At 36.5% G+C, this 144179-nt stretch overlaps 1 protein-coding gene and 1 long non-coding RNA gene across 3 annotated transcripts; one reads left to right on the top strand and one right to left on the bottom strand.

Annotated features, from left to right (window-relative positions):
* Window positions 1–70358: 70358 nt before the first annotated feature.
* On the bottom strand, window positions 70359–137329 carry PUDP (pseudouridine 5'-phosphatase). 2 transcript variants are annotated; one of them, XM_053935503.1, is made up of 4 exons: window positions 137022–137329; window positions 110863–111081; window positions 97401–97630; window positions 70359–71045 (listed from the first exon to the last, which is right to left on the bottom strand). In XM_053935503.1, the coding sequence occupies exons 1-4, from the start codon at window positions 137098–137100 to the stop codon at window positions 70869–70871; spliced, it is 705 nt and encodes a 234-aa protein (XP_053791478.1). In that variant the 5' UTR covers window positions 137101–137329; the 3' UTR covers window positions 70359–70868. The 2 variants fall into 2 exon arrangements, with proteins under 2 accessions (XP_053791478.1, XP_053791479.1); XM_053935504.1 differs by lacking the exon at window positions 137022–137329 and adding an exon at window positions 136728–136995.
* Window positions 137049–138470, top strand: LOC128784181 (uncharacterized). The gene is made up of 2 exons (XR_008429395.1): window positions 137049–137155; window positions 137352–138470. It is a non-coding gene; the product is annotated as an uncharacterized LOC128784181 (long non-coding RNA).
* Window positions 138471–144179: the final 5709 nt, after the last annotated feature.

The raw sequence follows: 144179 nt of genomic DNA, 5'->3' as shown, positions 1-144179 counted from the left end.
GAGAGGTCCAAGGAAATTAGAGTCTAACTAGCAAAGATAGAGACAGTGCCAGATTTCTCCCACATAGCTCTTCTGATTTGTCTCAGTTCTTGAAAAGTTGACTGAAATAAAAACTGATCTTTTTTCAGGTCATATTTCAGAAACATATAAGTTGTCTTTGTTCTGACAGAATATAAATGCCTACACATTGTATATATGCTCTATAAAATTCCTTAATTAAAGTGTTAACCTTTCAATATACATATCATTTTTGAGCACTGTAACAAATATCTATGAATTTAAAAAAAAAATTACCATTAAACCAAGTGTTAAGGATGTCAAGAAAGACTATTACACTACTAGCTACAAATGAGTTGTTTTCATTGTTGCAATACACTGAATTTCAAAAGGGTGTAAAGTGTTCCTCCTATGACCATAGTCCTGCTTGTGCTTACTCTGTTGCACTCCTTTAGGTAAGATAGACTTTTGGAAAATAGCAAGATGGTCTTTGCAGATTTGGTGAGCCTTTGGGCTAGTTAACTGTAAAAACATGAAGGTATTGGTTGTCAGACCTTTAATGGGTGATGAATTGCGTAGCTCTTACACCTGCAGTTGCTGTTCACAGCTTGAGTCAATCATTCACTAGGAAAACATATAAATATAATTTTGCACCTAAGATCTTCTTAATATGAGCATTTAAAAAGCTAATCTGAATTGATTCATTTAAGAAAGTTACCTCAAGAAAAAATATACATGTGGAAATAAGTATTTTTAACTAAATCTTGTTTCTGTTTATCCAATTAGAATATTGTGTAGCTCTAGAAAAAAAAAAAAAAAAAGATGACTTGACTTTCAGATTTTACCTCATTTGTAAGAGGTTTTTTTTCATGAGAGGCTGGTATATTGAAAGTCAGAATGAGACTCTTTAACTTTTCATGCTCAGCTTTAATAATTTTAAGTTGAAAACTCAAAATTCTTATTTTATAAAAACATCTTATTCAATATGGCTTGATATCCCATGCCTCACATCCCACCCTAAGTCCTATTTATATACAGAACACACTTCAGCTTCAGATTTCATCATAGGACCACTATCATGGGCTCCAAGAAAAAGATGATATTCACACATTCAGGGAACAGCTGGCAGCTGATGTTTTTAAGTTGGTGATACTTGAACTTCTCTTCTTCAGAATATCTCTGTGAATTAGCTCAATTTTAAACTACACTGAAAGCCAAAAAAAGATGTTAAAGAGAAGCATATTCACTAGGACTGACTTAAGTCATCAAAGCCCATTGGGGGATCTGACTTGAAGCAGTCGAAGTACCAGGTTCGGATTTCTGACATTACTGCTGCAGTAATTCCAGAAGTGAAAGTCTTGTGGACCAGTAGAAAACAATGAGTTATTATATAGAGGTTATTCAAAGACATGATAGTTTGAAAAAAAAAAAGTTTGTTTTGGTCATATTCTCAAAGACATGTTACCTACTATTTAATTGCTACTTTAAAATGGCAGTTCAGCAATTTTATTTCAAATTACTTAGGGTGATCTTTCAGCTGGAGGGGAAGTAGAAAACACATAATTTTAAAATTTTCCTCTCTACTACTGTATCCAGTGGTATTAGTCTGCAGCTATTCTACTGTTACATGTATAAGCAATCAGGCAAATTATGAGCTTAAAAATTATGGGCTTCAAAATTACAAAAATAGAGTATTTAAAAGGAAGAACAATTGCTGCAATACACAGCTATTCTAGCACTCACCCCTGCCATTTTTTGCTCTTGTCTTCACTTAAAATCATGCCCTAATATCAAGTGTCAACAAATGGTAGAATTTAAATAAATATATATGAAGAAAAAATCAAATGGGTTGGAATTTGTATACTTTTATTTTGAATTTTTTTTCTAGACTACTTCTTCCCACTTCTAGTTTTTCCAGTTTCTTCTGCATTTGACTTTGGAAATGGTTCAGTTTGCATTTTCTTTCTATTCTCAAATATTATGTTGGGTACATGCTAGATTTAAAGAAAATATACCTTTTACTGAATCTGTGATTTCACTCTTCTGTTAATACCTAACTGTAAGATTTCATTTTTGATTAATATTCATTAAGTAGATGTATTTTATGCATGTTGAGAATAAGACAGGAGAAAATTAAAAATGCACCTGGCAATATTTTCACTGAAAAAGATTGAATGAACTCAAATAATATTTTAGAATTCCACCACTCAATTCAAATATTTTACAGTACTTTTGTTATAATACACAAATAGCTAAAGAATTATTAAAGTTATAAAATAGTTTTAAAAAGATGCATGTTAGTTTTCCAAGTAACACATCTTCTATTCTTTGATGATAGTAGTTAAAATGACAAAACCCATTTTTCTCATATGAAATAATTAAAATTATATCCTTTTATTCATACCTGTTTAGGGGTTAAAACCAATTATTGAAATATGCTTGATTTTCTGCAATAGAGTACTTATTAATTCTTTATTTTATTTATACTCAGATGATCAACATAATTTAGACTACTTAGATGTAAGATTAGTGAAGATCTGAGTCTCAGTACTTCAGTAGTTTTATTCAATTAGGTAGAGAAATCTTTAAATCAAGCAGCATCAAGCCTTTAGCATATACCTAGTGTCTTCAGTGCCATTTTTTCTGTCAGATGAGTTTTCCTGACTTTTGTCTAGCAACAATCAGGTAAAAAATCTTTGTCAATCAAACATAAGAAAACTGAGAAAAAAAGAAGGAATGAGTTGATTGATGTAAAAAAACAGAAGCTCTTTTGTAATGAGATAACACAGGCTGAGTTTTAAAATTGGAAATCAATATAAAGTAACAATTGAAGTAGACAGAAAGTTCACACAATGACGTTCACACAAATATGTAATATTTGAACAAAAGGAATGAAAGGACAGTAAAGTACTGCGGCATCGTGCACCCGGGTCCGCCACTTCTTTCCCACTTGCCACTGCTGCTGGCACGCTGATCGGGGTCTGCTGAGTTCTGTTGCCTGCGCGAGGGTCCGAGGAAAAGAGGGAAGGAATGTCCAGATCACCCACGAGGAAAGCAGGAAGACTTTATTGTCACGGAGAGCTGCCGTGGGGGGGTAGCGACCTGCGCTTCCCACGCCACGTGGGGGAAATGGCGCCGGGACCCGGGAGGGAGCGGGATGATACAGGGGATGTGATAGGGAGGGCAGACGCCCCCCCCCGCTCAATTGGTGCGGGGTGCCACAGTGATGACGTAGGACAGCGACCAACCAGGGCACCGCAGGGGCGGACATCGAGCCTCTGGCTGAGTGGGATTGTGGGGATGGGGCAGTGGACACGGGGTTTCCGGGGCCGGATGGGGGAGCGGTCACAGGAGCGGCAGGGGGGAAAGCCCAACAGCAGGCAGCCTGGGGCTAGACAGCACCGGGGGGGGGGGGGGGGGGAGGGGAAACGACATGGGGGAAGCACGGGGGTACACAGGACTTGGCTAGCTAACACAAATAAGAACCCCTAAAACCCAGTTCCAGGATGCAATAAAGTACTATACTTAATGTTTTTCCAGAGGCTAGTGTTGATTTGTTGTGATTTTTTTGTTCATTTGTTTCTTTTTTCCTTGTTTCTTTGGCTTTTTTTTTTGTTTGTTTGTTTCTTTTTTTTACAGGCCTGATGCAGATCTCATGTCTTTCTTTCCAAATCACCCCCACTTGCTGCACGGACATTAGGAAGCACTTAGCCATAACCCATCCCTTAATTCAGTTCTCACACTGGTGGAAAGAGACCTCCAAATCCTTACTTCTATTTGTTTCCCCTAAAAAATGCTAGGGAGATCCTTCTTTTGTCTAAGAATTAGACAATAATTGAAGTCTGCTGGGTTGATATTAACAGAGATAGTTTTAACACATGTAGTTCTAGTGATTATCAGTTGCCTTGAAGTCCCTAACATTTGACCTTGGTCTCACAAAATAAGCACACCTATTCCTATTTTTGAAACTGAAGCCACCACATCTTGTTCTCTGACAAATGTAACAGAATTTCAGTTGAAAGTTTTTCACACTTGGACACTGCAGGTCTTTGGAGACATTTGCCTCTAAACCCAAATGTTATGATCAAGAATGGAGGTAACTGATCACTGATGTTCAAAAATTTCAGCTTCACCCAGCTGTTCCACCTCCTGTTCCCTGCATTACTGTATGAATGGTGTTCTTTTTTCTTCCTTGAAGCTATGTTATATTTTTAGACTTTAATCACATTTTCACAATTGTTACACACATACCTTCTGACTCACTATCTCAATTTATTTTTCTTCCCAATAAATAAAATTTCCCATTTTGATATTAGTATTTCTCACAGCTCTCATACAGACTTGGGTTTAAGTACCTATTGTTTTTATCTATCTAGATTTTTAAAGTGTTTTTTAGAAATTTATAAAGAAAATGTTTTAATACTCTTCATGATTTATGTTTATTCTTCGTTTGAAGATATTAATGCCTAAGTCTTGAGTGGAGGGCAGCCATACTGTTGCTGTTTTGGCGCAATTTCCAGGACATTTTTGACCTGGATGATTTAGAAGTCTCTCAGGAGGTGTTTGGGCATAAGCAGCACTTAGATAAATTGGGCTGTGTGGGTCAGAAACCATATTATCCCTCTTTATTGATATGTATAGCTGTGATTATAAATCTATGCAGTGTGAGAGGAGGGTTTACCGGAGATGACTATTTTGACCTGTTTACACTTTCCAGTGCAAAGTCCACAAGAGTCCACTGGACATCCAAAACAGGAGATTGTATTCAAATCAACTTAATCACTACCAAGTAGGAGGAAATGAACCTTTTTTCCCATTAGGCTTACTGTAAGTTTCTGGTCTTAGGGCTCCCCAAATCCATAGAACATAGATATTCATGAAGATTTTAATTGAGCCATGTAAAGTGGCTGGAAAGAGGTGTGAAATCGGCATTGCAATTTTATACACCATTAATCTTAAATAATATCTCTGATGACAGCCTTATAGAATATTTATAGAAATTTAATTGTAATTCAAAAGTGGTCCAGCAGATAAAAGGATTTTTCTTAACTCTGTTTCAAGTCTGTGGAAAATCATATCTAAATTGTAGGATTGTAGCATAATTCAGGTTGGAATTATCTTGGGACATAATTTAGTCCCAGCTTCTCAAAATAAGGTCAGCTTCAGGTCGAACCAGGTTAATTAAGTACCTTAAACGAAAATTTTGTTGGGCTTGTATTTCAGTTCACTTTTCCTCCTTCCCAGAAATCTTTCAACTGAGATTGAAGCAAGAAACTATTCTTTTTCATTTTCTCATAGCATTATTAGTACTTTATAAAAATAAGCAATTCTGAATACTTTATATTGCTACTATTTTGACATAAAGTAAAAGCAAAACAGTATCTGTAATATAAAACCAAAATTCACCTGTAAAGTGTATTTCTTCATAACATTGGGTTTTCTAAAAACACCTTAATTCATTTCTCATAAATTTTAGTAATTTACTGAAAGTGTTACAATCATAACACTATGTTTTTGTGAGAATTTATTTTAAGGATACTTTTTCTATCAGCTAGTTGCTTGTTGATACATTGCCTGAGGTATGCTTTTATAGTCACTTGGAAAAACATTTTAAGCAAAGACATTGAGAAGAAAAAAGGTAGAGGAGAAAATCTTTACCTACTGAGGTACTCGGTGCAAGTACTTCAGTAAGAGAAAGAGGGAACAATATACAGTACAAGGCTAATTGTGAATATCTCCTTAGGTACATAAAATACTGACAGAATCTTTTGAATTACATTGTTCCACTTAATGTGTATTGCTTTCAAGGACAACCGGAGATGTGTTATTTGCAAATCTGCATTTGTACTTGTAAAACAAAAAATCCCACCCAAACAAATTAACAAAAGACAAATAAAACCAATTCTGAACCAAGAAACTGTTTGATAGAGGATCATTTTATGGTACATAAAAAGCTCTAACTTTGTTAATATTATCTCCTTACACTGCTCTTTTAGATATGTGACCCATAAAATGTGGTTTTTGGATTTTGTTTGCATTGACCCTAAGAGAGTGTTAGTATTATTAAAAAAAAATTAAAATATTTTTTGAATTGTGTTCAGTCAAGTCAGATAAAGATTTCCCAAAGAAGAAGATTCACTGCAGAAGAGTTCTGTATCATACCATATAAGAGTGACGCATTCACATTCATCACTTTAGTGCTTGCATCAACTCTCTTACAGATATAAATGGATTAAAGTGAAATGTTATTGAAGAAAAAGAATATTTCAAACCAGATAATTCATCATGGTTTTAAACTGTCTTACTCTATAGGGGACAAAAAATAACATGAGTTTCTGAGTAAAACCTTTTATTTACTCTAATGATAGATAAATGGTGTTCCATTTTAGAGAAATTATGTTGACCTGTCAAAACTTTCCACAAAGAGCTTAGTCCTGCTCTCAGTAGATTTAGGCAGTTCTAATAGGGCTACAAAGACAAACCAGGACATGGTGATTTCCAGCCCCATACTTGGAGTCCTCTGAACTCCACTTTTGGATCTCTGGATAGAAGATACTCAAAAAAGCTGTGTAGAAGCTTGATTCTAAAATTTAGGAAAAGATTTTTCAAAATTTTGAAATAAAAATTTAGAGAAGGATGTTCCTTTAATTTTCCATTCTTCTTAGCCAAAAACAAAGGTTCTTGTACTGTTGCATCCTAGGTTTGGGTTCAGATTAGGGGTTCTGATCTTTAAGTTTGCCGGTTCTGTGTACCCTCATGCATCCCCTGGGTTTCCCGCCCCCCTGCAGTAACTAGCTCCAGGCTGCCTGCCATTGGAGTTTCCCCCTGTCACTCTTGTAACTACTCCCTGCCAACTCTTGAGAATTCCGTGCTCGTCACCCCATTCCCACGATCCCACTGGCCCCGAAGCCCCGTGTCTGCCCCCACTGTGTTCCTGCTGGTCGCTGTGACATACATCACCGCCACGGCGTCTGTGTTCATTGGGTGGAGGGCTCCTGTCCACCTCTGTCCCACCCCTATATCCTTCCACAGCTCCCCAGCCTCGCAGCCAGATTCGTCCAAGCGAGGTTGGGAGCAGGCTGCGACTTTTCCATCGCGGCTCTCGCGGCCAATAAAGCATCCAGCCACCACGCGGATGGATTTGGACAATTCCCTGCCTCTTCATTTTTTCCCTCGCGCCAACGGCAATGCACGGTCAGCCCACCCCGGAGCGCAGCCGCAGAAGCGCCCGGAAGTAGCGGCCACCACCAATCCTGACGAAAAGCCAAGGCGCCCAAGCCGGGTACTCGGGAGCCGACCGGGGCCAGGAAAAGTAACACACTGACGCTTTGTACAGACTGGAAGTACAAGAAATACTAAACAAAACATCATTTACACATTTCTTGAGCTTAGGGCAGTAGAAGGCTATTATTCATCTGTCTTCATATATAACAGACCCTGTATTTTCAGCAAATATAAGATGATTCAGGAACAACAAAATTATACATCCTTGATATAATTTTAATACAAAAAGGTCTTGTGGATCTTGATAAATGTTAAAATGATTGTTCAAATCCAACAATATTCTTTAATGCAATAAAATACATTTCAATACTCAATAATATTTAATGAAATGGCCAGTTTCATAGGAAAGAAAAACTGTGCCAGAGTTTTTACACCTTGGTAAGCTGAGGCAAAAAAAGGTGTTAAGAAATTTGCTCCAAACCACACAACAACAAATCATAATCAGGTGATTAAAAAATTCAAAAAGTAATTTACTTGGGATGGACACAGCCTTAAAAATCAGAGTAGTCTCCTTCACTTGCACTAGAAGTATCTTCTCATGATAACTTGCAAACAATGAAGACATACTTTATGCTGAGGACATATGACTGCCTTAATGTCTCTAAATGTTTCTTATGTCCTAGAGGCCAGGTCCTACCAACCGGTCAGTCCCTCATAAAACATTGCTTCTACTCAAAGTGCATATGCCTGTCTACTCTTCCACAAATGTCAGAATGATTATACATAGTAGTGTATTTATGTAGATTACAGGAGAAATTAGCATGGTCCTAAAGGATATCTTAAGGATATCTTTGAATGCCTTAGACTCCTGAATTTTTTTTCTACTGGGACTTCAGACCTAGCTGTGTATAAGGGTCTTCTTTTCATTCTTTGGATTCTGTGATTCTCATTTACTGAGGCTTCAGCTGAGACTTGCCCTAAAACTTAGTTAAAGCTGCCTGACCTGTGAAATATCTGAGTTGTAGATTCCTTGTTATGTATTTTTTTGCAATTCATTACCAATATAGAATATAATATGACAGAGAAAAAACACTCCTGAGTTTATTTTAAAAACAAAATTAAGAAAAAAACAAATAAACAACAACAACATCAACAAAAATCTGTTTGGCTTCCCTGCTGGCTAAGGCACAGGAAATCCTATGAGTTTGACTCCTTTTTCTGCCATAGAATTCACACCAGATGTTGTGAATTCATCTGTGGGCGCATTCAAAATATGAATGAGGACTTTTTTCACTGTGATACAAATCACACTCTTTACATAAGAGGCACACAGAAAACTTACCCAGAAATGAAAGGGCTGTCTTGCAAGCCACCTTTTAAGAACTTCTGCAGCAAAAAATATGAGGACAAGCTAGCAAGGACAATATAGTTCAGTCTGAAAGATATAAGATACGAGAGGAGCACTGTGAAGGGCTTTAATCAGTATGGTTCTGGTCACTATACAGTCTGCAGGGAAAAGACTTGAATGCAATGACTCATTTTCCTGCCAGGGAAGACAGCTGGTTCACTCAGGAGCAGAATCAGAACATCAGCTGACATCTCAGAATATGGGCAACTGGGGCTTGGGTCTGAAGGAAAACTGGAACCCACATTAGTGTAAACATGTAGCAGCTGTGCAATCAGCTCTAGTGTAGGTTAAATTCTCCATAAAATTTGCAATTGTGTAAGTTTCTGCAGTTGAATAATTTTGACTGAGAATTTCTTCTCCCTCCTTTTCATACTGAAAGAAGAGAAGGTCTGAAGATTGCACAAAATGTGAACTCCTAAAGCAATTGCCTAAAGCAATCCACTGGGTAAAAAATGCAAATAATTTGGCTATGTGACTAGAGCTTTTAAGACAAATTACAGAGACTTTCGTTCAAGAGAAAAAAGCCTAAAAGAACAATATTGAAAGAACATTAATGAGAGTAAGTGCCTGAAACAACAAAGGTGTTCACAATTATATCGAATAAAAGTTTAGCTGTAATCAATGAGACAAAAAGATCTAATATTTCTACAGCTTGGAGCAGACTCTGTTTAATTGAGTAAATTAGAAAGTATATCTTTTTGCCTTAGAAACTAGGCAGAAATTTGGCGAGAGTGTGCAAAACCAGACTACCCTCTTTGGCTACTTAATCTAAAAAATACCTAAAAACAATCATTCCACAAACTTTACATAAGCACTTCAAATACATGCACAAACATTCATAAATACTAAAGATAGTGAAAATAACACAGAAAAGCTCTCTTATGTTCTCAGTTCAACAGTATTTTTGGGAAGCTGTCAGGAAATTAACCTATTAAAGGCTAAAAAATTATTCATAGAGCCTCATCAGAAGATATTCCTGTCATCTCCTTAGTCACAAGCCCTGTTACATGGGAAATTTCATGCAAGGAATATCAATTCCCTCAGAACTTAGTTCCTTACATTCACAAGATTTACCTGCCTTAAATGTAGGTAAAGTATCAGTGTGTTATATACAAAATGTTATTTATGTTGGACAATGTAATGAAAACTGCATTTTTGAGACCAATCATATCATGGCAGAGATGGGGTATGGAAATATTGCTGTAGCACTCGTTTCCATAGCTGAAATTTTGCAGATGTGAAGAATAAATTTATAGGCAGAAATGCAGAGAGAAAACACAAATACTCTTCTAATATAAATCAATATTGTTGACAGCTCACTTGGAATTGTTACTAGTTAAAGAGTTTCCACCACAAAGGAGTCTTTCTCTAGAGAGGTGTCATTTCAGAAGAGAAAGAAAGAAAGAAATAGGAAATGGATTATAATGGGATGCTCTAGCAAGGTAATTACGTATACTTTGTGAGCTGCAAGCCAAATGAGATGATTTAGCACCATTCAGTATTAGTAGCTGTGATAACCTCACTCTAAATTTGTCAGTGGTGAAATAAACTTTTTGCAGCCTAATCTTCCTCCTCCATGTTTTTGTGTGGTCTCGGTGGTTATGTTTTTGAGGTTTTTTTCTAATACTAATACTAATACTAATACTAATACTAATACTAATACTAATGTTTAATCCTCCACCTCTAATAAAAGGATATTTCCACAAACAAAGCACAAGTTCTGACTAAGCTTAGTAAGACTGCCAGTGACAGTGGCTCATCTCTAAAACTGGATCCAAAAACTCGAAGTAATATGATTATATTGCAACAGATTAGGGTAAATGCATGGTTGACACTTCTCTGATATCATTACTAGCTGTTCCAGGGAAGACTGTGGTCCACTGTGTTAGTATTGACAATTCCTTAGTATTTCTTCTCTCTAGACTGACCAGAGTTAATTCACTGCTATGAAGCCATAGCCCCTTTTAAAATAATTTAACACTGTTGAAGAATACTACCATCCATCACTAAATGGAATAATTAGTGTTCCTAAGTTTCTTTCTCATTTACAGTGTTGGAAAATAGCACTTTTATATTTTCTTATTTTTGTCTGCCAGGAGAGGTGTGTTTACTATGAACTGACTTTACAGTAGCTATTTACCAAACTCAACCTTCATTCCAGAAAGCTGGAAGATCCACTTCATACACTGAGAATTAATGCAATGCAAGGGTGTGAAAGTTCAGTGCTTTACCTATAAAGAACAACAGAAGATATTTTACAGGTGCTTTGTCTGTCAGTCCGTAGTAACTGAAGAGCCAAAAGGAAAAGTAGCATTGTGGATCTCAGATTCTTGCAAATGCTTCCAAATATCATCTGCAGAGGTTGATGATTGACAGTACAATTGCTGCCTTTTAGGCATGGTTCAGTAAACTTCTTGAGTTTACTGACATGATGCAGTTGCATCAATATGTGTACAGTTCACTTTTAGTACGGCACTCTACCACGCTAAAACTTGCCTCTATTTGCATTGCTCCCAAAGCACCAGCATTTGAAATCATGTAGCTGCTGGAGACAGACTATGTACTGTTTGAAGGTGTAGGTGCTGTTTCTGACTCTGACATATGGGATGATAAAGGACATGTCACTTCACTGAGACTGCACTTCCCATCTCCAAATATACAGAAAGACAATGGCTTCCTCTGTAAATGAGCAAACAACGGCAAAGTGTAATGTCTGTATTGACTTATTTTGAGAAACTGTCTCAAGTTGTGTCCACAAGATCAGAACATCCAAAACAAATTCAAACTCTGCTCTAATAGAGAGCTGTAAGGATTGTACTGTCAAGTTTAAGAGACTTTGATCTTTTTCTTGTTGTAGTAGTAAACCCAAGAAAGTATTTTGCCTTCAAAAATAGCTACAGTCTCACTGCCTGCTGTTAACTAGAAAACAACATTTTTGTCCCTAGAGAAGACCCTACCTGCAGTGTTATATATTGCAGAGTGAAGAGCACACTGTTGGAAATAAGCAATCATAATAAAGGCATTTGACTCCTAAATGTGGCAGCTAAATGTGTAAAAGACTGACTCTACTGGGAAAAAGAGAATAAGCAATTTCCAAAATGTTCTGCTCCTGATGCGTGTTAAGATTTCTGGCTGTGTAGGTTGAGTGGACCAGAGCCCCACACAGACTTGTCCCTGAAGCACTGATGAATGAAAGTTTGGGAGCAAGCTTCAGGGAAAAAGAATGATGCTTTTGCAAAAGTATTCCAGATGACTGAGGATCTACATGACAAGTCCTTTTGAAAGTTACAGTAGTCAGCTGAAAACCGCCCACAAACTTTAAACTACTGGAGATACAGATATACATGCATATATACACAGTCATTCCATCTTGAGCATTGCTGCTAATTGTTCTTATTGAAAAGCATATTTTTTCTTAGTTTTATACATATTCACAAATGGAAACAAAGCTATATTAAAGGCTGAATTTTGATTTAAAAACTGACAGCTGTGCTTTTTTGGGACAATGTAAATTCTGGAGTCAAGAGAAAAAGATATGATGTCAGGATGAAAAAAAAAGAAAGGTGCCAAAAAAATGGAGGGCAGATTGCAGTCTGATTCACTCTATATGCAACTTTCTAGGAACTTCTAGCCATGGGCAGAACAATATTTTCAACACAGATACTTCACCTCTCCTCTTCAAGTTACCTGCAAGACAAATTTTAGAATTATAAATAAAATTAAATACTGAAAAAAAAAATACAGGAGAAATCCATGACACTCAAGCATCTTAAAGATGGATCTAAGGGTATAGGATGTCTTGATTTCCTTGATAATTTGTGGTGGGAATTAGATAACAATAGATAATAGAATTACATTCCTTTTCTTAAAATAAAATTAATGAAATGTGTAGCAATATAATGTAATGCTGTGTAGATGGTTGGTTTTTTGAATTGTTGATAAAAAAAAGTCTGAAGAACCAACCAAGACTGATCCATCTCAGTCTGGGGCAGACAAACAAGGCAAGATTAATCCCACCACTCATCTTTAAAATCATGTGAAGAAAAAGACCCCAGTAACTGAAGCAGCAGTCAGCAAAAAAGTTGAAAGCTTTTGAACAATCAGCAAAGCAGAAGCCAAAAACTGGAATGAAATAGATAGTATGGGAAATATGCAAACAAGAAATCATTGAATGTCAAGAAAATAATTTGAAACATGGAAAATTTAGGTTAAATGTATATTTAGTTGTATTTCTTGCTGTTGCGTTAATGCTTATAGAAGTTTCAGTGCTTTTGAATTTTTTGTTTTTACATTTGAGACATGTGTTAACCCAATTCTTGTGCCCAGGTGTGAAATGAGGTGATGTTTTGCCATTTTCTGTGCTAACTTGCCTGCTTTCTCTGAGATAGCACAGCTATTCAATCTCAGTTCTGCTGAGGATCTCCCTACAGTCCTAAAGTAGAAGGAGGGATCACAGGTGGATAAAACCAAATAAGTGTAAGGAAAAGAATAGATAACCTTCAAATGCAAGAATAATAATAACAAAAATCTATTCATAATCAAAGCATCATAGGAAAGGGATTTTAGCAATGCATTTTAAAGAAATTATTCATTTTAGAGAAAATTAAATCAACTGAGAGATATGGCAAGGCAACTATTTACATGGAAATATAAATTTTATTTTTATTTGATACACTGTTTTTGTGATATTTCCATGGAGGGACTATTTTTCAAATGCTAAATTGAAAAGTGCACAACAGAAAGCAGAGTAGTGCTTGGGAGAAAACTGCATTAGCCCAGAAAGCTCTCTACCTTTGCTGGAGAGTAGAGACAAGAGCATTTAGTAGGCACATGTTTGTAAGTGTTGGTTTATGTAAAAGTTTGAAAGGGAGGTATAATCCAGGAGAGGATATGACCTACTAAATTCCATATTAAATCTCTCAGGTATAGCAACCTTAATGTTTCACGTGAGCATTTACATCTTCAGACTCATGCAGAGAAACAGGCTCTCCTGTGACCCATCACCTGTTCTTAATCCCTGTCCATGTGATGATAAATGACTCTCACCAAAAGGGCCTCTATTGTTGATTAAATGTGTGATGTGCATATTTCAGCAGTTTGTATTATTTAAAGGCTGAAGTTTTTTATGTTTTCTTCCCTCTTTGAGGCAACATTTTTTACCTTCATTTTGAATCCTTGAAGATACTGTGCCAGCTTTTCTAGTCAGCTATATTATAGTGTCAAATTGAGGTTGCTGTCACAGTGACACAGAAGACAGAAATCTTGTAAAGAGTAGGAACCTATCTTTCAAAAGTCAGAAGGTCCTGTGATTTGTAGCAATATCAGATATGCCCTTACAAAAACTAGCTTTGCATTTCAGGTGCCTTTTTCTAAAAAGATGAGGCTAAAAAATGTAAAGGTGAAATTGAGTTAAAAATGAATTCTTTATGCAAATATCACATTTTACTTTCAAATTCCTAAGTACAATTATCCATCATGTTCCAGAAAGATGGTGATAACTAAAAAAAGCAGATAACGGTTAAGTACTGTAGCAGACCAGTTATAGTGAATGCTAAAAATTACTTCTTTACAAATTCATTCTCAACCCCTTCTGTTCTTTTGATTTATGTGTCATATAACTGCTTAATCTCTAGATTTTATCTTTTTTTTTTGCGATACCCCACTAAGCAGCTTACATTTAAGGGAGAGTGGGAAATAAAATTGGCTTTATTTCTGTACAAGGCAGATTGTATCTTCCCCAAAGACTTTTTATGGTAGTTCTTTGCAAGAGATATTATTACTTTTTCTCTGTGTATACCTGCAGTGTTCATCCAAATTAGTCTTCATGTTATACAAGAAGTTTCTCATTAAAGGTATAGGCAATAACTGTTCGCTTTTTCCTCCAAAGATTATTTCAGCAACACAACAAATCAAAATTATCTAGCAGAATTGTGAAATGAGAAAGAGAGAGATGAAGGAAAGTTGAGAGCATGAATAGTATCTCTCAAATCTTTCTGGAACAAACAAAAAAATTACTTTAGCACAGAAGTATATCAGGTTATCACTGTGTACAAGGATCCAATACTGAGGTCAAAAGGCTGTGCTACAAACAAATTTGAAAGAGATGACCATACAAAACAAAAAATCACACATCTTTACAAATTTCTAAAAGTTCTAAAAGATTTATTTTTCTCTAAGATAGATAGATAGACAGATAAATAGATGATAAATAGATTTTTTTTTAATAGGAATGGCATTTAGAGCATAAACATTTAATCTGATTCCTATTGAAAAGCAAAAAACCCACCATTAAGTAACGGGTAAAAGGATTTTCACCAGATAACTTAATCAACATTAGAGCAAAGAATGTCTTTGCATGTCTATACTTTACAGCTACCTTTAACATGTCCTAAGTGTATAGAATTAAAAAAAAAAAAGCAGGCTTCACATTAAGGTTTTCTGGGTTATTTGTCAATTCCTTATAATTGTAGACAGATAGCAGTTTATCAAGATCTCGTTCCTTTGAGTGTACCAGTACTTATAACTGAAGCAGTCATTACAGCTTGCTTAATGTATTCATGAATTTACCAGATCTATTATGTGAGGATTCACCAAGAGCAGTGATGTTTCAGATGAAAAAAACTGAAAAACTGTAACTGTTTCCTGTGACAATATCTGTTTTCATTGTGATCACCAGCAAAGGCTGCTATATGAACAAAAAAACAAAAAAAAACAATAATTATTTTGTTGATTTTGTAATGGCATTTCCATTCATGAATGGACTTATAACCACAAATATCAAAACATTTTCATCAAGAAAAGCAAACCCTGTACATTTCAATGATTATAGCTTTGGTGAGACTTGAAACAACTACAGTTTTCACCAGCCAAAATTTAAGATAAATATTTGCTAGTATCTCAGAAGTCTTGAAAAACACCAAAACAATCATCTCATAATATCTTAATGAAGCGGGATTAATTTGTGACTGATGATGAGGAATGCTGGCTTGTTGACATTCCAGATGTATGAAGCAAAGTGATACAGAGTCCCCAGGCAGGTGTAAAGGAGAGTCCTCTATTGCAAAACCCAGGCCTTTTTAAGCAGTTGGCCCATTATCAGTTGCATTCCATTTAAGTATAACAAATACAGTTCAACCAACCACCATACACCACGATGTGAACACATAATTGTTACATAACTTGCTTTTCTGCCTCCAGTTCAGTTGAGTCATTTTCCCATAGCCCTTTTTTGCTTAGCTGAAGTAGCAGGCTGACCCATGATTTTACAAGGGTAACAAGGCCCTTATTTTATAAGGTTTTACCTATATGCAGCATCCAGTGAGAACTTTCAAATTATCCAAAAGAAGGATGTTATCTAGGTCAAGTCCAAATCACACAGTTGGCATGGTATCACTATATAGCACTCAACCTTTCTATCATAGTACCATCTCTCCATTTCTTGAAATTATTGTTGTCTTTCCCTTCACTATTTCTCATGAAATATCATGCAGATAGAGATAGCACCTGAAATAAATAAATAAATAGTCAGTGCTATTTCAGCTGTATTGTTAGTAGTGATTTTAAATGGACAATTTGTAATCCAGAGAAAAAAATATAAAGCAAACCCAGAACAGGAAAGCTGTAGCTAGACAGAAAACACCACATACTAATTTGCTGCAATATTGTGCATATTCAGTGCAATATTTATTCATATTTTCAGTGTAGAAAAGTGTTATCCTCACTGTTAGAGTTTCTCCTTCACGTAATATAGGAGGACAGTATGTACTGAAGAAACTTGGTGCAAAGAAACCCATTTGCTTTATGGCTAAAATATTTTGAATGCTATACAACAGTACTATAAGAACAGGGACATCAGTAATTATATTATAGCTGCCTTTTTTTCCTCTTAGGTATTACTTTTATCAGTTCTTTCATATTTAAATCATTTAGGGAAGCCAACAACAAAATTATGCAACTATTTTTTAGCATAGTGAAGAAGTCTTTATTAGGTCATCTAAAAATTTGATTTTCAACACAGGTAGTCCTTCTTATTCTTCCTTTTTCTCCATTTTATTACTGAAATTGTAAGTAATGAGAAATGGTGAGGAAGGAAAAATTAAAATCAATAAAGCAGATATGAATACATGTCTCTTTCACTCTTCTGTTTCTTAGTGAGATAAGATTTCAGAATTAAGAACATTTATATCATTTAATTGTTTCATTAAATGTCTGCCACTTAACACTGTATCCTGCTTTCCAGAAATATAAATAGGACAGGTTTTTTGGTCAAAAAGCTCAAATTAAGGCAGATATTGAATGTACAGCAGCTGTTTCACTGCACAAGATTCCACTAACTAGGAAGATGTAAGGCTGCAGTGATGCTGAGAGAAGTCAGAAATAATCTCTGCCATCTGATTTGATTAGAAACTCCATTACAATTCTCCCACTGGGAATCACACTTACCTACACCTGGGGTAATGTGGATATGCATGAAGAGTGGCTCTGTGAAGCTGTAGGGGCTTGGCTAAGTCAGGACTCCCTGGAAGACTCACCAGGGCTCTATTAAACCACAAACTAACCCAGAAGGAGTTTTGATGAAAATGCAGGTAAATTATTTTTTTCCCTTTTTGTTTTGGTTTTGCTTTTTAGCCCTCAACATATTTGTTTCAGAACTCTTTTCAGGTAATGCCATCTTGTATATACTATATTCAAGCAGAACAAAAGAAAGGGAGGAAAAAAGCTTCAAAGAAGTAGACTCTGATCCCTTCCCATCATTTAGTGTTGCTGCAAATAAAAAGGTCAAAAGAGAGAACGAGAAATGCTTCCTACTGTTCTCTTATGCTAAAGCTTTTTTTTTTTTTTTTTTTTTTTTTTTTTTTTTTTTTAAATAATCAACCAGGAACTGAACTGAAATTATTCTTTTTTTCAGTAAGTATCAAAAGGCCTCTACTAAAGAGGTGCAGTGTGGAGATGGATCACTTGTCAATCACTGTCTGAATAGCAGCCATTGAGTAAACCTGTTATCTTGGTTGATAATGGTTGATAAGTCAATTCCATGAACCTTGCAATAGATAAATAGAAAGCAGACATATCACTACTGACCCCACACATTTTATCTTAGCTCATGAAAAGAAGGCTGAGTTTTAAAGATAAACTTTGAAGGTTTGCTTGTTTGTTCTCCTGTCAGATACAGTACAAAAGAAGGGAGAGAGAGGAAACATGCAAAAATCGAACTTAAGGGATCTGCCCTTCTAAAACTGTGTTTGTTGGAGCATTGTGTCTTTAAGTATTGATTGGCAACAGCTGGCATTAATCTGTACATGTGTTTTTGTTGTATGCTAAACTATCATCCTCTTTGTAATATTGATTACGCTTGGATACTATCAGGGAGTCTTAGAGTTTCCCCTATTTAATATTAAGAAATGCCCCTACATGCTTTCACTTGGTCTGTCCCTCCTAAAGTTATGTTTACAGCACTGGGATTTATGGAGCATTTTTTTCAAATTATTTATATGTAAATAGTTCTGCATTTTATTCCATCTTTGTAACTTGTGCAGGTCTAGACTAACCCTGAGTCTGAAAACAGAGGTTGATTGGTCTTAAATAACCTGAACCCTCTTGCCAATGACACAGTGATACTCAGCCTTAAACTCCAATGCCTTGTTTCTACAAATAGCTACAAACAGCTACATTTATACAAACTAACTTTCAAAATAATATATAAACACACAATACTTAGCTTTCACACTGTGAAAAATATGCTTCACGCAAAGGAGTGTAACACAGAGCTCCTTATGCAAAATGCCAGCCAACTTGGTTCTACCACCCAGATTACCTAGAGAATGATGATCTGGACCATTACAGCCAAACACCAGCCTCACCCCAGGGCAGTGCCTGAGCTGGGGTTGTCTGCCTTTCAGGGCTGATGGGGAAATCCTCCATCCACTTTCCCTTATTACAGCTTTAATCTGCTTCCTAAGTAGGACAAGCATAAATACGTTTCCCTAAGAACTGATAAGAAAGTCGTCCCAATTAACACTTATCACTGCTTCAAATGGCAGCACAGGGGGAGGGAAAGATTACACATCTTAAAGAGTTCACAACTCCTTGTTTTGAGGTTAACAGTGCTAAACACCTAACAAAAATTTAGCTGCAAGTTTATCCCCAGAAAAAAAATGCGTGATTATGTTAGCTGTCATATAAAATTTTGAGTATTTATTAGTGATTATAAACAGATTTACAACATGATTATAGAAAATAGAAACTGTCACTGTAAAGAGCTGGACTTCAGGGTTCTTATGTACTTCTATGTAACATAGCCCTGACACCAAATGAACTTCTACCAAACCTCTGCTTCACTCTATAACAGATTCTGAATTACGATGCTAAAATTTTGTTTCTTTCAACAAGGTTCAACCTGCACTTACATTGCAAGGTTTCATGCTCTGTCCCCAGGGGCAGCCCCGACTGTCCCTGACCACTCGGGAGCTCCACACAGCCCAGCCTCAGCCCGTCCCTTGGCCCAGGCTGGTGCCAGGTGCCTGGGGTTGCCCCGGTGTCCCCATGCTCCACCCTGACCCACAGGGAACCCCAGGGAGCCACCAGCCCTTGGGGAGGTGTGGCTATTTTGGGTATGTCCAGGATATGCAGGATGAATCAACTGAAATTAGCAGAGCATTTCAAGGCTACTTTCAGCATGGTCCAAAGAAGAAAAGAGATAATTTTCTTACATTTGCTAGCAACCTTCCCAAATGAATAGATAAAGACATTTTTTCAGTATTTTTTTTAAAAATACTGTGACCTTCAGGAAAAATTCCATATCTCTGAAGAACCACATGCCCAAGAAAGGAACAAGTGTACTCTTCCTTAGTTTTTAATTCTGTCCCTAGAGGATCCCATAAGCTTATTGTTTGATTTTACTTGACATTTTTTGCTGCAATCACACTTTTTTTTAAAACATAACTATACAGATCGCTTGGATCATGCAAATTTTTGTACATAATCCAATAGAAGTCCATATTTGAGAAAAGATAGACCATATTCATCATATTCATCATTTTGAAAGACCAGGACTTCACATATAAAACAAGCATCCCCCCCAAAACAACAAAAAATTCAAGAGCTCAAGAACAAAAAATTCAAAAAATTAAAAGGATTTATAGGAGAACAATTATTTCACTTCAGTCTTCTTTTGCTTTATTTCACTTCAGTCTTCTTTTGCTTTATTTCACTTCAGTCTACTTTTGCTTTTAACATAATTAATTGTTCATTCTTTAAAACTGTCTCCTGAATGAATTACTTCATAGACACAGTGGTACTTGAAAAGTCCCTTAATATTTCTAACATTCCTAATGAGCAGAATTTTCTGTATTAACCTTTCCCCATCACTGGCTGGAAAATCTAAACTAAACTAGGCCAGGGCAAGACACAAAGAGCTTGGCAGTCTTCAAATCTCTGGTGAACTGTCTCTGGGAGTGCTAATTACGATGCAATAGTGAGAGCAGGAGCTGCTGAAGCACAAGTCAGCATTTGTAAACGGTTCACCCTGACAGCTGTCTGCTATCTGCACTCCAAAGAGTCCCTTTTAATTTACTAAAACCTATCCAATAGGAAATCTTTATCCCTTTTCCCACCTTAACATTTAAATACATTAGTCTTGCCTGCTCTGTCCACACAACTAGTTAGTATGGTGGTACATACACTTACAATAGCTGCATGTATGTTTAACTCATTCATCAACAAACAAGGGAAATACAAAAACAAGTGTTCCAACAGGCACCTAGGAATCCATCCTTACAGCATCCTTAACCATGTTGTGGGACTGGCTCATATTGCTATTTCCTTTCTTTCTGTGCCAAGATTTTTCTCTCTCTCACATATATTGTGGATACATGTTAAAATAAAAATTAAAATTCTTTTTTTTTTAATATATTATGTACTCTCAGGAAGGAAAAGTCCTTCTTTTTATTTTTTTTAGCTAGATTAAAAAACTTAGCAGCAGAGTCACAGCTGGATCAAGTTTAGTTAAAAAGACAACTGTCTATTGAAGACTGCAGTTAATAGTGATAATATGAGAAGTGTCACTCTAGAGGAGTTGCAAAAGAAAAAAATATGCTGATCTTAAGCAGTATCAGTCAATGACTAAGTGGTATTTGATATTCATTAAAGAGGGATGTAGCTCATAATATTTAACCGATGAATGATTAAACTAACAATGAAGTGTTAGATGGAAATTTCTGTGATTGGAAAAGCTTTTAACTGGAGGCAAACCAATTTACTATACAATAAATTGAATCTAAGGGGAAAATTAATTGCTTCAATGGTCATTATATAAGGGATTTCATTAATCTTTTTGTTCTTGGTTTTGTTCTGAATAAATGCCTTATTTTTCTGACAAAGTCTGATATACCAAGTAAGAGACTGTCCTGCCATCTGTAACATAAATACTATGAAAAATAAGCAGGAATTTCAAGTTTATTCTACCATTGCCTTTGCAGAGCCACAGCCACTGTTAAGCAGAAATGAACAATGTCTGTTGTCTTGAAAATCATTGGCCACTGCAGATACTAAAATAAATTTTGTGTTTCTTTTATATGTCCTGCAAGTTACCTAAGAAACATATGGAGTTCTTTACAAGAAGCAATGACTGCAAAGTCTTGATTGTCATGGTTATTGTGTTTTCAGTACAATCTTCTCCTGGGAAATGGAAGAAGAAGTCCCTGGCTGTATCTGCCAAACTTCAATATATATTTACAGTATGCAACATAACATAATTTGCAACAATAAAGAAGAAAAAATAGAGGTGAAGATATTGTGCAAGATGTCAGAATGAAAAAGGAGTTTAAAGCTATACATCCTTTAAAAGTGGGAAGATAAAAGAACAAGCAATAAAACTGAGACTTCAGAAAATCCTGAATTTGACCTAGCTTTAAGGCCATCAAATCCTTTACTAGTAGTCTCAATGAGAATAGAAGTAAACAAATAATAAGCATTTAGAGTATAGCCTGGTGACTGGCATGGAGAAAACACATATCACCAGGGATCAATTGTTTTCTGTTCTAATAAAAAATACTTAAATATCAAATTAAAACATTTTATTTCAGGTTAAAAAAACCTAAAATATATTATTTCTTCATACAGTTAATAGCTAAGTTATATTTTTACTACAGGATGATGAAGAAGCAAATCTTTATGACTGGACAACATCACAGCAGAAAGTATATCAGGACTATTAAGCACAAAAACAACAACTTTCACTTCAAGCACTCTCATCCCTGTTATAAATTGTGGAAGACTGGTAGAATATTTCAGTAAAATATTATCCTCTTATTGCCTGTATCTTTTATCACTCATTATTATCACCCACTGTTCTTCCGGTATTTAGTGTTTGTCAGTGCTGGAGACAGAAGCCTGAGAAAGGAATTTCAGCCTGATTTATGTGACTGTCATATGCTTCTAAAAAGAAATAAATATGTGTACCTGAAGATGATGCCTTTCTCAGATGATAATTTTTTTTAAATCAAAAATTATCACACATTTAAAAAATAAGATATCTTCAAATTTAATTTTTTTAGTGTGTTTGGACAACACAAAACACTTAATGATTTTTACTCAAATTACATTCAACCATATTTTTACAGACTGCAAACTGAGAATCAAAGACACTTTGCGTTTGTAATCAGAAATAAGAAGGAACTGCAATTTTACGTGTCAATAACGTCACTAGCTGCTTGAAGAATTAGAAAAAAAAAGAAAAAGGAAGACCTTATTCCATCAATTTCAAGACAATCTATTCTGGAATGCAATCGATTTCTCTGGCCTGGAGAACAAAAACTTTCCCTTTGTTTTAAGAATACCTATCACTAAATAAATTGTTCCATTCCAGACATGTAGCAATAAAGTATTTAAAATGGCTAATGCCCTTGTAATACACATCAAGTAATTCACTTGTTTTTACTTTATGATCCACAGTTTTGTCTGAAATAAGGTGGCAAAAAGAATAGAATTATGCTGTCAAGCCATTATCAACAAAGTATTTGGACTTGCAACATGGAGAATACTTCAGTTGTGCTCTTGTCAGGAGATGGAATTAAAAGCAGTCTGGTACAGGGTCAGATCAATTTTAGAAGTGCAAGCTTTGAGAAGCTATCCTGTGCTGATGTAATGATAGATAAATTACTAATTTCAGATTTCAATGAAGTTCTGCATAAAAATTTAAACTGCTCTGAATTTTATGATTGATCATATTGTTTTACTGTAAAATATTTCAGCAAAACAACACCAATTATGAAAATCTTCTGAAGAAGTACAGGCAGAATATATCTAAGCTTGTCCTTAGAATATGTCTAAGCTTGTCCTGTTTCATGACAGCTCAAGTGCCACACTACCAAAGAACTAAACTTAGTCAATTCTGCTAAATAGAAGATGACCAATCCATGACCCCGAAATCAAGTGGCAAGAACTGATTCCCATCCTTGCTTGTTAAAGTTGCTCTTGTGTAAGGCAAATTGCCCATGTGTGTCCTGAAAAGCACTCTGTCTTGAATCTCCCCTGGGTCCTTTGTGCTCTATTTGACAAAATTAGTATTTTTTTCTGGAAATGTGGGACATGAGGTTTTATGGGTTACATGAGTATACAATGCTGTTGAGAGAGAGCTGGAGGGCTGCCTAAGGGAAAAAAAGCCAAGACTGGTGGCATTTTCTCAGTACCCGTCTGGGTGACCTGGGATCAAACTGCTGGGATGGAGACCTTGACAAACCTGCTCTGACTTAGCAATTTGATATACTTTAGGCTTGGACTTGTCACATCACTACAGATCTGTTCAGCTGTGTGGGCTGACCCTGGCTGGATGTCAGACACCCACCAAAGCTTCTCTATCTCTCCCCTCCTCAGCTGGACAGGGGACAGAAAATATAATAATATATATAAAATATATGAGGGGTTCATGAGATGAGACAAGGGCAGGGAGAGATCACTCACCAAATACCCTCATGGACAAATCAAATTTCAAAACTTCTGTCCATAAACCACATCACATTTGTAAATTTATTACTCTCAATCATCATTCAGAGAACCCATTGAATCAGTGTATAAAACCCCTATATTTTAAAGCATTGAATACCGAGTCAATATTCACTGAAGGCAACAGTGATGAATTCCATCAACTTGTACAGATTTTGCTGTTTTTTTCAGAATGGGAGCTTTTGTGTAAAAATAAATTCTCACACACTTTGGCTGTGAAAATAGCCTTCATTCCTTAAATCAATAGACTTTTGCCTTGTTCACTCTGCAGTCAAGACAGACTGAACAAGGTAACACCTGCAGAAGCGTAGATGTCTTTCATCTGGATAGGATTTAAACTTCAAGGTCAGTATTTGACTCTTCCAATGGTTAGGGCTCAGTTTTCAGTTTGTAACAAAGTAAAGAGATTTTGTAACCACAATCACAGTTTAGTTTCCAGTTATTCCTGCTTCAGCAGAGGTAAATCTGATATTTCCTCCTTCCCAAAGCAACTGCAGGGAACAAGAGTCTCACCACCTCAAGCAGCATCCCAGGGAGCAGCTTTTGGCACAGCTCATGCTGCTCCTGCATTAGGGCCAGTCTGGCAGAGAGAGACCCGAGTTCCTTCAGCCTTTTTGCTGCCCAGGTTTGATAAGGGAATTACAGCCTTGTCCCAAGCTTAACAAGACAATTTAACAAATAGATTCCAGATGGCCAAACCTGTATTTTTACACACAGCATCTGACACCTGTGTGGGATGTTCTGCAATCCCCCTTTGACCAGATAATAAAATGTTCTCTTTCTTTTTTTTTTTTTTTTTTTTTTTTTTTGTTTTACACAGGTATGTGAAAACCAAATCAAACTGAACTGTCGCTGGTTTTACAGTGTTAAAAACTCACTGACTTCTCCTGATATACTGACCAACATTCAATAGTGGCAAACAGTATGTCCCCTCATGAATTATAATGACAAACAGCTTCCACTCTACACTGGTGGAAACATTGATTATTACAATTTTGCTTATGTTTCACATTTGGGACAAAAATCTTTTGCATAGATTTTCTTATAAAAGAGGAGAGGCTATATTGACAAAGGTGAGTATCTAATATTATTGGAAGACATCTCTGAAAGCACTTAAAGTAGAAAACATTTGAGAAAAGAAAATAAATGTGCTAATAAAATTGTAGAGGAACCTTCTGAGAACACTGTAAACTCAAATACTGCTGAGATTGTCTCTTGGATTCCTAGTGGTTCAGGTAAGTATCTGAAGTGTGGTGAAGCACCTCCAAAATTAGTGTGTGCTTATGCTGTAAGAGTGCTCGGGCCCCATTTATTCCCATTTTCCAGGACTGTTTACATCTTGTGTATCTTAATTTTTTTTAGGCACCACAAATTTACCTAAATTTCTATGGACCAGTGATGCAGATAGACCTCAGCACATGTTCCTGCCCTACAATGAAAAACTTTTACCCCATATTGCTGTGCACAGGTAAGTCAGTTTTGCTGAAAACTGTGAGAGATGCCAGAGGGATCACTGTGATAGAAAAAGCACTTGTACACTTAAAAATTTGAACAGGCTGAGATTTTAGATATAAAAATTAATATAAAATACTGTGCCCCACAATGATAATAATAATAGAACTCCTTTTTGCATAAATTTATGATTTCAAATAAAATAAGGTATTTTTCTTGAAAGAATTTCATAACAGAGTTTTGAAAAACTGTTTTGTCACTGTGTTGGGTTGATTTTGGTCAATGGCCACACACTCATTCAGCCACAATTTCACTCTTCTTCAACAAGACAGGGGGAGAAAAGAGGATAAAAGAGCTCATGGTTTTGAGGCAAAGACAGACAGATCCTGTAGCACATACTGTCACAGATAAAACAGACTTGACTTGAGAAAATTAAATTAATTTCTTTAAAAGAAAAATATATATGGATGGTGAGATACAAAGAAAAACTCCACTCTTTATTGTCAGGCTTTACTTCACTCCTTCATCCATAACTTTCTGACCTTGTCCCATTCTAAGCAGCACAAGGGGAATGGGGAATGGGAGTTATGGTCAGCTCATAACAGTTTCAGTCCTTCCTCACACTCTCTGCTCCAGTGAGGTCTCTCCACTGAGCTGCAGCTTCCTTCAGGGAATATCCATCTGCCCCAGCATGGGGTCCTCCACAGGCTGCAGTGGGGTATTCACCGTCATCCTCCCTGGGCCGCAGGGGGACAGCCTGCTTCCCTTCAGCCACTCCACTCCAACAGGAATATCTCAGCTCTGGCACCTGAAACCCTTCCCTCCCTCTTTCTTTATTGACCCTGGTGTCTGTGGGATGATTTTTCACGCTTTTATTTTTTCCTCACTCCATTCTCTCACAGACTCTGCTATGAAACATTTTGTCCTTTCTTCAATATGTTTCCTGAAAGCATCACCAGCAGCATTGCTGGAACTGCTGGCAGTGTCCAGCATAGGGCAGCCCCTGGCCTTTCCTCACAGAGACCAGCACTGCCATTCCCCCTCTAATACCAACACCTGGACACCAATGCCCAATGACACTTCCTTCCTGAAAAATGTAAAACAGTTCTCAATTAGTGTTTTTTTCACTTTTTCAGTTAAAACTTCCCAGAAAGGAGTGAGCTGCTTTTATATCATGCTATAACTTCCTTCCTTGCATTTTAATGTTCAAAAGATTGCTTTTTTTCTTTTCCCATTTGGCAAATGAAAAAACAGATTTTTCCCTCTGTGTGATTAAAAGAATCATAAAGTTATGGCTTAAACCCCCCAATGCATTCTATTCTGTATTCTGCAAATGTTTCTCATTAGCTCACTGGCTGAAGTGGCAAAATGCATTAAAAGACTGGGATTTTTAGTGTTTTGTTTTCTTAATTGGAGGCCAAAAATCTTTGGAACAATAATAAACAGAACTAGATATAGGACATAACTATAAGGCACAAGTACACAGCTCATAGCCTTTGAAATATGTGGATGGAAAAAAAAATAAAATGTATTTTTAGAAGAAAGAGCCATTAGAAGCTCTTAGAATCAAGGGTTTTACTCTGGCTTAATCAGTAAATAACATAATTCTAATAACACATAAGTGACTTTTTTCTAATTAGAAGAATAATTAATAGGCTAGGACTGAGCAGAAAATGAGGATTACCTGCAGTTCTGTTTATTTTTGTGACATTAATAACGCTAAAAGTGCCCCATTTTGTAGGACTTAAGTCACATACACACTGTTTTACCATTTATAAAATTAAGAAAATTAATTTCAGTAGAGAATAACCCACAAAATAACTCTCTTCTCAGGAATAAAAATGAGAAAATATCTATAGATAAGGATAGATATTTTCTGATATCTAATGGAGAGACTAATGGAGGAAGTTTAAAAATTATGAATAAAAAAAAATAATCTTTCTGTCACCTGTGCTTGATATTGCATTTCAGACTGATTTTAGAGGTGAAAAGCTGCAATAATTGACCTTGAAAACCTAAAGAAAAGTTGTATCAGTTTTCCTTTCAACCGTGTGTCAAATACAATCAGTTCCTAATTACAGACTAGGTAAGGAAGCTGCTGTTGCTACAGTATATACAGTCATTAATATGGGAAGAGATGGTAACATTTTTTCTGTACTTTTAGTGTGTATGGAAGACTGCACAGAGGAACTGCAGTCTGTAACTACAGCCCCCACTGTAATAATGTAGCTAATTAATAGGAATTCATTATGTCACTTATACTATATAAAACTTAACTTTTCTTTCAGGAGCCAGATGCACTGTTCAATAATCACTCAGAGCAAAAGAGTTTTACACTTTTAAACCTTACTGCCTAAGTTCTAGCTGATCAGCATTGTATGACTTCAACATCTGTGCACTCCAACTGGTTCTAAATGCCTTTTCTAAAAAGTTGTGGTATTTTAACTGAATTTATTTAATTGGAGTTGTAGAGGCAATTTAGCACCCACCTTTCACTGCTATTTTTAGTCTCACTTTAGATTAAAACTAACCTTCTTATTCATTCGAGCAAATCCACACCACTAGATTGATTATAAATTGGATTAGTGACAGTAGCTACAATTTCACTGACAATGCTGAAGGACTAGAACAGTACAAAGGGCAAAATTTACAAAGCAGACTTGGATGTGTATTTGTCTTTTTAGGTGCCACTAGCAATTAAAAAATCCAACTTATTTACCCACTACAATCCCAAATTTCTCTTTGTGCAGGGAACAATTGAACATATTTTTTTCCTTAGTTTGCAACTAAGTTTTTGAGTTATTTAGAAAATTATTTCACTTATCCACATGCTCTGGTTCAGCAGGCATGCTCAGAGGTTCTGTATCTGCATAAATAATGTTAATAAACTACTTCTCAATAAAGTAGGGTTTGTATAAAAAATATGGAAGATCAGATTAAATTCCTTTCTTTGATCTGGAGTATGAATTTGTACTTTAGTTTCTCACATTCTCCTTCCTTGTAGGCAGCACAGACAGCAACTTATTTATTCTTTCTCTGGTCTGCTTTATGCATGCCAAAACACTGGGTTTGCCAGAAAATAACAATGACTCTGTGGACAGATCATTAGCACAATCGCCAGGGCTCCAGATCCCCATTAACATCCTTCTTGCTGCAGAGAAGTTTAATAAGAGAGAGTTTGCCACACCATAATACAGCTCAAAGAGACATACAGAATCAACTCATGCATAAAACCACGTTCCATACTGCTGAAATAAAGATTAAAATTAATAGAATATAGAAAACAAAATTTTAATTAGGAGAAATGTCTGTCAAGACTATCCAGTGTCCAAAGTGGGAATACTACTGTGCAGCCAGAAAGACATGTCTCTAAAAGTAAAGTGTCAATTTGTTGGATAGGTCAGTTCAATTGTGGTTGAAGTGGTCCATGATATTTCCTAGCAGCTGGCCTTAGACAGATGACTCTCTAGTGAGCATATAGATTTACCTGAGCCTTTCACCTACGTGTCTGCCTCCTTCTCTGTTTGTAAGGCATGTACCCCCACACATTTATGGACCTTGTACACATTCATACAGATACTTCACCAGGCTCCTGAGGGCACTACCAGTTCTTTCTGTCCCTGACCAGCTCCACCTGCTCCCCACATCACCCATGGATGGTCCCAGGAGCCCCCTTTCATCGACCCTGCCCCAGCTGGGGTGTTATTCTCCAGTCCTCTCTCCAGCACTGCCACTCAAAAGAGCCTTGAGTTTTCTCTGTACATAGTTCATCTTGTGGGTGGATGCCGCCGTGCCTCCCCTGAAGCTCCCCGGCTTTGCCTGCCCGGCCGAGGCACGGTCAGCAGTGGGGGACACTTCCCTGTTTCTCGAGGAGATTCGGAGAGCGGCTAAGACAAAGCGCTTCGCTGTTTGCCTTGTTAGGAGGAGAGGCGGCGTCCGAGGAAGTAATGAGGGAGTCAACTCAAGGCCGGGGAAAAGTCTCAGGTTTAATGCAAGCTCCGGGGAGCTCTGAATGCCATTGTCCCGGTGGCCAAAAGTGGCCTCGAGGCTCTCGCAATCATCTTAAGTACCGGGGCGGTGACAAGGGGGAAGGGACGCCCACCACCCAATGGGGGAATTCGGGGGCGTGGAAGGCAAAAGGACAGACAGACACACAAACCAATGGGGAAAGTATAAGGGAGGGACCCCTGGCCCTCATCCACTCACTCGATGCCCAAGTTGGAAGATTTTGGGAGAGTGAGATTAGGAGCTGAGTGATGGACAAGGTGCCAGGGAGGGGACAGGGGAGTGACTGAGCATTTTCAGGGAGATTGGTGCTGGGTGAAGGGCGGGAAAGCTCAAAGTGTAACCATTGGGAGACAATGCGGGGTGAAGGGGCAAACCATTACAGGGCTGTTACAAAGAGATAAAAACACAATACAACAGGTGGATCCTCAGGAGCCCACTTCCTTTTGCCCCTTTCTGGTGGCCCTGGCTGGCGTCTTGCCCTGGCTCTTCATTTGCCATGCCTGAGGTTGTTGATGATCCTGTTATTGGTACCTGGTGTTGCCCACCCTATGGGCCTGCCCCCCTTGGAGAAACCACAGCCTATGATGTGGTCACCCTTGGCCTTTGTCCCTCAGAGACCAGCTGTCCCTTGCTGCACTCTTACATATGTATCCTATGAGCTAAATTAAGAGCTGTGTAATTCACTAGGCACATTAGCATTATCTTGTGAGACTTAGTAATCTTGGACAAAATTCCTGTTAGAATAATAGATCCAGCTGTTTGCTGAGCAATAAGTCCATCAAAGTTCCTCAGAAAGATCAAAAGAATCCAAACTGAACCTAGGTCTGGTCAAAGACAATAGCTGGAAGCAGACTGGAATGAGATTCTTCATTAGGGAAACAATTCACCTGTATGTCAGCAAATCCTTGTTTGGAGAAAAACTGAAACAAAAAAACTCCTTACTCTTGAACTGACAGCATCTAGGTGTAGTGTTCCAGGAAAATTGTTTGTGTGTTTGTGACATACTTCTAAAAGGCAGAAGGCTATAGGATTTTCCAGGCTATATAGCAATGTCTGTTTTCTTCCCTCACTTCTTAGTTGTCTAAGTGTGAAACAATGTGTTTCAAAGGTAAACTGACAACCCACAACTTTTTTATTTTCTTCCATTTTCTACTGAAAAGAGCACTTAAACTCAAAACCTGTGCAAATATTTATCCTGAGCAGCATTTGGGATGTGTGACCAGCTAACCATGCCCTGGGCTTCAAGACTTATGAACACTGTGCTAATGTCAAGAACAACAGTGAAGTTCCTTGTCTTTGGATACCTATCCCTGAAGCTTTGCATTCAGCTCTGAAAGCATTTTGTTCTTCTCTCAGGTATTGGTAGTCGATAATTGTTCACACAACGTTTAATCTCTTCTCTTCTCTTCTCTTCTCTTCTCTTCTCTTCTCTTCTCTTCTCTTCTCTTCTCTTCTCTTCTCTTCTCTTCTCTTCTCTTCTCTTCTCTTCTCTTCTCTTCTCTTCTCTTCTTTTCTTCCCCTCTTTCCCTTTCTCTTTTTTTCACTTTTATGTGTAGCACTAGAAGGATTCTTTTGGCATATGAAATTGGTTTGACTATTTGGTCTGTTAAGTTTATATTTCATGAGATAGATCCATATATTTCATGAGATATTCATCCATTACAATAAAAGCAGCAGAACAAGAAGCCTGTTCCTCTAGAACATTTGGTTACCCCCTTAGTAACTAAGACAACAATCTCACAAACTCTGCAGTAGCCTCACTCAAGTCACTACAAGTGTCAAAAAGTATCAATTAGAAAAATAAAGTTCCCTGTGGACTAAAATCTCAAATGTTTTCAGGCATATATGTACCTAAAGAGCAAGTTTTCCTACAATTCCTATAATCAGTGCCACCTGTTTATTCTTGAAATCACATTTTTGCTGCCAGACTATGCAGGGCCAGTGCTGTCAAGTCAGTAAGTGGCTCAGAGCTTAGCTCAACCTGAAACTTACACAATCCTTCAACCATTTTTGCCAGCAGCCTGAATCAATGGGAAGTATTGAATACACCTAAAGACAGAATCTTCCTAAAGCACTGACAGATATCTGATTGTGTTACCCCAGAAAACTTATATATCTAAAGCACAAAAATTTTCCACTGCAATTGTGAAAACTAGGAAAGATTCCTGCCTAACCAGAGCTGGTCAAATGATAGAACTCTCTCTTCAGTTCAACACTGGCTTGTGTACGGCAATTGCCTTCTGAAAAATCTTGGCTAATGTATGTACCTTGTGGCAACAAGACATCTAGGTCATGGAAAAGCCAAAATGCCTTCAAAGACATGGACCTACAATATTATTTCCACTATATTTTTTTTTTTCTTCAGGTACATGTTTCACTTAATTTCTGACCATCACTTGGGAGCACAGGAAATTATCACATCTATTGAAGTTTCTGAAGCTTGAGACCTTTGTTACAATATACTCCAAAATTTGGTTCAGAATTATGTTTTGTGACCTTCATAGATAATAAATTGCATTCTGACTGACAAATGAAGCAGCTGCTGTTACGGCTTAAACCCAGCCAGAAAGCAAGCCTCACAATGCCATTCATTCCCTCCAACACCAGTGAGATGGGGAAGAGAATCAAAAAAGTGAGAAAACTCATGGGATGAGGTAAAGACAGTTTAATAGGTCAAGCAAAAGCCACACATGCTAGCACAGAAAAACAAGGAATTCATCCACCACTTCCCATTGGCAGAGAGGTGTTCAGCCTCCAGGAAAGTCAGTCTCTGTCACACATAATGGTGAATTGGGAAGACAAATGCCATCACTCCAAGCATGTTACCTCCCGCTTAATTTTTCTTCACACAAATTTATATGCTGAGCATGATGCCATATAGTATGGAATATCCCTTTAGTATTTTGGGGCAGGCTGTCCTGGTTGTGGCCCCTCCCAGCTTCTTGTGCACCCCCAGCCCTCACTGGTGCGGTGAGGTGAGAGGTAGAAAAGGCTTTGATACTTTTTAAGTGGTGCTCAGCAATAATTAAAACATTCCTTTGTTATCAACACTGTTTTCATCAAAAATCAAAAACAGAGCCCCATACTAGCTACTATGAATAAAATTAACTTCACTCCAACAAAAACTGGCACAGTTACTTATGTTAAATATTTTAAAAGTCTCTGTCATTCCACTTAGTTTTTTCAGTGAAGGTACGTCTGCAGATCATCTGGTTCTCCTCTACTCAAATATAAAATATGTACATTCTGATGCTAAAAACATACTGCAGACTGTTGCGGCACTCCAATAAGATAAACAGAACACAGTGGCCCTTATTGTCACTTACTGGTGTTTGTTTGAAAGTCTCCTGGCATTTTACAGACAATAGAGAAAGTAATGAAACTTATTTTCTGACAGATCTGCAGTTTTAGGGGATTTGTTGTTTAAAATAAATGTTTGTCCGTTGTAAAAGAAATTATAATCATACATCTCTTCTACTCTACTTTGACTATTAGTTTCAACATAGACAATGAAGAATACAGATGTGGCAGCAACTTGCAAGTTACTGAAATTTTTCTTTTCATTTAAAACTTGCCTTTTTATATATCAGTCCTTAATGAAACTCAGGAACTGCTGGTCAATTAATAGATGCATTATATCAAGAACAAAACATTTTACGGAATGCTGTACAGTAATAAAGTCACGGGTTGAATAAGTTTCCAGAAAAGGTTTGAATCAGAAGAAAATACTGTTCTGCAAGCAAGTCTTAAAATAGTCTTAACTTACCAGATGTCCTCCATGAATGGAAGATATTTAAAACTCTTTTAGAAATCTAGGGGTTTTTTCCATCTAGAAACTGGTAAATTATAGAGTAGAATACTCTCAATTTACTAAATATCTGATAATTGCATCTCATCTGATTAAGCATCATTGTTTCATGGGTTTGTGTCCCATTTTCAATGTATAACACAATCAGTGAATTCCTCTTTTAAAATTATTTAATACATTGAGGAAAAAAAAGAAAAATACCTTGCTTTAAAACTGGATGATAATATATAGGTTTAAAGAGACAGAGAATATCAGAAGAGAGGGTGGAGGAGTGGCAAAGTTAACAGGGCATAGTTTGGCTATTGTTATTGCTGCTGCGTTTAGTAGCTCTCTAAGCTATTAAATTATGACAGCAAAAGATTATGCCTGTAAGTCAGTCATGGTTTCTAACATGAACAAATATAAACAGGACAAAGTCTAAGTTCAAAAGTAGGTCAGTGCTATTTACCTGTAGGTGGCAGAAAATGGTATCATAAATCTTAGACTTTAGTTGACTTAGCATGATGACTTTGTGTTGAAATGTAATGAGTTTTGTGAGCTACTTGGATTTTAAAGTATTTGTACATAAGCTTTGTTTCCCTGGTTTTGTTTTGTCCTCAGAAAAAGTTTTATTTTGTGTGTAATTGTCTCCATATGAATGAAGTGAGGCAGGAAGTACAAATCAGTGACTTTGAAACAGCAGCTATCTCTCCTGAAAAGAACAGGACCTGGGGATATATAAGTCTCTAAAGACACACAATCATCTTCAAGCACAGCACAGAATTCTTTAATGCTTGTTCACTGCAGTTATATACTTCATATGATGACTCAAAAGAATGATTTGGTGAATGGAGACATAGGCTCACTAAATAGTCTGGTAACGTCAGAAAATTTAAGTTCTTATAGACTCATAAGGTCAGAAAATTGTAAGTTCCTAGGAAGAACGTATAAAATTGACTCGAAAGTTATTTGGCATGCTTCCTAGTACCATGCACTCCTGTAGGGTATTAAAGAAATTAAAACTAAGTTGTTAATAAAATAGATTGTGAATTTTAAAAAATTAGCTCAGAATGGTCATTATTCTAGACACTATGCAATCAGTGTAAACTATTCCAATACAAACCTGCCCCAAACCTTGTTTTGTGGTTGTTCCCTGAGCATCCACTGAGACTTTACCTTCTCAATAAACTAAAGCATTATTAAAGCTGCAATAATTATCCATGCACTTTCCGTTGCATATCAAGATATTATACTCTTTAAAGTAAAAGAGCAAAAAGGACACTTTGCTGTATCAGGATAGTAAAGTCTTAATTACATTCTAGCCCAATTTTTTTTATCTTCTTTTTTTTTTTTTTTTTTTTTTTTTTTTTTGATGGGGAAGATATAGCAATTTTTGCTAATGTTACTAGGCAGTGGAGAGATTTAAAATAAGCTTTTACCTTAAGGACATGGATTAAAGAACAAGTTCATGCATTTTTTACCCTGGAGGAGGTGTTTGGTTTGTGGGTCACTGATTCAGCAAGACTGAGATAGAAAGAGGTGACCTGAACATCACATCCTTCAATAGGTAGAGAGAGAGGTTAAAGGTGAGCTGTAGCTATTGCAGCACTAGCTCCTATATACAAATTGCATTAACAAAACTTATTCCTGAAGCTGACGGCATTCCATGTCTTTGTCATATCAGTATAGTCTCCTTCCAAAACAGCTGGAATTTTGGTCTCCAGCAATGAGCCAGAGTTTTAGTTTGGGTTTTTTTCTGCCCAAAGGATGGTTTAAAAGGCTAAAAAGAGGGAACAGTTGCCACATTGCTGCCAAGAATATTAATTTACTATGGCTGAAGTGAGCAATGGGGCCTTCATGTCCTGGGCAGGCTTTCCATAGCTCCCTTCTAGGAGCAAAAGTAGGGTTTTACTCACAAGTATCTTAAAGACTTCTACAGACTGCACTGAGGATGAAGTTTAAAGCTTTTCTTTTTGCCACCTTTTAGTTGAGCTTTTTTCCAACTTGGGAAATCAGCATTTCTTGCCTTGTCCATTAACTTCCTCAGGTTTCCGAAAAACTGCTTGTGAAAATATGACTACAAGCTCTCCTTTTCTTCCCTTATGGCCTCATGTGATATAAGAGAAAGTCAGTGAATGATCTTGTGAGATATTCCTTCCTTAATAACTCTGCTTTGGGAGCAGACAGGAATAAATAAAATTGAAATTTACTTGTAGCTATTTTAGATTTCTGGACCTTCTAAATCAAGATACGTAGCCATCTTTTTAAGAAAAATGGATAATTTATTCACTATCATCTTTATTTTTTTCAGAGGAGAAAAATGGCTGAACAACAAGGGAAGCCAAATCACAGAATCACATAACCAGAAACTATTCTGAGTTGGAAGGGATCCACAAGGATCATCAATGTCCAACTCCTGACCCTGAACAGGACCATTCCCAAGAATTGCATCATGTGTCCAACTTTCAGTGTAAGTCATGCAAACAATCCAGTAACTCTTACAGCCTAGTTGGTAGCTGCTGTAAGGAAGAAGCTGGTAAGTGCTGTATGGAAGGAAAAGGCTTCAGATGAAGCGCGGATGAAAAATCAAAACCCCACAATTCCTATAAAGATTTCTAGGGACGGTATGTTTATTACAGCGCTGGGCGTATGTGGGAGATCATTCCCCTTCAAAGGATGTGCATGCCCCTGAGGACGCCCAACCCTTTCTTATTACCCTTTACTAATTTACATATGCACAGAATTTCACAATAGGTTCATGGATATTCATTCTGCTGGTTTCACGTTACACTTACAGCTAGTTACACTAGTACCCAGTTTTTGTCAGAAAGTACAGAAAGAACTCCTGAGTCACTCTGCCCTGTCTGTTTCAAGGTTCGAGGAGTCTTTCTTATCTCTTATCTCTTCAGTTTGGAAATTCACATTCTTTCTCCTCAGCTGGGGCAGTTTTACTAGTGTTGCAAAGTTACCAGACTAAGCAGCACATTTTACTTATGATAGCAAGCTCAAAGCGGCACATTTCACCTAAATCCAAATGGATTTCTACCCTGTTAAATTTTCACTCTGTCTCACAGAGACAAGACAAAGATAATCTTTGTAATGGGTCTCCAGCACCCCATTCTAGTAGGATAACAACTAAATTGGAAGTGGAAGGGGAGATCAGCTTCATATTTCTGGTGTGGCATGGAGTCTATAGCATTAAAACTTAATTATGTAGACTTAAACTTTTGCTTTTGCTAGATATGCCCAGAGAGAAGAAAAAAAGTGTCATAGATCCTTAGATTTTAAATGATTTAATGATCAGGAAACAAAGTTTAGAGTGAAGCGGAACTTCTTTGTTTCTTTAATTCTTTTCAGGTCTTCCTGAATATTTTGTACACAAACCTAACATATTGCCAGTAGCCACCATTCTCATTTTTCAGAGGGGGAAAAAAATCCATTTTTTTTCTATATTAAATTGACATTAATAAAATCTGGTCTTTTAAGGACAATTTTTCTTAAATATTTATGTAGTTTCAACTTTTTTATAAGAAACCTCTAAGTACTGTGCTTCACATTTGGATTAGAAAGTGATTAATATTATGGTCTTTTTCTGTGTCTTCAATCAATGAATTCCATTATTTTATTTTAATCTCCACATATGTGATGACTTACCCACTTTTTCATGAAGTTAGGTAGTTAAATTCTGAAGGTCAGAGTAACTATGACCCTGCTCAGTCAACAACTGGAAAACTAGATGAAACATTAAATGTGACTCTGTTCTTCCTATAAGGAGCTATTTCCAAGAGCACAACCATGGTGTAGGTATTTATCGTGTTCAGGCTTCAGTAAGTTTCATCATGATAATTAATTCATGAGATAAAGAAGGTATACAAGATTAAGGTCATTTCATCACCAAACAAAAAGTGAGGAGTTGTCTCTTAGCCCTGGTGCTCATGCTATTTATAAGGACAGGTTCAGAGGGGAGTCTAGAAACCAAAGGCTGCTTTGATGATTTGTGCGACATGTCTTCAAATGAAGAAGCAAATATGATGGAAATCTCCCTAGGGGGTTTCTTCTGCCTGCAGGCATAACCTCTTTTTTCCTTCAATTTAGTTTCAAATTAACTCCTAGTCAGCTATGCGCTGAGCTCAGCAAGGGCACCAGACCAGTCAACAGTCTTCATAAATTGTGACAAAAAATATTTTTAAATACAATCTGAATTATTTATCAAAGTCCATTATATCATAGCTTTTCTTCCATGTTGTTTTGTTAACCATGGGTATGATGATTCAGTATTACTTTGCATTTTTGTATGGTTATTTATGGTCCCATACAGTGTCTGCAAAAGATACTTTCTCTAATGTGATCATATTTTGTATTCCTTTTTTTCTGTCACGGTGAATGGATCTCTAGGTATTTGGTTTATATGTTCTTATGGTCTACATCGTTTCACTTTCTACCTTTCTTTAGGTTTTCTAAGTAGTGTCTAAATCAGTGTACCCCCAAGACAATGTAAATCACCCCCAAGATATAAATCACTTATTACAGGTAGAGTCTGCAACTGTATCTATATTTATTATTATAAAAGGGTTTGACCCAGATGACTAATTTAAATGCAGTCATAAAAAATGTTTATTCAGAACAAGGTACATTTCGGAATGATTTTGAAAGCTGTCTGGAGCTGACAAAAGGGACATCTTTAAATGTTATTTCTAGCCATTATTTGATATTAAAGCATGTTTTATGTACTATACCTTGAAAGCCAGCCTCTATTCTGCTTTCATATACTTGTTTGCTATGTCAGAAACTGTGATAAATGACACTGTCTTGGCTGGAGATTTCTACAAAAAAATCAGCATTTCATCCAAGAACATGATGATGAGACAACCTTTTAATAAACAAGCCCAAAACTAATCAGAAGGGTGTCAGGGTACCTGGTAATGTGACCTTATCCTAGCTGCTTAACGGAGTGAGAATTTAAATTAAGTACTCGTACTATAGAAGTACTTCAGAAGTCCTTTTATGGACTTGTCATGTTCTTACAGGCAGTGTCCACTCATAAATTTTGCATGAATCTTCCAGAAGTCTGGTAGAAATCATTATGGAATTCCTTGGTATATGTAGGTTTGGTTTTCTTTCATTGATTAACACTTGGGAAGGTTCAAAGGAACCTAAGTGGTATTCAGCTTCTGCTTACATACCAGCAGGATACAGGGAAGTTATTGAGCTAATTGTAGAGGTATATAATACAGATAGTCCTACTCATAAAGATAAAAATGGAAGATGGGAACAACATCTCTCCATTCAACAATGCTTCATTTTAGTAAGCAGATTAAAATACCACTTCCCTCCAAATATACTTTTCATTATACTCACTGTACAAGTTACTAAAACCCTAATATAGTAATAAGTTCAATAATTTCCAAGCATGTTTGTTACTATGTGTGCTTGTTACTGCTCAAAAGGTTGAAGGTTTTCCTCCATTTTAAGTATTACAGGAAAATGAAAACAAATACAGACTGAATTTTTACTGGTGTCATGATTTAAGCCCAGCCAGAAATAAGGCACCACTCATTCTACCCTCCTCTCTTCCCCTCACCGCAGTGGAATGAGGAGGAGAATCAAAAGTAAAAATCATAGGTTCAGATAAGAATAGCTTAATAATTAAAAACAAAGTAAAACACAATAATAATGGTTAATGTTGCATCCTGGAGTTTGGGTTTAGATTAGGGTTTTTAATTTATGTTAAAATAAATCAAGTTCTGTAATCCCGCGTTTCCCCCGTGTTGTTCCCCCCCGTGGTTTCTGGCCCCACGCTGCCTGCTGCCGGATCTTACCCCTGTGCCGCTCCTGTAACCACCCCCCCGTCCGGCCCCGGGAAACCCCGTGCTGGCCACCCCAAGCCACACAATCCCGCTCAGCCCGCGGCTCGGTGCCCGCCCCTGCGAGGTTCTCTGGTTGGTCGCTGTTGCTGGCGTGACCGCCATGGCAGTCGCCCCTATTGGACGGCAGGCCGTGGATCCTCTCGCCCCACCCTTCCATAAAACCCTATCCCGCCGGCACCCAGGCGCCATTTTCTCCCATGTGAGTGCCGGAAGCGGTCGCGTCTTTCCATCGAACCGCGCCACGTGTGACCAATAAACCGTTCCTGCCAAGCACGGAGTAAATGGACAAATTCCTTACCCCTTTGCCGGATCCCTAGCTCACGGTAACAGCGGCTGGCCAGCCCACGCACCCGAGACACGGAGCCGTGTCCGGGAACCCGCGGCAGCAAACCCCGGCAGCACGTGGAAGCTACGCCACAGCCGGGCTGCCAAGAGCCGCGTGCAGCCAGGGAGAACAAAAACCCACGCCGCAGTTAATAATAATAACAATAATAATGGACACAAACAAGTGATGTGCCATACAATCACTCACCATCCACTGATCAATGCCAGGCCCCTCTTCCCAAATTCAGATCAGTCCCCTCTTCTGGGTAACTCACCCCAGTTTATCTAATGGGTATGACATTCTATGATGTGGAGTATCCCTTTGGCCAGTTCAGATCACTTGTCCCAGCGGTGCTTCCTCTCCTTTCTTTTGTGTATCCTCTCACTGGAACAGCATGAGACACACATACATAAAAATGTCCTTGACTTAGGATAAACACAATTTAGCAAAACCCAAAAGGTCAGTGTGTTATCAACATTATTCTCATTCTGAATCTGAAACACAATGCTGTATCAGCTACTGGGAAGAAATTATCTCAACCAAGATCAAGACAACTGGCTTTCATCTAACATAGCAGTGAGGATATTGTGTGATGAAATGTGGCCTAAAAAAAGCTTAAGGCAAGCACTGAATGTTACAGCTTGTCTTTGAGAATTTCTGCAGAGCTGGTAACACCTCAGATGACTGCAGAAGGTGTCTTGAGGATGATGCCCATTGATTTCCTATTAAAGGGTCATTTTCTAAGAGATATATAGCAACTCAATGCATTTCTATAATAAGGGGAGGGAAAGGAGCAGGAAAGATTCAAGATACATTTACTAGTAGTAGTAGTAGTAGTAGTAGCAGCAGTAGCAGCAAAGGGGAAAATAGATTAAATTGGCTAAGACCAAGAACAGCATCTACTAAAAGTGATAAATATTGGCAGCCAAGTAACTGAGTAGGGTCTAGCTATTGCAGGACTATGGATATACTTTTTTTATATGTCTGGTAGTGCTCAGTATTTTCATTAGAAACCTGGATAAGATGAGAAAATGTTTAAATCACATTGGTCAGAAAGGGAACTCAGGCTCTTTGGAAGACAACCTGGGAGTTCAGAATGGTCCATTGCAAGTCACCATGATCATCAGCTGTCTTGATACTAATGACACCACCAAACAGACAGTGCTTGCTAGGTAGGCAAGTAAAGGGGAGCAGGATTTCTAGTAGAGGTAGATAATAAGCACTAGTAGCAACAGAAAAGCCTTTGATCTGTATGAGATGTTATTTTCACAAGGCATTTATGAAAATTTTAGACCGAAAATTACATCATCAAAATGATACCAAAAACACTTTGAAAATTTGAATGTCAAGACATGTTAAAGGAATTTGCCTCTTACTAGAAAAGACTATGACTGAATTTTCCAGTATAAGAAGTTGCTATTAATGAGCATGATCAATTGTTCATCATGTCCCATGAATGCAGTACATTAAGTATTCAGCTTAATTTACGGCAAATAAATTTTGGATAGATCAGGAAAATGTGCTCAGGAAAATGTGCTAATATAAGACTTGATAGAATGGGCTATTTAATAGGCTATAGAAACAGTATAATTTCAAGATTTAAAAGAAGTCACACAAATTTCTGACATGGACAGGCTGGCTATATTTGAATTGCCTCAAAACAAGAAAGTAAATCATCTTTCAAGGAGATGCTGTTTGCTTGTGTTTTGTCTTCCCCTCTCCCACCCCCCTGCCTCAATTTTTGTGATTTTGTTTATAAATTTTGTACTTAAAAGATAAATTTTACTTTTCTGCCTAACATTGTGTATCCCACAAGCCCATGATAATTTTTCATGTTCAAAACATCACATCCAGTTTATCAAACAATCTGGGAACTATTAAGCTTATAGAAAATTCCCACTATCTTGCTTAGCTGCTCTTGACACAGTACTAATAATGAAGACAATATGCTAAATCAGGTTTCTGCTAGATCAGCTGCATGCAATCACTAATGCATAGAAAGATTCTAAACAAAATTATGAAAATAAATCATACAGATGATAAATTGTAGAAATGGGGCAAAAAAATTACATTACTAGTATATTAAACTCATTCATGAGGAACGTAGAGAAAAGGTGATGTAGAACTATGCAAAAAATCTTTAAAAAAATATTTTGCAACCCCATAAATACTACAGCACAAATAACTTCAGCCTTTGAAACAATACCTGAGGAGGAATTATATAGCCAGAACATCATATTGCCAGATGGTTATTGACAAAATCTGAAGGACATTCAAGAAGGAAATAAGCAAGCTTTAGAACTACATACAACTCTTACTTAAACCATTGGTCATGGTAAAGCTCTTCGAGGAAGAAAATGCAGACAAAGAAACTATGAGTCTTCAATAATGAAAGGAACAAAACTATTCAGCTTCTGAAAAAAAACCCACAGTGAAGAGGTTGGGCCAGAGACAATGACTTAGAAAGATACCCTGAGATAAAGAATTAGAGCAGATCATTGTGATTACAGGAAAAGAGCATGTCATATCCAGGTGTAAATCTTTTGTTGAATAGGAGTTGACCAATAAAACTGGCTATATCAGCTTAGTCTTATAATAACTCAGCTGATCTTACTAGCTAAGATGAGATATTACTCTTTTGTCCAAGAAAATACTGGCGCTGCCTCTTTTTTAAGTTTCTATGAATCAAAGAGGAAAAAAAATCAGATACCTTACTAATACTTATATTTTCTATTGAGATCACAATGTTGTTTTAGCCAGATTCCAATATATTTGTAGTATGGGGGTAATAAAAAAATTGCAGTCTACTCTTCTGATGTATATAAGGATAACTTATTCCTGAGGACCTATACTATGATTCATGTTGGTAATATTAATTGCACAAAAGTAGGCTGATGAGTGAAAAGATAGTTGGAATGACTGTAAGAAGGCAAAAGCTGAAAGAAATTATCATAAATTGAGGGAAAACAATTTAAAAATTGCAAACTCTAAGTAGGAAAGAGATCTCAGGAGAATGCCATATTGACTATGTCAGACTCATCTCAAATTTCTAGTTGAGTTCCTTCAGGAATAAGTATTCAGAGTGTAGTCAATGTATTGAAAGAAATAAATAATGCTCAGGTAATATTGCTAAATATGAGGCCTATGGAAGTTAGCATTACAATAATTATATATAAATTGATCCCATTGTTTTTTCACACAAGTTTTTCCTATTAATACAAATTGTAATCCTCCTGTATTCTCAATCTTTTAAGTTTATCATTTAACATCACTGAAATTCAATATGCAAACGAAAAGTTTTAACCACAGGAGAAAAGATGAAGCCAACCAAACATGGACTTAGACCTTGAGGGAAAGGACAGGAAAATTTTGAGTTTCATCCTTCTGTAGGGCCTTACATGTTCAAACTGCTGCATGAGCAGTCATTAGTGAAAAACATCTCCTTTCATCATTTCATGCTAATTACTGAGAGAAAAAGCAAAATGTTAGTAGCACTAATGTACACTGTACAAGATAGGACCCTGCCATGTATTAATTAGCATGAGAGTAGGAAAGAAAATTGCCTTTAGGAAATATCCCAGGAGTGCAAAAAGAACAGGAAGAGATAATCCTGTTTCAAAGTACTTGATGGTAACAAGATAAAAAGCCAAATAAAATAAGCAAATCTTAAGAAATAGCTGACTGCAATGTTTTGCTGTTTTTCTTTTTCAAATTGTCATAGAGAAAGGGGAAGTATATTTTAAATTATGAATCTTCATTCACTCTCATTTAGCTTGTTGCCTGTATTCAGATAAAATAGTAACTGTCTGCACCTCAATTAGGTATTATTACTAAGTCATCTTTGATTATAACCCTGTTTGTTCCCCATAGCGAGCTTGTAAATCACTCAAGTTGAGAACTGTTCCTTCCTCACATGCCCTGCAGGTTGAAGACTGATATCTCAAACATTTCTTGGAATCGGTCTCTTCCCCATGGCATTCTCTTACTGGAATTTTAATATGATTTTACACTGGTTTGTTCTGTTTTACAAGTCTGTGGCAACATCTCCTTTTTGTTTTAATCAATTTTCCCAACAATTTTCTTTTTCAATCAGAAATGCAAAACTTTGCAATACTTTGAAGAACATCTGTTCATTTGCATGAAGAAAATTTTATTTTGTCTGTTATTTTTCATTCCGGTAGTAATTGACAAGCAAGGAAAATTTTTTTAAGTATCTTAATTAAGCAGAAGGAAGTGAAATAAGATATTTTTTTTCTTACTTATATATAAAGTGAAAGCTATACAGTGTTTAAAATAATACCAAAGGTGCTGTATTTAAAAAACTTTGACACAAACAACCAAAGTGAAGATATTATGACTGTTCAAAAATAATTTTCTTCAGAACAGACGTTTTCATTAAATAAAAATAAGCATTTCTGTATGTCAGACTTACGTCCCTCATGTGGCCACATGTGGAAAGTGCTGTTAAATTTTTCAATAACATGAAAGCCCTGTCCAGCAGGAAGTGTCTTTTCTCCCATTACCACTTTGAGGTTTGAAATCTTTATGGTATGGGATACTGCTTAAAAATGTAATTCACATCTGGCTTCTGAAGTTTTTAGGCACATGAGGAAAGACAGAATATCGTAGCAAAACTCAGAGCTGATTAAGAGAAGACTGCAGCCATGTGGAGAATCATATCACCTCATGTGATTTAAAAACATAGATGAGGACTTAAAAAAATAGAGCAATAATTTGATGTTGATTTACTTGCAGATTCAAGGATATGCCTGAACACTGCAAACTAACTCAAGAGACTAATACTGTATGTATTAACTAATACTGTATGTATTAGTTATGCACATTCCTTCTGAACTGATTTGTCAGAAAGCTTCTTTCCTAGCAAAGAAACTATTCTTTTTTTTTTCAAGAGTTCATTACAGCCTCCTTCATATCTTTGCTAGCAAAACGGCAAATTTGATGCCAATTGCTCTGATTCATTTTTTTCCATAAGTATTTCATAATCTGTCATATAAGGGCTTCCTAACACAAATATTTTGAAAACCAAAGCAAAAGCAAGCACAGAGAGTTCTCTGTAGAGACACAATACATATCTATGATATTACACAAATAAATTATGAAAAGCAGATATCATTAATAAATGGTGTTGATCAATATCTCCATGCATTTCAAATAACTAAATTACATCTCTGTGTTTTACAACAAATCTACAGGGTATGGAAATAGCTGTAGTATTTTTTTCCACTGTTAATTATCTGTTTTTCCCAGGACTATCAAAAAATCAGCTCCACTCTAGAAAAAATATGAGATTACGTGGAATAAAATTACAATGGTTTTAGAATTAAATTCTCAGCTTTTAAGTTTACTTTATTGCACAAACCTTACACATTTTGACTTGACTAATTAAAGAAAAAAAAAAATAAAAAAAGGAATTCCAGTCAGGATACTTTTTTATTTCAGATAGCAAATACTAAATCTTATTTGAATGCAGAGGTAAAATCTCAATAAAAGCAACAACAAAAACGTCAATTTGCAAGTATTTTTTTCCATGTAAGTAATTGAAATTGTGAATAATTTGTGAATATATTTTATTCTGGCATATTCAAAAACTAATTATAAACTTATAAAATCTTAGTTTTGTAAGTTTCAGTTTTCTGCCCATAAAATATACTGGTATACTGCTCTGAGTCCTCCTACTACTGTAGCTAAGTCATATTTTGCATGCAGGTAAAAATACTTATTTTCCAATACTTCAGTCACTTTGTCAACAGTGAAATTTAGAAGCAAGTGAATGTATATATTTAGAGAACATAATCTTTTTTGTTTACATCATATATAGCAGTCTCACTTCTGTATTATAGATACTGGTGATATGGCAAAGCTCCAAATCATTTTCCTACCTGAAAGTGGACATAAAAATGTGTCAGTCATAAATCAGGTGAAACACTGAAGAATTTTTCATTGCTCATATATTCAAAGAACTGTACATTTTAAATCCCTTGTGGAGATGTTGTTGGTTTGTTGTTTGTTGGATAAAATAGATATATTTTTTCCTCTGGAATCTTGAGATTTGTTTATTTAAATGTATATATAAGTACATATATATATATATGCCATGAGGATACAGACACTATTTTAAGAAGACTCAAGAAACATATTTAGGACTTCTTGTGATCATCAGTCTTACTGTTTGGAGTATAAAAAATCAATACTTTTATATTTTGAATTTGATTTTACTTTCATTGTTTCCACTACAGCACTTATTGGACTATTGGACTACTTATTGGACTTGGACTACAGCACTTATTCTATATGGACAATTAAAAAATATATCAGCTTAAAATAATGCAAGGCATTAATAAACAGATACAACAGAAGCCATCTGAAACAACCATCACCCATAAAAAGCTGTCAGACCAAGTATATCCATTGGAAAGTAAAATTATAAAAATCCACAACACTTTTTCACAAAGCCATTGCAATTTTGCATGCATCATCCTTGGTATTCCATCATCTGGAATAAAGCCAGTGGAAAAATCCATGGACTGGGAAATCTTCAATATATTTTCCCTCACTGGAGAGAGTAGCTAGCACTGACTTTGGTCCAGTTAGGTGCTGTGCATTTTGCCAGGGTTTCTTTGCTCTGTTTATTAAACTGATGACACAGGCAATGTTAACTCTGGCATTGCAATTCTGTTTGTAATCAAAATTGGTTGTTTCAGTCAGAAAAGCCAAGCTGAGAAAGTACCAGCATACTGATCATCTCTCAATAACTTTTCATCCAAATTTTCTCAGGGAATATCAGGGAAGAAAGGGACTTTAATCAGAAAGCCAGTTCCTTGAACCTGAAAAGCAAGTTTTCACTCAGCCCAGCTATGTCATCTCCTTTTAATCTAGGTATGTGATGGATTCAATATGCTGGACTAAAAAGCAGAAGCAATGGAAAACTGCATGTGAGGACACTCAAAAGAACAAGATCCTTGTTGCAATTGGGTTTCTGTGTCCTGTTACACCATATGCAATTATGCAGAGAACTAAGACATATCTCAAGATGTACTCAAGCTAGGCAGGAGCTGTAGTTTATTTGGATTTATAGAAAACATGTTAATAAAGATATCTGGATGTCAACTAGTCCATTCCCTGGCCCAAAGGCAGGGTCCATTGAGACGATGAAACAGGTGGAGTTGGTGTAGCAGTACTGAGCTGCAGTCTGCCCATCATGTCAACATCTGCTCTGATGTGAAAAGCTGAGACATAAAAGCCTAAACAACAACAACAAAAAAAAATCCTTCCTGCTGTTCCTACAGTTTGTTCTTTCTTGAGAAGTACAGTCCCTCATCATATTGGTAAACCTTACTGTCACAGCAGTTCATTGTTAGCTAGATCTATCCTAGGAAATTAAATCTGGCAGAAGCATGGTCTGAAGTCTAGGCATGAAAGCATCTCATGCAGAGGTCAGCTTGCTTTCAGGCATGTCTGCAGCTTGTGCCAAATAACCTCTGCCTGGCTTCCGTTCAAAAGATAGCACAAGCCAGAGATGCTTCCCAGTATGCAAACAGTAAAATCCGAGGAAACATGAGGGTTTAGTCACACAGACAAACTCTGCTCTGCCAGGGCCACAGAACAGGATCTGCAAGGTTTTCTTATATTAGTACAGTTATAGTCACTTAGGAACTGAGGCAAAAATCTAAATTTCCTTCAACTTTTCCCATCTTTGGTGATCTGGGATGGATCACTTCTTACTTTCAGATCAGATTTCCTGATTTACTGCTGAAGAAACAGTGATATGTCCTTGTCCCTCTTCCAACACATATTTCTGACATCACAGAATTCAGCAGTCACAAATTTTCAGTACTTAGACCAGAAGAAAAGGAGGTTCCCAGCAGAACCTGAAGCTGGGTCCATTTTCTTTGAATTCTGTACTAATGACTGAATCTCAGGACTGTCCTTTGTGTTACCTAACAAGTGTTTACTGTTTGATTCTGTCTTCATGGCATTTTATTACAAAGGTGATGTTGCATCCGTATCCCAAATCCCCTAGTGCAGTCTGAAATCTGTCAAATCAGTCATGTTTCCACATTCATAACATGTTACAAACAACCCAGGCCAGCTCAATGCATGAATTACATGCCAAAAAGGTGCAGTAGAGTCACCATAACATGAACATAACATTGCTCCCAAAATTGACTGTAAACTGGATGCAAGCATAGGGAAATGCTTATTTTTTTTTTTTTTTTCAGGAGAAAAGAAAATTATGCCTTGGGATAAAGAGATTGTGCATTACATATATTATGTGCAAGAATTATGTTATCATTTGAATCTGTTCCAAGGAATTCCATTTTACACTTGAAAAAGTCCTTTAAGTCTGCCATAGCCCCTCTGAATTCTTCATAATGTTGACTTTTTTCTACTCAATATGACATAAGACACACCACCATCAAAATACAATTATATAGCATTCCTATGGCAAATGAAACAACTACTTACATGGAAAATTAATATTAGGAGAGTAACACATTTTTTGCCATCTTCTAATACAATTTTGCTGCTGGAAATCTCCAAGGAAAGGTACCACTGTGTGCTGGTGCAGCTCCTTCTGGCACAGAAAGAACTGTTCTTTGAAACAGAAGACTGCTATGTTTAGTGGCCACTAGGAGCCTAATTAACATTTTCACTCAGTACTGCTTTCTTAATCTGAGAGCCAAATCAGATTTCTCTTCCAAGACATTGCATCTAAAACAATAAATCAAACTGAAATACTACTTGGCCATCTTCCAATGAGCTGCTAAGTGCTAGTTCCTTCAAAAACTAGAGATCAGAATCATTATCTATGCAGGAAAAAAAAAGTATAAGCTTTGATCTATGAGTATATTGTCTCTACCTATATGCATTTTGTTGTCCCTTCCTATCTGCATTTTCTATTTTTTCTTACTATCATAGCCATTTTCAAATGTCTTGAAGCACTGCTGAAGAACAAGCAACAGATAAAGATGCTGAGTAATCTTAATCTAAACCAAAATACATTATTTTTCAGTGACTTCAAGACCTTAGTCCTGACACAAAACCCTCTAACAGTAACCAACCAGACTTTGTGCTGATTTGGCAGCATTGTGCCAATTTGTACTGACATCTAGTGCATTACACTTGGCAAAGATTGGGGTGCATGCCAGCCCTGATGTTGAATAGGCAAGCATATGTCCCATATAACAAACTGTTGTCAGTATTTTTGTAGGTTTTGTATGGTTTTTTATTACCTAGTATCTAGGCAGCTCAGAAACTCAAACACTTATTTATCATTTAGGAACAGCTTTTAGATTTGCTACAGTCTCTAGAGGATTTGGAGTCTTCTAAATGAATCAAGTATTTATGATAAATAAATAGTGTATTATGTCTGTGATAGATGAATTTTTCTCCCCACTAATGGTCTTCTGGCCAGTCTAGGAACTGAGGACTGCTGTTGGATGAAAAATAGATATTTCAATATGTTGCCTGAAGGGGGTTATACCAGAGAATGAAATAAGAGAGGACCTTTTCCATGGGTAGTCATAAAACCAATTTTTTTTTTAATATTCTAATTGTGGGAGCTTATTTGGTTTTGAATCTTATTTGGATTTGAATACTAAGAACATTTTTTCTTCCATAACTTTCTTACTTGCACAAAATTCTACATTCCATAGAATATCTAAGAAAAATATCAGAATCTTTAATTAATATAGTAAAGCTCCACTGCCATGGATGAAGTCACAGTGGTTGACATCAACTGAGAATCTATCACAGAAATGAGATGTGGCTAATGGTTGTGAAGTGCACTTCTTTTTGCAAATTGTGGAAGACAAAAATGTGATATTTTTAGAAGCAATATTGTAAGACACAACTTATGCATGCATGATATTAATGGCATAAGACATTAAGCTCTGAATGATTACTTTTCCTTGTGTGCATACCAATGCATTATTTTGTACTTAACTGACATCTCAGATGGCTATCTCTTCTTCCACTCCTTTATTTATATAAGATGTTTTCTCCTTTTTCTCTTCTGCACATTTTGTTTGTCTTGTTATTTTTAGGGTCTGAACATTTATTCTGGGAATAAGTTTTGTCTGTTAGAATGAGTCATGCCCTACCTCCTTCTCTCATCCATACAAGCACACAGGCGGAACTGAAATGTCCCTTATGTCTTCAGAGCAGGAAGAGTGTCTCTTGGTAGCATGTAATTTATTTCATATAATAGAGCTTTTATCACAAGTGTACAGTGAACAACAGCTACTTTTGACTTGTTTACAGATGAGTTTGATTTTGGTTTGTTTTCTTTTAAATCCCAATGGAGATAATCTCTATTAGATTCACACATATGACCTGTAGATTAATACAAAACTGTTGGGTTCCTTACTGTTTAGTAAAACAAATACTTATTTATTCGTATACAGTTTTCCCCTGTTTCTCATATTTTGATGTCGATATTCATGATGTATATCCATGGCTATACATTATTTTATAGACACTGTGTTTTATATCTCGATTGAGAACTTATTTTTCATTATTTTTGTTATAGCAGTGAAGTTTTTGGTATGATTGTGCATTTCCTTTGTAGGCAAGTAGCATTTCATTCTGTTACAACTTTGTATTTCCTTTAAGCTGAGATGTGTTCATGGTGGCCATCAGATATGCTAATTACATTACCTCTTGCAATTAGGATAGTGATCCTTTTGCTTCCTTGACACACACTCACACATGTGATGCATTCATGAGTCATACGTATAGAGAAGTGGCAATTCCAAAAGAAAATTTATTGGAATATATTGGATATATTTTTTAAGTAAATGTAGCTATTTTAATGAGAAATATTGCCTTTTTTAGAGATATATTTATGGATAAAACCTCACATTAAAACTGGATCTATTAAGAAAAATTAGAAAGTAGGTTTCTTTGAATAATTACATCAGCATAACCACTGTAAGCATCACTTACTCTTTTTTAAATTTCAGTAATGGCCACAATATGTAAGATAATCTTTTTTGTTCCTCTTTCAATTCCTACACTTCATTCAATTTTTCTTCTTAAATTGGATTAGAATCTCTTGAGTAGAAGCAATTACCTTGATTCCTTAAATTCTCTGTCAAAGAAAGAAGGTCTCTAAAACACAAGGAAGGAACAAGCTTCAGGATTGTTTTTCCTTTGTTGTAAAATCTGCCAATCACTTTCCAGGGAGGAATTGAAAAGAAGAGGAGGAGATGAGGAGGAAAACAAAAAAAAAAAAACATGTCAGAAACAGTAGATGCACTTCTGTTTGTATTTTACATGTTTAACTTTATGGTCAAAAGTCCAAAACTATAATTATTTTAAATCTGAATAATTGTAATATTTTAGTCCTTTTACTTTGTCTGCACAGATCTTTGTGAAGTAGACTCTTGAGAACATTATGCTCAGTCATAATGGATGCATGAAGTTTGTAAACAATTATATTTTTGGACCTTAGAGTCACAGACATACACTGAAATAACAGGTATGTAGGGAAGTATAGCTTGTAGACTTCTCAAATACACATATTTGTTCAGTGATTCTAACTGAACTTGAGAGTAAGTTTGTATGAACTGCATACAGAAGGATCAAGAGAGAGATGTAGAAGGCAAAGCAAATGTATAATGCATATGCAGCAGTTCAATGCACAAAAGGAATCTGATGAATACTTTATAAGCCTAATTTATAAGTGCATCCTGACTCCCTCAGTGTGCACTGTTTAAATTAAAAGTTTGTACATCCTCTATGGCATTCTCAGATTGTATCAACACCTCAGAATGCTTTATTCCTAGCAATGGAACATGCATGGGTTTGTGCACATTTTGCAAAGTAAAATGAGCCCCGGTACTAAGATATACAAAGAGAATGTGGCTGTGAACTTTGAAAGTGTGTTGGCTCATTTCCTTCAATTCTTCTAATTGCTTAAAAATCTAATGCATATGGGAATTTTTGTCAGCTTAGTTATAATGCTACTGCTAAACACTTGATGAATAGGTTGCGGATGTCACACACAGCTAATGTAGGCCAAGACAGAGTAGTTGAGTTAAAAGGACTATGTCAGTGGATGTATGATAATTTAGACCTACACTGTCTTCTCAAATAATTGTTCTGCAAAGTAAGGAGAAGGATAGAGATTATTTGCTTTCTCTAAGAAGTGACAGGATGAACATCTGTCTTAATAGAACAGTGATACTTCCAAAATCTTAGCTTTAGAACACCTCTGTTAGAAATGGCATGTTCTAAACTCAGAGTAAGTGAATTTTAAACTCCTCATCCAACCAAAAAAAAAAAAAAAAAAAATTAGGTAGTGCCTGGAAACTTACAGGTACAAAGCCTTTAGCAGGTATGATAGTAAATTGATCAGTTATGTTGATTTTCAGGTCAAAAAGAATTAACTATGTATTGAGAAGGCTTCTTGTCTTCTCAAGCTGAATCATTAACTACTGTCTTCACAAATACATAAATTCACCAGGGTAAGGATACACAGTATTATGGGCAAGTTTATAAATCTGTACATGTATCAAATGCCTGACTTTAGGTCCAGACATGTGATGAACGAAAAAAGGACCATGAAAACTAGAGACTATCACTGAAGGTAACTAGTGTGTTTACAAAAGCACAGAACCCCATCTCTTGTCCTAAGAAGATATTGTGTCAGCAAGAACGATCAACAGAAATTATCCCTTTTATGTGTTGAAGAACATATTTTCCCATGTCTTTTCCAACTTAACATACTATTATAATTACTTTTAGATTTAATTTCTCTAAACTTGGCCAGGCCAAAATCCAATTTCTTTTACTTTTCCAGTTAAATTGCTTTTTAAAGTTTTCATACCTTATTTTTTGCTATACATTCTATAAATACATTTTTATCCTAGGAAAATTTCAAACCCTGGTTCTCTTTTTTGCATTATTAAAATAATTTCATAAAGGGTTGTTTTATCCTGTTTTCTAGTGTCTATATCTTCAACGAAATTTGGCAATATAGCCTCTTTTCTAAGGAAACACTGAAGAATTAAATGCTTCATGAGCATGATACTATAAACTCAAGTTCATATATTTCAAATAAAGTATATTTGATTGTGAATCTGTATTATTTCAGCAATATAAATCAGCAATAACACTGACCTTTTTTCTCTTTCTTCACTTTTAAAAAATGAACAGCATTGCATTAAATGAGGGTGGTTTTACTTCGGAAATGTGATAATGGGAGCAGATACAATTATTTTAATCCCTGAAGCATTGTCTGGCTAGTAGAAATTTAGCTAAAGATTTGGGCAAATATGGGGTATCTGTCACCAGGAAGGGCAAGTCTAGTGGTGGTATCTCTAGAAAGCTCCAAAAGAATAAGCAAAGTAATGCCTGTAGGCAAAGGGAATAACAAACAAGAGGCAAACGTACAGAGATTTGATGCCAAGCAAACACTGTGATTGTGAGTATTACAGGCCTCTCGAGAGAGATATTTGACAGTAGTCTGTGGTCATTTTTTGTATAACAGAGTAAATAAAGTAATCCCAGAGCAGTGAGGTGATAAAGACAGAGCAAAGGTACAGCCTGGATCCTCACACCTCTGCAAACTAAGCCACATGATTCCCAAAGCACAGATTCAGATCTCAAATCTCTCAGTTTAGGGAGTTGCCAGCCATGAAGATCTTGTAATTTGTTTGGACCTATGAATATTCAATCTGCCAATTCAAGTGCCTCAAAAACTGTAGATCTGAGAAGATCCACTAGAGAAAGATATATTTTATGTTTCTACTGGTGAGAGTAAAACCAATAATTTCTATTTCATCAAAATGTGGAGAAAGATCCCTCTGAATCTGAAAAGCTGAATGTTTTTGAGTCCATAGCCCTTTGGAGGAAGATGACATTTTCTGTGGAAATCTGTGCTACACTATTAGATTAAAATACATGAGGCAGGTACATACTGAAGGACATAATATATGCATGATGGAATAAAAGAGAAATGTCACTGTAGCACAAAGAGGTTACTAGAGGTTATTCTCTTCAAATCTTTCAATCTGGAGGAGGTGGAGAGGGAGGCAACTTTTATATCAAAAGGTCATTTTGGTCTAGCAGTCTAGAGCTATTCAGCTAGGCAATCTGTTTTTCTTTCTGTGTTTGTTCTATTCTTTCAAATCTATGTCTTTAGCACTCAAAACTGTCTGGAATGAAATGTTTACTTTTGAAAGTCAAATAATTGCTTTTTCCATCTTTAATAAATATGGAGATATATACATATTTATATATATATATGCAAAAATGGGTATATTATGAAAACATGCAGGTATATAATGGATGCCTATATACATAGAATCACTAAGTTGGAAAAGACCCTTGAAATCATTGTGTAAACCCAGAAATGCAAGTCCACCACTAAGTCATGTCCCTAAGTCCCACATGTCTTTGAAACACCTCCAGGGGTGGCAATTCTACTACTGCCCTCGGCAGCCTGTTCCAGGGCTTGACCCATTCAGTGAAGAAATTTTTCCCAATATACAACCTAGAGCTCTTCTGGCTCTAATTGTTTGTTTCTCTTGTGTTACCACTTATTACCTGGGACAAGAGATTGACCCTCCAGTTCAAGATGTCCTCCTCTTACGTAGTTGTAGGGAGCAATAAAGTCTCCCCTGAGCCTTCTTTTCTCCAGCCTAAGAAAATCCCAGCTTCCTCAGCTGCTCCTCTTAAGATTTGTGCTCCAGACTCCTCCACCTCCACTGCACTATTCTGCACATAGTCCAGAGCCTCAATGTCCTTCTTGTAGTGAGGAACCCAAAACTGAACACAGTAGTCGAGGTGTGGCCTCAGCAGTACTGAGTACGAGGGGACGATCATCACCCTGGCCCTGCCAACCACACTGTTTCTGACACAGGCCAGGCTGCCTTTGGCCTTCTTGTCCACCTGGGCACACCTGGGTCATGTTCAGCCACTGTCAAACAGCACCCCCAGGTCCTTTTCCACTGAGCATCTTTCCAGCCACTCTCGCCCAGCCTGTATAACTGCACAGGTTTGTTGTGACTTGGTGGAAGGACCTGGCTCTTGGCCCTGTTGAACCTCATGCAATTGGCCTCAGCCTATTGACTCATTCAATCCAGATCCCTCTACAGAGCCTTCCTTCCCTTCAGCATAACAAACATCTTTGCCCAACTTGGTGTCATCTTCAAACTGACAGAGGGTTCGCTCGACCCCCTTGTCCAGATCATTGATAACGATGTTAGACAGGACTGGCCCCAACACTGAGCCCTGGGGAACATTCACCACCACTTTCTGGACCTGAGCATACAGCCAGTTTTTTACCCAGCAAAAAGCTTGTCTAAGCCATGGGCTGCCCACTTTTCCAGCAGCATGCTGTGGGAAACTTACTTTGCTAAGTCTATGTAGATGACATTTACAGCCTTCTCCTCATTAATTAAGCACACCACTCTGTTGTAGAAGGCGATCAGGTTGGTCAAGCAGGACCTGCCTGTCTTAAACCCATGCTGGCTGAGCCGATCCCCTGGTTGTCCTGTACATGCCATGTGATGACACTCAAAATGGTCTCCTCCATGACCTTCCCTGGCACCAAGGTCAGGCCTTTAGTTCCCAGAATCCACTGTTCAACCCTTATTGGAGGTTGGTGTCTCAGTTTTTAGAGTCCAGTCAACTGACGCCTCCCTGGTCAAACAGGATTCCTGGTAAATAATGGAAAATGGCTCAGTGGCACTTAAACCAGCTTCCTCAGTACCTCAGGGTGGATGAAGCTCATACAGTCCCATAGATTTCTTGGATTATGGGGGTTTCATGCTGGTCCTCATCCATTTCGTTCCAGCTCATGGGGCAGGGTAACCCAAGAACAATTGCTCTTACTGTTAAAGATTGAGGTAAAGAAGGCATTAATTAAATCAAGCCTTTTCCTCATTCTTTGTCACTATATTTTCCCCCTCATTCAATAAAAGAGGGGGATTTTCCTTAGTCCTCCTTTTTTTTTTTTCTGATGCATTTATATAAGTGTTTTTTATTGCCTTTTATGTCAATAGTGAGATTAAGTTGTAGTTAAGCTTGGGCCCTTTTAATTTTCTCCCTCCATAACCTCTTGATATCCTTGTAGTCCTTTGAAACTGCCTGCCCCTTCTTCTAAAGATCATAAAATCCCATTTTTCCCCCTAAGTACAGAGATAGTATTTATGTTAAACTATGAATTATTTATTTAATTGATGACTTATTATTTAATGTTATGTTAACCTGACTAATTTGATTACAATACTGTGAATTTGATAATATTGAGAAACAGGAGTCCACACTCATCACAATTTTAAATATCATTGTGGATGTGCTAGACAAAATATTTTCCTTTTCTCAACAACCGTTTTATGACCTTCTAATGCACTTCTAAATGATATCTACTGTAATAGAAATAAATAAGGGGTTTGGGAGGTTTTTGCTTTTAAGCAAAATAAGAAAATTATCCCTGGAGTCTTTGCCTTCCCTCCCTCTGATCACACTTTTCAGATTTTGTTAATATCCTATTAAAAGCAACAGCAAAAGGATTAATATTTTCATAGTGCTTTTATGTTAGTACTTGCATGAGATCACTATGGGGGCAACCCATTCATTTGTCTTTTTATTTCTTTCTCTGAACTCAGAAAATAATGGTTTGTTTTTCTCTAGGAAGGCAAAGTTGATGGTTACATTGCCACCACAGTTCTCAGCATTCTAGTGAGAAGGGGCGTGTCTGAAATTCCTATTTAGGCAAAAAAACTCCACAAAACCCAAAACTATGAACATTCATTTTCAATACACTTCCTGAGAGAGTATGTTTGACATATTATACCTTTCTACCTTAGGAGATTTAAAACTGAATCAAATTTGGAAAAGTGAGGTTGTACTTTATAGTGAAAATTTCACAATAGAGCAATATGTCCCTAAAGTCCTTAAAGAATGATGGTTGTCCTGATAACTATCTTATGGTTTCTAAAAAATGATAAATTGCTTTTAAGACTTATACATCTGGTACTAAAAATGCATGAAATGTTATGTCTAGCTGTTTTTTGTTAGAAGAAAACCCTTCATGTAGCAGACCTGTACACGATGTAAAAGTATATTCCAACTCAATGTTTCAATGGCATGAAAGATTGGAAACATTTTTCAGCTAGGACCTAACAACCTCTAAAGCTTGTCTTCACAAAGTATAAGGCAATATAAAATTACTATGGTCTATCTAACTATCCTAACTTCTTTTTGACAGGCAACGAAATATTTCCCTGAATTAGGTCTCACATGAATTAAGCATTAATTAAAAACAACAACAACCACCATACAAAATCACCCCAACCCAAAACCAACCACTGATCACTGGAGAGGAGACCAGTACTGCTCCTCTGCTTCCCCTCTTGAGGAAGCTGTAGACTGCTACAATGGCATGTTCCTAGTTCTGGCTCAAAAATTAACATGTCTAAAATTAACATGTCCAGACTGAGGATATTGTCTGGGTGTGTGATAAACTGTCTTGTGGGCAACCTGGCTGTCCAAGCACAGCTGTGGAAAAGAGCCTCAATGCCAACACATATTTCTATATTCTCAGTAGCCAGCCCTCACCCTGCTCAGGCGGAGTGGGACAGGCAGGATGAGTCCCTTGGCACTGCCTGTGTTTGTGTGAGGCCTCTATGTGTCTGTCTGCATTACCTGTGCAACTGGCAGTTTACTGAACAATAATGTACTGAATAATGTGGTGTGCATGTGAGGTCTGCAGGCACGCGCACTGCTGGGTGGAAGAGGGGACATGCCTCCTGTCTGCAAGATTTTCCAATTCCAAACCAATAGTGTTTGCTTCTGCACTGGAAACTCATTTCCTGTGGACTCATCCTGTATGATTCCAAGTGTTTTCAAGGCTGTGGCTTACTAGGACAGTTTATTCTGTGTGAAAGGACTCCTTACGTTTAGGTGGTGCTTAAATGGCTCTAGTCACATTTGTTACTGATTGGTGCAAAATTCTCTCACTTTTTTCTCTGAGATATAGTCAATAAAATAGAAAGCACATGCCCAGGGAGGAGTGGTCATACCCTGAATGGAGGTAACTTTGGGATGGAGGTGTGCCTTGATATGACTATTAGGTTACAAAGGACCAAGCTCATTGGAGGAGAGCAATTTCACCACAGCTGCAGGCTCACAAGCAGGACATCTGCCCTGCCTGCCCTGGCTGAGAGGTGCTGGGCTATTTCTCAGCTGCAAAGCACCATCGAGTTGCCCTCCCTGCAAGGATTTCAACAGAGCCTGGCCATGGTGTCTCCACTCTGCTCCCCTCTCTATTCCATCCCCCTTGGCAGGTGCTATGGATGCAGGCTGTGAGGAATTATCATGGCAGCTTTTGAGCATGCCAACTGCATTCCATCCAGGGAGCAGCAACTGTATTTTGCCATATAATTCCTATACCATTATAACTTATGTTAAGATGCAAATATAACTTCTCAGTTTCCTCTAGTTTTACCCCCAGTCCCATACTGCGGATTTTTTTTTTTCTGAGTCCGATTTTATTATGACAAGCTTATACTAAATAGGTTATTCTATTTCATCTTTTTTATATATTGGCATAACATTTATTTTTGTTCCAGATGTTTCCTGAATAGCCTCCACGTTTAAATACTTTTGAAAATAAACCTTGACAGTGTCGAGGACTCTTCTAACACTTCTGTTATAATTCTTTGATGCAAATAACACAGACATGCTGATGGTACATCCAAGTGAGAGGGAGAGGGAGAGTTTAACATCCTTCAGAGTAACTTTTGTAATGGATTTTTTTTTTATTGTGAACTATGAAGGGACTATATTATCTGGATGTTTCCCAAAAGAGAACAGAGTTACTGAAGGAAACCTTTTACTTTGTCCACTGATAATCATTGTGGATTAATTATATTTTATTTTATTCCATGTTCAAACACAAAGAAGCCATGCCCCAAACAGAAAAACTAACCCCATATTTTCATTGTTTATTTGCTACCCTGGAAGCTTTGGGTCCATAACTTAGGTCAGTGTGTTGAAACAGCTTTGCCACGATGGGCATGGATGAGAGGATTCCCAGGAGGCCTCCTGGTGCTCTACAGTCACATTAACCCAAGAAAACACATACCAGGAAAAGGCACAGAGATATTAATTTCACTAAGTAGCTGAGGGATTGCAATTACATATTACCTTTTACTATGTCCTTACTTTTACATGGTGATTGGTCACATTTACACTAGAATAAAAATGAAAAAGAAGCAGAATCAACAATCCAAACAAAATCTACTTGATGGATATCTTAACCTTACTCCATACAGCTTAGACCTGATGTAGCTATTGCTCTCATCCACAGTGTGGAAAGACAGCTCAAAAACACTGCTTCTATTTACCTTGGCTTAATGTAGGGAAATAATTTTTTTTTTTTCTGTAATACTTGTTTATAATTCTGAGTTCCTAACTTCTTACTGCGTTGATCAGAGGGAGAACATTTAGTAATCCTGAGTTATTAAGCTCCATATTTGAAGGGATAAAAGAGAACAAGGGAAAAAGAGGGATAAAAGAGCGGTCCCTTCTCTTTGAAGATAGAATGGACAGTTAGGGCTTTATGTGTGTTCTACTTAGGATCCACTTTTTTGTTTGCCATTACAGGTTTGTTTTACTTTATTTTGTCTTAATTTTAGATCTTAAACAGAAATTTTTATTTGTAAAATTTACAGCCATAATTGTAAAATTAAATAGGCAAAATACCACATTTAGTTAGATCTGACATTTTCTTTTCAATGGTCATTAAGTTGTGGAGTTACAGGTATAATATTCCTGATACCAGTGGTCTTATAAAAATAATTACAAACCCTTTACTTAAAATATAAACAATAATATTAAAGAAAATTTCCTTTAAAAAGCTGAAATGCATCACTGATACTTTTCCAATATTTCAAATGCTGTTTACACTCTGGCTTGTAAGTTTTTAACTTATCACAATTATACCTTTTTTGTGTGTGTTTTGTAATTAATTTCATCTGCAAAGCTCACGTCTGCTGATTGTTGAATTGAATAACTCAACCAGTTTCCATACATTTCCAAAAACCCTGCAGGTATGGGGTGGGGAAAGTAGCATCTTATCAATTAGTGAATGATAATCTAAGACTTCTCAGCTCTGTGTTGGACTCTAGAAAGGGGTAAGGCTTTGCAGGGGTGATGATTCTTACTCCAAGCATTTTGAATACACAGGCAGTTCTGCATTGCTGGTGCAAGGTGCTCTGGGCACTGAAGGTGGCTCCTGACACCAAAGGGGATTCAGTGAGGTCTGAATTGCCATCTGCCCACTCTGCAACAGTCACATGATCACTGTTCATATGCACATTTTCTTCATGGTCATTGATAGCTTTTTCCTATCTTTCCCTTGGGATAACATGATTAATGTCAGCTACTTTTTGTCATAGAAGCTCTCCTAGCTTACAACAGTTTAGTTTTTAAATCTGAATTTACACGGTAAATGTGGTCCATGCAATGGGTTGGCTTTGCATTTCAGGAATCCCAGTGAATTAGCTTTAATCTTTAACATCAAAATGGATTTTTGTTCAAATCACTAGCAATAAATGTGTCAGCATGCTGGGCTGTAAACTGAGAAATATGAGGATAAGATTTATTGTAAAACAAAGATCTAGGTGGTGTTTCCCCATCAAAATCCTTGATGAGGTGATAAATTTTACCTTTTGACAAATAAATCTCTGTCTGTTTTTAATTTAATTAGTAGAATGCACATTTTCCCTCTTCACATTTGAAGTAATTTGTGTTTTCCCTGGGTATCTTTTAGGTCAGAGTCTGTTATCAAAGATGAGGATTCTGCCTAATTAATAAGTCCAAACAACCATGGGAACTCAGAATTCTTGAACTTTTTGGTTTTGAATGGATTATATAAAATTTTATCAGACATTTCTTCAGATATTTTACTTTTAAGAAGAAAAGTTACTGGGCAATAAGAACAGCAATTTTTTGCTTTTTCTATGGGTACAAACCTCAACTATTAAAATAATATTAATTTGGCAAGAACAGTTGAATTATTTTGGTTATCAAGGAAAATGACATTACTTCAGATCTACAGCCATACATTTGAAGACAGAATTAATCTTATTTCTTTTTATGTAAACCTAACAGAACTTAAAAATACCATACCAACAATGACACCTCAGCCATGAAACCCAGCAAGGAAGATGGTATTTAATCACCAGTATTAAAGTCATATGCGTGTTGATGACCTCTTATCTTCAAAGATGAGCTCATATGAAGCATAGTGCTCAATCTTGCCAAACATATTAATCTATTGTTAGGATTTTAAATATATCTTAATCCTTGCATTTAACTTGAAACATATGCTAAGCCCAAATGTTTTTACCTGGTAGGGGGATGGGAAGAGGAAGGTAACAGGGGAGAGAGAGATGGGCTAAAAGGAGATTGCCTGCCTATACTTGTGTGATGTATAGCCCATTTAACAGAGGATTTCATGAGCTGCAATTACCCATGCCTCTCGTGAGAGATATTTTTCCTTCATTCTAGCCATCCTATTCAAACAAAAAATGTGTGTGGCACACTTTTAGTCTTATCATTGCCACCAAAACAGGTAGGAAGATGCTATCATAATTTGTTATAAATCATTATAATTCGCAGTATTTTTAAAAATTTTCTATAGACTTGTTCACATCAATTAATTGCTGATGAACTTTGCCTAGCCTGATGGCACCAAGTGGATTGGCCATTCAGCTATATAACAAATTCAGTGCACAGAACTAAAGGAAGTCTTCCAGCAAATCACAACCCTCCTAAAGCCAGATGTTTTTCTAGTCTCAAATGGTAATTTGTCTTTATGAAGGTCTTAGAAGCAGCACATCTGGAAAAATAATTTTATTCTGTCCTGGTTCCAAACAAGACAGGGTTAATTTTTGCAGTACCCAGGATGGGGCATGGCTGACATCCACCTCATGTTATTGCTAGGGGCAGGAGGAGAGGATTCTCTCTTCCAGGGAGAAGGCATTTTCTTCCAGTCAAGAAAATGTGGCAGAGGGAGACATCCAATATTGTCTATTATCAGGGAGTTTTTATGTGTGAATAATTCCTTTTCTTATACCATCTGTTATTAATATTGCTGCTGTTATTGTTTGTTTTCTTGTCTCATTGCTGTTGCCAGGAAATTGTTCTTATCTCAACACATGATCTTTACTTTTTTGCCTCTAGCTCTTGTCTCCCACCCTCCAAAGGAGAAAGGGAGGGAAAAATTGGGTGGAGTGAGTGGTAGCATGAGTTTAGTGGGAGCACTAAATTGGAGAATACCATTCCTAAACAATGACCACTTGCATGTCTCTGAAGTGACTATTTTGTTTGGCAGTTACTTACCTCTAATAACCAAACACCAAAAATGAACCTAACAACAGCAACAAAAAACAGAAGCAAACAAAACCAAACCCCTCACAAAACCAAACAAACCAACTAATAGTCCTATAAAAAAAGACATTTTAATAACAACCAGGTTTAAGGGAAGGAAAAGTGTAAGCAAAAATATTTGTAAATTAATGAATTAAGAATGCAGAGTATTGTGAAAAAATATCAGGCAGACTAGAATCAATAACTGTGAGAGTTCTCAAAGGATGGTCTCAATCACCTTTGTAAGAACACATCTCAGATACCCAGTATGCACTCTGTCCCATATAGGCAGTCCGAAATATGCAATTCAATTTTTGGTACGCTAAATACATCAATTAGAAGCAGACACAATAGAATTACAGATTATTTACAGATTAGTTATATTGGGTACTGATACTACCACAGAAGATTAGAGGTAGAGGTACCTGTAAATCTTAGTCCACGACTGAGGTAAATGTTAATGCAGTCAACTTTCTCTGCAAAGGATGCTTCATGTTGGGTGCTGTTATTTGCTAAACATCGTCCAGGTAGTCTACACCTGGAAGTGTCACCTACACTATCACTGGAAAAGGAAATGTAAACCTCCCCATGGGGTGTTCATACTAAGTGTTTAGTCGTTTAAGCAGTGTCTCTTTAAAGCAGAGTTTATTGTGATAATTCCATTTTCTGGGGAAGGTTGGTAACGTAAGTATCACACAATCACAGAATCACTAGGTTGGAAGAGATCTTCAAGATCATCGAGTCCAACCCATGCCGCAAGACCTCAAGTAAACCACGGCACCGAGTGCCACATCCAGTCTTTTTTTAAACACATCCAGGGATGGTGATTCCACCACCTCCCTGGGCAGACAATTCCAGTACTTTATCACTCTTTCTGTGAAAATCTTTTTCCTAATATCCAACCTATATTTCTCTTGGCACAGCTTGAGACTGTGTCCTCTTGTTCTGTCCATTGCTGCCTGATGAAAGAGATCAATCCCCACCTGACTACAGCCACCTTTCAGGAAGTTGTAGAGAGTGATAAGGTCACCCCTGAGTCTCCTTTTCTCCAGGCTAAACAACTCCAGCTCCCTCAATCGTTCCTCACAGGGTTTGTATTCCAAGCCCCTCACCAGCCTTGTTGCCCTCCTCTGGACGCACTCAAGTGTCTCAACATCCTTCCCAAACTGAGGGGCCAGAACTGGACACAGCACTCAAGGTGAGGCCTCACCAGTGCCAAGTACAGGGGAAGAATCACTGCCCTGCTCCTGCTGGCCACACTGTTCCTGACACAGGCCAGGATGCCACTGGCCTCCTTGGCCACCAGGGCACACTGCTGGCTCATGTTCAGCTGGCTGCTGACCAGTACCCCCAGGTCCCTTTCTGCCTGGGCACTGTCCAGCCATACCCTCCAAGCTTATAACTTTGCAGGGGGTTATTGTGGCCAAAACACAGTCAATAATAAAAGTAAATATCATTGAGAAATATCCAGGCTTTTTAAAGCTTGGATGGAGAAGAGCGAAACAGATCTTATAATCAGAAATGTCTTCCACATCAATTCAGTGAACAGGCTGGCCTTATGATTCCTTCCTTTCCTTCCTTTCCTTCCTTTCCTTCCTTTCCTTCCTTTCCTTCCTTCCTTCCCCTTCACAAAATTTCACACAGGTGTGAATTCACTAAGGATACAGCACTCTCTACTGAGGTTATAAAGGGTGTTAATTTCCTATCAGATACAGAATTGGCTTTAAGAAGAGCACAGATGACAGCTGTGCACCAGCTCCCTTCATGTAGTTGTCAAAAAGTTTCTTTGTACCAAAAGAGGTTTGCAACCTGTTCCTGATACGATTGAGTCTTCACTAGAAAGTCAACACTGAAAGAACCTGTGCCCTTTAGACAATTTCGCATGTTCCTTCATCCACAAAAATAACAATTATTTGATGAATGAAATGTGTTTAGGATACATGGAATGTGTTTGGGACACATGGAAAGTGTTTAGGACACTCCAGACAAAAAAAAATCAATTTCAAACATGGATTTCAGTCACATATGTGCTCCATAACATTGATAAAATCATTACTAAGAGTTACATAACATAGGTTAAGGATATATGACAGGATGAAATTACATGATTAATAAATCTCCTTACAGAAAGATTTGCTTTAAAGAGGGGAAAAAAACCACCATGTTTTTTTGTCTTATATTGTACTAAAAACCATAAAATCAGTTACCTAATATGTTTGGTCTGAAAAAAACAAATTTTTTGCAATGTTTCAGATGCAGCCATATGAAATAAGAACAATGTTGAGGGCTGTAATGGATCAGTTTACAAGGCTGCAGTCATAGGCCTCCAGGAAATCCATTTTGACTTAATCAGCTTTCCAATTTTTCAGGTAAAATGCAGCAGTTCTGGATCATATCCAAGAATGAGGACACAGTAATAAAAAAGATTCAATACATTTTGCATAGTCTTCACAATTTTAAATCAAGATGGTATTTTAGCAAGCATTAAAACTTGTTTTCCCTCATGTTCCCTGTTCCTCCCCATTTTTTTGGGTATTATAATGGAAACTCTTCTTTCTCTACTTAAAAACAGCTTATGATATCCTTGTCTCTGCAGATATCATGCAGCAAGTTAAATACATGAAATATTTCTATGTCACAAAACTGGTGTTTACTGAAATTACATTCTGCTACAGCAAAAAGACACTTCCCAAGGTGCAGCACTATTGAACATCTTTCAGCATTTTCTGAAAAGGAAAAACATTCCCTGGAGTAGCACTTACCTTCTCTTTCTTCAGCACAACTACCACGGTCCAGTGCTTGACCATGTCTCAGCTGATTAAGTCAGGAGCATGAGAAGTGGCAGCTGAGATAACCACTGAGAACAGCAGCTGTTCTGGTAACTGTTCACAAAGTCACTTCTCTGTATTTCTGGCATAGAGATTTTTCTGTGTATAGAGATTTTTCTGCAAGTTAAGCTTAACTACATTTCACATATTTTTGTTTACTTCTAAAGTTCATGTACAATAGGTAAAACTGAGAACAGAGATAAAACTTGTGCATTTCTGAATTTGTTTGGTTAACAGCTAGAACGACTACTCTCATTTTCATGGTCTCAGGCAGAGAATCAGAGGAAGATCAGAATGATTGAACTGTGTGTGTCTTCCTCTTTCCCTACATGTTTCTACCTACACTACCTTTGGAAAAAATCATTGGAAATAAAACTATTTTGTAGAAATACCATATTTACATTCTTCCCCAAACAAGCTGCATTATTTTGTAAGGAGCTGGTGGCAAGCATATTTTTCTATCAGTTGTACATCTGTGTGATCTCCTACCAAACACTTCCTTTTCACAAAAAGTAAGATGGTTATCTGGGCAAAGAACCTCTAGTTTGAAATTCCTAATGCTTTTTATTTTATCACATTGGAGTGTAAGATAGCACTTATACCTGCAGCCATGCAGTGATTTGGATTAGATACTGTTACTATTAGACACATTGCCCACACTCTAGGTATATAGGTAGAAGTAATTAATTCAATTACTAGCAAGACATCGAGATGATACACTGGGAGCTGCTTTGTCAAATTTACAGGAAACTTAATTAACCTCGGTTATCCAGCTTCCGAAGTTCTCTAAATGAGGAAAAGTTGTCTGTCAAAGAGTAGTCAGTAAGACCACCATAATACATTTTACTCAAGTAACCATGATAGCATGGATGAAATGCAGTCAAAATCAATAACTGCCTTTGATGGGCAAATTGCTCTAGTTGCCATTGGGGGTGACTCTTGTCTGTAGAAACATGTGTTTCATAACAGAGTGCCTTTGCATAAGTTTTTGAGTTGAGTTTTGCTTCTGTTAATGTAAAACATTTTCCTGTCATAACCACTACTTTTACAATTTTGCTAAGGACAAGTGGAAGGCTTTACTGTTTCTCTTCTTTCATTTCATTGGAGTGCTAGGTCCTAGATGGCTTATATCGTGGGTCAAGTCCTGGAGTCCAGCTCCCTTCTTCTACCATTCTCCTCTTCTCCACTAAATAATGCCCTCTCTGCTACTTTTTGAATCACAGGAACTTTGGATATTAACAATAACACTGTTAATGTTTTATTTCATATTCCAGTTTCATATTGGAGATATTCTGGAGAAAGAGCCACAAAGAGAAAAGAGCGACTTGGAATGTTCTCTCTGCTGAACCTTGTTTTAATCACCAGAGTGAGCCAGCACCTAACATTTTGAATATGATTGCTTAGAGCCCATAAATCAAAGGGCTAAAGAACAGAAGAGATCAACAGACTTTCTTATGCTGCCCCCTGCCCTCTAGTATATACTTTTTTTTTTTTTTTTACACTGAGCTAGCTGGTGTAAACACAGCCACTGGCACATGCAATGAACCCTCCTGCTGGAGCTGGCTTCCTTGGCTCTTGAAGTTCTGGAAGGGGTTTAGTTTAAGTCCTTGCCCTTCTTCTGTCCTTCATTGTAATACGGTAATTAGACCTACAACTTAGACTTGTTGGCCAAAGGGAAGATTAACAAAAAGTGTTGATGAGAGTCATGTTTCCCTTGGGACAAAGTGTTCTGAGAGAACTTGTTTTCCTCCATTCCACTATTTCCATTTATTTCCAAAAGTTTTACAAAAAAAAGCAGTCCTACCTTCTCAGTGCCAGTAAATTTGGTGAAGATACAAACTGGTTAAATTAGGAACAAATGTATGGAAACAAATTAATTGGGGAAAAAAAAAAAAAAAAGGGTTGCTATATTTTTGTTGTTTAACATTATTCTAATATTAAAAAAAATAGTAGCAAATTTTTTATATGGCTCGTGGAATTGTGGAATTTACTAGCTAGTGTTTTTGGTGTCTAAATTTATCTAGATTAAAAAAAATCAGATTTCTTTATGGTTAACCAGTATCTAGAGCTAGCAAGAAAGCAGCACATTTCAAGCTTTATTCTCTATTTGTTAAAGATACATAGGAATTTTAAAGTAGTAGAAAATAATTGCATTTTTTCTTATGAATTTTCTTACAATTTTTTTTTCTAGTTTTTTGGAATATATACAACATGAGCGATTCTGGGCAGTGGTTTCTTTGGTTTAATATAACATTCTTTAGAAATATATCCAATCCAAAATGAGCAATGAATATCTGAGCTTTTTTCTGATCTTTATTTGTAGAAGGCAAATGCCAAGCTTCACAGAAGTCAGACTGCATTTTAAAATTAATCCTGTTCCAAGGCAATGAATTTTTATTTGAATATATTCAATGAAACCCCATTTATGTAGATCTTTTCAACCTGGAAATTCTACCAAAATTAATCCTGTTGAAGTTCCAGTAAAATGTAAATCCTAATTCACTTGTGAGGTAGAAAGGAGTTTAAGTTTCAGTGCAATAGTTTGTACATCACAAGCTTGTCTTTTTTTTTTTTTTTTTAATTTATTTTCATGACTGAATTTAGCTCCATCTTGCTGCACTGATCCTATTTTCCAATGGTAAAAACTTGGTCACGTATTTTTGCCTTTATTTTCTGGAGGCTGGAATCCTTCTCAGGATATGCCTGAAGCACATGTTCTATATTAAGCCAAATAAAATTAAATGTGTCCTTAAAATTAAGCTGGTACTTATTCTTTGCTTAATAAAAATTAATTAAGCATGTGTTAATTATTTACTGGGATTGAAGTCTGCTTGCTGAGTTAGAGGATAGACTTTTTGGATTCGTTTTTAACAGTCCTCTTCATAAAAACACAGATGGAGCATTCAAATGTCCTGATTGCTCACATGTTCTCATGATCTGTAGCCAGGATCTGGTATGGATTTTTTTCAGTTCAGTCAGAACAGGACTTCATCTGGAAAGCAGCAGATGGAAGGAAGGGAGGGGATCCAAGTTTTTAATCCTTTTTCCCTTTTTTTCTTTTCTGAACAGATGTTGTTGAGATGATCGAGCTACAGAGCCACAAATCCAACCAAAAACTGGATAAAGAAATATATACAAACATATGTTGATACTTGGTACGTGGTTAATCAGGCAGGCTACAGTCATCTACTGCTGACATGAATATCTCCCTTGCATATAATGGAGATGACAGGATTTTTAGGGCTACTGTAGAAAAACATTTAATTTTGTGTGCTGTTTTGATTTTTCATTCAGTCAAGAGAAAAGCTAAAAAAACCAGTCAAAATTACTTTAGTAACAGTTAAATGGTTCAGCACAGGACCAGGAAGTTGGTGAACAACAATCTAAAATGTATGTGGAAGAAATTTTACCCAAATGTTGGAAAGGTTATGGCATATGGCTCAGGTACACAGACTTCAGTTTGAGGCCATAATTTCACTGACAGCTGTCAGGTGGGATACTAAATAAATGGAATAATAATTGTATACAATAAGATTTGCTGATGAGTTAAGGAGCAGTATTTTTCTGATTAGTAATTTTCATAGAGATAAGGGTATTAAATTAGAACTATGCTGATCTATGGTGGTCATGATGAAGTAATTATGATTTTGTCAGTGATATATTTATTATTAATTAAATTTATAATAATTATTAAATATTATATATTATTAGTTAGATTATTATAATATTATAATATATTATTATAATATATAATTTATTATTAAATTTATAATAATTATTAAATCTATATATTTAAAACCAAAATTCATTACTTTGATGACAATTCCTTCAAATTAAAGTATAAATGAGACGTCTCATTTTATTTTTTAGCAGAACTCACCAATTAAATTAAATATATGCAAAACTTTGAAAAAGTTACTAATTACAGATTATTAAAGCTTCTTCTACATAGTAACTTCCTTGTTGAAATACAGTAATTATGAATGAAGGGATCCCAACAGGCACCTGTTTTACACTCGAAAGCTCAGAATTCTCTACAGTATGCTCTACAGTAAAACACTGTGCTATGTAACATAAGTCAAAGGAGGAGTGATACAGCAATAGTTCTGTTACCTTGTCTGGGAAGATCAGAAATGGAGTTCAGGTTGGATGGGACAGGTTGTTGTCACTATACAAACAGTTCTGACTGCAATATCCATGGCCAAAAGAAACAACATAATAGAAGTATACTTACACTAAATCAATATTTACTCTTTTTTGAAAAAATGCCTCCAGATCCTTAGTATGGAAAGCATCTAACTGCAAAGGACTATACTATATGTATAAAAAGATTCTGCTATAATCTAGGTCATATCTGACTGACCATATAGAATAAAATGTACTTAATTTCTTGAGGTATAAACAGACAACTATAAAAGAAAACAATAACATCTACATAAAAGATGTAAAATTTTGAGGTTTTTATACATACAGAAGGAAGAAAATCTAAGGAAATTCACCATGAATACTGAAGAGTCTATAACTCATTAATTTCTGTTCCTGACAAAACACCCTTAAATCTAAAACAGTTAAAAACCAGGAATGCCTAGAAAATATTTTTGTGAGGAAGATCATATATAAACATATAATATTTTAGAGGTCAGAGCAGCCTTCTTATAATACATGGATATTATCTGATTTGACATATTTCAGGCCTGTTGTCTTTATGGAGTTTGTTATTTTAACAAGACTGTGAAGTACCTCATGGATACTCATTAGAAATGTAGGGAATGAAGTTTTGAATACAATAATTAATTTTATAAAACTGTCACAAAGGTACATAAATACTACAGCTTTCTTTAGACAAGGTAAAAGACATTTCTTCCATCATGTCATACATGAAACTGTGGACTCCACCAAAACCTGTCTATGTATCTAGCATTTTATAAAGAGTCCCTTACCCTTGTACTGAAAAAAATACCAGAAAGAGACAGAAGTAAGAAGGACAGCTGACAACATAAACATTTAATGGAAATTATGGTAGCCAGAAAAAGACATTTTAAGTACTTATCTGAACCAAATCTGCAATTTCTGCACTTTAAAAATACATAGTAAAACTCTCTTTAGGAAAATTAGTGAAAAACAAGGACTCAAGGACAAGGTAAGAATGGAAACTAAAGACAGCCTACTGAAAGTTATTTGGATAAAAGAGTTAGGGCCATAACTTTATCAGAACTGAAGCACAGAGACAGGACACATTTATTTCACAAGAATGAAAGAGAAGGCTACATGACACATGGACTATAAGAAGGATATAAGGAAATGAAAGAAACAAGATGCAAAGCATTTTGGCTCAATTCTAAGATGATATAAACTTGTATAGCTCATAGCTAAACATCAAAATATCAGAAGAGATAATGACAGAATTACAGAATAATGGAGGTTTTGAGTGATGTCTGGAAGTCATCTCATTCAATCTCTAAGAAGAAAACAATCTCTAAGAAAGTACAACAGAATCCCTGTTGCAAAGGAGTGGAGGAAAAAAAAGAAAAAAAGACAACACAATACAAGTGGAATAGATGGGCAAATATGGTGATGCCTTAAGATTTTAGCCTTTACATTTTTCAAATCCTGTGATGCATTAGTGCATAACTCTAAACTTCATATAAAGTGTTAACTACTGTCTTCACAGTGTGATCAGACAAAATAATTCCTCTGGGTCTGGCATCCAAGAACACCCTACAGCCACAGGATCCAAAAAGTATAAACAAAAGTGAATTGGGAGGGAAGAGGGGATGGAGAATGAGCTGGGGGAATATGACTTCATTACCTGAAGCTGGAATTGGACAGTTAACCCCTGATATGCAAAGAGACCAAACATATCTGTCTGAAAACTGTGACTGCCGTCCACCTTGGGTGTAGTCTCTGGGTGGCTTTTGACTGCCCAAGGTTTATCTATTGAAGGCCTTTAAAATAATAAATACCCACTTTATTCTCTTAACTTTGTCTAGCCTCTGTTTTAGGTAGCCACTCCAAGGCATCAATGGGATGAGAAAAAGGATAAACACAGCAATAACAGTATCAAAAACATTTTAATGGAATAAAAGGCAATCCAGAACAGATTTCTGATTAAGATGTAAACAGTAAGTAATTCAAGTGGAAACAGAACAAGAAGCTTCCAATGCAGTTACAATAAATTGTCTAAATAGTTCCATAATATTTCCAGAAAACATTATGATGTGAATAGAACAAGGCTGGATTCACTTAACAGAAAGATGCTGCTTTAATTTTGCATTTATCAAAAGGACAAATCATAAACATTCCAGACAATTTATCAGAGGTAATGTGTAAAAGACTAAATGTTAACAGACTGTTAGTCTGACTGTCTTTTAATTGACAGTTAAAAAGACTGTCAGTCTTTTAACAGTCTTTCAGAATGTTAAAAGACTGAATGTTAACAATGTTTTGTGTTCTAGTTTTGAGGAAGAAAGTAGAAGATGAAAAACAATCATAAAACCAAAATCAAATTTCATTTAACTTTAAATTAATCTCCAGCCAAGAACATGCTCATAAGCATTAGGCATCAATCATATGCTGGTAAACCAAACAGTTCTGGTTGGAAATCTTCCATGGACTTCAGCACCAGTGTTGCCTCCTTTTTAAAATCTGGACCTAATTGTTCATCTGGAATCATAACCACTTGCATTCCTGCTGCCCGGGCTCCTTTGACTCCCTGTGGTGAATCTTCAAACACAAGACACTGAAAAACAAAAGGTAAGGATAAAAAAATAATTACAATGGTACTATGAACTTCTAATAGCTTGTTTTAAAAGAGAGAATGATCCTGAATGAAATTTAGTAAGAAAACTAAATTTTGTTCTTGTCTTAGACACCCCTAATTAGAACAAGAGCAAACCTCTCAGTTTGAACATCTGCATGGTAATTAACCTTTAATTAATTTCAATTCAAAAAACATCAATACACTTACTTAAATCCCAGAAAGTGGTTATCCAGATGTTCCTAAGTGCTTTAATAGGGATGTGTTTAATCACAAGCTTAAAGTAAAATTAAGCAAGTGCCTAAATAAGCAGGCAATTTAATTTTTTCCAAACCAACTTCAAAACTTGCAGAATGGCAAAAGCAGTGTTTTCACTCACTGGTATGGTATTTCCTGCATACACAAGATATGGGGAGCACTAAACTACCTAGGTCAACAGTAGAGCTTCGGATTAGTGGAGACAGACACTATCAGAAGAGTGCTGTCAAAGTCATACTCTATTTACTTAATTCTTCCAAATCAATGATGAGAAAGAAAACAAGCAATTATATTGGAAGGTTACATTTAGAGAACAGAGAGTTTAGTCAGGTAGAACTTCCATGCCTTACAATAGTCACAATCTTTCCAGATTGCAGTTTGGAAGCAAAGCTAAAATTGTTAAAAAAAAAATCATACATTATTTATGTGGATTTTGTAATTTAATGTCAGGATAATGAATAATAAATAAGATAAACATATAAAAATCATATGGTCTGAAATTTTATATAATCAAAGATAATGTTTCTGGAGCTCATTCCAGAATTTATATAATGAAGCATCTCTTCCTGCCTCTTACTGTCCATGACCTGCAAATTCAGTTTGGATTTTTGGTCATGGATAACCCAATGCAACTTTTGGCATCCAAGGACCTGAAAAATTCTGACCTATACTGACACATGGTTTCTAACACTTCTCCAATTCAATTGCATTTATTATCAATATTATTAACACTGCTACTACTACTAATGCCAAAATCACTGCAACAAGTAATTTTAGTAATTGAAAACAGATATTGGGATGGTTAGGGCAATTTTCCTCACATCTAGTAATCAATGCTCTCAGGCACATGGTGTGATTCCTGAGCCTGTCCTGTGCAGGGCCAGGAGTTGGACTTTGATGATTCTTGTGAGTTCTTTCAAACTCAGAATATTCTACGATTCTATGAACATACAACATCATACTGCACCTTTTAGGTTCTGAAACACACAACTGCAGAACATAAAGGATGCACAGTGTTTGTTCTGGCTGTGCTCTAAGGTAACCAAGTTGCAACTTGCAAAAGCTTTATTATATTCAAAGAAAAGAATTTTGCAAGATGTATTAAATGTCTTCCCTACATACACCTATCTATGGTATATATGGGACTGTGGAAGGAGAAAATGAAAGAACCCTCTCCTGATTCCTTTATTTTAAAAATATTGATTCTTTCCTTTCAACATAGCAGCAACTTGGAGTCTGTGAAATGAAAAGTAAAAGGTGCTTTCTACCTTGCATGTAATAAAACAAAACCTAATTAATAATTTTTAGTGAGCCAAAGGAATCATACCAATCTCTTTTGTGCTCATTTCCTTCATACAGTCACTGCATTCCTGTTTGAACAATGTGATACTTTCAAAAGTTGATCATTATTACTATTACTAACTACAAATATGTAACCAGCTGATCCTGGAAAGCTTCGTACAATTGCTATTAGAATGGAAGCATGGCTCTGTCTATAGGTTTTGTTCTTAACAATAGCTTAGTTCATGACCTTAAGCATTCTGAAGACAATAAATGAAACTCTGACAGGCTTTGCTTTTTGAAGAATAAGCTTAAATGTTGCAAAGAAGAGCATTATCAAGGCCTTTCAGAAACCTTTTCTGATCCAGCTCATACAAAAGAATGTACTTCACTGCTCTGTTTTGAAAGACCTAATTGACTTCCATGATGTCACTAAGCTTACTGTATGAGAGGAGCTGATGATTATGGAAGGCAATATGCATAACGAAAAGCTTAACTAATTCCCTGGAATTAGACACAATTAAAACTCTTAATTACCAAAGAAACCAGACAAATGACCCATAATTACAGTGTCTTGCATGTTACAGGAAATAAGTGTATTAGGTCTTCCTTAAGTCTTTCTTTTTACTGAAACTTATTGTCAGCAGCACCAGTCACATTTTTAATGGCTGACGAAAGGTTTGCAGAGGTTCACACACAAAATGGATTTATTAATACATAGAGATGTTATAAAATCTTCATTGTCCTGGACCACACACACACTAAATTTAGAGATATGAAAGCAGCCAAGTTCTTTCCCATTTTGCATAAGTATTGCAAGATCAGCATCACTCCAACTGAGAGACAGATGAGATTTATACAGACTTCAGCTGAGATTCTGGCTGCTTCTGTGCATTATTTCTAAAACTTGTGTCACTGATCAATACTACTCCTATGAGATCTCTCAGAAGGTCATACTAATATAGGACAGTTCTCACTTTGGAATGAACTAAATGCTTAAAAAAGTATAGCAAAGTATATTAATTTATAGTTCACCCTATGAATCTAGAAAAGGAAAAATTAATCACGTAACCAGAGGAAGAAATAATATTACTGCAGCACCTCATTACCTCATCTTCCTACATTAAATGAACAAATATAAGAAAAGAATGTTAGTTAGGCTCTTGGTATGTACAGCAGGCCTTCTCTACCACATATACTGCAAAAGTCTGAATGGAATAACTATGTGACTAACAGGGATATCCGTAAGTGTTACTGCAGTTAGTGATAACCAAGAAGGCTGGAAGGATGAAAGATTAAAATCAGTTTTAAAATTAAGATTTTGGAAAACCTGTGAATATAATATATATGCATAGGGACTGCTTATTAACAAGTATCCTTGACCACATATGACACTACTAAAACAGACAGCTCTAAAACAGACTGAAGGATGAGACTAAAGATGCCATGATTTATATGTACAGAATTCATCTGCAAGTTTAACACTACCATCTATTGTTCTGTAAGGAAAGAATGAAAAGAAAGTTTTCATCACCTGTCCTCAAATGACACAGAAACATTTGGTATCAGAATGTGACATATTATGTTATGGGCTTCTTATGGATTGCACCTCATACTCTGTAATTTCATTTTTAATTGATGTTTTCCCCCTTCCTAATCGAATCAACTGGTCAAAAGCATGATGGGTGATTTGTAAAATTTGCACGGTAGAAATATTTGGTACCCATATACATTAATTTATGTATATATGCACAATACAGTCTTCTATAAATGTTCAAGGACTAATTTAAATTTCATTATATCTCTAAAAAAAGCCCCAAGACAGGCTGCAGGAAGAAATTCACCAAGTACAGCCAGGTCACATGGATATCAGAATGACACTTGATTTCTGTAAACCGAAGGGTGCTCAGGCCTTTCATTTCTACAGATAACTTGCTGACTGTTCATTGACAGAAGTGTTTTTATGATATTCTTTGTGAAAAACTAGCCCATACTATATGGTTAAAATTCAAAACTAAGTAGCATCTAAGAAGTAAATTATCAGTCTGAAAGGTATTACTACTGCAATCATGTTTTGTGGTTTGTTCAACAACTATTGTAATTTTTCCTTGCTCAATTTTTTTTAGATTTTCAAAATAATTCCAGTACTAACCAATTGTGTTAGTCATGTGAATGTCCCAGAAATTTTTAAGAACCATAATATAATTCAGAATACAACACAGATCCATTCATATTCCATACAAAATATTGAGATGCTTAAAAGGGGCTGTTTGTAATTTATGGGAAGTGGTGGAAACTCATAAAAAGAGAGAGAAAACAACAATTTTAACATCATAAAACAGATGCTGGGTTATTTTTTAACTCAACTTGTATTTTCTTTTTTCCTATGTTTTCATTGTCCAAATACCTGGGAACAAGGGGAAAATGTATTTCTGGTGACCCATTTACCATCAGAGTTACTTAAACATTATTGAATGAATCCATTTTAAGCAGCTGCATTATTTGCAGTTTTGGTCTCCTCCTGTGTTAATTCTCTGATGAATTAAGAAAAAAACAATAATGAAATAACGTATTTAATGTTTCTCTCCTAATCTTTGGACTTACACTCCTTCCAGAAATAGTTGGGAAAAAATCCAATAGTGAATACAATAATAAATTACATTTCATTTTATTTTAAGGACATGCCAATTTGACCAGCCAGGGATAACAAAATCATAATAAATATGCTGTTAAGAAAGTAATGCAGCTTACAGCCCCACAATTTAGTTCCATTAAGGAAAATGAGGAGTAAGCCAAGATGTTTTTAAATTCTATAACAAATGAATAAACTGGAAACTAAAACTCAACTTAATTAAGCACCAGAATATTCAGAATACTAACTACAGCCACCATTCTTTATGAGTCAATGATTCATATTAAGAACTGTTTGGAAATTACATACACATATGCTTTTTAATTCAGATTTTTATTAACTCACTACTAGGACTATGTTGCAGACCAATATAAGAATCAAATTATTTACCATAAAACATACAAAACAAAAAATCATTAGCATAATTTCAAAAAGGAAAAAAGAAAAAAAAAAAGTGTTACATCTGCACATAATTAGATTACTCTGGGTGTCTAGCTCTCACATAAATGCACTTTACATTTCAGACCACACCAGCAGTTCCTCTCTCACAAACCAGTTCACAGAACATTATCTCAGGGAAGGCCAGAAGGAATAAAATGGTTTGGATGGAGAAGAAGGAGGAGAAATTTCATATTTCTTGCTTGTTTTCAAGACTTGATCAAATGAAAGGAAGTGTTTCTGTGAGTGACAGTCAGCCCCAGACACAGCAGCTCTGTGAGGCAGGGAGAAGGTCACATTTACATGCAGGGTTACTCTGACCATTCCAGATGGCTGGAGTACTCTTTTCACAGAGCACTGCGTGTTTAGAGGATAGCACACTGGGAACTTTGTATGGTAACTTGTGTTACAGGCCTCAAGAAATTCTCAGGCGTTTCTGAAACAGTGTCCAATTATCCCAGCAGCAGAAATCTAACTCAATCTTAACTGCAGCTTGGATTAGCCATAGAAGGGTTTTGTTCTTTTATGGAGAACACAAGGCAAATACTCATGATGTTCTCTACTGAGGCTACTCATATTGCATAACATGCTGGAGTTTTATGTCACTTATCTCTAAAACTGGCCGAAAAAGTAATTCTATACAATGAAATAGTTAATTTGTTCTTCCTTCCCTTCCACAGAGAACTATCTTTATTACACCCACTGACTTCCTTGACACAACACATTCAAGGAATGCACCTTGCATGCAGAGCTCAGAACTGTAGGACAAAATACACTGAGTGGGTGCCTGAATGCCATTTGGAAACACTTTATTCAACACATGTCCAGCCAAAGCAGGCGGCTCAGGTCCTTGGCCAGGTGAGCTTTGAGCATTTCCAAGTATGCAGATTCCACAAACCTCCAGGACACCTGTTCCTATACAGTGAAACCATATGGTGAAACCAGCCCTATAGTGAAAATGGTTTTCCAAGAATCTAGGAGTTTCTTGTGTTCCACCTTCTGCCTGTTGCCTACTGCACTCACTCTACACCTTGGAGAGAGGCTGGGCCCATCTTGTGAGCAAACACATCAGAGATACAAACTAGGTACACCCAAAGGAGGAACTGTTTTGATACATCCAAATTCTAAGTCTCGAACTGAAACTGGAAGTAGGCACCAAAAGTATTTCCTGAATAAAAGCAAAGAACTTTTTGCCACAGGCAATGTGGATAAACCCAGAGGTGCAGGCTGCCAGAGCTGCTACCCTTCCTTTTTTTGTTTTGGGTAACTGGACACCATCACTTGCTTACAGCTGCCTCAGCAGGTGCTGCAGAAGGCACTTGATTCTCATGGATCAAGCTAATTTTTTTAAAATCTATTTTGGCACTAGTTTGCTTTTGTTCTATAATGCCTCCTTGACCAGTGTTATTTTCCAATGCAGAAAGATCAGCTTGCATAGTGAAATTTACATGAATTTGATCTAAACATTATTTAATGATTGTGTAAACTTTGGTGTTAATAACAGCCCACATATGCTTCAGACATAAGGTCATTTCCTAATTTCTTCAATAAAGAGAGAAAGGGAGAGAAAGGGCCAGAAAAGGCATTAACCTTTAAACAGGTTTTCTTTGAGAGTGCAAAAACATCATGGTCCTTTTTTTTCTATTCAGTACAAGCTTCTCACTGAACTGTACAAAAGAGTGTCACCACTCTGCAGTGACTTGGTGAGATATAGCTGCATTACATTTTAACTCTTCCTGATCAGGAAGAAAAGAGCCTTTCTTTCAAAATTCAAATATGAAAGTTATTGTAGAAAATATTTAAAATTATTAACATAAAACTGCAAGCACAAAGCCAGAAGCAAATACCTTTAAATAAAACAAACAAAATACTAACAAAATTCTAATACGCATTTTCAATGTATTTCAACTACAGAAAAAAAAATCCCAAACCACATTAAAAATGGCAATTCTCTCTTCTCAATATAGATTTTCAGAGGAAAGTGGAGAAGAATGTATAAAACTAAGTTCTAAAAAATATTAACTCCTAAAGTTAAGAGGAATATAAATGTTCCTGTTGGGCAGTATCTGAATCATACAGGTTCATCCCTTCAACCTACCATCTTATACTTGGCATGCCTAAAGCTGATTGTACATTTAAACCCAAGAAACAGCTGTGCAAGTATTTATGAACGTGCTCTTTCAATAGTAGCCCACCTGTGGCCATTGGGTTATGGTAAGGAATGTCATAATTCCACATTTTTGCAATAGCAATCTAAAAATATCACATATGAAATGAAAAGCCTCATTACATCAATAGCCAGGTCTGTTTAAGTAACTGTCCTGTGATTTCAAAGGATGATTTCTCAGCCTCTTAGTTTGCAAAGCTGCTTTGACTCTGCAAGAAAATGAAACTCAGAACTCAAAATTTCTTTCACAATTCTCTTTACCTGAGAAATTATTTCTGTCTTCTAAATACAATATTTCTAAAGAATGTGAAATCTACCACCAAAAGTAAAAGAATTCATTATAAAACCACTATTTCTACGTGCACTATGTACGATATAAATTCTTTTGGAACTATTTATTATGAGAAATAATTAATTCAATTGACCCACTCTCTTAACCCTGAATGAGGGATTAACTGTAAGGGCACTCAAGTTCTACTAGATCAATACAATTACTAGTAAAACCAAAATTTTTAATAAGAATGTATTATATATTAAGAGGAAAGTTTTAAAAAAAAGTCATAATCATTTTTTTTAGATTCCAGTAGAGAAGCTGTGTTTTTCACATTATCTCTATCTTGTTTTTATCAGCTTCCTTTGTTTATTTTAGGGAAGCAATAGTTACCTAGGTATTTTGATCTATGAAAAATGCAGAGAAGAAAAGCCAGTGAATATCAAGCAGTTTTATGTGAATCAACCATTACAACAGACTGCTCCTCTAGAAAATTTCTTTCTACTGTAAACTCCAAGCCCAAATATTTCTGTAAATAAGAAAATTAGTATACTCTTAAAAATGAATTCACATGTAGAAAGTTTTTAAGTCTTAATCTCAAAATATTTCAACATGCTTTTGTTGAAATTCCCCTGATACGATCTAGCTATTTTATATACCACATAGAAAGACTTTTTAAAATGCATTGATGACACACTGTTATCAAGCTGTCCTTATTTTTCTATTAGAAAAATATTAGCTCTACCAGATAAGAGAATGCTAACAGTCACTTCAAGGGCCCTCAGTTCTTATTTTTGACTCAGTCATGCTTACAAGAGTAACAGGTCATTTTCCATAAAAGGAATAAGGTGTGCAATGAATAAATGAATGCACAAGAGTAAACAATGAAAAAAAATAGAAAAACATGTTTCTTTAACTCTGTGTATGTATGCACGTGGATACATATATACATGGTGTACATGGCCTCCATACAGATAGTCTCTCTCTCTGTGGCATAAGGCTTATTCAGTTTAAGAGATATGTTAGATCAGTAACTAACAGAGCCATGACACTGGCTTAACATGAACATTATTTTGGGAATACTAGCCAAGGTATCAGCAACTTGTTACTATGCTTGTCATACAACTTCTGCCCTAACTTCTTTTCGGTACTCAGTTCTTCAAAGAAACAACTTTATCATTATCTTGGTTCTCATTAGCTTTTCTTAATATAATTTTTATCTAAAAACCCCTCCCATTCTGTATATTTCAGCCACAAATAATGTTCAGATTCAACAGGGTATAAAACTGACAGATGGCAGACTAATTCAAAAGGAAAACTACCACATATTTGCCTGTAAAACAACCTCTCATGGGCAAAGTCCTCAAAACACTTCATCAGGCCATATGCTTAAGTGAACACTACTTGCTCATCCAACATAATAATTACTTTATATTAAAAGTAAGAATCACTTAATGGATCTGCTGATCTGAAGTATCCTGCATTTGCTGACCTTCAATAGTTTGAGTGAGTCTTTAGAAAAGGGATGAGGGTGGCTAATTTCCCACTTAAGCTGTGTCCAAATCTCTGAAACTTTTTGAACTGTTACTTTAAAGCTTGTTGCCAGTATTTTGCTATGCAATTATTAACTAATTATTGCTTTTTAATGGACCCCACATAATATACATATATACACAGAAAATGTGCAAATGATATACAAGTATTGTATGGACTCAGAATCACATGATTCCAGGATGGCTGGTTATAGTATGGTGTTAATAATGCCAAGGTTGTGGGTTTGATCCCTGTATGGGCCATTCACTTAAGAGGTGAAGTGATGCTCCTTGTGAATCCCTTCCAACTCAGAATATTGTGTGATTCTGTGATTCCATGACTGAGATTGGAAGCAACCTCTGAAGGTCACCTGGGCCAACTTCCTGCTCAAGCAGGGAACCCTACAGCCCAGGACAAGGTCTAGACAGTTAGTATCTCCAAGAAGCACGACTCTGCCACCTCTCTGGGTAAGCTGCAACAGTGCTCAGTCAACCTCATGGTGAAAAAGTGTTTCGTGATGCTGAGAGGGAACCCCCTATCTTTCAGTTCGTGTCCATTGCCTCTGATCACTAAAGAGTGCCTGGCTCTTTGCATTCTCCTTTCAGGTATTTACTTGCATTAATGTTTCCCTGAGCCTTCTATTCTCCAAGCTCACTTTGTCTTTCCTCAAATGCGATATGCTGAAATCCCTTAATTATCTTGGTGTCCCTTTGCTGGACTCCCTTCAGCAGCTCAATGTCTCTTGTACTGGAAAGTGCAGAACTTCTCCCAGTATTTTCCAGGTGTGGCCTTACCAGTGCTGAGTAAAGGGGCAAGATCCATTCCCTCAATCTGCTGGCAAGACTCCTCCTCATCAGCCACCTTTGTTGCAATGGCACATTGCTGGCTCATGGTCAACTCAGTGTCCACCAGACATTGTAATTACCTTTTTTCTGACCACAGGAAATAAATCAATTGGGTTTTCTTTCCTTTTCAAAAGTGTGCAGCTAGATTCATTGCAGAGACAGACGGCACTGTAATGGAACTTGTAAATTTAAAGGTCTGAATGAAAAATGTGCAAAAAATACAGACAAAAATTAATGCTAAGTGACCATTAGAAAACCTATGATGAGAATACAAAGCACTCCATTAGGAAGTGACTCAGTCACCCCAATACTGATATAAACACATTTCTTCATCGTTAAATCAAAGACAAATTGCCTTCTCTGCAAATGCCTGCAGTCAAATTACACAGAAGCACCTGAATGAGAGGTAATGTGCTTATAAGACACACTCCTTTGGAAAAAAAAATCTGAGTTTTCTCTGCGTAAACACAGCCTATTCTGCTTTTCTTCTATTTAAAAACAAATTATGTGTATTTATATATTAGACTACCATGGCATATTGGAAAGAGTGATTTTACATTGCTCTAACCATCACAACACATGACCTGAAAGAAAGTACCTCTAATACAGTAATACAATCAGTTCAGAAATAGATGCCAAGATATTGCCAAGAATCTGGATAAATTGACAAGCAACTGCTACAAGCAGCATTTTACCGATAACTTGGAAGCTTCAGCACCCAGACATTATATAAAGATTCCCTAGGGAAACCAGACTACAGCAGGTGTGTCAAGGTGAAAAAGTATCACTGCCACACAGTCCACTGAATTATATGTCCTGGCTACCAGGTAAAATATGCTGTAACTTAAAAAAAAAAAAATAGAAGAGGATAGGCTGCCTGTCAGATGAACAAGCAAAAGAGAATCTTAAACTTTGCGAAATAGTGCAGGTGATTTTTATTTTCTCTTTTTTTTTTTTTTTTAAGAAGTGGTAGTGGTCTAATATTCTATTTCTGTTGTATTTCAAGTCTTTGCAAATTGATTCCAGCTGCTTCTAGAGAGCTTATAGGTAAGATTCATCATTGAATGGAGAAAACTGATAAATCAAATAGCAAATATATCTAAAGATTGAGGACTGAAAATCTCATCCACACATAAAGGCTGAATCTGGGATTTATGTTCTGGGTCTGCAGATCTTGAAGGTGTGGCTAAAAATACCTGTTTTATAGTCTTCAAAGGTTTATAAGTTCTAGTCTTAGCAAGCAGAACAGTGTGAGAAAAGACACTAAAAATTCTTTTTTCTCCATTGACCCTGCATCTGCAAAAAAAATCACTTCAATGCTTTTAATGCCATAGAGAACAGCCTCTTCATTGACAACGAAAGTAGGGTTAGGGTTAGGTAGTTCTACTGGATATCCAGATGATGAATTAAAACTGGAAAGAAACAATTACTCTGTCTAGAAACACTATTATTATATGCTTAACTAGGTCACATTTTTAACTTTGTTACAAAAAGTAACAAGAAGAAAGTCTTACAAAATCAAGTGACAATTACCCATTTGAGGGAGTTCACACAGACACCCCAGTATCTTACACCCTAATGAAAAGTGAAGATGTTGCTCATGACACTCAAAATGTTTTTCTAAAGCAGATATTCTTGGTCTTCACAGTGGTAGCGCTGCAGGCTTCCAGCCAAGGTTCTCTTCATGTTTTTCTACTTTTCCTATAAACTAAAAAACTTTTCTCTCTGCTTTGGTTGCCTTCCTGACTACCTTCTTTGCAGAAAAGGAACACAGTTCAGGTAGGCTGATCTTAATTAATAAGAATCTTTCCTTCCAAATACTCTGTGGTTATGAAACATCACATTAATACTAATTTCAAAGAGTATGTATGGAACATAAGCACTTAAAATTGACAAGTTTCTACAGAGAGGGATCTGAAGATTTTCCTATGCAGAAATGCATACATATATGCACACACACATTAGTTTATGTGATAGAACTGTACAGGGGAAGAAGAATAGCAGAAACAAGGGTAGATGGGGGGAGCCTGAAACACCCTGTGCCAGCTGCTTGCAGACACACCCCAGCAGCCACACATCCCAGCAGCCTACCAGAAGTTCATTCCTGTGCTGCCTGATGGGGCAGGATGAGCCCCAGCAGCCCTGCGAGGCCCTGGTCCAGCCACTCCTGGTGTCACAAGGCCAGAACCACACAGACATTTCAACAGGAGAAGCTCTGTGGGTCAGGGCACCCTCTGGAAATGTGAGACAGAAGGGGCTGGTGGGGTGTCAGTAGGGGCTGTCTGTCCTTGGCCATTCCTGCATCAGTCTGTGTAGTCTGTCCTGTCTCCTCCAATCAAACTCCATTTCTAACCGTTCTTGTGGGCAAGGGCTTACTGTTGTGCACACACATGTGCATGGAGCGTCAGTCCTACCATGGGAGCAGGAGTCCCATGTGCCCACAGTGCAGCAGTGCAGTGATGACAGGTGGGCAAGTGAGGGTGTGAGGGCTAGCAAAGAGCATGCTGGAGCAGCTGGCTAGTAGGTGAAGTATCCTGAAAGCCAGGTATGACCCTATGGGCAAGAGCACAGACAGTCCAGCTTTGGCCAGCTGCTGTAAAGACTGTGGCATCTGGGGCTGTCCAAGAGATCTGTCTGTATGTACACAGGAGAGACTCTGTGGAATGACAGAAGCGCAAGACTGGGATCCAGGAACAACTGAGTACCTAAATCCAGCTGCTGGAAAGATCCTCACTGCAGGGTGAATATAGGGTAGACTTGTCTCATATGTCTATGCATGAAAGTGACATAACAGTAACCCCACAAGATCAATGTAGGTATTGGTTTGAAAACACTGATTTAAATTCTCAAAAATTCCCAGGCTTATTCATAGCTGCAAAAATGAATGGAAGGTGTCTACACCATGAACATGGGTACTTTTTGAAGAAGTACAGCATTTTAAACATTTGCCAATTAAGCTGATTTTGGTTTATGTTTTCCATACCAAACAAACAAGCAAAACCCACCCGGAAAAGCCACACAAACTGTGGAAGACCCACAAATTTAATTTTTTTCTTCTTTGCAAATAAAATGAGAGCCATGGTCAATCTAAATAATTCTGATCCCCTTGCTGTATTTATAAAGAAATGCAAAAAGAAGGTTGGCTTGTTTGGTTTTGTCAGGCAACACAAGCTTTTAATATCTCTAGTCATTCAGACCTTCGACTAAGATTTATTAACCCGTCAAACAAAAGCAATTTTACAACATATACAACTGCAGTTCATTTCAGAACATTTATTGCTCTGTAAACAGAAAATCCAGATTCTGCTTAAACAATCTATTCCTTTTCTTCCTCTTGAAACAAGAAGGAAGGCACAGTAGTAAGAGAAATTCTAAGTGAAAAAGAAAGAAGTATTTACAAACTTATTTTCACAACATATAAAAAGCATAAAGTTAGAAATTAAAATAGACTTTTATGGTGACTATCTCAACTGAGAAAACATCCCCTACCTTTTGGTAGCATGGAGGGGGAAGGGCAAACAGAATAGGGGCACAGCTCCATGTTTACTTTGCATATTTTCTGCTATGCAGCTCAGCTCAAATGGCTGTGAGAGATGTTTAGAAATGAGGCACTTCATTAGGACACTGAAACGGAGCACGATACCTGCCTGGAACACAACCAGGTTATCCAGTCTCCCTTTATAGAGAGAAACATGTTAGGGAATGGGTTACTGCTGTTAGAGGATAGAGCCTCCTCTAATAGCCTGACAAAGGGGAAGCAGCCACAGCTCCGTGCCCCCAGCCCTAACAGTAGCAAGGCTGAGCACATGTCTCCCAGCAGGCACCAGAAAATACACACATAAATAAATAAATAAATAAATAAATAAATAAATAAATAAACACACACACACACATAAGGCTAGACACACAGATAATGTAGTTATACTCAACACTCCCAAGGACCACAGGGTCATTCAGTTGCCTCTTCTCTAGTGCTCACAGGCTTGCACTTCAGCCTGGCCACTGGCTCTGCAGACAGATGCCTGAGCTGGGCCCCTGTGACCTGCAGTCCCAGGCTGTGGGCTGGCACCTCATTTTGCCCAGTTGCCAGCACCCAGATCCGTGCTTGCTCCAGCTGCTGGCACCATGAACACATGGGCCTCTGCCTGGGTCTGGCTGCTGGGCACACACACAGAGGCCACAGACTAGATGCCCTTCAGCCAGGAAGAGCTAGAAGTGGAGTTTGCTAACACAGGACACACTACCCTGATAAAGAGCTGTGCATAGCCAGACAAATGTGTCACACATCAATGCTTTTTTTCTTTTATCCCTCTATTTCCCTGTAATAAATCCTAATCAAATCTCAAATTCTCTTCCTCTGCATCCCATACTGAGTGCCACACCCTAGGCAGCATCTCTCCTCAGTCCAAAAGGAGTGGTCCAACACTGATTTACCTTGATAGTACTTCTAGGACAGCCCTGGGAGGGCCTGAACAGGTTGTCCCTCCCTTTGAGTTCTTAATCTGAGCTTCTGTCTACCTCTGGGACTCTGTGCTGCCCTGATCATATGGAGATGGGCACCTGATGGATGATGACTTCTGTGACAGATGTGGGAACTGTTGGGAAGGTGTGACTGGGGATCCCCCACCTGCTGTCACCTCTCTCAGCTCGTTTGTGAGTCTGCAAATAAGCTTTTAACACAAACCCCAACATCTGCATCTGGTAATGGATCTTCCTTAGGAACCATCCAACTCTTTACAAGTTTATGCATCATATGCTGCTTGATTCCTAACATGCAAGATCAGGAATCCAAGTACTTTCTTTTACAGGTCTTTATAACCAGGGCCTGACATGCCATACGCTATGCTAAATATAGAAATTAATAGAAGAAAAAAATGATGCTCAAATCAGACTTCCTATTTCTCCTTTCTTCTCAATGCTGCTATTATTCCAATGTTCAGTTTGAGCCTAAAGCAATACACCACAGCATGTCACAAGCATTATTATGTCTTTATACTGCCAAGTAACTGAAATCTTTTTATTAAAATACAGCATTCTGTGATGGATTTCTTCATCCTTGGACTGACATTGAGTCTGAAGCTCCTATTAGTAATCACTTTACACAAAGCCAGATCACATACTCAACTCAGACAGAGAAGCTAAGGACTCAATTGACAGATTTTTAAAAATGGTGAAAGCTGGTGAGACTGAATTGTTCTAGCAAATAATAGACACATTTCAAAATTTGTGAGAAAAACTACACTTAAGGCCTTTTCTAAGTATTCTACTTATGGAACATTTTATTCACCATTCATTAGCACTGTATTATTTAAACAAAATCAGAGAAACAAGAAAGTTACTGCACTAAATGTTAATCATCTTAACGAAAATTAAGGCTGACTAATATCAGCTACAAAGAGGAGCTGTAAATATGAAGATATCACTAAAACAGTCTTCCACCAGCCTACTCAAAGTCAACAATCATCATTTAAGCATACTAGCTCTTCAACTAAGATTGCTAAGATGATAAGGGAAAAAAAAAATCAATTCTCCCAAGGAGAAAGAGACAGAAATAAATTGTCCAAACACTGCAGAATTACTAGTTAATGCAATGCTAGGATAGAAGATGAAACTCTGTCATCAGTGTTTCTAAAGAAAACTTCTTTACTTTGAGAGACATGCCAAAGTGCACATTTGCAGCTGATTCTTCTTTCCACTATCTCCATGAGGTTTTAAATTTAGACATGTAGCATCCTAAATATTTGAAGAGTTTTTGCTGTAATGTTAGGTCTGTCACATCATCTACCAATCCTCATGAGACAAAACGCTTAGCCTCAAAAAGGTAAATGCTTTTACTATTTCAGTATATACATCATTAACTTATAGACCATTTCCTGACATTTCATCTACACTCCCTAAAAAATGTGTGAGAAAGCCATAAGGACGAATGGGCTACTGCACACTATTAACTCTTTATTATTTATAATGAAGGTATATAGATTACTTAGTGCAGTTACAAATTAAAGTTTTCATTTTCACCTTCAAGGCCCTATATTATCTTACCTACAATTACTTATGTCTTGCTTTTATTTCCTTCTACTCCCTAGACATCTTCTATTCTTTCACTTAATTGCATTCTTTATCTCTTTCTCCCACTTCCAGCTGTATGTCTTATATCATGCTGACCTCTGTGCCTTGTACAATCTTCATGCCTACATTCTTCATCCTTCTCCAGCAGTGTATTTAAAAATACACTCTTTCTGGAATCATTGGTACATGCTCTTCTTCTTCCCTTTCTTATTGCTGGGCTATTAACTAAAATTTGTCTTGCTTAAATTGCTTTTGCTCCTTGTTGGACCAGGGCAGCAGAGAACACAGAAGAAAGCAGATTTGTCTGATTTCCTTCTTATTTCTATTAAGAATTACCTCTGTTAACTCTAACTCTGAGGAGATTGAGGGATGACAATACTTGCTTGCCATCTAAAATAATAAATTGGAATCTTGTTCACTAAAAAAGCCACAATGTTCATTAAATAAATTGCAAACAGTGTGTGCTTATAGTGGTTAGTTTCTACAACTGTACTTCTTATAGTCTTAAGATGTTTACATTTATTTAATAATGCTCCAACAATTGCCCAGAGCAGGCTCCATGCCTGTGATCCAGTATACATGAATATGATGTTTTTTATCCCCTCATGGTTTAATGTGCATTTACTTAAATATAAATATGATGACCACACTGAACAGCACACAAATATCAGGAAACCAGGGAAGCATTCCCAGATGCAGTATTAGTCATAGTATGGTAAAGTCATAGCATTATTCCTGACTTCTAGAACACCTGACTACAGGAATTCCACCTTTCCAAACTTCAAACACCTACTCTACACAATATAACTCTTCATGGAATTATCATATGACCTATTACTAATTATTACATATGACCTATGTACTAATTATTACTACAACTGAAAAAATATTATCTTCTGAGAAACACCTTAAAAAAACCTGCAAATATTTTTTGCTGAAATTAAAAAAAAATTCCTCTCAATGAAAACTTTTGGCCTGAGAATTTAAAAACTCACAACAGATATCAGCCTTCAAATTATATATTATAGCTAATCTAAAGCTTGCAAATGCCTTCTACCTCAGATACATGATCATTCTTTCTAAAATGAAAGGCTCTGGTTTAGTTTGCTTGGCATAACTGCATTATTGAAAGTGAAAAGCAGTAAGATAGGTTGCATACTATTATACTAAAAGTGCCCATGGCACTCTTTTAAATCAGTAGTATTTTGAATCTTCAATAGTTCTGAAGTTCAGGACAATAGGCAATCTCTAATATCTCCAGACTGAGCTATAGGAAGCAATAATATGTTCTGGAGACAAACTGAATAGATCACTGTAACCAGGTGTCTGTTCAGGAAAAAGAAGACAATTTCCTAATGGAGAAAAACGTTCTGAAACAGAAGATATTTTCGCAATGGATGAAATCTCATCAACGACTCTTTGCTAGTCAGCAAAACCTTGAGGCTTTGAAATAACTAACCTATGAAGGAGGTTCAAAAGCCATTTCCATTACCATGCCACTATATTAGAAAATAGTTGCAGTTGTATTTTAAAATAATTCTGGTGCTATTCAGGGAAGTATTGACTAGTAATCCTTATCTCTATATTTAGTAAAATCTGCTGATAACACAAATTTTGTAGGTCATCTGGGATAACATCTGTAAGAACTTTGGAGTGACAAAGTAGTCTACTGGGCAGTCAAGTGTCAAATTAAATGAAACGATCAAGAAATGTGGCAGTACACATTAGCTGGAAGAAAATAAATGACATATACATCTTCTAGTATTTGGTTTAAATACTGGACACCACTGTAAACAGCTCAGTGAAAACTCAGAACTTGGGAGACCAGCTCAATGAAAACTTAGAGCTTGGGTGATATTGTTTATATTCACAGACATATATAAAATGGTCTCATCTGGAATGCTCTATGTACTATATCCCACAGACATTTTTCTATGTTAAAATGTTTTTGATAGGAAGAGTCTGAAGAAATGCAATCAGAATGCTTATGAAGAGAAAAAACCCAAATAAACAACCATATTACTGCCTCCACCCCCCAAAAAAAATCCCAAACACAACTCTTTCAGATGGTGAGGTTTTGAACAGACTCTAAAGAGCTTAATTTATGGAGCAAAAAAATAAAAAGGGATGTGGCAAACAGCATTTACAATACTGAGTGGCAGTTCAATTACTTTTCTTTCTCACTCATAACATATAAAAGCTGACACTGGAACATACGCAACATATACAGAATTCATTGTCCCAGGCACAAATCAGTATAAAGAAAAAACACAGATCCTGTGGAAGGGTTACTATAGCCTATTTTTTGTCTGTTTTTGTTAAAAGCAACTTGATACAGGAGCAAGACAATTTAAGTGGATAAATTAACCCCCTCTAGCTAAAAGGTGATTATTAAGCTGTGATTATTAGCTGTCATCAGAGATGGTACCAAATAAGCTGAACACTGAATCTGAGCATGAACAGCAATTCCTGTATTTAGTATCATTTAGGCAAAAAATTAAAAGGTTTTTTTTTTTTTTTTTTTTTTTAATGGAAGAGAAGGGCAGCAATTCTACCATTGCTTGAAATTGTATTCTACTTTAAATCAGAATCACTCCAGTCTTACTGAAGTTTAACTTGAACCATTTTCTTCTTGGCTTTGAATTATGATATTATTCTAAGATAAAAAGATGCTGAAATGGAAATGCTAAGCATACATTTTTAGCAGACAAGTCTTCATATCTTCAGTTCTTTTGTATACTACAAGGTCTTTTATCTTTATAACACCTATCATAATAATAATGAAAAAAAAAATTTCCAGTACTGCTTTATGGAGTACACTTTGCAATCACCTTCTAAGTGCATTTATTTTGTGATGCAGCAATCAGTCTGAGCAAAAAGCTTTGCCCTGTTTAGACTATAAATAATTTACCAGTGTTAATTGATGGTTCTATGTGTAGGTTTTCTGCAATCATGCCAAAAAGACAGACTCTTACAAATTCTTTATCACACAACAGAATAAGAAAAACCCTACCATATAATACCAGCTCTCTGAAAATTGCCTACAACCACATCTCCACAAAAAAAAAAGTGATTTAAACAAACTAAGAGCAAAAAACAAACAAACAAACAAACAAACTTATAATTCCCTAGCCTTAGTGCATTAAAACAACACATAGCTAACTGTAGTCTTTCATAGGTTTCCAGAGGTTTCCCCATGACATTAATTTACAAAGAAGCAACCAAAAAATATTGCCAACAATGCAATTCCTTCTTTCAGTCTTCATTCTTTGTCCTGAAATGGTTGAAAACCACTGTTACAACAAACTCTGGGTGATTACAAAGGTAACTCCAGATACAGAGAGAATCAGTGCACTAGATCTTATTGAAAGATCTTATTCATGCTTGTTATAACTCAAAAGACTATAAAAACATTTTTTGTGAAAATTCTTGTTAATTAAAATCTAATTATTCAATGACTGCTGTTTGGCATCTCAAAGAAAATGCTCAAGGTCTTGAAAGAAGTTAAATCAGTGAGCAAGTTATCATAAAACAAGGATTTCCCCCCTCTTTTTTCCTACTTACCATGCATAATTAATATGTGATAATACCCATAATGAGTTCCCTAAAACAATTAGCAACACATCTCCAGTGACCTGCTAATCTGAATATAATGCTTTTTGAATTTGGAGGTGCACCAGTCTCTTTGTGCTTACACACTCACCTCACGTAGAAGCAAAGAAAGCTGCAGAGCATAATTTATTATTCTGCATCACATTTCATCAAGTCCCTTAGCAGCTACTTGATACATTATCAAGACAAATGCAAGGAAAAAAAAGTATTCTTACCTCTCCACCCTCCCAAGCAGAGTACCCCAAAGACTAAGAACTAATTATAATCCTTCTTTCCCCTTCCAATCATTAAGATACCTTCAGTGAAAGCAAACCTTGACCAGGTTACTTTTTGCATGGAATTTCAATGACTTTTTTCATCTCCATAAGACAAATACATCCATAAATAAACATGCACTGCAGTAACAAGGGCAATGTCTGGAACACTTAAAAGTTAAATTACTTGCAAGCCATACAACATCTCATTTTTCTTCCACAAATATATAATAAAGACTGCCAGCATGGGGAAGGGTAGGCTGGGAGAGTGGGTGAGTACATATGTGAACACACAGGTACATATGCTTCAGAAGAAAAGGGAGGAAGTAAATCAACCATAGGAACTGAGAGCATGATAATTGAAAAAAAAAAACCTGAAAACAAACAAACAATCAATCTCCTTCCTTTAATTATCTTTTAAGTATAAAATAGTGGCTTATTATGAATTTAGGGAAAAGATGCCTGTGTATAGTAGTGTAAAGGACCAGACCTAACCCTGTTTTGTCTCAAATATTCAGAGTATTGCTACAGGAAAGGTGATCAGAGTAGACTAGTCCCATGGAAGTGGGGCACTGCTGTCCTGAGCCACCTTCCTGCTCCCCTTTCAGATTTGTGCTCAGTTCCCCCATCTCAAATCATTACCTTTGTGTAGTGGTGTGGTGGCTTGTTTGTGAGCCAGCACTTTCTGAAGAAGTTTTTGTGGGAGTTGTGAAGTGTACTGTACGAAACTAAGGGCTTGTTAGCTGATACTTTTTGTGGAAATGTATTCTAAGAATTTAAGGGCATTTTAGCCAATACCTTTAGAGTGTAAACATTGGGCTGGTTGCCACAGTTAAGATGACTGTATAGTAACACAGAAGAGTTCCCTGACATGTGGTCCAGTGCCATTGTTCCAGCTGACAAGAACCTGTAACCAACATCACACCCTCTACCCATGGGCTGTGACAAGCAGATCTTCAGAAGTCCTAGATTGTGAGATGATGAAATATCTCATGTTCTTTTCTCTACAGCTAGAAGGCAAGCTTCTTAAAAGCAGGCTTCATCAGCCAGCCTGGGAGACACAAGTAAGGGCTACATGCTTAGACTATGTAGCAGCTGAGGAACGTGCAGCATTCAGCCAACAGGCTGTTCAACACTGTTTCACAATGGAAGTACATTCCACTGGAGTGCTGTATCTTTGCTTCCCAAGCTGTAAAGTTTCTAGAAATAGATATAAAACTATATTGTTTGATACCTAATTACTTTAAATTGCTCAGTACACAATTTAAATGTATGATTTATTAATAATTTATTCCTTTAAATTTATCCAGTGTTTGATATCAACAGCTTCTCCAGCAGGGAGAGGAACCCATAAAAAGTTATGCTGTTTATTATTTTCCAGTGCCTCATAATAGCAGGAATTCAAGAATTAATCCAGCAACATATACTAAATAATCAAAAAAAACAACTTGCCATCTAGAAATGCCTTCAGTCACATTGCAGAACAAGAAAAGTAAAGGCTTCAGTAATTCAGGAAAAAGTTCTCGCCAAGAACCTTTCTGAGCAAAGAGCTGATTTATCATGTGGTAACTAGGACAATTCCCAAGGAAGCAAAAAAGGTTGGGAGACTGAATTTCTCAAGTTCAAAAGTACACAAAAAGATGTTTTCCTCCATTTTTTTTCAGGAAGTGGTCTACACAGTGGACAAGACAAGGATAAAACTCTCTTCTGATCTTCTTTAAAAAGAAAGCAGAAGTTCCAGATTGCTGTTATGTTCTCTGTGGAGAATTTTTCTTGGCAGTGTAGAAATGTGCTGGAACTACTTTTCCAATTATACTTTACAAAAGACTAATTGCTAGATATTTTTAGTTCCTGATAAAAAGACACAAGCTGTTAAGACTGGGCAATTTTGGATGCATACATAGAAGTAAAAAACACCATTTCTCCAAAAAGCTACAAAATCAGTAAAAGGGAGGTTCCTTGGACTTAGCACTTCACCTTGGTTAGAAGGCAGACAAATTGAAATATTCTCTTCCTGAGCCCATGGATACACCCTTTCAGATTTCAACTGCTATCCACTTTCAACATTTCAGGGCATGTTTTACATGACAGAACTCAACTAATCTGGGTACACACAAATGCTAGGACATGGTTCATTTGCCTTTTAATCACTTCATGTACAGTAAGAGTGAAACCTATGTAACTTATATTTAATCTGTAATTTATAATCTATTTTAAGGGAGTGAACTCTGCTTTTGTTGCAAAACACTTAAGTAAGGTGTGTGTACTCAGGAGCAGTGTTTTCAACCTCTCATGGCACTGAATCAGTTGCTCAGCTGTCCTACCATCTCCCAAGGTATACCATCCCCACCAGGACACGCTTCTGCCATGGGAGAAGTGTTTGGAAGCTGGTCACTGTGTAGCACAGTATGCAAGGCTAACAGGGACACTGACAGGCAAGGGACAACAAGAAAACACACCCTAGAAACACTCAAACATCCGAGACCTTAATTCAGTCTACTAATCATATGGCTACACTGGAGTTAGCATCAACAAATCAGACAAGACAAGAAGTTCTTTATTGACTCTAACCCATCAAATGCCTAATTAATTAATGAACTGTAATACATCAGTAGAGACAAGAAAGTCCAGTGGCTTCTGAAAAGACTAAATTCTGCTTTCTACCTCAAAATGCACCTTCAGCCAGAAAGAGTTGCGGAGCAACATTGATCCCTCTTCATAATAAACAGCCACTGGTCTGTGCTGTATCTGCCTCTGTCAGACCACACTGTCCGAGAAGAACAGTGACCATCTACAAACTCTTTGTCATCTCTCTTCCTGAATGCAGCCTGGCACTTTATACTCTGACCATTACCATCACAGGTTATATCCACTGGAAAAAAACAAATATCTAACAATATGCTAAAACAGCTGGTAAGAACTGTGAGTCCAAGGAAATAAGACAGCAGGGCTTGGGTAAATCAGAATGGTTTATACCATGAACAGCTATTTAGAAGGTTGTTTCAGATGAGAAAAAATTGGTAATCTAGGCCTATGCAAAGAAAAACTAGAGCCAACCTTGAAGAAAAAGTCATTGATGTATATTTGAACTAAGCTGAAAAATGTCAGTGATTTTATATTTAATGCCTTTATTTCTAAAATAAAAAAATTGTGAATCGTAAACATTCAAGAAAGAGTATAAGCCAATAAAATTGAAAAGGGACAGATTTATGGTGACTAAAACATTTGATTTGAACAGCAGGGATTCCAATTTACAGCTCAGTGTGCCACTTAGAACGGTTGTTCATGTCTGTAATTTCTGTACTTTAAATAAAGTACTCCTAATACATTCAACCTCCAGGTATGCATAAGGAATAACAGCAACATCACTAATTAAATACCTGCTTGTCTGAAAACCAGAGTGAGTAAAATATATACACTACATGCATACAGTCAAAATGGAGGAGTTGAGTGGGGGAAAAAAAGTAGAAAAAGTTTAAAAATTAAGTGGATAACACAAAAAAACAGTTTTAGCATCCTTTTTTACAAAAACTCACAATAACAATGGTCACATTAAGTGCTAAATCAGCCTTCTTTATCCAGTTTTAGTTGTACAATATAGAATAAAATCACAAAATATTTGAATGTCATAATGTTCTGAATCTACTGTTCTTTCCTTGTATCTTCTAGAACAAAAAAGCACAGAAAATTTCTCTTTGAACTTCTCCGTTCTATGACAAAATGCCCACTGAGACTCATAAATCCTAATGCCATTTAATCAGTCTGAAAAAATTTTAATGAGCTCTCTCTAGATTTGGTACAGAGATTATTTGTAACTATGAGATCAATTAATTAATTAGAAATGGAAGAAACTGCAAAGAAATAGTGTTTTAAATTAAGGCAATGATTTACATTACTTGGAACTTTTTAAATAGAACAGATTGATTCTTCATAAGAGAGTTATGACCATTTGTATTACTACAATCTATCCCTCTGTTTAAAAAGTGAATATAAATGGATTTTTTGCTTTTAAACTACTACTAAGGTCCTGTATTTTACAGAAAAGCTATCGGCAAATCAACCAAACTTGGAAAGAAATGCCTTAGCTTTCACCCCTTCATTAGGAAGTTAATTAATCTGTGCAGCTTTGATAACAGAAGTATATCGGAAATATGTATAAATGTTGGCATGCAGATGTCAGAAACCCTCTGATTCAGAGCCATATTTAAAATAAATTTATTTGCATGCCATTTTTGTTATTATGAAACAAAACTTCTTCAACATAGCATTGAAAAATTGTAGTTGATATAAATAAAAAATTGTAGTTGATATGTATAAACTATAAATATATTCAAGAACACCATCATTTCTACACATGGACAGCTCCAGATAGTTTTCATACAAGTTGCATCTGTGCATTTGACAGCAGAATTTGGAATATATTTAAAAAGTAAATTTTATTAAAATACAAAATTTCTAGTATTTAATTTCCAGATCTTATTTTGATTATCTGACTGATTTAATTAATTAATTATATGTCTGTACATTGTTAGTAGTGTTGGAAGATCATATGATGCTTCATGCAGCACAAGATGGGAGACCTAGGCTGAATTTGCAGAGTGCACCTTTTTTTGAAACTCCTATGCTATCATTTTATCATTATGCTTATTAAGTTCCTAGTCAAGCAAAGACTGCAAATCAAGAGGTCAACATCTAAAAAATTTCAAAATGGATATTTATGACATCCTACAATGATAGCAAAGCAGGTATCATATCCATTCATATATCACTTAAATACTGGTCTATTTGCAGAAGTATGCCTGCACAGCAATAGCCACTGGCTGATATGATGCTACAGCTAAATTCTGGGTTTGGTTTTCTCTATGTCTACATTGTATTTTTTTCTAACAGCAACAACAAAGTTTTGAAGCAAACTCGAAAGTTCTCACTTTCTCCCTGATAGTTGGTTTCACTGGGTAGTTTTGGTATGTACTAGGTTGCTCTAGCCAGCCGCTCTGGTGCAAGTTCCCTGCAGGCACTCATCAAGCAACCTCCAATGTTTAAGAATGCATAAAGCTCCAAAGAACCTTATCTCAGCCCGGGATCACAGTAAATCCAATCCAAGTGAAAATATTCAAATAATATATAGCATAGATGTATGGGCCTAAGCACTACCTATGATGCTCTAACAACCTGTTTTGCTTGAGTCCAATTATTTGCTTATGTAGACATTAGCTTTACCTCCTGGATACTTGGCTGCAGCCTTGCATGTTAATGATTGTTGGCATGAAATCCAAACCTGTAGCTCTATTAGTTCACTGCTTGGGACAAAACACTGCAGACAGATGACACTATTACACTGCAACTGGTCACAAAAGTTTTGGATAGTTTCGCATGCACTGTTTTCACTTCCTTCCTCTTGAGAATTCTGGGCATTTATGAATTTCCTGCACTTTAACATTTGTGGCTTTTGTAGATGAAACAAAAGAAAAAGTTCAGCTGAATTATCTGCATTAAGGGAATTTGATGCTGTAAACCTCTTACAAAGGAAAAAATGTATTCCAACATCTGTGCCCTTCTTCAAAGAAAAGCTAACAAAATTTAAAATATACAACTACTATTAACGATCTGTGACTTTGATTGTCTAACATACCTTTAAAGTTTAAAAATATTAAGGGTATTAATATTTCTTTATATATTTCTTCATATATTTTTTTCAGTGCAAACACAACTAAAGAATACAAGTATCTACACAGTGTCACTGGTTCACTGGTTTTGTTGCTTCCTTTTGGTTTGTTTTTAAATTTTTTAAGTATTACCATCTTTGGGTTTTCTGAAATAGAACCACATAAACTAAGAATTTTGGAAAAGCTGTCTTGCTCCTCCCATGAAATTATAGCTTTATTTGCCATTAACACAGCTGACGTTCAATTTCCTTGGTTATGTACATTTGGTGCATCATTTCTGAGCATGCAAGCTTACAAATGAAGTAGATTCATACATTCAGAACATCAAGAGAAATTGCAACAGAAAAAAAATCAAACCAAACCAAAACCCAAACCCAGTTTGGTTAACTCTGTTCAAAAGTAAACCACACTGCACCAAACTTAATTCATTTTGTATTCCCAGGCAATGAAAATACCATTTAGCCTCTGTGTGAGAACTTGAAGGATGAAAGGTGAGGAATCATAGCTAATAATTCCATATGTACTTGTGTAGCCTTTTTTTTCTTCAGTAATTCTACTGAGAGAACAGTAATCACAGTCTAATCTACCTAAATTTCTTCCTTAAAATTAGCAACATGTTTTTCTGCAGTAATGAAAACAACTCCAAAACTTCAGAACCTATGTTCCACTTGGGACAGAGAAAAAGTGACAAAAATATTCTGAGCATAAAGGCAATTTAATTTAAAATAAAAATGAAGACATTGTTTTAACTAATTCTCAGTTTATGTGAAATTTTCTCCCTACAGATTTCTACTTCAGAATAGTTTGTAAAGTTATATATAAGACAGGAAAAATTAACACATCTACAATTTGAGAAAGATTGCTCAAACTGATAGTTTTAAATTGGAAACAAGGACTATGATCTCAGAGATTTAGACTGCTTGTGGAGAGATACAGCTTCAGAAAAATATATGTCCTCATCACAAAGAACTATATTTAATGTTTCAACACTTAAGAGGTAAATCAGCCATGAATGTTTCCAAACTCTGAATAGTGAAGTTAAGCTTCCAGATTTATATATACAGCAGAAAATCATTACACTTTTCTATTACTGCATGCTACCATGTAGCAAATCAGAGCAATTTGCATAACAAACTCTAGATGCAGTGGATGGAAATCCCTCTCTTCGACAGCACAAACATCTTTGAAAATGGGAGTTGCTGATTTTAATAATGCTTATATTAATCTAAGTCTTAATCACATTAAAAAAAAAATCCATATATAGCCCAAACAGAAAATTCTTAAATTTAATTTGTGCTCTCCCCCTCTTACCTTCTCTGGTGGTGCAGGAGGTTGAAATCTTTTTGCACAAAGTAAAAATGGATCAGGATGCGGCTTGCCACGCTTCAACTCAGGATCCTCTCCCAACACAACATGATGAAAAAGACTAAACAAGTCTTTGTGTCTGGTTGTTTTTATCTCAAATGACACTACACTTGCGCTGGTGGCAACACCTATGGGTATCTTGTGTTTGTGTAAATGATGGATCAGCTTACTCACCCCTGCAAGACAAATATACACATTTTAGTTTTAGTTAAATATGCATATAGGTTGGTATATGTATTAATCTTTATACCTAATTACAAAGCATTTAGCAATACTTCAACAACACTGTCTTACTGGATGTAATAAACCTATTTCAAACAGCCAGAGTAAAAGAAAATTCTTGCTATATCTGAAATGTTCCTTCTACACTCAAAAATCATGGAACATTCTGTAAGTTATATACATACTTTTTCTGTTATCAAACAATGCTTTTCTCAAAATCTGTCAAAAATGTAATTAACATCACTACATAATGAGACCCACTAGAAAATCATTAAGCAATGTCCCCACATTATGTAAGTTTATTAGTTAAGACTGTAAGAGTTTGGGAGAACATTTCCTTTCATATACAGTTATGCTCCTGGGGAAAAAAAAAAAATCAAAGAAGTATACTCTTCTTACTGGATTGCAGAGTTTTAATTCCTGAAGTAGGTATCCAGCTGGCTCAAACCAGCCCGTAAGAGAGCTCAGTTTCTCTCTTTTGTAATTACTAAAGCAAGTAACATTAGGCAGAGGAGAGCAGCTGTCAGTCACAGTTGTTAATACCAGAGCTTTATCTATTTGTGCTGTGAACCCAGAGTAATGAACACCTCAAGCCTAATGGGTAGAAACTTCAATCTGATCCAGTCTTCTAGGGAAGGTTAATGCAGTGAACAGTGAAAACACAACCATTCTGTGTAAGAGGGGACCATACTTTGTTATTCGGTGCAAGTTTTGCATTTTCTCTGAAGGGGTTTTAATGCTCCTTTGCTGAAGCATTCTAAATGCTGGATACCTTTCCCAGAAAAAACAATTAGCATTACCTAATGAAGAACAAGTGTGGATGTCTGGTCTTTATTTTAATTCCCAAGAAAAAATCCTCCATACCTGTAAAATAATTTCAGCTGTGCTTTTTGGCATTAATCTCAACTGTACCGGACACAGGATATTAGTTTCAGGTAGTTTAGGTTCAAGTACAGTACAGTGGAGTTTTGGCTCCTTGAAACAACTTGAGCACAATTCTGTTTTCATGTTCCAGCTACATTAATTCTTATCCTATTTTTCATGCCTGGTTATACAAAAATAATCTTATTCCCTTCCTCCTGATTCACTGACATTGTTATATCTCCTTAAACCCTTCCTACTCCTCCTTTGCCACCTCAGCATCTCTGATTTGTATATCCCTTGTGATCCAGCCATTCAATTCTATAAGCAGCCATGTTATCTGCCATACATGTTTCCCAAGTATGCCCAACTTTGACAAGCTGTAAGTACCACTGATAACAAAGTGTGTAGATTAGTGAATAGGTGCAGTAACTAATCTTTCTGGAAATAGGACTTGTAGGTATGACTCTCTGCAGGTTTCTTATTTATTCTCCAGAATCGAATCAAACAATTAATAACTGATGTTTCCAGCTCCATGCTTGTATTTGAAGATGGCCTTTAAACACATGCACTTCTCTAATGTTAGATTTTGAGATGGACAGATATAACAAGCACTACTCTTCCTCTAAGGTCAATACATCAGCTATTTAAAAGCCTTCTTATCCTCTGTTAAGTGGTTATACTAAGCAAGTGCACTTTTTCCCAAATGATGCTACTATGTCCTCTCACTAAAATACCATGTTAAATACAAGCCAGCTTTTTATTTCAGATAGTTTATATCTTCATTCTGAATCATGTGAAGTAAGTCTGTATTAAATTAATGGAAGCACTGATTCCTTAATGTAAAGCAGTAGTATAAGTGTCTCTTCCCTAAAATAAAATGCATTCATTCTAAGGAATTTAATAAACTAGAATGTTTATCAAGGCTAGCATACGTAAGTGTAGTAATATAAAGTAAAATAAAGTGCAAAGATTACACAAGCAGAAAACTTTTCCTATCTCCTATGCCCTTGCTATGATATGGTTAGTTTTCTCTAAAGTTGTGCTCTTTTCAAACAGCTAATTTTCTTCAGTCCCACTGCATCAGAGCTTCAGTTCATCTCTCACTGGGTATGCTTATTCTATGTTTCTATTGGAGGTAGCCAGCCAGAGAGAAGCACTGTTGCAGAAAGGTTATTTCTCCAGGGTTCTCTCTTGTATTCCTCAAGCACGTCATGATTTCAATGTGTAAATGTGTATGCATGTGTGTTTGATTTCTCTTTTTGGCTTCTCTCACCACAAGGGAGCTAAAATGCAGTTGTCCCTAATATCTCCAGAGAGAAAATATTTACATTATTCAGAGAAGATGCCATTTAAAAAATGATTATTTGCATACATGTAAATAGAGCAATATAGAAAAAAAAAAAATCAGGGGCCAAATCAGATGCCCAGAAAAAAAATTAAACTGCATTTGGAAGAATAGCTAGATTAACTTGACAAGCTCAGAACAGTAGCAGTTGAAAAATATTTTAATTTCAGGTTTGCTTTCCTCTTTGTAAAAGCTATAGATCAGGAAAATTCATTTTCGTTTGCATCAATTACCACCAGTTTAATTCTAGACACTTTGCTACCACATCAAATTATTGACACAATTATTTTACTAATTCAGCATATAATTCTTCATTAACAAGATAATATCTTCCTTAGTATCTTTCTAATGCTATTTTTTTAAAGAAAATGTCACCAGAAGAGGAATTGAGGAACTGCTTTAAAGATCTGTAAGAAACTTCCCCTGGCAAATATTGTGTCATTATATCTTCTATAGCTACAAAGATTTTTCAATGAAATGACAATCAAAACCAACCAATTCAATGCTCAATGGCTATGAAGAAGTGTATTGAAAATTCCCATGATCTCCCTAACTTCTAACTTACTTGTGGCACCATGTGAGGGATCATGGCTCACCCATCCCAGAGGGACCCCTCTGCTAGACTTCTTGGGACTACCCTCCACCTCTCCTACTGAAAGCTTAGTAATATAGAGCAAGAATAAAAATTCAAGAAATATAAAAAGAAATAAGGATCTCTGTTTTTTCCAGCATAAGAATACACTTCAAATGTGGCACGCAGGCAATAAATAAGCCCACAGGAAATAAATATCTTATGCAGAACAACATAAATTATTCAAGTAGTTATAAAAAAATTAGGAATAAATATCCCGCATTGCTATAATTTATTTCCAAATGTACTCTTGCTTTTAGATAGTAAAAGAGGTAAGTACTGTATCTTTACACTATCTCTTTAAAAAGAAGTTTTAGATCGACACAGAACCCTAATATATACTAACTGCTACAGTTAAGCATCAGTGACTGTTGCACAGAAAAATAGGTGAAAAGAATTGTAAGCAGAGCTTTGTCACAGAAGCTGCAAAGAAGGAGGATCAACTTTAAATGTCAACATCTTTAAAACATAATTAATGACAAATGTCAATGAAGTTATCAACTTTGAGGGGAAAAAAGAAAAATCAAATGAACAGAAAGGACCTATTTCTTCTGAGACCACAGACACATTTAAAAGAAAGAGAATGGCTCTTTTGTTCTGAAACTTGAGGAAAAGCATATACATTATTTTATTTTTTTGAAAAATGAACTTTTATCCCTCCATTAGATTCCAGATGTGGTGTTCTCTTTAGATTCAGCTGATATCATGGTGACTAATACATTGGATCAACTGACAAACTAAAAATAAGACTTATACTGAACAACAAAACCCTTGGGCTAACTGTCACATTTTCCTTCTAATTGACTAATACATACGTGTACACCAAGAGTTGAGGAAACCATATAATGTTACACTGAAATGATCTAATGAGAATCCCTATCTAATTATTTACACGTTATTACAACACTGTTTATACATTATTCTTTTTAAGCTATCACATTTTATAATCAAATGACATTATTGATCATGAAGTGAAAATTAACAAGATGAAACTCCTGACAACTAACTCAAATTGATTGAAAGCAAAGGGAATTTTTATTTTCCTTTTAGCTTTATATAAACATAATCTCTGTGTCATGCACAATAGTTTAGAACAGTGAACAGTACAAACATTTTTGCTACATTTTATTTTATATATTTTCAAATTTTTGTACCATCCCTTTTCTTGTATTTAGCTATCCCTAAACAAAACACTGTTCTTCACTTGTACCACTTCCATATATACAGATTCAGATCTATTTATTTTAAAAATGTTTTCAGATAAAGAAGGAAAGACTATAAAGCTCTTCTATTTTTTTCAAATGTTGATCTCCAACCAAACTTTCATCTATGAACATGTTACAGTAGTATAAAATAATGTTTTTCAAGATGAACAAGAAAGTGATCTCCATTATAAACTGGAAAAACACATGAGATAAGAAATAGAATTATACACACCACTTTGGGACTGAACCCCAATTTCAGTTTCCTCTGTTCCCCAACTGACTGTCTCTTGTGTTGCATATTGGTAAAACCTTACAAAGGGTAGGCCTTGTAAAATCATGGCTCAGGCCTGTTACTTTGGCTAAGCAGAAAAAGGACTGTGGGAAAGAGATTCAGCTGAATTAGGGGTAGAAAAACAAGTTATGTAACCATGGTGTGTTCACATCCTGGTGTATGGTGGCTGAATTATGTTTGTTATGATTTAAAAATACATAGCTGATAATGGGCTAACTGCTTAAAAAGGTCTGTGTTTTGCAATAAAGCAGCGCTCCTTTGCACCTGCCTGGGGACTCTGCATCACTATGGACCCTCACTCACCCACACTGGTGTTTATATTTCTGCTTGCAGTTGTTTGATTTGAAGGCATAACACCATTATACAGACAATCATACAGCAAGCTCTGACAGTACCTTAGCTTGAAAATCCACTGTTTGATGTCTTATACACACAGCTGAAGTCCTGCAGTCTTCCAGCTTGAGGAAAACAGCTGGTTTGTACTGGTTTGGTGTACTGTCAGCACAGAGTGCGGGAGCACACAAATACTCAGATTTACACAGACAGCCCCCCTGTCTTCTCTAATGTCTCAATCCTAAAAAGATGAGCATAAGCTAAGGAAAAAGCCCTTAAAAATGAACTTCACAAGACCTCTTCTCAAGAAAGTATACATTGCAAATAGGACCATAGTAAGTTAAACACCTAGAATTTATAAGGTAGATTCTATGAAAACTAAGCTTCAAAATTACATTACAGGATCTCGTACATGGCTGAGAAGGCCTCAGTGTCATTTTCAAACAGTGTCACTTTCAGTGGCATATGCTTTCACAAACACCATAGTGTACTATACCCCTCTTGCCACTGTTTAGTTCTTTCCTGATAGGCACCTAGGTACCAATTACATGTTATTTCTGATAAATAGTATTTTATTCACAAAGCAATCCCACAAAGAAAACCAAGAAATCAATAGGAAATAGAGAAATAGCAAATGTGTGTATGTGCTGTTGTTCTTAATTTATCGGAAAGCTAGCATTCTCTGCTAGGAAGGACATATAGCAGACATAGCCACATTTTTCCACCCTTAAACAAAATCCAAATAGCTCACAGGGCTTCCAGATCTGCCCCAACCATCATACATAATATTCCTTTACAGTTTACAACTAATTTAGCTAAAGTGTTAACCAACTGAAAAACATTTTGAGCAGGCTGGAAGAGAGAACCATCATATATAATAATACCTCATATTCTTCAAAATGATCACTGTCCTTATTAAAGTAATTACAGTGTCAGACATCTAATAATCTAAGAAACAATATAACATAGGATTATTTTAGTTAAAGACAGTAAATAATAATAATAATAATAATAATAATAATAATAATAATAATAATCCCATACAAACAGAACACCATAAATACAGTATATTTCTTAACCTAATTAAATGCAAGCATCAAGTAGTCAATGAAATCCGATTATATTGTGAAGTTTCCATAGATTCTGTGTATTCTTCAGGTTCAAGTGGAAGTTCATATTAAATTATTACAGAAAACAAAAGGCTACATGTATGGAAATAATAAAAACTTTAGCTAGGCTTAGGGTGACTATCCTGTGTCTTTCTCTTAATAGTTGTTTTTTTTTTAGAAAGTAAACACATGCAAACTCTGAAAACTCAAAATAGAAAATGTGTATTTTAAAAGTGATATGAAGATGACTTAATATGTTCAAAAGCTTCTCCACACTTTAATTAGTTTAATAAAAATACTACTTCTCATTTCAGAGAATCATAGAATAAGCTGACTTGGAAAAGTTCCACAAGGATCATCAAGTCCAACAACCTTTACAGGCCTCAAATAGTTATGAATAAAGTAACAACTTTAGTGCAACCCACTGCTGCTAGGCATCCTTTGACATAGTTTTAGGGACTACAAAAATACTTCAGAAAAAGTGAGGTATTTAGGAAATTTTACAGATTGTCTTATCCCTCTCCCCAGGTAGTTACTGGTTTTCTGGTAAGTGATCCAGTCACAATCCTGTGCTATGTTTATCTGTATTTTATAATCACGATCATTTGGTTGCCAGTTAATTTTCATTGTTGAAAAGATACTCAATTCTCCTTATTTAAGTTTTGAAGACCACTCTTCTTTGTACTATGTACTAATGAGTACTATTAGTCATATTTATTTTAATGTCAACTGTAATTATAAGCCAAAGGAAAGGTTTTCTTTTCAAACTTTTTGATAAGAAATGTGGTGGTTTGAAAAAATAGAGTAGGAAATACATTACAAAGTTCTTTTTAATACAGACAAAAACTGTATTTCATGGGCAACCAAATCTTTCCTTGTGTATATTTTATCTATACATGCTTATGCTTTCTTGGGAGGGGTAGCTGGGGGTGGTATAACTTATTTATTTAATCTGACTTCTTACTCTCATTCAAAACCACAATTGTTTTTATTTTTATTTTCATATCATGTTTGACTAATCTGTTAGTCTGCCACCTCTTTTATTCTGTTTCCCTTTTCCTTTGCTGATGTACATATATGGTTCATTTCTGTTTCCCTACTATACTTTTGGAGCTTGTCTACACCATGTAGCTCATGCTAATACAACTACACTTGCTAAGTCTTGTAGCTGAGATGCAGCATATTCTGAAGAAGAAACAACTTGGGCTACAGACTTTTTAAAAGAACACAGTATTAATAAATAGATTTTCAGACCTGTGCATGGAAATATTTGTTGGAAGAACTGTACTGGTCACCATATTCTTTCCTCATGTAGTTTGTGCACAAATTCGTATAATGTTTTGCATTGGAAAGGACCTTGAAGATCATCTAGTTCCAATCCCCTGCCATGTCCAGGCCAACTTTTTTTAGGTCCAGTTGCTCCAAGCCCCATCCACCCTGTCCTTGGAAACTCCCAGGGATGGGACATTCATAGCTTCTCTAGGCAATCTTTTCTGGTGCCTCACCACTCTCACAGAAAAGAATTTCTTCCTAATATCCAACCTAAACCTAGTCCCTTTCAGTTTGAAGTCATTCCCCCTTGTCCTGTCACTACAAGCCCTTGTAAAAAGTCCTTGTCCAGATTTCTTATGAGATACTGAAAGGTGCTATCAGGTCTCCCTTAAGTCTTCTCTTCTCCAGGCTGAACAACCCCTATTCTCTCAGTCAGCCTTCAAGGAGAGATGCTTCATTCCTCTGATCAGATGATCACTGGTCCTCCTCTGAACACATTCCAACAGGTGCACATCATGCTGGGTGCCCCACAGCTGGATGGAGCACTCCAAGTGGGGTCTCAAAAAGAACAGAGTAGAAGGGCAGAACTGCCTCCCTTGACCTGCTGGCCATGCTTCTTTGGATGTAGCCCAGTTCACAGTTGGCTTTCTGGGATGCAAGCACACATTGCCAGCTTGTGTTGAGCTTCTTGTCAATCAACACCCACAAGCCTATTTGTTAGGGCTGCTCTCAATCCATTCTCTTCCCTGGTGCTTGGGATTACCTCAACTCAGGTGCAGGACCTTGCACTTGGCCTTGTTGACCTTCATGAGCTTTTCCTTGACACACCTCTCAAGCCAAGTCCCTCTGGATGGCACCCCTTCCCTTCAGCATGCTGACTGGGCCACACAGCCCAGTATCATCAGCAAATCTGTTAAGGGTGCACTCAATCCCACTGTCCATGTTGCCAAAAAAAATGTTAAATGGCAATGGTCAAATACAGCTTCGCGCTTGTCTCATATTCAGTACTCCTACACATACACCTATCACAGCATTGCTCTTCATTCACCACTGTGTAGATACAGCTACTTTTCTACTCACATTAAGCAGCACAAGAAGAGAGGACACCTGACCTCTGTGCCAAAATCAAGGCTCTTTAGACACACATATTCAAATCCACTTCATTTTGCTGTAATTTTGCACAAAACAAGCTGTCCAAGAGTGTTTGGTGTATATCCGGAAGAAAAGATTTACTGCTGAGAAAAAGACTAAAGGAAACCAAAGTGGTCTATACAGTGTTTAAATTAACTGTGCATATATTATGCATGTCTTGATAATTTATGTCCACTTGTACACAAACGGAAATCTCAAGGATAAATATAGCTTGTGTATTAAAAAGACTACTCCTTCTTTCTAAAATTATTTACAATTCCCACACTGAATGTGATATGACATTCACTGAATGTGATATGTGGTAGAGCTTTTCAAGATTTCATCACTTTCTTTAATCAAAGAAAAGTTAACATTAGCACTCAGCTTTGTCACGTTGATTAGATTTCTAACCAATTTAATGATAATCCTTAAGTTCACAAAAACAAATCTATGGCAAGAAACCTCAGCAGCCTCTGAACACTAAGAGCACTCAGCGAAACAAAACAACCTCACTTAGAAAAAGAAGATGCTGTTTGTTAACTTAAGTAATAAAATTATTTTAAAAATATTTTTATGAAGTCTGGTATACTACAACAATGGCAAGCCCATCACCAATGCTATTGATTTTTTACACTTGCTCTCAATCCTCAGATGAAGTCAGGATTGCTGCTGTGAAGGTGACAGTGTGACAGAGGTGGGGTTATCTACTACTTGGTTTAATTGCAAAGAATGCTTTAAATTGGTCAGCCCTGAACAGGCATTTGGACTAGATGACATTTGTAGGTCCCTTCCAACTGAAATAGTTCTATTCTACTCTATTCTATTTCTGAATCTCATGAAACTATGGAAACACAACTCTCAGATCAACCTGCTTCTTTATTTGTTATGACACACTGTTTAAAAATGCTTTTTGCAATGGTATGGCATCCTTTCATTAAGCTACAAAAGTGGAGGTTGAAACTACCAGCCTACCCCCTAACTTTGGAAAGCCATGACTATTAATAAGGAATTTTGTCTTCTCTTATTGCTCCCTAAAAAGTATCAGAGACCCTTCTGGTCAGAGAGACTTCCTATTCATCAAATCATTATTCTCATTTGAATCTGGACATATTGACACATTCTATACCATAGAAGGAGTATAAGTACTAAATTTTACATAATTCAAAACCTGTATCAATTGTGTTGCTGATTTCTTGATAAAAGCATGTTTGGGATGCAGTCCTTTAGGACTTGATTAAAGGTCAAATGTTTGATATCAGCCTAACAGGAAGCATCATTCCTAGTTTGCAGCTAACTGGCTAATCTCTAGGGGTTACAGGCTCACTGAGCCCAGCATAGACTCACTAGAGCTTCCTACCATTAAAACAAAAACAGCAAGGAAAAGAAAAGATCATGGTAGGAAGTCTGTTTAATTGTCAAGGGCACAACATGAATCAAGGAAGCAATGGTTAAGCAAACTAGACACCTGGTTGAATTGAACTGTCCAAGAAAAAAGAAATTTGGAGTGAGTTGCCATTGAAATTTGAATGGGCATTCTTTCTTCTCTTTTTGTGCTTTCTGACTCACTTCATTTGGTACTAAAACTGAGGTATGAAATTGTCTTCTCATGGCTGCATAGGACAGTCAACTGTACTTGAACTGGAAAATAGTTTGCACATCACATTCTGCACTAGTTGAAGAGGAGATGCAACAACTAAATCCCAGTTATCATGAAAATGGCCCAGGACTGGAACATGTCTGAAAGGCATACACAGCCACACAATCCTTAAAGATCTGTGCTTTGTGATAATGATGATGAGCCAAAACCCAGGGACTACAGTGAAAGAATAACAGTAGTTTCACAATCCTGACATGATTATAGCAACTGTTGGTAGCTGTGTAATTTGGAGTTCAGTTTTTCTCACTCTGCATATATTCTAGGTTTTTGCAAAAGCACACCCATATACGTAAAGGTAAACATACATATGCATGGTTTTCTTCTGTTCTGCTGATCATTCCCTCATCTTCTGACTAAGCACTTCCCTGCAACATAGAAACACTCAAAATGCATTTGCAGAAACAGAAAACCTACTGCATTACTCTTGTAGATAACAATGTCTGTACTCTGACAGAAATATTTAGAAAAGCAGCACAGTGGCAGGTCTGTCATTTTTTAAGTGTCATCTTGGATTAATTTCTTTCTACACTGAATCAAAATTACCATTCCTTAAGATTCTTTCAGAACTAAAAATAAATCCAACTGTGAAAAAGTCTCAAATAGTTACCAGAAAATTCCATATTAGAAATGGATGCTGCTTCTTCTTAAATGAAATTTGTATTTTGACTGCAGCCTGATATATTGAAGCTGGTCTGTCAGTTTGGCCATACTGAAATAGCCCAAATTCTGTCTTTAGCCACTTATGTCTCAGAGGTGCTGTACACTAAGTGGTATGCCTGTCATATAGCCTGTGCCATGGTTTAACCCCAGCAGAACACTAAGTACCACACAGCTTCTCACTTTGTGCGTGTTCCTACCTGGTGGGTCATGAAGAATCAGGAAAAAAGAACAACTTGTGGGTTGAGATAAGAACAGATTAATAATAAAAACAAAGTAATAATGATAATATTAATACTACCAGTTGTAAAATGAACCGGAGAGGGGGAGAGACAGATAAAATCTAAGAAGAGTGATGCACAATGCAATTGCTCACCACCTGTTGACTGATGCCCAGATCATACTCAAGCCACAGTTGGTCCCTCTCCTGGGTAACAACCCCAGTTTATATACTGGGCATGATTTGCTATGGTATGGAATATCCCTTTGGCCAGTTCAGATAAACTGTCTTGGCCATGCTCCCTCCTGGCTTATTGTGCACCTATTCAATGGCAGAGCATGAGAAAATGAAAAAATCCATGATTTTGGGTAAGCACTACTTAAACATCAGTGTGTTATCAACTTTATTCTTGTGCTAAATCCACTTTAGAGTCCTTTTACACCAATAATATGACAATTAACTTTCACTTTCCAGATGGTTACCTGTAACCATCTGAAAGATCAGTTAGTCAGAGATCAATTGGTAAATTCAAAACGTTACCACAATCTTACATTTGGCACAACACGTGCCAGAAGCCCATTCTTAATTCAACAACATTAAGTGACTGTAGAATAAATCCACAATCCATTAATAAACATCCTCAGAAGATACAAAAAGACAGAATTGGATTAAAAAATCTGGTTAACTGGAGAACAGTTCTTAAAGAAAGTGAATAGTAAGTAGCTGGAGACATTTTCCTCTAGCTTATTAGCTGTAATCAACCAGGTTTCCCAAAATTCATGGCAATTCAGCTTCAGCTTGTATCCTAGTTCACATCAATTCTACTTTAGAATATAGACTGAACAAAGTTATCGTGCATTTAGTTGAACAGAAAAGATAATCAGTTGAACAATTTTGGTGATGATGAAAATGTTTACTTGCTTCTCCTAGTACAAATTTTGCTTGTTTCATCCATAATAGTCCAGCTTCAGTGAGAACAAAATTCACTTATTGAAGGCAGGAACAGTAGAAAACTTCATGTTTCCTTTGGCTAATCTGTTCCATCACCTTTCTAAGTCTGTTCAAGCCAGCTCAGCCACATTATCAAATCTTCAGCAGGCATGAAATATCTCTGTGCAACCCAACATTTTACCCAGTCTGTTCATCTGGCATTTTCTAAACCCATACAAGGTGTTTTTGTTTGGCTTGCAAAAGATATATTTGAAAAATCAGTCCCAGAAGCTTGAGATAAAAAACAAAAAACACATCAATCCAACTTTCTTGTTTTTCTGGAAATTTTAACTAGGCTTACAGTGTCAGGTGGATCTATAAGTGAGAGAGATGCAATTTGAAAAATCTTGCCTAAAAAAGACATTAGAGAGATAACTAAGAGTGAGAACTAAGTTGGACACAAAATATACTTAAGTTTTTTAAGCTGCTGAAAAAATCACACTTTTTATTTTTGCTACTTGTTACTTATTCCTTGCATATCACATATTTTTAACTTTTATCTTCTTAATGCATTATGAAACTAGGAATAAAAAATTGCTCTAAAAATTAAAATATTAATGCACTGTAGAAATTGTCAGAACAAACGAGCACATGTTCAAAGAGAAAAAATGGTAACTGTTAAACATGTACAGTGACATGCAGTTATTTCACTTGTAATCCTTTTTTTATAGTTCTCTCCTGCTCTTTTTGGTTTTTTTTCCCATCATAAATTATTGATACTTGCTCCATAAAGTTTAACATTGTACATAAAGTTCTCCTAGCTTTAGGTACTGATAGAGTTGCATGACTGAAGATTTCTCTCTAAGCATTTCATATCTAAATGTAATTCAATACAAAAGAATGCATTCACACTACAGGTAAGATTCATCCTCTTGGTTATCTTGAGTTACCTCGTTGAAGTTACTCACTTAAGCATCCTACACAATCACTGGTAAAAGACATATTTTCAAAAGTTAAGGAAATTCCCCTGTCTTAGGATAACCTGAAAAACCCTCCTTCTCCACTGACACACTCAGACACTGTACTTAAATTACAATTTTCGGGTTAGGCGAGAATAATTCCAACAGAAAGGACCCATGGGCCCACATACTTTTATATGTGCAGGCAAATGCCTCTGTGCTTAGCAAAGTCAGACTATGCTCATAGACACGTAAGACACAGCTGACAAAAACAGTTACAAACAGTCTAGTTTACCAAATAGAATACATGCACATGTATCTAGTCTTTTTTGTTCTTTTAAAACATGAAAAGAAGTTTTTCTCCAAATAAACAGGGCAAAAAGAAGTCTGTCAACTTTAATAGGCAAAATATCCTTTTAAACAGGTAAATAAACAGGTAGATTTAATAAATTTTCTAAAACAAGAGCAATGAAATAATCTGTAAGAGTGACTGCTTTATGGAAGGCAGATTACAAACTTTTACCTTGATTAGCATTTAAATAATTCCATAAAGAGTTTATAAATGCTGCAAAGAAACATACCTGGCATTAACCCAGCAGTATGGAATATCTTCTCCAGCTTTGTTTTACTTTCAAGGAATAACTCTTCTTTGGTTATTGGAAGATTTAGAGCATCTCGAATAATCCCTGCTGCTTCTGGGGCTTGTCTACCTAGAACCAAGGATTTCACATCCCAGCTATAGGTCTTTCCATAACGCCTGCAGATCTCGTCATACACTTGTGTATAGAGAATCTCAGTATCTGAAAAAAAAAAAAAAAAAAAAGAAATTTAAACCTATGTACAAACAAGTAGGCAGCTGGTCTTGCTAAGAGACCACATAAAAGGTCAGAGCATGAACTGCCAGGAGCCAGAGGGCACGTAGCAGAGTGGATAAAATGCCTCCCTTTATTTGAGGAGGGAAACAAGGCTTCTACCATCACCTCAGAGGTACCCATATTTTTCAAGCCGTCATTTCTGCGTTAAGATAATGTATCTTAGGGTCTCAACAAATAACTATATGGACCTGCTCTTTTATCACCTTTCTTCACTATCCAAGTTAGCAAGCAGTGTCTTAATTTAAATACTCTATTTATGCTTTTCATGAGAAAGAAAAAGAAAAAGAAAAGAAAAAGAAAAAGAAAAAGAAAAAGAAAAAGAAAAAGAAAAAAAAAGAAAAGAAAAGAAAAGAAGGAAATCTGGTACTTTCGGGGGATGCCATTACATATTCCATGTAAATTGAAAAAAGAAAAAAGATTTAATTATTTAAGAGTGTCTTTGAGAGGAAGCTTCTAAGTGCCTTCAAAGACATTATGGTCATTATTACAGAGCTGCTGGAGCCACTGCATTTACAAGAGATTACTCAAGCAAAACACACTCACTTGTATTTCCAGTGGATTTCAGACAAGACCAAACTTCAGACTGAATTTTGGCAATGATACTATCAGCTTATATGTCAAAGGTGGTTTTAGGTTTAAAGGTATTTTTTTAATACAAACAAACAATTCATCCTTTCCTTCCCTCCTACCCCTACAAATTTTTGAAAAAGAAGGTCATTAGCATTGAATTTAACACTAATATGGGGATGACATGTACTTCCAGCTCTTGTCTTCATTTCAGCAAAGATCTCAAACACTGGCTTTTCTACCAGTCTGTTTATATTTTTAAGTAGTCTCCTCTGAAAAGTCAGCTACTGCTGTCAACCATGCTTTAATTTCCTTCTCAGGCATGTCTCCACCGTCTGTATCTCTAAAGATATGTCTATTATCATCACTTTAGAAATAAAAGGAAAAAGCAAGGAAAGAAGGAAGTTGCTCTTACGAGATTTATTTAGAGAAACCAGGGACTTCACTTATCAACATGTCCTTTGCCATGTAAAATATTTTTAATAGAGATAATAGTGAAAATATTCATGTGGATACTGCATCACTTTCTGAATACATAAGAATTACGCCGGAGTGATTAAATGTTAAGCTTTAACAAAGATACTATGAAGAACACACTCTGAAGAAAGAAGCACAGAGCCCGTGACTACAACAGATGCCAAGATCTTCCCTGCAGTCTGACAAACACTCCCTCCTTCACCACAGTAATGTCATCCTGAGATCAGCAGATGAGTCTCATCTGAAAGCAAATGAGAAACTCAGGGGCCATTTCACCATCGTGTGAACCTACAGCAGTGCAGAATAGATTTTCTGCCACCTGTCAGAGTGCTCTAGTCCGTGTCTCCTCTCAGTAACTAGAGGGGATGCTGGGCCAAAAGACCTGATGAAGACCCAACATACTTGTCAGGAATATTTAACAGAGCACCAAAGGGTTCACAAAAACTTTTTACCTTAAAAATAGAGGCAAAAAAGCCTATACTACTCTTTGTAAATGCTCCTTAAAGAACTACACATAAGGGAAAAAAAATATAAGGGATCTTGGAGACCCCTCAAACACACAGGAAAGGTATCACAACAGAAACACAGGCAAATGGGCTCTGAAAAGTGTTAAGCTGGCTGACACAAGAAAGGAGAAAAGAAAAAAGAACAATAACAAAAATTCTTCAATTTTGCTTAAAAATGCCAGCTGGTACTCTCTGCAAGCTAGGAATGTAAATTAAGAATACAATTTTTAAAATTCACAGCTCTCATTTCACTTTTATTTATAAACCAGCTTTTCTTCTCTATCTCAGATTCACCAGGTGAAGGACATAAAATTCTTATCCTAAGTTTAAATTTGAAACTGAAAATCAATCCTCATCCTATTAAATAGTACAAGCCAAGCAGAATTAAAGCAAAGCAAGGAAATAAAAAATTCTAGAACACGAAACTTTTCCTATGGGTCTCTACAATAATTACACATTAATCTATTTGAAGTGAAAGGTTCAACTTTATAGCTAAATATACTACTTTAATAGTCTCCTGCATTTTAAATATTACATAGCTGACTTTTGAATGAAATTTTATTTATTTTCCTTAAAAAAATCAATATGATTTTAATTTTCATGAGTAGATGACAAAAGCATGGATGTAGGCATTTTACTTGCTCAAATAGTTATGTTTCACTACAGTACACGAATAAAATCTGAAATACGAGGATAAAGTTATGTACACATACACTGTAAAATCCAACTGGAATCTGAGAAGATCACTGCTGATAAAGCTGCATTTCCTACATACATGTATAACAGATAAGGACATGTTTCTTTTGATTGAAGACAAAGGAAGATCTATATGTTTCCCTAATAATTAAAGAGCATTAAATGAATACTACATAATATAATGTCAAGATTTCTTATTAATATTGGAAAGGAGCAATCTCAAAACAAAAGGCTAGCTTTTTCATCATTGTAACAAGAAAGAAATCACACACAGTTCAAAGGACTGATCAGTTTAAATCAGTTTAAATATATCAGTGAAGTATATTTTCATACTGCTCTAAATCTACTATAGAAAACAAATTATATCAAGCTTCCACACATGAATAAATCCCATTGATGAAATGACACAAGCAAGAATTAGAAGTTCAGCTCAAGTGCCTAATTACAAGGACCTACTGATATTTACTCTGGTAAATGTCCAGACATCCAAGAACATCCACACACATCTAATGTTAAAAAGGTAATTTGGGCAAGACTCACACTTCATGGCATAAGCAGCCAGATGATGCCCTACAGCATCCCAAGTATGTCACACTAACACATTTCAGCAAGTGAATCCAGCCCCAGCTGCTAGCCTCCATCAGGAATACAAACTAAGAACACAACAGGACATATGTGGCAGTGGCCTGTTCTAACAATGGAAAGGAAAAGCAAGAATTCTTAGCTCCTGCAATTTTGAGTAAATGCATAAGTTTTCAAAATACTCTTTTTATTTCTAGCTCTCATCTCTTGAAATATCTTTTACGTGGACATTATCAGCACAATGTACTGTCCATCTGCTTGCTACATTTCACTGGGAATGAGTAATATTCATTCCCTAGTCACATATCATCTTCTAGTCATTTTTATAGTGACCCTTCTTCAATATAAAAGCACAGTCAGCTCCACTGGTGTTGTTTAGAGTGTGTAAAAGCCAGTGTGTGTATTATAAATACAAATAAAGTGACCAAAATGACAGAGGCACTGGATTATTCAATTCATGATTTGGCACAAAAATATGCTGACATGTATTCAGGAAGACCTGCAGGTCACTTGGAAACACCCCACAGTGACTATATGGAGTGCATGATCTGCTCATATCACTGCAGAGTCACAATTAGATGTACAGATCTACCTAGGCTGGGGGTACAGCAAACATCAAAACAGTATGTAAGCCTCACATTTACCACTTACACATAAAGACAGCTTAAAACAGAAAATTATGACTTCATGAATACAGAACTTAATTTTTAGAAGGTTATACACCTTCTAATTGAATATTATGTTATTGTTATTCTAAAATAATCTCTAGTTTATAAAGTAGATGAGATTAGTAGGCATGAAACTTCATTTTAGCCATAGCTCATCTTAATCACTAGTTTTGAGATTTTTGTTTGAATAACCCATCTCAATTTTGCATTAACCTTCCCAGATGAAATACACCTATGATTTATCCTTCTGCTAGAAGCCTAAACCATATTAAAAGAGTTTTAATTGTATACATTCAATATTTTTCAGTAATTCAAAATCAGACCCCTGACAACTAAACTGCAGGATTTTTTTTAATTATTACTTTTCTTTTTGATATAAAAGTAACATAAGAGAAGAATTTTAAGTTAAGTAACAGGTTTCTTGTGTCCATACCTGTGAGGCAGACTTCTATTCACATGCAGAAGAGAATAATTTTCAGTATTCAATTTAGCCAAATTTAGACACAGTCAGTCATTTTCATCAACATTTTGGCCCAGGATTGAGAAAGACTCATTAGATTTTGTCACCATCAATACTGAATGAACACATAGGTGTTAAAAACCATGATTTTGCTTTCCTATCAGTCTTTCACATTATTCCCATAATCTCTTTAGAGTATGCAACAGTGTAAAAAAATGTACAAATTACTAAAATGCTCATCTGGGGTATAAGAGACAAAAATAATTATAAACCAGAATTATAGAAGTGTGAATTTTTACTTTGCTTTTTGCAACTAATTTGGTGTCATTTAGTACAGTATAAACTGTTAACTTGCAAACAAATCTATACAGAGCTGAAATGGGGACAACTGGGACTAGATCAATCAAGATTAGATATTTCCTCTACATATAGACTTATAGTAATGACATTTACATTTTCTCTCACTTCTGGATTAGGATATAACACAGGCCTTTGTGTTGTGTGTTTATTCTCCGCATTGTATCAACTGAACAATGTTAAAGAACATGGGATTTAAACACAGCAGTGGCAAAGCTAAAATAGTGACAGATTTCCCATCAGAAACACTAGGTTTGTCTAGTCCAGAGCATCACATGATCAGTCATTGATCCTTTTGCCCACCTATTTCAATATCAGCAAAATCATGTACTCAGAGTTCTTCTTCCTCTCCCTTTCCCAAGCAAAAAAGACATGGCTGAGCAGCTCACGGACCAGTTGTGTCAAGTCTGTGAGACTCAGGAGTAAAAAAATGCTGCAGCACTGCATGAAAGCCAGGGAATGGATGTCTTTCAGCTAAGCCTCTGTACTCTAAAGAGACCTCTCATAAATCTTCCTATTCTACAACCTCTCTCCCCACAGACAGTACCTGCTCTTAGCTCATTCAGTTACACAAATGAAACAATTCTTGAAAGACGTGGATTTCAACAACTGAGGATGTGAGTATCAAGCAGTGAGCCATTCAACACATTTCCAGATGGTATGAGGACTACCACAAATTTTAGGAAGCATCACTGGCAAGATAAAAGCCACATGGATATCCACAGATTTGAAGATTCTGCTGGTGGTTTTGGTAAGCGGGAAAAGAGAAAAGAATCGGAAACCAATGGCCTCTGAACAGCAAACTTAGAACAGAACAAGGAACAAAACAAAGAAGTAGTCAAGGTATTATTGTCCACAATTTATAAATGACAGTTCCATCTCAAAAAAGACCCAAAAAAACCACAAAACCCAAAACCAAAAATGGTCACTGAGGAACCAATAGTCTACGTCACTGAATAAAGGTTTCTGCATAACTCATTCCCCATTCATTTTTTCTCCCTTATTTCTTTCAGAGAGAATCTGTAAGACTTTCCTCTTACAGTATCAGCAGTCAAACAAGACAGATAAAACCATTATGAGCAATGCAAAAGAGTAGCAAGCATACAACTGCTGCCAAAACAGGTCTGAAACTGAAAAAGTTAGTTTAAACCACCAGAATCACTTAAGAATTAGAGCTGAAGCCTCCTGAATTAGCTAAGCAAACAGAAAATAAAGGAGATTTCTTTTTTTTTTTTTTTTTGAATAAACAATCTATAGCTGACAACTGTCTTGCAATTTGTGTCAAAAGGTCAGTTTTGCACTTTCTCCTCAACATTCTTCCATTCACACTTTCATTACTATGAAATCTAGTTTAAAAATGCATTACTATAGTCACCCATGATGGCTAAAAGGAAAAAAAACCCAGCAGTTTTACAGCTAACCTCAAAATCACTTACAACAGCTCAGCAAAAATAGGGATGAGGAAGGCAGGCAACAGAAATTACCTTTTAGCCTAACTGTTAGAGCACTAACTGTTAATAGCCTAACGTTAGAGTATTAACTCAGAAAACGAAACTCAGTCCTTCAATCCATCCTAAGGGCCTAAGGCTGTTTTTCTAACATACCCTGACATTTTTATGCTATTATGTTATGTACATATATACACTTGTATACAGATAAATGATTTATATGCTTGTACATATAGCATACAGGCATTTATTTTTATATATTTACTTTTATATGGTGTATGTATGAACTGTGTTTTACAGGCAAAAGTGTCCTTTAAAGAATGAAACTCAAGATGAGTACTAGCCAATTAATACAAATCAACCTGGAGCCTCTTGACTTAAAGGCTCATTAAAGGAATGCAGTTCAAAATGCTTAGCACTGAAAGTACACAGGGAAAAGGAATATTCAGTTCTTTACTGTAGTATTCCTCCATTTCTTCCATGAACTTGTTTAGGAAGAAAAATGAAATCTAAATTTATCATCTTAGACATACCAACTTCACTGCCACAGAAGGAAATAAGCACTGGTTTCCACAGAAGGAAATAAGCACTGGTTTCACACATGCTTAAGTGAAACATTTGAGCCATGCCTAAATGTCAAGGCTGATGTACCCAACCAGGCAAACTGAACCTAAAGGCAGTCTGGACCACCAAACCAAGGGAAATGCTGCTGTCATATTCATGTCTTGTACCTTTCCACTCTCAAAACCAGTACCACTTAAATTCATCTTACTGTTCCCTGGAAGTTAAAGGATGGTGAAGAATCTATTAAAATAAACATCAAGCACCAAATAATGGCTACTTCAAAATCATAAGCTACTTACAAAGAACAAGTTATTTAGTAAACCATTTTACATGATTAATAAACCATAACTTCCAAAGATACAGAAAAAAAATTGCTGAAAGTTAGAATTACTGCTTCCAATTTAACTGAGTAATGATTTGTAAACCATTACATTTTTGATTAGCACTTAGAAAAACTCACTGAAAAGATCCAATATTTACTTTAGTAAGGAGCAGGTATAAGACTATTCTGGAGTTTTAATTTTTGCAAACCTACTTCTTATTTTCCCTTGGACTTGAATGTTAATATAAGTACACTCCAAGGTAGAAAAACATGTTGCATTGTGATTACTGAACTAAGTCCAGAGAAACATGTTGCTACTGGCTAATTCAGTGCTGTCAGTCTGCTTGCCCTTCTCTGAGAGATCCTACCATGAATTCAAGTTATTGCTAACAGGTTTAAAAAGTAAGTAAATTTGATTCTCAAACAACAGCAGCTGCATGAAACTGTTCCCAAATGAGTATCACATATTTCCCCGGGGGGTTTATATTTCTAGGAGAATTTTTCAATGGCAGCTACAGAGAAAGCCAATTTCTCATTTTATAAGCAGAGAAACATGGTACTTCTATGGGGAGAGGAGGAAACTTCTGAACAAATTCAAAAGGCTTTTAGTTTACATTTATACAGCAGACATATCTTAATGCTATCTTGTATTCATATATACACCTTATCCTTCTTTTTTAATGCCACAGTGAAGTGAAAGAAACAGTTCACAAATAAAGCATGCAAACTTTTTCGATGCGGAGCTGTAAACAATACTCTGGCACCAATGCAAAACAACACATGAAAACGTAAAGAGAAGTCTGTATTTCCATTCCTGAGCATGAGGGAATCAAATTTGGAAATATAAAGGCAATATACATGACTTAATACAAAACATTCTAAAACTGTACTTATTAAGCATCATCTATGTGACAGCATCTCATTAGTTTAAAAATAGAAAAGCTATTGATTCATAGAAACTGCCTGATACACTTTCTTAGGCTCTTAACCATTAAAGACAGAACTATGCAAACAGCACTTGATATGGTGCCTGCAAAATCCTGTTGGGTGGAAATCTACAGTTTATAGAGACACAGCTTCTTAAAATGTGTATGGGGAGACTCAAGTCAGCAACAGTTAAACTATCATTAGTATATGAGCTCCTATACCACGGAAATTTATACAAGCAATGTTCTCAACCAGGGGAGCAATTACCAGCTCTGAACACCCTATAAGCTTATAGCATATTCACAAGGAAGTTTGCCTTTCACCAAGGGGGTACCTCCTCTTCTCGTGATGTTGCTGAAAACACAGAGCATCTGTTCACTGGCCCAAGGAATGCAAAACAAGGTTTAAAAAACTGTTTTGAAATTAGATGCTCCAAGGTACTTGTATAAAACCCCTCCCCCACAAGGTAGATGAAACCAGAAGAGTCACTGTGTTATCAAAGCCAGCAGAAGAATAGCTAATTGTATCTTCTTAATTAAGAGTCTGGTGGGTTGGCCCTGGTTGGGCCAGGTGCTCAGCCAAGCCCCAGTCTACTCTGTCATTCTCCTCCTCCTCAGCTGGACAGGGAATGAAGATATAACAGAAGATTCACTGGTCGAGATGAGGGTAGGGAGAGATCACCCACCAGTTACCATCAGAGGCAAAACAGACACAATTTTGGGAGATTGTATCTGAGCAGGGCAATAAGAAATAACACCAAATTTTAAAAAACCTTCCTTTACACCCATCCCATCTTCCTGGGCTTAGCTTTATTCCTAACTTCTCTACCTCTTCCCCTGCAGCAGCACAGGTGAACAGAGAAGAAGGGTTGTGGTCAGTTCATCACACATCTCTGATGCTCCTTCCTCTGCAGGAGTAGGACTCCTCCAGCACCTGGAGCAGGTCCTCCCCCTCCTTCACCAACCTCGATGCCTGCAGGCCTGTTTCTCTCACATATTCTAGCTCCTCTGTCCTGGCTGCTGTTGCTCAGCAGGTGTTCACCTTCTTAAATCTGTTATCCCAGAGGTGCTTTCACTGTCACTGATGAGCTCAGCCTTGGCCAGAGGCAGGTCTGTCTTGGATCTGGCTGGCATTGACTCCATTGGACATTGGGGAAGCTTCTGGCATCTTCTCACAGAAGCCAACCCTGTAGCCCACCCTTTCACACAACTCCTCTGCTACCAAAACCTTGCCACACAAAGCCAAATACAAATACCTACTTTCTCTGGGAAGAGCTTTCTATAAGAAACATAACTTTCATTAAACAGATATCCCAGAGCTGTTCTGTTTAACCCACAACATAATAGAAATGGAAAAAAAAATGTTATGAAAAGGGAAAAAAAGTGTCAGGAAACTTTATTCCTTCCTCAAAAAGAAACACAACAAAATGAGGCCATAGGGAAAATTCTCTTCAGCACACCACAGGTCTCTCCTAATACCAATTTCCTTATTCTCAAAAAGTTTTCATCTTTCTAAGAATATATTCTTATTCTTAATACATATATTCTCAGAGAGATTATATATATCTAAAGACTTGATCAAGCTGCAAATTCAAGATGTTTAACTTTCAGTGTTACATGTTTCTAAATCACTGTCTGTAATACTGTCAAAATGTCTGTTTCCTCAACAGTGGAAACATTTTAAAAGACAGAGTGACTTCAATTAAAAAAAAAAAAAAAAACAAAAAAACCACATTACATTTCTACTGTGAACTTGGACAATGTCCTAAATTTAATGGTGACAATGTGTCAAACATACTACCACAGAGAAGGTGTACAGAACTACAGATTAATAAAGACAATCTCTTCTGTCCACTCAAGAGTGCTTAAAATTTTAAGGTAAATCTGTTGATGGAGTGATTTCTCTGTGGTGATAAGACTAAGAGCAGAAAACCACACATTATCAAATGGCTTGGTTTTCCAAGAGCGAGGACATTTCATCATGGCTGACTATCTACATCCAAGAGCAAAGTGACAAATACTGCAGAAGACCTGGTCACAATAATTCTTTAGTAGTTATACACCAAGCACTCCTTTACTAACCATACTCTAAAATACACAAAAAAGAATCAGACCTTTGAGATTCATGAGGCAAGTATGATACAGTGAACTGAAAATTATGTTTTATGAGCTGCAATGACTGTTTGAAAACTGTAGAAGAAAATTCAAATCCATTATATAGATACAATAAAAGGAACTTCCACCACAACATAACAGGGAACTTCCACACAGATGGCTGTGTGCCACAGGCTTCTCTGAAGATGCGTGACCACAGCCCTCACCTCCCATGTGGGACTGAGGATCAGAATAGAGGGCTAATCTCACAGAGTACTCAAAGGCCTCATCCAACAGCAAGAATTGTCCTGCCTCCAGACTCGACAGTAAGCCAGAGGCAAGTTCTAACTGAGTCTTAGATCAAATACAGCCTATAGTCCAGAAAAAGACCACCCAAAGTTAGAACCGTCATAAATTATGGCCTTTTTGTCTCCCAACATCATTGGTAAAAGCACAGAAATACTGGAAGACTGCAATTTGCTTTAGAATATAATCAGATTGCTTAAGATTGTCAGGATGAAATAATACTTATACTTGGCCATAGAAACTTTTAACTAAGCCCTATTGAACCCAGTGAGAGATAGGTACATAAAGCATAGAATGGTTTGGGTTGAAAGGGAGCCTTCAAATACAACCTATTCCAATCCTCCTGACAGGGGCAGGGACACCTTTCACTAGATTGGGTTGTTCATAGCCCCATCCAACACACAATGCTTTTGTGTTTCTGAGCTAAAATACCATTTGTAGTCCAGAACATGAACCACAGGCTGGCAGATGCTGTGCACTGAGAACACCTCATATGGCAAAAAGAATGTCTATTCACAGGAAATTAGGCCAGTCACTCAAGTGCAGTCATAGTGTATCAGTACTAGGTCTTTGTAACAATATTCCCCAATAAACTGCCACTTACAGAGTTTAGTACACAATAACAGATTTTTAACAGCATTCATTTTCTTCATGAGTATTTACACACTAATTCTCAGTCCTGATGCTGAAGAGCTGCATAGTTTTCCTCCCAGTATGTATCTGAAATTTTGCTGAAAAGCTTTAGCCTCTCTGCATCCATGTTTTAGTCTTCCTAGTAATACTAGTATAGAACTTATACTAGTTATTTATTAATATTAATTCTAACTACAGTTCTATAGTTAGAATTACAACTAGCTTAGGTATTATATAACTAAAAATAGACTGAGTTAACTTTCATTAACTGAAAAATCTTACCAGAATATTTTAAGTTAGCCTTCTGTCATGAAAATTATTGCCCAAAATTTCTACCCACCATCATATAAAATCTTTACTTAATATGGCAGATGCAGATTGATTAGGAAGCCTGAAAAACAATACCAAATAGCATCAACTACAGTTCTAGTAAATAACGGAAGAAACATTTCAAAATTAAATATCCGTTGCAAAATAGCTGTGAAAGGATTCCAAATCACCTCAGTTTCAAACCACCCCAGGGAGAGTCATCTCCAAAAAACTTCATCAACCTCTATGCTGCTGTAAGGATTTAAAAATTATGGTTGCCTGCCTCAAGCACACCACTGAAGGACTTTGCCCATTGTGGCAAACTATGTAAAGAAGCAAACCACTGAAGGTCTATCCTCAACTCATCCGCAACCACTGAAGGTCTATCCCCCAAATATACCTGCACTGATTCCTGGAACTTGGACTGTAAATTAAGCCACCGGACAGGAACTTGAGAAAATATAAAGGTGGTACTGTTGTCTGAGTGTTATCTCAGACTAGAGGGACGTAAAAAAAGCTGGAGGAGAAGACTATATCACTGGTAATGGACAAGGAAAACTAACTGGGCAACACTGCTAAAATCAGCTCGGACTAAATCCGGCAGAGGGAGATCAGAACCCACTGACTCAAGAAACCCACTGACTCAAAACCCAGAAAGACTGAGCATGGTATTAATTAGCATTAGAAGTGAGGGAACCATTTAACCAATAGAATAAGAGAACTATGCAGCCAATTAATTTCCTTTGTTTGCTAAAATGTATAAATAGTGAACATTTTTCAACAACTTTGAGACCCTCACCGCCAAGAAGCCCAGGGTGAAGAAGGACCAATGAGATGATCCTGGATCCACAGGTGATGATTACAGTCTGCTTAATCTGTCTGTCGGTCTGTCTCTCCCTCCTCTCTTTTTCATCTTTCTACCTCACATTTTACTGTTAAATAAAATCCATATTATTGATTTGGGTGTATGATCCTGCTTGCACCTTAATTCGAACAGAGGTATCTCTCAATAATCAGATCTTAACAACTGCATACAATTATTTTATTGTAGTAGAAGTGACACAGACAACACTTAAAAGTCTGGCACACATCAGGTACCTAAAGGCTGAAGTACTGGATCCAGCGCCCACTTTCAAGTAAAATATTTTAGCTTTTAAAGCTTTTCTGAGAGTGTCTCTTTCTGGGTGAAGAGGCGATGATCAAGAAATCTTGACTCCCATGCTTGAGTCAAACTGACCTTGTATTATTTTAGCACATTATGAAAACTTTAAAGTAGCATAAGGTCTTCAAACATCAAAATGCATTTAACCTAAATACTACTATCTCTTGTTTAAAATGGGAAAAATAATAAAACAGTATCAGAGATGTTTTATAAGAAGACATAAAACTTAATTTACAGTACAATCCTGAAAGAATACTGTAATTACAAAAAGGTTCAGAGAGAGAATCTCACTAACATGTCAGTGAACGTAATTCACATGAGGACTACAGGAGAAATGGAAACCTGGAAGGAGACTCTCTGACAGTAGCTATTAGGGTTATATTTTTAGGTATCTCAAAGGGGAGAGGCTGAATCTTCTTTTGCTAGACAGTGGTTCTGGGCATAATGGAAATATTATGTTATGACTCTGTTTTGAGTGTAACAGCTTAGAGTTACAAGAAACACTTCTGTATATCCTACTAAATTAAATTAAAAACTGTGCTCAGAGACTCAAAGAGTGCAAGACATTTTAGTCCATCATTTCATTTTTCCATATGAGTAATGTGATAAAAATAAAAAGAGATACTGAGAACTGAACTAGAAGTCATTCCACTTCCCCTCAATCTTTCTTTCCTTCTGCCTCAGTTCTGCAAGCTGAGGTCAAAGTTTACATCTTGAGACACAAACAGCTTCACTCTCTGGCAGCTGAAATTTAATAAGCCTGACACAGGAGTTACTACACTGGGGTGGCTCTTAGTTTTACTGTAACATTGCTTGCAAAAGACAGGCTGGGAAATAATATGCTCAAAAAGCAGATAGAAGAGATTTTTTTACTTTATTTACAAAAATAGCCTAAACTTCCGTCACTCTATCTAAAAACTAAAGAAGGAAAAAAAATCCAGTACCCTTTTTCCACAATCAGCAAAAGGAAAAGCATCTGATTTATTTGCTGAATACATTCAACTGAGCCACTGAACATAATGACTTTTAGATAAAAAGTCCTATACTTTTTGACCCATTATGTTTTTTAACTGTTAGAACACATCCTAGGCATATAGTTAGAGCTGCATAACCAGTTGAACAGGGTAACTTACATGTTTCCTAAATGTAAAGAAAAAATAACTATGAGGTGTACAAGTTCAATAATAATAAAACACCTGGTGAACCAAAGACCTTTCTTTTCTGCAAGAGCTGCACACACTCTAGGCCACATCTTTCTAACAACCTCTGGGTAACAGTTTTCAAAGATATTAAAAACTTTGCACAAAAATGCAAACCTGGTAATCCATCAACAAGCAGAAATACCTTTTTTCCTTCTATTTTCTGAAAAGCAAATCTAACTATTAATAAAAGAATCCAATTGTATAGAACATTGCAATCAGAGAAAAGAGAACTACACACTGCTGACTACACACTGCTGTCTACACTCTCTACTCCAAAGGGTTGCTTTAGTCATTGACCTTGTCATAAGCAGAGATTGGAGATTTTCTCCTTGTGTTAGGCTGACACAGACCATGGTGGTACTGCTACAGGGCTGTCAGGCTCTCATTATTTCTGTTATGAACTTGTATTCTATACTACTTTAAAAATTTTTGACTAACAAATAAAATTGAAATTACACAAAAAAATAAAGCTATTTTCTTCAGGAGAGGGATTTCTTCTTCACGTTACTCTCTACCCTAATTATTAATTATAGAAAATCTAGCATGTCTCTTGAGATTTTAACTCCCTACACTGGACTCACAGAGGAGCTTAAGTAGGTCTTGAACTGGAAATAGGAAGCATCTACACTGTCAGTACTAAAGCGATTAAATTGCATCATCATCATTATTCTGTAAAAAAATAATTTCTTTGGTAGTCTGCAATTGTTTCTAAGGCTCCACTATAGATAAGTAAAATGGGTAATACATTTTCCAAAATTAGACTGCCATTAAGTACAGTTATACAGTAGCTGTAATCATAGATAATTGTAAATTATTTTGTTGAATATATGATTTACACTTCTGGGCTTACATTATCGATACCATTTTTTATAGATTGAAGGAAGGGAGTAGCTACTGTTATTTAAGCAGAACTATAGGATATTGTAACCAATTCCTTTACTTCTACCCATGGAAAATGCAGTATCTGTAAGGTACTCCATATTACACCTTTGATATCCTACACCACCTAGGTATTGGGCACTTTGTAATGAGTCATAAATACAATCTTTCTGAATTATGTATTTATATGATGCTTTCCTCTAAGAAAAAGAATGGCAGAAAGAACATGGGGTTTGGGAAAAGTTATTTATATGCACTACCATGTCAGCTGCCAAGTCAAGATGACCCAGATAAAATGAGAATTGCAGGATGGTAGTGAGAATAATTTCTAGGAAAATCGGATCAAATCTCAGTTGAACCTAAACTTACAGAGGTTTGGTTTTTTGTTTTTCTAAAGCAAGCCTGCTTTTAATTCACAACACAAGAACACTTTAAAGGAACAGGACGAGAGAAGAAAGGTACATGTAGGATCCAACCCTGAAAGAATGAATGGGTACTGAAAGTATTTTTCATATTGTAAGTCTCCTGAGGTATATATAGGAATGTTAAGACTATCAAAGTAGTTTCTCATAGATACAATTAGAATGTAGAGCAGAGAACTGACGCTCACAATTTCAGTACGTAAGATAGTATGAAGAGAAAGGTAATCTACTGAAAAGTACCCAGGGAAAAATAAGTACTATGCCTTCTTTTTTGTTACATACAAATATAGACATATCTGGATCAAACAGGAATACTTACATTAGTCCCTGAAAGCTGCAATTATAACAGAATGAAGAAAAAGAAAACATTACTCTGTTCCATGTTGATCTACAGTATTAGAAGAGGGAATGGGTTAAGAGAGGAATAACTTCCACAGTTTTGTGTTAAATTTAAGAATACTGTTTCCCTTTTTCCCCTCTTAATAGAAACTTCTAAATTAGAACGCAGAGCCACTTCTCAATTAACCAGGAGAATGAGGAGAGAAAAAATATGCTAACACACAATTCTTGTATTATTGCCTATGGGAGAGGCAGGGGAAACATGAGGATTTATGTCAAGAGCACTTTAACCAGTATAATGCAGACAGGTACCAGCTACAGATCCTGAAATGCCAACTCTTAAGGCCAGGAGCTTTGATTAGGGAAAAACAAGGCCTGGTTTAATAAACATAAGCCCTATAATCCAATTTTACTGTTAGCTCTCCACTATGCTAAGAGACTTCTTCAAGAAATTTTTGATGTATGTTTAAAGCATTTTTCTTTGACAACTTCAGAGTTACTGAAGAGCTGTTCATTATCTTAAAATTTATTTAAATTGAAAGAATCCTCTCCTTTGTATACATACACACACATGAAAAGACAGCCCCTGTATCTCTAAAGCTTTAAACAGGAATTGTAGGGCTTTGTAGAGCACTGGAAAATTTCCAGACATAGGGAATATTATTTAAAAAATTCTAGAGTGTGTAAAAGAAACAGATACCTAGAACAAAAAATGAATTAACAATACAGAAAGCCTAACTCTATAATGAACATTTCAAAGACCTTCTATTTATGAAAAGTATTTGAGACAAAAGCAACACTAACATAACATATCCAATGAATGATATCCATATATGGATATATATCCATATCTGGTAACTGCAGAATTTAGAGCAACCTTATAAAAAACTTAACAATAAACATAAAAAAAAAAAAAATTCTAATTCTATGACACCTCCCAAGAAGCAAGCAGAGCTAAGACATTCCCTAGGAGACCAAGATGCCATATGAAAACTGCTGTATAAAGTATATTTGCATACACATGTAAGTATAAACTTTAGACATTGTTAACACTGCCATTACTAAGTGCAGTTACTCCTTGGGGTCCAATGTATAGATTTTGGAAATCACAGGCTATATGTGCACCCTAGGACCTACAAACACTCATGTCAAATGTTATTTCAAGTCTTCTCCCAATATATGTGTAGACTGTCACCCTTCTCCATCATCCTGCTCTCCCTAGAAGAGAAATGGTCTAGACAGCAGTAGTGGTGCCACAGCAGACTGCAGAAAGTTCTCCTTTGACAGCAGGTCAGGGGCCAGCCTGGGCAGGGGAGGTTGTGTGTGACAGAAATTTTGCAGTGGTACAATGTGAGGTTATTGAAAGATGAAGATGTTTCTAAAGGTATGAAGACTCATGTAATAGGCAGCTAAATCATACATCAGAAGTTCTTTAAAACTTTGAATACGATTAGCAAGTAAAACTGAATTTTTTTTAATCCCTAAAATAGAACTCTTTTAAAATTATTATTAATTATTATTATTATTATTAAAAAATAGTACAACAATGAAAAGAGGTATAAAGATGCAATTTTTTTAACCTAAGAACTTAGAATTTTATCTTGTTACTGTTAAATCCATATACTATCTGCTCTCTACAACAAGTTGCAAAAGAATGAAGGGGAATAGTTCACTTCCATTTTGAAAAAAGGCAAAGCCATGATAAACAGTAAACTATGCAAAATGAACTTTGAATCAAACATTCCATGGAATTAAATTTTGCAACTATAGAATTTGCAATCAACTGACACATAAAACATTTGACATTTTAGAAAACACAAACCAGAACAGCAATGCTCCTTCTTGCTCTTTACTCCTAGATGCCTTCCTCCATGAAAAATAAAAACATTTAAATTAAAAATGGTAGAAGGATAAATATAATAAAAATATGATCTACAACAATAATAACACTTAAAGTTATTAGGCAGCAGAATAGCAATTAGAGAGACTACAATACCTTAGTGGCCCAAATACTTTCATTTTCCCGAGACATGTTCCCCATGAAACACTGTTTTTAATTTTTAAAGACTAGAAATTTATTACATTGTGATAAGCTCTTTATGGCTCCATCTCCCCTGAGCCATAAAGCAAAGAACATTTTGTTAGTCCAGTAATAATATAATGCTATAGCATGAAAAGATCCACCATTTCACATGGTGTAATTTTTTGTAATAATGATCTTGCAGCAGAATGCTGACTTTATCCAAGGTTATGTCACTTTACAGGCATGCCTGAGTATACTCTTCTGCCCTGGAGAGACACCTCAAAGGAGGTTACTGTATGTAAATTACAAACAAACAAAGAAAAATATCTTTACCATAGAACAATTTATTCAAACAAAATATGTCTCAGTATACTCATGCTCCACCTTAAACCATAATTTCTCGTACTTCAAACCTTCTGATACACTATAATCCTATTTTTCCATTAAACACACATTATCTTTCACTTCATTGTTCTAGTACTAGTACATTTTTTTTCCTCTTGCTTAGAAATGTTCCTGAATGACCAGTACCAGTCTCAAACTCATAAAACATCCCAATCCAAAAAATATAATCCCACTTATTACAAGTCAGTAATCAAATAAAGGTATATTCTATTAGTTTGAATAGGTACTCTGTATCAGCTTATATTACACACAAATGGAGTGATTAAAGCAGAAGATAATGTTGAAGACACAATGTTCCAAAAGATGCCCTGACATAAACAGGCTATTAACAGTGACACTGTGAAAGAGAACCTGAGTGAACTCATATTTATGCACAGCAGGCAATCCATGCCCAGGGCAGAGCAGCTTGGCAGCAAACCCAGTGAGTGCAGCACGTGCAAGCACAGGGCTGCTGCGAAGGGCTAGCACGAGCCCATCCTGTGGAGAGCAAAGGTGACATGGGGCCCTATTACAGCAGGTCAGAGAGCACACATTAATGAGCTGGAAGAATGAGACACTGTAACACTGTCCATATCACATAATGACAAAGGTTATGAGTGCATTCATATCGATGTTAGACAGAAAGACTGGACTGACAAATAATAAAGTGGGCTTTCCTCTTAAATGCCGTGCATTACCCTGAGACAAACTGTGAAACTTATCCAAAAGAACCACACACAGGCAGAGGCAATCCAAAAACAAGCAGCAGAGAAAAAAAGCAGTGTTTGGAATGCTAACCCATAAGTGGTGCCCTGTAATGACTGAAGCATGGACTGAGACGGGCAGGGAATCTGCAACCTTTATTCAAAGAAACAAGTTTTATACACTTTGTCAAGGCACAGCATCTCCTTACATGGTAATTCTCACTACATGACCTATCCCATGTTGCCATGTCGGCAACACACTTTCTAAATCTTCTAGGGAGTGATCATGTGCTGTTCACCCATCTGTCAGACTCAGGCAGGCTCCTCTCCACAGGGCTCTGCCATGAGCCACCTACTCTCCCAAGGTCAGGTGGAGAAAGCCTCTCTGTGCCACCCTGTGCTCCTTTGTGCCACCATGCATTCTGTGGGTATGTGCCACAGCCTGTAACTCAATTCTATCCTATCTCTTCCCACAGTGCCCAAAGGAAATCATTCAAGAACTAGAAATAAACTTGCTTCATGAGACACAGTGTATTAGTACTTATTTAATGACTTTTACAAAAATATGTCATGTATCTCTAAAGAGAAAGAGGAAGAAAAATAAGAATACATTTTAACAAGAAATATTGTTATATTATATATAACAATAGCTTGGAAAAGTACATGAGAAAGAGCAATGTACACTTAGATGAAAGTTTTTCCAAAATGCAGCATCAGATATATTGCCAAACTGCTACTGAATATGGTATTCATTATAAGAGGAATAAAAAGATTATTAAAAGCTGCACAAGAACAGAAAACATACATGGAGACAGCAACAACTGATACTGTCAACAGGTATGCAACCCTTCAAGAAACAAAATATTGCTTAAAAAAAAAAGTTCAAAAAATTTTCAGCCATAAAAAAAAAAAAAAGAGCCACAAAAGATAGATTCTTCACCAATTATTGAAGCAAAGGAAGCAAAAAACAGAGATTAAAAAATACAGGATGGTTTTCCCCTAAATACCAAAAAAAAAATCTTGATAAAGGTTAACACTACCTCAACAAACTTTAGGTCAGAACAACGATTTTCTTATTATTATCAAAGGGAGGCAAGAAGGGATAAGTCAAGGTCAGGAGCCTCTGAGAGAACCACCGTAAGCCACAAAAATTATCTTGGTTATGTAATTCTCAGTAGCCCTGTGAAAGAAATTAGTATCAATACAAAGATGTACATAAACACATAATAGGAGCAGCAACAATCATTAGCAGTATCTACTTCATGCCAGAGATGTCCATAATGAATGCAATAAAGTTTGAGAGGAGAAGATATTTGGCTTAATTGCTTCTGTATTTCTAGTTAACATAGTTCCTGGTCTTAAAAAGAGTAATGGTATAGTGTGAAAATTATCCTCTCCATTAAGGTCTATTGCCAATATAAAAGAAAAAAAAGTTTAAAATAATAGCAACCACAATCACCCTTCCTCCTCCTCCATTAGAAGTATAAATGGCAGTATTGAAGAGCAGGATTGTGTCTCAGAAAAAATATACCAGTAGAATTCAGGGACCAGAAACAGCCCTGCCCAAAGTAAGATGTTCTGAAAAATTCCAGTCTCAAGAGCTCAATTAGCCAACTCACAACAAGGTTACATGAATGAATTACAGCTACTCAGAACAAGAACTGCAGAGCTGGGTCCAAGATGGTACAGAGTGTAACTCTTGCCAGTATGTAGAATAATAAATACAGGGTTGTTAATGCTGTTTTTCTTCTTAAGTAAGAAGAAAATTGGAATACAGCAACTAGAAGTAGTGTCATTATAATGGAAAATTCTATGCACCTTTTCTTTGTGTGAAATTCTGTTCCCTTTATGACATCTTATTATTTACTTTCAAAGCAAAATAATTGGAACTTTATACACATGACAGTTTACGTATGCAACAAATCCTTATCATCTACAAACAGATTTGAAAATTCGCTTTTAGGCATAGGAAGAGACTAATTTTTATAAATTTTTATAAAACTGCTGCATGCACCTCTAAAATCACTAAACAGAACCTTTACACTCCCAGTATTTTTCAAAACATACCTCTCCACTTACTACAGGCTCTCTATATAATCGCAAGTGTGTAACAGTCAGAAAATAAAAACCACATTATTGAAAGGGAAATTGGAAAATTCTTGGGATTAACTTGTTTGGCATGTGGTTTCCCTTTTTTATTTTTTTTTCTTACTTTATAACCAAATGTTTTGGGTCTGGGGCAACTCATAAAAAATCACTAAAAATACATTGAATTTGTGTGTAATTCCTGTACAACATTAAAATCAAATCAATGATCTTCCAGCTTGAGAGCATTCCTTGGTTAATTTCTCAAGGAAAAAAAAAAATCATTGTTAATGCTCCCCCATGGCATTTTGAAATCTGGTAGTCACTACAGAAATCAAAACCAAAACCCACAAAAAAACCCAAAAAACACCCTGTTAAATGCTGAACTTACTCTGATTCTGGATTATTCTAACCACAAACAACAAGCAACCATGTGGATGGGCAAATCAATCAAGGGAATAACAGAAGTCAGACTCTGGGTTAGTATGTTTGTTATGTTCTTGCCAAATTTTTTCTTGCTGTTAAATTAAAATGTTAGCTTTCAAGCATATGACAAATCTTATTTACTGTATTCATGGTTAGTTAATTCTCAATGAGGAACTGTTTTACTTATGTCCAAGATTTGCTCATGAAGCATCTAGAGGGTATTCTAATCCAATAAAATCCTTAATCTCTTTAGTTTTGCAACAAATTTCAAATACTAAACACAGGGGCAAGAGAATATTTCCCCTTCCCTCTTTGTTCCCAAAATCAGATGGAAAGTGAGAATGACAAGAAAGTAAGTTTCCACTACACAGAAGCAGAAAATAGGCTTACAAAGATTGCCAGGTTATAGCCTAAGAAGATTAATTCCTGCACTTAAGGCATAACATAGACCAATCTAGAGAGGACTGATGTTTAATTGAATTGGTGTTATTTGCTTGGATGCAGAAGAAATGGGAAGCTGTTTTAAATAAAAGACAGCATGCACATAAGCAAACTCCACCATGGAACTCTCATCAGTTTTCTTGTAACAGCCATCTCCTAGGCAACATGTGCATTGAAATGAAAGTAAGAGTACATTTTTGACTTCTGACCTTGTGACAATGAGTAGGTAACACTGGGGAGAAAGAAAACATGCTGAAATTCTTGTGAATCTCACAATACTACAACGAATTTAACTGCAAGCTAATTTCTTCTATATTTTAGACCAGAGATGACCTGTCTGGCCAGCCATGCAGAAGTGTCTTAGAAGTGGCACAAAATACAGCAATCTTCACACAAAGGAGACAGTGGCTATAACAGCAGCAACTTCTAATCTCAGTTGCCTTAACTACTTTTCATCCCTCTGGAAATGGTCACAAACTGGCATATCTGTGCCTGAGCAGTCCAACAGGACTTTGAGTTATGGTGAAGGTATCTTGCAAAACTAAGCTACTTTAGGAACCATCTCTCATATTTGAACACGCTGATTTATCTCACACAAAGATACTCTTTTCCAACACTAAGGGGCACTGACAATGATAATAATTTACATAAAACAATCCCTACTCCGAGGAGAAATTTAAACAAAAATAAATACATGACTAAACTTCCTATACTAAAGTATCATGCTCTTTGCATGTTAGTTTAGCTCTAGTTCAGTTTTAAGCACAATGCTAAGAAATATCTTATCTTTGCAGCCATTTTCCTAAGCTCATTTGGGAAAGATTAATATTACACATGTAGCTTGTAGAGAATTTTAAATGTTTTCAGACCCCTATAAGTTTAAGCACAGATCATCAAAGGCAACATTCAATCCTATTTGTGTTTTGATAGTAGGGTAGCTATTGGCTACAATTATATAACAAAACTACTTGTCATAGCTTAAAAAGAAACCTATGCAGTAAGTTTGTAAGATAGATCCTGGGGGGCATTACTCTAGTTGTGTATTTTGTACAAGTTAAATAGGTTTTTCCTTCTATATCTTTAGCATTGATTTTGTATGTTTTTACAATATGCTAAAATGCCAGGATCCTAACTGTACAACTATAACAACAGGATTTATTTAGGAATCAAATATCTCTAGTTGCTGTTGTTGTTATTGTTATTATTATTATCTGTTAACCTTGTATTATGTCTTGGATAAGTGCATAAGTAGGTTTAATAATTTTAATATTTTTAAATATTTAATTAATTATATTTATTTTATAATTATATATATTTAATTAATATTTAAAATATTTTAATATTTTTAACTATACCATATACTAGTGGTTAGAACAGTACTCTTCTGTAGGAACAGACTACCACATTTTAAGAAAAAGCAATCTACTATTCTGAGCATTTAATGTCATTATTTGCTGTAGGAAATCAAGTAGAAATTTAAATTAAGAAATGTAATGCTTTAATTTAAGTGCTGGGAGGTTTTGTTGTGTTTTTTTGTTGTTGCTGTTGTTTTGGGTGTTTTTTTTTTGGTTTTTTTTTTTTTTTTTGAGAAAGCACAGCATTACAACAAAAATTAAGATGTAGTTATTACTTTTCCTCTGGTTTCTACTACACAATGCACCACTAATCAACTATGATAACTAACTATGATAACTGCATGAGAGGGTGATCAGTCACTGGAACCAGCTCCCCTAAACAGTTAGCATGTCACCAAGGCTGTTAGAGTTCAAGGAGCATTTGGACAAGGCTCTTAGCCCTCTGTTCTAGTTTTCAGAAGTCCTGCGAGGAACTGGACTCAATGATCCTCATGTTTTGGGAAGAGATGGGATGGAGTTGAGCTGCAGGCTGAGGCACACACCTGCAGAAGCACATGGCAGCACAAAGGAGCACATGGCAGCACAGAGGTGACCTGACCTTGGAGGAGGTGTCACGCGACAGACCCTTAGGGAGAGGAGGCTGCTGGAAGCTGACAGACGGGTGAACAGCGCGTGATCACCCCTAAGATTCTATCCGAGAGCTCAAAGGGAAAGATTAGGTAATAAAAAAAAAGGGAAGGGTAGATTGCATTGATTAGAAATGCAGAACAAGAAGGCTGACAGACGGGTGAACAGTGCGTGATCACCCCTAAGATTTCATCCAAGAGCTCAAAGGGAAAGATTAGGTAATAAAAAAAAAAGGAAGAGTAGATTGCATTGATTAGAAATGCAGAAAAAAATGGTGTTAGATAACCTTTGAAACCATGATACAGAAGGACTCTGAATGGGTTGAAGGACTTCCACAGGCAGTTCAGAGGCAGTAACTTGTGTGTTGAAAGTAAGCTGATACATCAAGGTGCAACTCAAGGACAACTTAATCAGCCTCAATTATGTTATAGAGGAAGGGGGGAGATAAAATATCAGCTGATCAGATCCAGCAACACTTTCACACAGCCAAGGATTAACCAGTAAAGTATAGGCTGCAGGTTTTATAGGGTAACATTTAGATTATTTCCAAAGTCAGAACCTTGTGAACACCTCAGACCTCATTTAAGGACTTTACACTGACAAGGATTTTGGAAATCTGTCAGTAGATATACTACCTACCTTAATCAGAACCAAGTACATCAACTATAGAAAGCAAGTTCATGGCACATTACATCAGATGAATTTAATGCTCAATTTTTCTCATCATTTATAGATCAATTTATATTTGTTCTATAAAATAAGTAGGGTTTATGTGAAAACATCTAAAAATAGTCATGTACATTTGCAGACACCACTTTGTTTGGAAAAAAATTTGCAAAACCTGAAGCTTCAGATTCTAAAAATTGCAATGAAATTTCTAAATTTGATTCTAAACTATGCAATCAACCAACCACTTAAAAAAGTTAGTAATAATAGATATTCAATATCAAAACTTTTATTTGTACTCTTTGAAAGGAATTATATTTGGGCCATTTCTGTAGCTTCTTGAAATATGTATGTTATTCATTTTATCACTTCCAATGAACATTATGTGACACATTAAAAATTTCGTAAGAAAATTATGGGGTTCTTATGTAGGTTAACATCAATATGAACATTTGTCTCATTCAGATGATTTTCAGTAGGTAGGTTGGGCAGACGGAATCTAATTTGTGCATGCCTTTTATCACTCTTCCCCCAAATTATTCCAAATTTCTTGAAACATTTAGGGATCTTGGGAAAGTCCAAGCAGTCTCCTAATCGCCTTTTTGTCTCCCAATGGTCACTGCTCATCATGAAACAAACAGGCTCACCAAGAATGTTAAACGTTTCATAGTATTCAGAGGCTGAAACATACTGAAGTCCTCTGATATGAAGTGCACATAATGAACATCACCAAGGTAGTGTCACTTTTACTCCTCTGTACTGGAAGATACTTGAAGAGTATTTTCAGTCTAATTCCTTGCAGCTGAAAGATTTCTGAAATACAATACATACTTTATATGTAACTTTTTAAAATAGAAGAAATCACATACATGTATCATTATCAATACTGTCCTGTTAAAGTGACTATTGTCTGTGTGAAGATTTCTTCTCACAAAGAGCAGAAACTTCTAAGAATGCAATTAAAATAACTGAAATTAAATGCAATTAAAATAATTAAAATAACTGGTTCTAGATTATAAGAGTACACACACACATATATATATATGTGTGTGTGTATCCCCAGGCTATTTGAGACTTCAGTGATGAAGTTGAAAATGCAACTAAAATCTAAATGCAACTCAATCACTGTTTTGTATAGCATTCCTGCACTTAAGCAGGAAAACCATTTACCTTGTTTTAAAAGGTAAATGCAGATCACCTTCACCTCTTATAGCCCTGAGGGAGGGAAAAGCGCACATTCCTTAGAAACACAGTGTAATTCATCAGATTTCACAGCTGTCTTTCCAGAAACTGCTACAATTCAGGTTTTGCAGAAAGAAGGCACACACCTCCAGTTCACACCTTCTAGGAATTCACCCATATCCAGAACTGCTTCCTGTGCGATAACTCACATTAACTATTTCAAAAACTAAGTCACGTGCCAAAATATTCCATTATTCCTCACCAGAGGGTTCTGATTCAGCAAATAGTTAAAAGCAGATTTAAAGATTGTCCTAGTTATAGCGACTATTCAAACATCAAGATCTAATCGAGCTGCAGCACGGGAAGCATCAAGCAACAGAGTAATCCTGCAAAGTGGAAAGTCTACTAATACCAAAACTAGGAGAAAACTATCAGAGTGGTTTCCAGGCTCATCAGTTGGAGAAGGTAGCTCTAAACGCTGCCGAGGGCTGTCCCAGACCCGCTGCTCCCGGCCTTGGCAGTGCGGGGCCCGGGGGTCCCTCAGCCCCACGCTGCATGCCCGCTCTGCTCCATACCCACTTTCCCTGGCTTTCAGCCCCAACCTGCCCCTCACCGCTCTCCCCACAGCCAACCCAACCTCGCTCAGCCCTCCGCCGGCCAGAGCAAGTAACCCTTCACGCTCAGCCCCGGCTCTGTTACTTTAAGGCGAAATCTGCCCCCGCAAGGCAGCAAGTAGCGGAAGCGGGAGAAGGAATTAACTCGTTTCCTGTTGCTTTAATCCCTTCATTCTGGTTTTAGCAGCGCCGCCTGGGGCGTTCTGGCTGCTCGCCCGGAGCGAGGAGGCGGTGAATGAGCAGCCACGGCCCGGGCCGCTCAGACTGCTGGAGGCGGAGAGGAAAGGGAAGGGAAAGAGGCTGCCCGCCGCCAGCTACGGCCCCTCGCTGTCGGGGCAGGCGGGCCGGGCCTGGCGGCGCGGTGTAATCCACCGGTGCGGGGCGAGCGGAGCGGAGCGGGGACCTGGCCGTGGAGGGGAGAGGGGTTCGGGCTACGCACCCAGCAGCAGCCCGTCCATGTCAAAGATCACGTGAGTGACCGGGCGCAGCGCGGCCGCCGAGGATGAGGAGGCGGCCATGGCGAGGCAGAGCAGGCGGAGCGCAGCAGGAGCCGAGGCAGATGGAGCCCGTGCGGTGCGAGACTGGCCAGGCGGGGAACCTAACGGGGAGGTCGGGGTCGTGCGGCGGTTTATAGCAGCACCCGGCGCGGGCCGGGCTGGGCCGGGCCTGCGGGACCTTTGTTCTGTCTTGTTCTACTTTTTAAGCAAAGTCCATTGTTCTACTTTTTAAACAAAGTCCATTTCTCTTCTTGGGGCCTCTTCTCTTGCAGAACAGCGCTTCTTGCCCAGAGAGGTTGTGGAGTGTCCTTCTCTGGAAACATTCAAGAACCGTCTGGATGCAATTCTGTGCAGTGTGCTCTGAGATGACCCTGCTTAAGCAGGGAGGTTGGCCCAGACGACCCACGGTGGTCCCTTCCAACCAGACCTATTTTGTGATTCCTAAATCCTGTTTGGTGCTGCTGGCTGGAAATACAGGACAGCTGCTCTCAAGTTGATGTGTTAGACAGTGTCTGTCCTGTGTGCCTGTGTAGAGATTTACAGGGGTACTATTACACCAGACTATAGTTAAAACAAAAAGGTGCAAATCTGTCTAAAACAGTGAGGGAAGAGTAAAGTAATGGAGAGAAAAAATCTGTGGGGAAGGAACAAATCTATCTCTTACAGGCTTCTGAGTGCAAGAATGGTTAATTGAAAGATGGTTTGGGTGTTGTATGTTTTTTTCTGAAACATTCAAGAAGTTCTGAAGTTCAAGAAACAAGACTGTTCTTAAGCTCAAATAAAATCTTCCTGCATGGACACATCATCGGATTTTAACTTGGCAATTGGGAGGGGGAGAGGGCACCTACCTCATCAGTTTTCCCTTTTGTATTTTTTCATGCAGATAACTCTCCACTGGGCATCAAGATCATTGAATCACCAGTTGCAGAGGCAGACATGAAAAGAGCTGTATCGGGCTCCCAAGGTGACATACTGCCTTGAAGATGTGTACTGCTATGCCATTCTGTGTGAGGGCAGTGGTTAGTTGCAGCTTCACATAGGGGGAGTCCTGTCTCATTTGTAGGTAGGCCTGGCAGCAATTCCTTTTTACTAACAGTGCCTTCATTTGAATTGACAACACTTCACCATTTTAGCAAGTTAGTGGGGGCTTTTAAAGCCTTAACTGTAGGTGTCACATAGCTATATTTGAATTTTAATTTAGGCTTGTTAAGCATCTCACCTATCCCCAGAACTTATCCCTTGTAAGTACATTTACCCTACATTTATGTAAAATGTAGACGCAGAATTCTCCTGACACCTTCTTCTATTTGGGAAATAAGGCAAATAAAACACCCTTGGCCTTTACTTGGAACTTTTGAATAATAAAACTTGACTTTCAAACATTTTTTGAATTTTGGGTTGGTTTTGTCTTTTTTATCTTGTCTCATTCTGTAATGATAATGCTGCTTAGGCCCTGTCTGTGTAGGCTAGGAAAAGGATTGTGCACAGTACCTTCAATGTCTTTTAAAAATTCCATGCGTAATCGTGAAATTGGTTCCTGTGTAGATTTAAGAAAATGACTCCTGAGCTTTGAGGGTTTTTTTTTTTTTTTGTAACCTTACAATATATGAGTGTTAAAAATGCCTATGGCTGTTTTGTTTCTGCAATAAACACTGTGCAACAAGTCAATATTCCAGTTTTGTTTCCAGCAAACATTTATAGTTTCTTTTGTAGCACACTTAGGTGGGAGCATAGCTAGAATCAATTGGGGTAAAATTATAAATACAGTAGGTCAAAAAAAGTGTTAACCTCTTAAAGGTTAAAAAAAATAGTAATTTCAATAGTTATAATGGTAGTGTTGTGCTGTCCTAAGAAAGAATGTGATTCTGCTGTAAGAGACAAATACTTAAAGAGAATGGGTAATGATGTTGTATGACAATGGTACCTGAGGTAGATTTATTAACTTTCTAATTAGCATATATTCTAAAAATATGATTTTTAATTGTATATATGGTGACAGAGTAAAACCTTTATGTGTTACTCAATAGATGTAGATTTTTCTTGTTACTTTGATTTATTGTTCTAATTAGAAAAAAGTTTTTGATCACAACTTCCATTGCTTCTAGCTCCTAAAAAGGGGCAAAAATCACTATTTTTAGCATGTAAATGCCCAATACACTTGAGAAAACAAGGGTTTTGCAAAACTTTTGAGTATTTAAAGTGGAAATAAGTCATAGGCAATCTGTGTGAAAGTAACCCACAGAATTAAAGTGTAATACAGAAGCTGAACATTCTTAGGGTTAAATGGTCTGGGTTATAAATCCTATGGTACACGTTTCAAGACTGTCACATTGCTGACAGGCTGATGACCTCAATTTGCTTTCCTTTGCTCTGGCTCATCAGTGATAATCAGTGTGATGTTAGCTTACTTGATTCTTCAAAGCTGTGTTCAAACACAGGAAAATCTTCCCAAGATAGAAAACTGTTTAGGTTTATTCTGCATAATTAAGTCTTTTTACTAACAGAATGAAATGAAGTAAAAGTCCAAGCAACATGGTGGAGCATAGTTTTCTAGATACATAAGTAAGAAATTGTGCTGATCTAAGTTTTGTTTGAGCTGTCTTAAATATCTGTATCTAATGACTCACCAGTAGTATTTGGTTTTGTTGTTGGGTTATTTTTTTCTTGAAAGGGAGTGAAAATTTGATTTTGAGACTTGGATATTAAGAATTATGGAATTAATTTTTTTGTTTGCTACTATTTTTTATTACTTATTTGATGCTGGCTTTGAGTTATGAGGATTTCAGTAACTTTAGATTTGTGGGAAGCATATTGTAGTTGAGGCGCAGTAACTATGAACACCAATAATTAATTATATTCCTACAAACCTGATGTATGCCCACTGGGAAGAACGAACTTCGATGTAATAATTAAGATGTAATTCTGTAACTAGACTTGAATCCTGGAAAGTCTGAAGAACACAATTTTAACTTCATGTAAATTTTTAAAATTAATGTTGCTATCTGGGCATACACCAAACAGATATATGGTGTTGTAAGGTACATATATATCTGGATGTCCAGGTTTTTAAACACCTATAAATTAGCTGCCTGTAGGTAGCCCTACTTAATGCCAAACAAATCTATTTTCTCTGGTTTTGTAATAATATGTTAAAATCTCATTGGTTTTATTGTTCTTGAATTTGAGATAAAGTGAAAATACTCAGATGCTGTGGGGTTATTAAGTACACAACACAGTGTTTTATGTTCTAGGTCCTCTTAACCATTTTTTAACTTGTATATTTGTTTGAGTTTTCTTTACTTTGAGGCTGGAAGTTTAGTACTTCACTGAAATTTATGTGACTGAGTTCTTTCTTGGACAGTAAAAGCTTCAGAATATGCTTAAGTGTTTTCATAGGTATTAGATTTGATTCAATAATTGCAGTTTCCTTTTTCACTATTTCATATTGTGCTTGAGGCACGGATTCACTTCCCTGTTTTTTATGCCATTCATAGGAGCATCATGCACTATGTGTTTCACACAGAAATGACTGACTTTATTTTTCTTTTTCTGCAGGCACCTTGACAAAGAGGATAAATAGATTAAATCTGTTTTGATTTGAATATTAAAAAAGAATTAAAAGACTTGAATAAATCCAGTAATTTAAAAGCTTTCATAATGATTTATATAAACAGCTGTTAAACCCACTATTAGTAACAAATTACTTGGAATTATTTAGAATTAAATGTAAATTCAGGTATCAGCTGAGATTCTCAGCACTTGCTATAGTTAAGCCTATAAGCCTTCAGAAAATGAAACCCCTCTCAGTGCTGGATATCACCAAACATGAGCTTTTCACCTTAAGATTATTAATTAGGTGAATTGTATTGTTTCAGTTCATGTTTTTATAGGTGCAAAATGGAAGATGACCATATGTCTTAAAGCAATTAAATAGTACCATGGAACTCCTGATCTAGGGCATGTTTTATTGATTACATAAGTTAAAAGGGTATATATGCTCTTTTAATCAATCACATATGTCTTCTCTTAGCCAAGCAAGCAGGGATAGGAGAGCCATCTGTTTTCTAGATTTTGATATTGACAACCAGTTACAAGTGAGATAGTTACAAAGGCAAGGAAGATGATGTGTTATGCTGCAGGAGAATGAAGATATGTGTTACTCATATGTGTTCATCTCAGTAAATTTAGATGAGACACTGTTCATTTTTAGATGCCAATTGTATTTATTGGTGGGATTGTACAACAGAACAAAGTTTCTGAAGCTGGGAAAGGAAGACTTAATATCATGCTTTAGGGGCATTATTGCTTTTGTTAAGGTCACTGAGAACCATTTACTTTCCTTTATGGATTGTGACTTAGCTTGTTGACATACTTTTTGGTATTCTAATAAAATATTGGCTGCACACAGGCAATCTGTTCAGGTAATTAGCAGTGTCATTGTAATGAAAATCCTGAAGTACCTAATGGCTAGGTCCTCCTTAGCTTTAAACTGTCAAAAAAATTAGAACAGAAGGGATTTTTTTCCCCAGATATGATATGAAGTATTGTATCCTGCTTTATTTTTCTTGTGATATGGGTTTGCTGTAACTTTTTTTTTCTGTTATGGTGTAACTTTCATTTATTTATCTAACTTCCCCTTGTTACTGGAATGTAAAATATTTGGTATTAACTTGGTTTTATGTCTTGTCTGCATGTGAATTTAATTGCTTTTTTGTTCATTTTACAACAGTTTGATTGTTACAGCTTAATCAAAAAGTTTTGTATTTCTGCTGTCATGTGGAATGCACATTCTGTGAACCTTTCTGAGCAAGTCATCTATCACTTGGTTGCTGGCAGTAAAGGTGAAACTGAATGCAGTCACCCTTCCAGTGGTCCCTTTCAGCCTTGGGTTCCTAAGCTCAAACTTTTCAAAGGCTGTAATAATTAGATCTTCAGATGGAGAAGAGAAAGAAGGAATTGTGATTCTCAGGGTCACAAGGCACCAAATCCACTGATCTGTAATGCTGCTTCATGTTTGGGTTTTATATGCATGTTCCCTGCTTGGGATGCAACAAGCTATGGAGTTGAATCTCCAGAGCTCAGACATTCTGCCTACTCTGTGGCTGTGTGCCCTTAAAAGTTTGTATCTGTCTGGAAGAGTTGAGTAGAAATAAATGAACTGGCTGACACTCAGCCCAGAATGGCTACATGATCAGGAAGAACATGCTGACAGCCTGGGAGGTGCAGGGAGGCAGCTGGAGGCCAGCTATCATACAGTACTATGACCTTTCATTCTTTGCAGTGATTCTCAGCTTCTAGAATTATCTAGGCAGAAAAGCAATAGTACTGTACTGATGCATATGAAAAAGCAACTCTGATTGGGAAGCAGAAATGGTGCAGAGAGGAGAACGGGCAATGCTAAGCAGAGTTAGCCAGCTTCTTGAGTCCCCATTGCAGCAGAACTGTATTGGACATCCAGGCTGTTCCTTACTGTGGGAGTTGGGACTTCTTTGATTCCTGGAGTTAGTGTGCCTCCCAACCCAGTCATAATTAAATTTTTTGAATTCTCTTGCCCCAGAAGCTACTGCCCTGTTCTCCTTGTCCCATGTACAGACACACAAATGTACTGGTAGTATACCTCAGAACATGCTCTTGTGTACAGGCAATGGCAAATAGGCTTTGTGACCACTACCGTGTAAGGCACTGAATAATTTTTGGGTGAGGAAATAATTCCATCACTAGGCTGTCCACTTATTTTAAGTACAGCTTATGTTTGCCTATCTTAAGGAGTAAGGTTCAGTGTATTGTAACAAAACAGGTAGGGAAATGATATAGCTTTATTTCTTATTTTAGACTTTCAATTGAAATGTTCTTTGTAGAAGACCAGCAACAGACACTTGTTTTCATAAAACATTTATAAAACAAGGAACACCACTTGTAAATACTGATATAGTTAGATGGCTAGATATTAGGGATACCTAGAAGATTGCAATGAAGTTCAAGTATTGTTAAGCCAATCAGGCCCTGACATTTTTCCCTAAGACAGCTAGCTCCACTTAATCAGGTAATCTCAAACATTTCACCTTGATTTCTGTAAAGTGAATGAATGCTTACACTGACACTGCAGGTTTGAAAGAGTCCTATATTTCCATTTCATGTACTTACATATAGGTAAGACCACAAGAGACGTTCAAGATCTAGATGAATTCTTTGCAATAGAATTGTATAGGCTTAAAATATCTGTCCAGACATTATGCTTAAAATTTTCTGAATCTTTCAGTGAATCTCTTGCTCTCCTAGGACATCCTGTGTTTTTCCTCTTTTTTTTTTATTTTTTATTTTACAAATTTCATTTCTTTAATCTGTTGTTTTAAGTTATGCTTTGTGAAGCTTTTAGTATTTTGATTGTTCAGCATTTTAGGTTTTCTGTATCCTTAGAGAAGTCCAGCATGTAGGTATATTTATTGTAGCTGTGGGGTTTATAAATGACAAATAGAAAGTCATTTTTTGCTATTAGACTGCCTTCTTTGTCCCAGATAGATCAATGCCTCTGAATTAACATAAGAGCTGAATTACTGTCTTTGCCATAGTTTGATTTTTACTGCTGATTAGTCAGGTTGTTCCCCATGTTGTACCAAGCCAAAAGCTCAAAACTTTTGTTGCTGTTTGTCCCATTTAAAATTTTCTTTATGGTTCACTTCTATATGTAGTTTCACTAATTAAGAGGAGTCAGTATCATGCTTCAGTGAAAGAGATTAGGGACAGTATCTCTAGCCCATTAAGAACTTATTACCTCTTCATACAGTTCAAAATCTCTTTGCGCATTTTTAAGTATGAAAAACTACTATCTTGCAAGCCTAATGAGGCAGATATCTGCAAGAATCTGTGCTACAGAATGAATTGTTGTATCCTTGTTTCAGAAATGTTGTATGTGTCATTTAGACCAGTGACTCCTACAAGCAGAACGGAATAAGTATTATATTAATGACTGTGTTTGACAGCCTGGCTTCATAATCTGTTTTTTAATGACTTTTCCTTTTTATGCTAATAGTTATGCTCTCATCTGAAAAATTAGACTAGTACATTTTTCCTAAAGCTATTAACAAGACTTTTAATATTAA

Source organism: Vidua chalybeata, chromosome 2 (genome assembly GCF_026979565.1).
Source record: "Vidua chalybeata isolate OUT-0048 chromosome 2, bVidCha1 merged haplotype, whole genome shotgun sequence".
In the NCBI taxonomy this organism is placed as follows: Eukaryota; Metazoa; Chordata; class Aves; order Passeriformes; family Viduidae; genus Vidua; species Vidua chalybeata.
Note: the sequence above shows the minus strand (reverse complement) of the source record. Positions and strands in the feature narration are given on the sequence as shown.

Bases quoted from the DNA above. Each gene is read 5' to 3' on its own strand.
- PUDP (XM_053935503.1), bottom strand. From the start codon at position 137,100: ATGGCCGCCTCCTCATCCTCGGCGGCCGCGCTGCGCCCGGTCACTCAC. The intron at 97,631-110,862 runs GTATGTTTCTTT...TTTGTCTTGCAG, and splicing joins TACTGCTGGGTTAATGCCAG to GGGTGAGTAAGCTGATCCAT. The intron at 71,046-97,400 runs GTAAGAGGGGGA...TTTGTTTTTCAG, and splicing joins CTCCTGCACCACCAGAGAAG to TGTCTTGTGTTTGAAGATTC.